At 48.2% G+C, this 115,630-nt stretch overlaps 1 protein-coding gene across 1 annotated transcript; it reads left to right on the forward strand.

Moving 5' to 3' along the window:
- Positions 1 to 576: 576 nt before the first annotated feature.
- Positions 577 to 89,170, forward strand: PDIA5 (protein disulfide isomerase family A member 5). Its single transcript, XM_028504516.1, has 17 exons — positions 577 to 750; positions 21,510 to 21,636; positions 24,570 to 24,657; positions 36,424 to 36,507; positions 36,762 to 36,807; positions 41,118 to 41,210; positions 44,460 to 44,520; positions 51,435 to 51,502; positions 57,613 to 57,704; positions 57,796 to 57,867; positions 64,089 to 64,225; positions 75,022 to 75,092; positions 75,641 to 75,801; positions 77,514 to 77,644; positions 81,636 to 81,706; positions 88,386 to 88,520; positions 88,929 to 89,170. The coding sequence occupies exons 1-17, from the start codon at positions 706 to 708 to the stop codon at positions 89,007 to 89,009; spliced, it is 1,563 nt and encodes a 520-aa protein (XP_028360317.1). The 5' UTR covers positions 577 to 705; the 3' UTR covers positions 89,010 to 89,170.
- The last annotated feature ends 26,460 nt before the right edge of the window (positions 89,171 to 115,630 follow it).

The following is a 115,630-nucleotide window of genomic DNA, read 5'->3' on the forward strand; positions in this document are numbered from 1 at the left end:
ATAGACTTACCATATTTTGGTTAGCCATTTATCCCTCAATGGATGGTTGTTTCCACCTCTTGACTATTGTGAATAATGTTGCTATGAACATTGATGTGCAAGTATTTTATGAATACCTGTTTTCAATTGATTTGCGTATATAAGCAGGAGGGAATTGCTGGGCCATTTGGTAATCTGTGTTTAACTTTGTGAGGAACTGCCAAGCTGTTTTCTAACATCTCAATAAACGTTTTTCCAAGTGCAAAAAAGGAAAAGTAGATGGCAGCCTGGGAGGCAGGGATGAGGCCTTTTCTTATCCTCCACAAGCCAAGTTCTCTGGGCTGACTCTCATTCTCAAAGTGGGGAAAATAAAACTCACCTCTGTGAGCTGAATAAGGTAACTTCTAAAATTCTAGGCACAAGTAATCCCTCAAATTAATTGCCTTCCCTTACCATTTTGTACTTCATTCACACCCCGCTTGGCCTTGGGGGCAAGTCCACGCCTGCGGGTCTTCCCGCCCAGCCTCGTTGAAAACTACAATTCCCAGCAAGCACTTCTTCCCAGCTGCCTCTCCCAGCCAGTGCGCACGCTTTGGCAGACGTGGCACCGGGAACTAGGAGGCGGGGAGCGGCTGGGAAGTGGCGGTGGCAGTTGGACCCGGCGGAGCTGCGGGCGCGGGAGCCTGACTGAGAGACCAGAGCCGGCCGTGGGCAGCGGCGGCGGGCATGGCGCGAGCTGGGCCGGCGTGGCTGCTGCTGCTGGCGATCTGGGTGAGGCTGTGGAGCGGGGTCCGGGCTGGGGCCGGCGGGACCACCGGCACGTGGCGCTCGAAGTGAGGGTCCACGCTCCCTACTGCCGGCCCATCCTGGACACGCGGGGAGGTGCCTTCTGCCACCAGAGTAGGGGCGTGCGTGCCAGGATGGCGGTGACTCCGCGGCTGCAGGGGAGGCAGCGGGCGGCCCCAGCGACCTCCTCCCGGAGCCTTCCGGGGCGTAGGGGCTGGAGGGAGCCCGGGGGCGCTGAGCGATACCTCGTGGGGTGCCTGCGCTGCGGGCATAACTTTGCGGGGGTGCAAGTCAGGAGGCGGCCACCAGCTTAGGCGAGACACCCGCGTGCTGGGGGCAGATGTGTCGCGCACCAGACACCGGGCCCTACACCTGTGTGAGTGCGGTGTGGGAAGGGGGTGCTTTCCATCCGCACTGTCGGAAACCTTATTTTAGGGCCACCTGGTTCTTGGTTTCCACCCTGGGCGGTTGGGAAACTGCCAGTCTACACCTGGGTCCCCCCCCGCGGGGAGTTCGCTCCTACACCCAGCTGAGATTGTCCCGAACATCGGCCACTTTCTGGCTGTGTGACGCGGCGTATCTTTTAAAGAATCTAATTCAGTGTCCTCATCCTTGAAATGGGGACGGTAAATATAACCCACCTCGCAAGGTTTTCCTGAGGGTCGATGAAAAATCTGAGGAGGAAGCTCAGTAAACTGCAAAATCGTATAAGAGTGGAGGAGGGGTGGGCTCTCCTAGAGGAGTTTGCTACGTGTGTGGGAGATGCCTCCAAGACATCCCTGGGAGAGGTCTGAATGGGTGTGTCCACACCGTCCAGGGCTGCCCTTGTTGTTGGCGTTGGTGTTCCGTGGGTGTGTGATGGGATAATGTGGCTTCTTTCCATATTTTTTCATAACTTCTGGTCTCCCTTATTTTAAGACCATCTTGACTTTCCTGAAGTTTCAAGGGAATTTCTGCCTCTGGCACCCTCACCAACCCAGATTTTTCAGATTTTTGGGGTGTGTGTGTGTGACAAGGATGCTGGGCAAACATGAGGAGAAAAAGTCAAGTGTGGATTAAATTGCTTTAAATAATTTCATCTCCCAATACCCTGCCATTTGGGGATCACAGTGAAGAGTCGCTCCTGTCTTCTGGCTGTCTGGAAGTCCATGGGGAAGGAAGCTCCCTGTCCCCTAAGTCTGACCATTCTCCGTCTGGGAGAGAACCAGGCTCGAGGGGGGCAGTGCCACTTAACCAGCGTCTAGGTGTGCTTGATGATCTGCCTGCATTCTGTTACCTGGAGCCAGTTGGCTTCGGCAGGCCCCTAAGCCAGGCAGAACTGCAGGAGTGTGCCAAGGGGGCCATTTCCAGTGAGATTTCCTATCAGGTCTTTGCACTTGGGCTGTTTTAGGAGGTCCTGTTTTCCTCTCTTCTTCCTTTTCCCCTCCCTCCTGTGAAAGTAAAAGAGGGCTTGGGAATTTGACTGGAAAGAAATTTCGTTCAGCAAATATTTATCAACCATACTGTCATGAGCTGGGTTAGATTTTGGGCGGAGAGCAAAACACACATGGTCCCTGCCATTCTGTGTTGCCCTGGGTTGGGAAGGGGAGTCAGTCCTGTGAGGGGAGAAAAAAAAAGACAGAACAGTGAATGCTAATAGCTGAAGGGCTGGGTGCTTCCACAGAACAGCAGCTGTACACTAATTCAGGGCAGGGTCAGCTGTGGCTTTCCTGAGGCAATAGGTTGAGCAGTTGGGAGGGAGTATGGGAGTCAGCAGTTGAGGTCTGCAGGCGCCTTCCATCATAGCTGACCCTCCCTCTGAATTAGTGTATGGCTCCCGTTCTGTGGTAGGTTTGCTGAGAGCACTAGAACCTGGAAACCCCTCAGCAAAGAATTGACGTTTTTCTCTTTTCCCCAAGCCCTCAGCTTAGCAGATGAGAGGCACAGGTGCACGGTCAGTGGTGAGTGGCTGGTGGACACTAGGGTGGACTTTGTAAATCTATACTCTATGTCCCTCTGATAAGGGCTTCCAAGTACTGGGAGTAGATTGAGTTTCTTTGTTCACTCAATATTTACTAAGGGCTAATATGTGCACAGCACCTGGCTGTGACCTGAGGGATACAAAGAACTGTAAAGAGAGTCTACAGAGTTTCTTGGGCAGGGATGTGTCTACCCACCACATGTTTTTAATGGCAAAATATGGAAGTGGCTTCAATACTCAATAGTAGTGGCATGGTTAAATGACTTTTGGCCCTTTCCCACCATGGGAAGTGATGTTTATGAAGAATATTTATATTTACTAGAATGCTGTTTATTATAAAAACATTTTATGATGCTAGTGAAGATTTGAGGACATGGAGAAGTTTTCTAGTGTAATAAGTAGGGGAAAAGCAGGATAAAAGCCACATCCCAGGAGGGCTGAAGGTGGCTTCCTAAGTGTTCGAGGGTTCAGAAGTGTATCAAGACATGAATAGTGGCTGGTCGGTAAGGTGGAGTTATGGGTGACTTATGCTTACTTCTTATGGTTCTCTGTGTTTTCCAAGTTTCCTCCATAAACATATATTAGTTTTTGATCAGGAAAGTTAATAAGGGAACATTTTTTAGAAGGTTCTTTTGGGGGCCTCAGCCTTCCAGAAGAATACTGGGGTGGAAAGAGTCAACACTTTGGGACAAGTTGGTCCCAGCCCTCTGCGGGTAGGTGGGTGCCCCTGCCCACAGGGTCTGTGGCCGAGGCAACTGAGCCGTTCTGTCCCGATTCCTGCACCTGTGGCTGGCTGCCCCTTCCTGCTGTCCAGCGCAGCAGCTCACTACAGCCGGCCGAGCTGTGGGGCTGGGCTGTGTTGAAGTTTTTACTGGTTTGCAGACAAGTTGGAAAAATAACAATGGTGAGTGTTTTCCTTTTTTTTTTCCTTCATGAATCCAAGTATTTTCAGTTTAAAAACTTATTCTTTTGATACGATGTCCATGTTTGCAGGTAGGGAGTGGTTTGCAGTGTCCTTCTGAAACATGAAAGTAGTGATGGTGTATTGTGATTTTTAAAAAAGTCTTTTGATAAAATTTATTTTTAAGTATATCTAACATATATTACACATATTTAAACATGTATATATACACATGTATACACACTTTAAAGTATGCCAAGCCGTGAGATTCAAAAGTCTGAGAACTGCCGCTCTGACTCAGCTCTCATTTTGTGAAAGAAAAGTGAGGCTCCAAGAGTGAGAGGACGCACTCAAGGCCACCCAGTTTCTGAAGGCAGAGCTGGGATTAGACTGAGGCTTATGAATTATAAACCAGGGTTCTTCCCACTCCATCTCTGTCATCCCAGCCCCCCACCCCATCTCCCACACGCTTCCCTCCTCCAAAGCCGCTGCTGGAGCCTCTGCCCGGATGGTGGCTCGCAGCTCAGAACCTGGAGGGTGGAGGTGCAGGAAGCAGGAGACATTTGCCCCTGGCCTCTCCTGCACAGCTTTTAATGCACACGTATTTAGATTCTACATTATATATTTAATAGGCTTCTGTGGGTTGGCCCGGGGACCTAATTGCCATTTATAATGCTGTTTGGAACCCGAGTGTACTTCTCCCACGGAAATAAACACATTACAGGGGAAATTTTAAAGCAGAACTTGAAGGCGTAAGTTGGAGGAATCGCTGAGTGCCGTATGAGTGGCAAACAGAGTGCTGTGGATCCGGGCAAAGTCCAGGCGGTGGGGTGCTGGGTGACCAGAGAAGGGCCCCAGCTCACTGCTCACAGAGGAGGGCAGACTCTGAGCTCTGTTGCCGTGGGGGTCCTCCCTGCCCTGGCGGTTGTATCCCCAGCACCTAGCCCAAGACCTGGCACACATCCCAGGCCATGTTCAGCTGAAGGATTCCTGTTGGCTTTTGAGAGAGAAAGGAAACCTTTCCAGACAGAAATGCGGGCAATGAGGAGTGATAGGCCAGGCTGGCTGGTAGGAAGGATTTGAGTCTGGGAGTTGGGGGAGTAAGACTGCAAGAGCGGATCGTAAAGAAGCTTAAAGGCTGACTTTTGGACTTGATTCTGTAGGTAATGGAGAGACATGATGAAAGTTGCCCTTTGAATAACAAGATCAGTCAGGCCACAGAGTAGGGTTCCGGTTGAAGTGAGAGAGACGGGATTAATTTTCTCAGAACAGCACTTTCTTCTTCTTCTCTGTTATCTACAAGATAAAGTCAAGTGCGATGTTGTGGAAAGAACACAGGCTTTTTGCCAGGTAGACACTCAGGAGCTGTGTGACCTTGGGCCCTGCCTCAGTTTTCCTCTTTGTGAATGGTGGTGAGAGTGCCCAGCAAGTGGGAGCCATAGCAGTGGTCTCAAGTTGCTGACGAAGAGGTGCTGGGGAAGCCAGTTAGGAGGAGGCAGTGGACTGTGAATGGCCAGAGTGTATGTGAGCAGAGCCTTCAAGACATGGATGGCGATGTTCTGTGCTGCTGTGATGTTCTCTGTCACAGTTCCTTGGAGCTGGGCTCTGGCCTCGATTCTTGCCCCTCCCCACTGAGCCCCTGCACTGCCTCTGGATTAGCGGATGGAGGGGGGCCTTGCAGAGGGGATAAGGATTTAAGTGCTCAACGATTCTCCCTGCTTTCTTCTGAAAGTGGGTCCTCTCTTGAGAATGGATATACCAACAACAGTGCCTCCCTGGAGGGTTCGCCCTGGCACTGTGGTTTCGTTCGGTGGGGCTCCTGTGCCCCACTTGGTCGATGTGGCAGGTTCTGGAGGCTGTCTAATAGATAGTGAGCCTGAGAGTGGTGCATGGGGTGTAAGGACAGCCAGAGTTCTCTTACATGACCCAGACTAAGATGGTTTATTTGCCCCTCACCCCACTTCCCTCCTGCCTCCTTCCGTTTGTTCACACCTGGCATCCTGGGTCCCAGTGGGAAAGGGGAGGCACACAGAGCTGGCCGTTGCCTGGCCCATCCTGCAGCACTGACTAGGGCTTCTGGCTGCCCACTTGACTTGTCAGTGAGAATTATGACATACCTGGTACATTTGAAGAGGGCTTTCAAGTTTAGTTTGCAAGGCATTTCCACGTATTTCATGCCTGTGTAGCCTGGAGCCCCATGTTAACTGGTGAGATAAGGTAATTAAATACTGTTTCCTGTAGAAAGGGTTGGGTGGGTGGACAGAGGTGGGAGGAGATGGACGTTAGACAAGAGTGTGGGCGCGGTCTGGAGGGTGGAAGGATAGATAGGTGGGTTGGGATTCAGTGATAGTTCTAGTGGCCTGCCTGACTGTTTAAGCAGCCAGGTTGGTGGGCGCTATTTGCTGAAATAGTAACATCAGCCATTTTCCTGGGTGTCTGCGAAACTTGCTCTCTAGCTCCCTGAGGGCCTGAGCAGGGGAGCAGGAGCAGCCAGCTGGACACTTGTCCATCCTTCTCATCTGTCTCCGTACCCCCTTCTTTGCGCTAGTGCGGTTCCCGCTGACCACCAGAGGTCCAGCAGGGCCTCTTCCCACAACCAGTTTACAACCGCTTCTAAATGATTAGCTTTGCAGTGGTGATGTGGGGGTTAAAAACGCACAGGGAGTGTGGAGTTGGAATAGCCCTTTCGTTCCCTGAGGCCAAAGTTAGAATAGCCTTCTCATTCCCTGAGGCCATACTGAGCCTGCATCTGCAGCACTCTGTTCCCAGGTGGCCTGATGGTGAGCCTGTGCCTGGCTTCAGAGAGTCCAGCTCATTATAGCTGGCAGGGTGGGGGGTGGAGTATCCGGCCCCCAAAAAGGGTCCCACCATGTCTTCAACCCCTGGCAAGAGCAGATGTCTTCAATTCATGAGCAGGTCCTTTCATCCTGGCCTTGGAAGGGGTTAGTGGAAATCCAGGTAGAGGGCCCTACGGTGGGGCTTGAACATACAGGTGGTTTAGTATTGGAGCCCAGACGGGGGCTTGGCTGGAAGCTGTGCTGCTGGGCCCAGGAGGCCAGGCTCCAGAGGAGCAGGCAGCTGTGTGCTGTTGTGAAGGGGCCTCACCTGGCTGGTCCTGGGCAGAGTGCTGTACCTGCCCCTCATTTCAAAGGAGTGTGTGCCACAATCTGCATGCTCCACGTGTCACAGGTGTTCATTCGTTCCACAGATTGATCAATCTTTTTTTTAGACAGATACTTCTTGGGTGTCTTTTGTGAGTCAGACACACCACGCTACAGCATTGAGGATGTCATGATAAATAAGATGGGCACCATCCCTTTGTCCCATTGCTCAGTGGGAGAGCCACAAGTATATTATCTGATTCAGGTAGAAAGTACTGGAAGGAGGAAGTATAAGGTGTAATAGAATGTGTAACAGGGGTCCCAGCCTAGTGCAGCGAGTCAGAAAAGCCTTCTCTGGGGACTTAAAGACCCTTTCTCAGAATAGTGTTCTTTAAAAAAAATTTTCTTTTTATCCTCACCTGGGGATGTATATATTTACTGATTTTAGAGAGAGAAGAAATGGGGAGGGAAGAGAAAGATAGAAGAGGAGAAACAGAAACATCGATGTGAGAGGGAAACATTGATCAGTTGCCTCCCAAATACACCCTGACTGGGGATCCAACGCACAGCCTAGGTTTGTGCCCTGACTGGGGATTGGTCCCGCAGCTTTTTGTTGTGTGGAACAGAGTTCCAACCAACTGAACCAGCGGCCAGGGCTAGAGTGATGCTTTAAATGTACAAAACAGAACACATGGGATTATAAAGGGAATCAGAGATACTGCAACACAGTTATCCAAATAGTATAACAAATATGTAATAAAATTATATTTACATATTTTATTACTATCATATAAGAAGGTCTAGTGTTAGGTTTGCTAATTTCTTTAATATTGAGTAGCATAAACAGTGTTTCACGATATTTACACCAATCGTAGTGTGATGGGAGATGTGATTTCTGTTGATGGTAAAGTCACAGGTACTGCCAGTGTTACTATTTGGTACCCACATCCTCGATAAAGGGAAGGCTAAATTTCAGTTAGAGATTTGTGGGGATGTGATGTTCCCCCATACAAATGCATAGATCCCACGGTAAAGAACAGTTTTCCAAGAACTTGGGAATGAAAGAGGATTTAGTAACATGTCATCCTGCAGCTTTGTCTAAGAAGCCAACCTAAGGGCCATCTAGTGCTCTGGAGAATGTAACTTTGCATATTATTCTTTAGGGCCCATCCTCTGTGAAGTGAGATATGATGTAAATAATGTCTATTTGGTGAAGAAGAGAGACATGAAGGTTATTGCCCTCTAGGACATTTACCAGTTCAGAATCAAATTTAGCAGTCTCATATCAGGATTCTTTTCTTTTATCAATCATACGTACATTACTGTCTTATAACTTCTTTTTGAAAAACTTTTTTTAATCTTTTTTCTTTTTAAAAAAAGATTTTATTTATTTTTAGAGAGAAGCAAAATGAGGGAAGAGAGGCAGAGAAACAGCAATGTGTGAGGGAAGTTTGCAACATCAATTGGTTGCCTCTCATGCTTCCCCAGACTAAACCTGGCTTGCAACCCAGGCATGTGCCCTGACCAGGAATCGAACCAGCGACCCAACCCACTGAGCCACACCCGTCAGGGCTAATCATTTTTCTTTTTTATAGCTTCTTGTAACTTGTCATTTTAGTGGGTCCCTTATTAAAGAGTTCAATAACACTTGAAAATATGCTCAATATCTGTTTTTATGAGTTAGGCTTTTAACATTTGAGAATTATACTTGACCCTGTTTTGAGAACTTCTGAGTGAGCAGGATGTGAGGGTGTGGTGGGAAGGGAGGTCTAGGCTGGAGATGTTAATTTAGGGCTGCTGCGTAGAAGGTGGGTAACACCCCCCCCCCCCCCCCCCCGCCCCGCACACTGGGGTTGGGGGTTGGCGAGAGGAAAGAGAAGGTGGACTGAGTGAATGCCAGGGAGCTTCAGCATTTAAAGGGTAGGGAGATGAGGGTTTACAGACCAGGGGGACTAGAGAGGTAGAAGGGAGACCAAGAGTGTCCGCCCGGGTTCGAGAGGGTGAGCAAACGGAGAAGTGGAGGTGCCTGTAGGGTTGTCCACATGGAAATTATTGTTGAACCCCCACAAGAGCCTTTTTGGTGGAGGTGGGACAGATCTGAGAGGGCGGAGGAGTGGACAGGAGAGAATCGGGGGTGGGAAAGTCTGGCTGTGAATCAGCAAGTGACATGGGGTCCAGAGGGTGGGCTTCGGAAAGGTGGGCCAGTGGCAGAGGTTTTCCAACTGGGCTGTGGATCCAAACCACCGTAAGGGGGAATGTGTAAAAATGGATTGACTTCAGGGATATGGCCCAGGAATTTGTACTTCTGAAAAGCTTGTTCTTGGAACTGTTGTGCAGCTACTGACCAGGCAAGCTTACAAGTTAACAACCTTAGTGTTACAGGGTGGGTAATACTTGGGTAGCCAAGGGTGCCTCTCTGGTCAGAGTGGTGTGGCACAAGTTCTGCCCGTGTCGTGAGCCACACGCACAGCTGGCACTGGAAGGCATCACTTGGCTGAGTGTGTGTGGTTTTTGCTTTTCTATGAAGGCACGTGGGGAATTGCAGGCTGGTGGGCAGCAGGGGGAAGATGATCAGGTTGTCAGTGCAGCTCTTTTTAGTTGGTCACATTCAGTAGCTAGATTAGAAGAGAAAGTGAGCTTTCTGGTCACTGGATCGTGTTCTGGGTGCAGCTGTAGGCCGTGAGAGGAAGCTCAAGGGACGTCAGTGCGAAGTGTATGCACATTGGTGGGCAAAGAGAAGAGCGTCAGATCTGTGCTCACACATCCAGTCTGAGTGCTGGTACTGCCACTTTAGGCTTCACCCAAGGCGAGTCCCTGAGCACCTTAGAGCCTCTGCGTTCGTATCTCTAAAGTGGGGAGAGTACTGCATCCCAGACAGATTGTTTATAGTTGTTTTCAAACATTTTTACTTTGACCCCTGCAAGGGTAATTATACATTTTTACATTATAACCAAGTATATATACACATATATAAAACATACATTTGTATGTTTGTTTCACTAAATATGTAGACGTGCTGCCTGTGGCACACACCCCAATGTTTTCCGTTTAATGTCATTACAAAGTGCAGGTGGTGACCCCCTGAATTGATTTTATGACTCAGCTCTTGGGTTGAGGCTCCAGGGATGGAATACACTGGTCGGGACTCTCAACTTCAGAGGCTGGACGAGATCATGTACAGTGCGCACATGGGTCACAAGCATGGAATTGTTATTTTCTTGTCAGTTACCAGAGCTTTGAGGCAAGGTTGGATTTCCAGAGTGGGGAGTCACCGGCTCTTCCTCCCTGCTGCCTAGTTCACTCTTTTCTCCCCACACCTCCTTGTTGGCCCAGGTCACGTGTGTACAGGCTGGCAGCCACCCAACGCCCTCTAGGCTCCTGAAGAGGTTTTCCAGAACGTTAGGGCTTCAGGATCTTAAGTCCCAGTTAAATGCACTGCAGTTGCAATTTCAGGATAAGAAAAGCTGTTCGTATGAGCTCTCGGATGAGTTGTCCTGCCCCTGCGCTGTCTCTTGTTGATAGCCACATCTGTGCTGTAGGGGGTATGGGGGGGCTGCAGTGTGTAGCCCACCTGTAAAATGGGGTTTTTAAAGGAAGCAGAATATGAGAAATACAGTTGGCTTTGTATTTGCAGGAGTGAGTGGTTAGTGTGCGTGGCTCCGGGAAGCTGCTGTCTCTTTGTTCCGTACGTCTGACTGGGCGCTGGAGTCTGTGAGACTTGGGTCTGGGTCACAGCTCTCATACTTACTTGCTGGGTGATGCTGAACAAGTTTTAGAACTCCTCTTAGCCTCAGTTTCCTTCTCTGTCAATAGGTATAATGAAAGTGCCGACTTCATTCACGTGCCAAGATAATTAAATTAGATAATCGCAAGACCTGCTTTGCTCACTCCTGCTCACACAGTGAGCACTCTGTACTTTCCGCTGTTACCCTTGTCATGGGCTCATCCCTAGGCCCTGAAGTCTGGAATTAAAGAATCTGCTCTTGGGTTCTGTTCTTTGCCAAATACTTTCCTATTTCTCTCATTCTTTCTTAAAAAATTTTACTTGTTTTTAGAGAGAGGGGAAGTGAGGGAGAAAGAGAGGAAGAGAAACACTGATGCAAGAGACACATCTATCTGTTGCGTCTTGCACACCCCCAGCCAGGGACTTGGCCCACAACCCAGGCATGTGCCCCATCAGGAACCGAACTGGTGACCTTTCGGTTTGCAGGACTTTGCTCAACCCACTGGCTCACACTACTCAGGGCTCTCATTCTTCATAAACACGTTAAGCTCCCTGAGCTGCAGCCAGTCGGGGTTCCACATCCCAGGGCCAATGTGGCTGTTTGTTCATGTGTCTGTCTGTCTGTCTCTCTCTCTCTCTCTCTCTCTCACACACACACATACACACACACACACACACACACACTCTTGCCACTGAGGGACTCATGGTGCTCATTTTTATTTTGAGGGCTGCTGAGTAGACACTGAACATTGGGGAGTATTGGTGGTGAAATCTCCAAACTTGGTTTGAGGTTAGGCCTCACTCCTTGTGAAGAATGGTGTTTAGCCATGGTGGTTGGTGACAGGTGCTTAAATTTTGCCCTTTGAAGGGGCATACATTACTCACATTTTAAAATTAATGTTCTTTTGTATATCTCTTGCTTGTCCGAGACATTCTAAGTGTGTGTTATATGCAAAATACTTTGCAGATACCATGTAATAGGTCTTATAAAAGAACTACGAAATGGTGGGTAAGCAGAGGAATGGCAGTCAGCTGGAAGTGAAGAATGGGCAGATAAGCACTTCTCTTTTTTTTTTCTTTTAAAGGAGGGTGGGGGTGACAGACAGACAGACAGACAGACACATTTGACGACTGGTTGACTCTCAAATGCACCCTGACCACGGATCAAACCCGCACCTTGTAGGTATGGGATGGGATGACGCTCACCCAGCTGAGCCACCAGGCCAGGGCGAGGGCAGATAGATACAGCTCTTTTGTGGGAAGTGCCTGTGGGCGCTTGCTGGAGGCAGAGGTTTATCAGAAGGACGGTGGAAGGCAGTATTTGGTGGTTTTGGGCATCTTTCGTATTTTCTTTTTAGATTTTTTTCTCTAACTCTAATCATTTCAGACTGATAGAATATTTTGCAAGAAGAATACAAGGGTTCCCATCTACCCTTTACACAGATTCAACAAACGCTAACTTTTTGTCACATTTGTTTTTATCATGCCCTTCCTCTACGTACGTAATGCTGAATTTTGGCTCAGGACTTAGTCCAGAATTGCACATTGAATCTCATTGCTTTGGCTCTTTAACCTCCTTCAGTCTGGACTGATTCATCAAGTCTTTGTCTTTTGTGACCATGACAGTTTTGAAGAATGTTGCTTAATTTGGTTTTTGATGATGTTTCTCTTCAGTGCTTTCTGTCAGGAGGCCTGTGATGTCCATGTGACCTGTTACTGGTGATGTCAGCGTGGGTCCCGTAGTCGGGGGAGTTTCAGCCCGGCTTCCTCATGTGCATTTCTGTTTTCTTCTGGGGAGGTGATATACTTCGAGATTGGTAATTATTTCCAAGATGGTGGCCAAATGGTGGTGATTTTTTCTTTAAATATTAAAATCAGACATGTCTATTACAGTGAGTTAGAAAAATAAAGAGGAGGAATAAACTCTCTCTGAGAACAAAGCTTACTTTGGTGCATTTTCTTCTTCTAGTCTCTTTCTGAGCATAATTTTGCATATAGTGGTATTCATCACATACCATGCACATTTTGAATTTTATCATATAAAGCTTAACATCAAAACAAGTATTTTTCCATTGCACCATCTTTGAAAACATTGTTTAAATGGCTATATTATTCTGTCAAGTGACTTTCTCTAAACAGCCATTCCCCCACTGTTGGATATTTAGGTTGTTTACAACCTTTGGCTCTTGTGAGTAAGACCATGTGAGTCATGTCTGTGTCAGAGTCTCCGCTAGCTTCCTCAGGACAGATTCCCAAAAGTGGAGTTGCACAGGCAGGGAGCATAAGTACTGCTAAGGTGCTTGATAAATTGTGCCAACTAGCTTTCCGAAAGAATCGTACTAGTTTAGGCTTTTGCCAGCACTGTGTGATGGATAGTTGGGCCCTGTATTTTAAGAAATTCACTAATGGTGATTCTCAACTTAAAACAAACAAACAAACAAACAAAACCCAAAATAAAACAAAAAAGCTTTGACCCTTCATTCAAGATTTGTGTTGAGATCTAATTTGAATAATTTTTTGTATTTTGAATTATGAAAGCACAGGTATTTGTTTCCTAAAATAAATAGAGTGTAATACGGCACATCACTCTTTTTGAGCACTGGCATGCCACCCCCAGCCCTGGGGCAGCCCTGAGACTCATGCACACGGCTGTGTCTAGGCAGGTCATTCCGGACAGTGCGGGCCCGAAGGCACAACTGAGGACTGCATGTGCTCACCTATGGAATCCTCACGGAGCCGTGTGTGCTCTCCTCAGAGTGTGGTAAGCTGACAGAATGACATGGGAAGTGAAGAAATTCGAACGTGCTGGTGACGGAAACTCTTCACGATGCAGTGGTGAGAGGAGGACAGGGATTTCTGTGGATTGACATCTTTAGTTCCCACAGCCTTCTGGGCCCCTCTAGGCTGAGCAGCCGCAGGAGGTTTTGAGTCCCGGGCTCTGGCGGTCTGCCTCGAGGCTAGAGATGGCATGTGGAGAATGTCGAGTGGGGTCCTGTATCAGGGAACCAACCAGCCCAGCTAAAGCTGCAGCTCATGTCCTGGCGTTTCAGTCTCCTGCAGTGGCCTCCCTTCTAGTAAAGGGCTGAGGCTGCAGGGAAATAGGAGTGTTACTAGCTAATTTTCCTTTTATTTGTGGGTAGCTGTTACCTCCAAATAGGTGACCAAGATACCTGACAAGAACAAGCACACTGAAACCTGAGTAATTAGCAAGAACATAGCAAATCAAACCTGATAGTCTGTCTCTTTCCTTATTACAGTTTATTTGAAGCATAATGCATGGTTTGACACCTTAGACACTTTGAAATATCCTAACTGGAGTAGATATTAATGTTTTTTTTCTAGTTAAAGCTTTTGTTCCAGTAGGTACTCAAGATCTATTTGTGTATGTGCCAGAAAACACAGTGATAGCACCTTTAAAAGATCATTTATTTCACTCCCGTAGAAGCCTGGAAAGGGTGTTCTCGGGCCAATATATCACTCTCAGTGTCAGAGACCCAGATACCTTCTCTCTTGTTACTCCACATACTTAGTCCTTTCTTCTCATTGGCTCAAGTTGGCTGCGTGAGTTCCAGTCATCTTTCCAGATTCCAGCTGGCAGGAAGGAGGAGAGGACTAAGAAGACTTATACCAGATGTTTGTTAGGGACAGTTCCTACAGGTTGCTACATGTCACTTCTGCTTCCATTCCAGGGGCTGAAATTCAGTCCTATGGCCACACTTGCCACCACGAGGCTGAGAGGTGGGGCTTTAACGTGCTGGCTCCGTGGCGGAGAAGCACAGCTGCGCAGGGTGTAGACGCCTCACAGCACTTCTCTGGTAGCGGCCGGGAGGGTGGATTTGCCCAACCCCGCAGCCAGAGAGGACTTTGGAAATCACTTAGAGCCGCTTCACTTACAGAGGCAGAAACCGAGACTTAGAGAAGAGAGAGGACCAAGAAGAGAGGACCTGTATCCAAGGTCATACAGCCAGTAAACATCAGGGCCAGCACAAAAGTTGGGTTTTGGGCTCCTTCCACCAAACTTCCAGCTCTAAATTCTCAACTGGCTCAAGTTTTCTGACCTTGTGTTTAGGTCATCTGTTTTTAACATTTTTCCTGGATCCCTTTACCACCAGCCTCTTAAGAATCTAGACTTTTGGATTCTGACATTTCAAAACTATTTTGAGCAAAATGTGAGTTACACTAAATTCTTCACAGCTTCTTCATAGCTTCCCAACATAAGAAGGATATCTTTTTTCAGGTGACAGCAAAAAAGGTCAAGTCCCACCTCCACCCTTTTCCTAAATGTTAAAACTTCTGTCCTTAAATCGCCCTCCTTTAGCAAGCTGCTTTTATGTAATTGAATACCTCTGGTGTCATGGTCTGCATTGAGTAATGAGTCTATAAGGGCAGACAGCCTCCCTGGCTCAAGTGGACATGAGGGTGCTGGCACACGCCCAGAGATCAGGAGATTTTTTAAAGCTGAGAGTGTAATGTGACAAGGACTGTTCTCTCTATTATTTTCCAGAATCGTATGACTCTTTAGCCTGGTGGCAGTGATGGGTGAGCTTAAGTGCAGAGGGAGGAGCTTGTGTGTGCTGTGTGCTAGAGGGGGAGAGTGGTGGGAAGGGGCACGGACTTCTGGACAGAACCTGACTGACAGCAGATGGGGGCTAATGACCCCAGGACCCTGAGAATCGGGGCAGACCACAGGTGTTCTGGGATTGTGGGAAGCAGAGGATTAGTGTAAATCTCAGCTGGAACCCTCCTTATTGCAGGATCTGGAAGAGGAGGGCTTTTCCTGGCTGTTTTGGCGGGGCCTGCCTGGGAAGGAGGTGTTCTTTTTAGCTTGGGTTGCCCCGAGTCCAGGAAGCTTAGTGGGGTGGAGAGAAGCAGACCATCACCTCTGGCCAGGAGCTGGGAGCCTAAGCCCAGGTCCTAGCTCTGCTGCTGACCTACTGTGTGGTCCTGATAAGTAATTTAGCCTCTCTGAGCCTCAGTTTCCTCTTCTGTGGGTTGAAAACAGTACCCGCTCATCGGGTTTTGTGAGGGGCAAGTGGGCACAAAACCTGGAAGGAGCATTTAACATGTGCTGCGTGGCCTCCCGTCTGGGTCGCTGTGCAGATGGGTGGTTATTCCAGGTTGCACGATGCTGAGTATGTGTACGTGCACACTCCTTCCTGCCTGGATGTGCTGGCTGTTTTGCCTGATTGCAGGCTGGGACCTGGAGAGGAAGAGGTGGTGCCCACGTTACTGTTGTCCTTGCTCTATGACCTTTCTCACTAATGCGACTACTAGAGATAATTACAGTTGCTATGTACTTCTGTATGCCAAGCATTATGTTAGATTCTCTGTGTACTGTCCCCTCCTCCCCTCTCGTTTAATCTTCGGCCAGCCCTGCAAGGCAGGTGTCAGCATTATTCCCTCCACTCTACAGGTGGAGAAATGACATTCTGAGTGGTGCAGTAACTTCGGAGATCACCATGCTATGAATGAGGGTGCCTGGTTTGGCCCCAGGTCTGTCTGACTGCAGAAGCAGTTCTTTGTGGTGTCTGAGGGGTGGGAAAACACAAAGGGAGCAGATGAGAGTGGGCTGTTAGGAGTGAGGGCCGTTTGTCTGGCAGGCCCAGTATGGGCAGACCCCCGTTAGGAGAGCACTATAGAGCGTCCGGAAGAGGAGGAGAGAATCCAGTTTCCTCACTCCCTTGTCTCCTGCAGTGGTGGGGGTGGGGAGAGGAGAGGATGTATATGCAGGGACCCTGGGTGCTGCTGGGCTCTGAAGAAGGCTGTGTACTCTATCGAGGGAAGGAGCTTAAGGGTAGAGGGGGCTGCTACACTGATGGAGGGTCCTAGTGTTCTGAGGGGGGTGCTGCACTATGACAGGGGTTGGGGGCTAGGAAGGCATTCTGGTGGGGGGCTCTCTGAGGCCAATGGGGCTTAACTTGGGGGCCTCTTTCCCAGCAGCTGCAAATGGCGGGCCATCCTTCCCCAGCTTTGTTTTGCTCTGCACTGGGGGGATGGTTTATGGGTCTCAGCCCAGCCCGTGAGGGCAGCTTGGCAGTGATACAAATCCTGTTGAAGCTGCTGGTGGGTGAGCAGAAAGGAAGCAGTTATTGGAGCTGATCAGGAGTTTGCATGGCGAACAGAGGGGTTTTTTCCCCCCCTCCTCTCTTCTACCTCTAAAGCGAAGGACTGAGAATGCAGAGAGCCTGCCAAGGCCAGCAGCAGTTCCGTGGCTGGCTTTAAAGGTTCCTGGCTTCCGAAGCACTTCACAAGCACTGCCCTCCCCTCCTGAGGGCTTGATAAAGTAGAGTTCGTGCATCATTAACACTGTTATTGTTGCCGTAGTTATTGTTGTTATCAAGGTTTGTGGGTCGTGACTTAAGAAATCTGCAGGAAGGCGCCGGGGGCGAGGCCAAACGGCTCACTGGAGCTGCATCTTAAGGGAAGGAGGGAGCGCGCACACTGTAAAGGTTAAAATAGACTGAAGTGGAGGAGAAAGGAGAATGTTAAGTGGCTGGAGGAGTATCCCCTTGGGTTTAGGGGAGGGAGGAAAAGGCCGCCCTTCTGCCTGTCCCTGTGTTTGCTTGCTAAGGTGAGGGTCTGTCTGAGGCCAGACATGGGCTTTTCATCCTCCCCCACTCTTGCTCGGTGATGCTAACCCCAGCATCTCAGCTCTTGGCAGGTCAAGTCCCCGGGTTCCCCCTGGGTCTGGCTGTCCTGCCTGTCTTCCCCTGTCACTCCCAAATCTCCAAACCCTGCCTCTCCTGTGCTCACAGATGGGCAGTGGAGACAGCTCATTCTTCTGACCCTGGTGGGTCACCTGTGCTCCTTCTGTTGTCACCCCAACTGCTGTGCTGGGTGTGCCGTCTTCTCAGCACAAGGCTGTTGACTCCCCTGCCCCCACGCCACTGAGATTCTCTCCTAATGTCTGGGCATGTCGTCATGGCCTTTGCTTATGGATCAATCACTGCTTTTCTGTGTCTCCTCCCTGCTCTGTGTTGACACAGCACTTCCCACCTTTTCCTTCTGTCTGTCCTCCTGTCCTTCCTCCTCCTCTCAAGTGAGGTGTTCCCTCCGTGGGCTTCTCCCTCTAAACCTCTGTCCTGAGACCTTGTAGGCTTTGAGGCTTCCTCTCCAGCGTGTATTAGGGTGTCTTACTGTCCACATGTCTGCATGCCTGAGATGATTACCACCTTCCTCAGCATGAGACAAAATCCTTTGCTGCTTCTCAAGTCTTTCATTTTTGGCTGTTGTTCAGCCCCTAGTCCAGAATCCTTGGGGTCATTTTAGTCTCTCTTCTCTTCTTTCCTTGCTTACATATGAATAGTCATTGAATTTTGTTATTTTTCCCTGAGGCTCTTGGATTGACCCATTTCTTTCCACTATGGCAGCCACCCAGTTGATCCCTCTACCTCCTGCACCTCCAGCCTCCTGGTAGCTGCCCAGTCTGAGGTCATGGCCAAATGAAGTTCTTGAGCCAGGCTTCAAGACCTCCAGCCTGGCCCCACCTGCCCTCTCCCACCACACCCCACCCAGACCCTCACCAACTGTGCTATGGTCTGTCTGGTGTGAGTGGTCCCTGCCACGTCTCCGGAGAGCTGCCATGCGCTCGCTGGGTGCCACACTCCTAGTGGGTGGTCTCAGCACAGGTCAGCAGTGTGGTAACCAGTGTGCCTCGTCGTGTTTGTTATGCTGGATGGACATTTCCTGCAGACCTTCAAGGTGCCAGGCACGGTTCTGGGCCCTGTCCTGCAGAGCCAGCTCCTGGCCTAGGGGACCGGGTACTGCCAGGGCCGGTGGGGAGCAGACAGACCCTCTGTGAAGAGCTGGCTGTGGGCAGTGCCCACTGCAGGCCCCACTGTCACGCCCGGTGATAGCGTTCAGGCAGAGACAGTGTGGTCAGTGTACCCCTGGTTGAGCTTAAGTTCTCTGCTGCATGAGGGTCAGCGCAGGGTCAGAAGTTTTGGTGGCTGGCTGGGGCGTGGTTTGTTAACTCTGAGGGTGGCCACTGATCAGATGGCCTGAGGGATTCACTGGGTTTCACAGGAAGGAAGCTGTGGGTATGCCATGAGACCTGACTCTTGCGGTTTCCTCTGTAGACACCGTGTCGTCGCTGTGGCCCAGCTGTGCACCACCAAGCTGCCTGGGCAGGTGGGCCCTGGGTTCACCCTCCCTCCGCTTTTCCTTCTCCCCAGTTTCAGAAGCACAGGTGCCTGCTAGTCTCAGGAGGGCTGGTCCACAGGTCAGAATACCAGGGCATTGGGCAAGGGCAGTTGTTTTTCTTAACTGCAGATTATTTGAGGATTAAAAACAGCAGAATCAATGTGTTTTTCCAACAGATTTTTTCCCCCTTTAACCATGTCCACTGAGCTGTGAACTTTTTAATCTGAAGCCCATTAGCTCTCTGGGAGCAGCAGAATGAATAACGTGTAATAATCAGGTGTAGTTAAGTGTTCGGTGCGCTCTCAAGGGGGGCTGCATTGGGGCAGTGGTCTTTAGGCATCGTCCGTGGCTCAGGCAGGGCAGAATGAGGGGGGAACAGTTCCTCAGCTCCTCCTCCTGAATGGTGTTCCCTGGGGAGAAGGAGCCTTGAAACCTAACGGCAAATTATTTTTAGAAACACCAGAATATGGCCACATTTCTGTGTTCTCTGCTGAGATGGGAATTTGTGTTATATATGATGGTAATGATGCTGTTGGAATGCTTTATAATTTACAAAGCATGTCTGGTGAGTTATCCCAGGTTGTCCTCACAGTGGTCCCATGAGAAAAGTTATCATCTCGTCGTCAGATGCCAGGCATGAAGCCTCCAGAAGGTTGCATGATGTTGCTTAGGCATCTTAGCTGTCGAGTGGTAGAGCTCAGACTCAAGACTTCTGGCTGCAAAGAGGTAGTGGACTGAGAGGGCATGGGGTCACTAGAGAGACTGGGGTTCAGGTCCTGGTCCTGCTTCTTGTTAGCGGTATAACTTTGGTCGGATAACCGACTGAAATGATGAAGCACGTCAGGTAATCGATGGTCGCCTCTTGCTGCTGACCACGTCCTTCCCCACCCCCCGTCCTTGCCCCTCTCTGGGTTGGTTGCTCTGCAGGCTATTGGACAGTTGCCCTGGCTTCCTCTTCACCACTGACATGGTAATCCTTCTTGCCTCTTTCCTCTGGGATCCTTTGTTCCCTAGATTCCGTGTCTTCATCAGTTTTAATTACATCTTGTTTTGGTAGAGCATGAGTTCCAGTAGCTTCCTGCGAAAGGGTGCATTGGTGGTAAGTTGTGCACATCTGAGACCTTAAGGCTGAGTAAACCTGTACTCCCTTTTGAAGTCTGGCTGGTTGTGGAATGCCAGCTGGCAGTCACAGCAGTTGACAATTACAAAGACAGGGCTTCGCTGTCGTCTGGTGTGCCCATGGCCCGTCTGAGGCCAGTTCTGACTCCTGATCTTTTTTCATTTTGTGAAACTCAGATCTACTCTTTTTTTCTCCTTGATGCTGGGCCCTCTCTGGTGAAAGCTCACATCCTTCAGTTCTGGGGTATTTTCTTCAATTGTTCTTTGACAATTTCTTTTCTTCTGTTTTCTTCTTTTTCTGGAGTTCCTTTAATTTGGCTCTTGCACTTAGTGGATTTAGCTTGTTATTTTTCTTATCCTTTGGTCCATTTTTTTAATTTCTCAATCTTTTTGTTTTATTTTCTAGGATGTTTTTCAATTCTACTTTCAACTGCATTGTGATTTTTTCATTTTTATGAGTTTTACTTTCTGAGAGTTTTTTTCCTGATTCTTTGTTCCTTTTTCGTAACATTCTGTTCTTGTTTTACGGACGCACTGTTTTATTTCTCTGAGAATAATCATTATAGTTTTGTTGTTTTATTCTGTTCTTTTCCCTTTTTAATCTAAATTTTATCTTTCCATAAATTTGTTTTGCCCTTGTTTTTCATGTTAAGGGCTCCCCTCAGCTGTCTGATGGACCTTGGTTGTCTGTAGGTATTGAAAAGCAAGGCCCTAGCACGTGATTAGACTGAGTGTGGGGGTGGGGGGACTGCGGGCACTTGTTTATTTAGTGAGAGGGCCTGGAGGTGGGGATTTGAGTGGGAACTCAGCTGGTTCATGGGAGAATCTCCAAGTCACTGTCTTTAGGTTTGTCTTGTGCTACCCAGTTGCCCCAGAGAAAAATTCTCCAATCTCCGGTCTGGGTAAATAAGACCAACAGCATGCGGGACATGGGGCTCAGGGGGATGGCTGATCTCAAGGTTCAGTGTGTAGACTTCCCTGAATCCCCTGTTGTCTCTCAGGGCCGCAGTCCACCGTCTGCCTGGTGTCTCCCAGCGGAGCTCTTCTGTTTACAGTCTCCGTCTAGTAAGCTCTGTGTTTGCTGCCAGCGAGGCAAGGGGCTTTGGCCACTGTGAGGGGGTCTGCTGTGTGATTGCTCCTTGTTCAGACTTTTAAAATACTCACTCAACTCACTCACTCACTCACACACACTCTCACTCATTCACACACTGCTTTCAGCTTACCCGTCATGCCTGCACAGGTGACTTGGTATCTCCGGTGTCCAAGGTTTTCAGGGTTCTTGGAGACAACTAGCCCATTTTTGTTGGCTGGTTTCCTGAGATAATTGGCTGAGTGGGAAAAGCAGGAAATGCCCCACCCATCCATTCTCACCCTAAACATCAGAGGTGATCTTAATTTCTGTGGATTTTGTGTTTTGGTGCTTCTAAGTGGGATGGAATTTTCACACCGCGCCAGTGTGTGGTACGGAATAGAATAGAGATGTCAGCCTCCCAGGGAGGCTTGATAAAGTGGGTGGCAAGTACGTCCAGGCAGCATGCTTTTGTCGTATGCAGTCTGCACAGCTTCATGCATGGAGAAGACAGTGACCTGGAGATGACAGGGAAGTGTCTGGGGTGTGGTGGCTTGGAGAGAGCATGGGGTTAAAAAGTCAGCTCTGGTCTTAGGAGAAGGGGCAGTGTACCCTGTTCCTCTGAAGTAAAATGTGCTATAGGCAGCACACCTTCAGGCACCCGTTCTGCCTTGGGCCAGGCCCGGAGCCTTTGTCGGGCTCACTCTCCCCGTCTCCTTGATTCCCAGGTGGTCCTGCCAGTGCGGCTCTCCTCCACAAAGGTCTCCTCGCTCATCGAGAGGATCTCTGACCCCAAGGACTTGAAAAAACTTCTCAGGACCCGGAATAATGTATTAGTGCTTTACTCCAAATCTGGTGAGTGCCTGGCCTGGCCTTGGGGACATCTGTCGGGGATAGGACGGGATAGGAAGGGAATGAGAGGGGGCAGAGGTGGGAGGCGAGACCGTAGGACCCCAAACCACTCAGAGAGGGTCTGAGGGCTGCCAGGTTTGTCAGAGTTCCTCGGCAGATGGGGCAGAGGCACAGAGGGGCCTTAGTCCTGCTGATTTGGGGTCTCAGGGAGGGCATGTCAGTTCTCTTTTGTAAGCATTTCTTAGAAAAAGCCTCATTACCTCAGAAGGGAGACGGCATGTACGTGAGGGAGGACAGAGGACACCAGGGATGGACACTCTGACTTCCTGGACAGGCATGCTTCTCTGGAGCTGATGATGAACAGGTCGGGCCGGCCTGTGGTCAGCTGCAGTGGTCCCTGGTTTGGGGGCACACACGCAGGCTGGCAGCCCTGACCCTGCCTGGCCTCCATCTGTCCCACTCTGGGTGTGGAACTCCAGACTGAGTTTGGACTGGGCTGCAGCCTCAGGACAGGGCAGCTCCAGTGGGGGGTGGGAGCAGCAGCTTGCCTCTTCTGATCGTGGGGCCCGCAAGGGCATAGTGGATGGAGAGAGGTTTGCTTGGCTCTTGGCCCTGACTTTGAACATCTGACTGTTGATATTGTTCCAGCAAGTTAAGTGTTTTTGCTGCTCCTGATGATGCCAAGTTTTCTATGTCCCAGAGAAGCAATGGCCCATGGCTTGGCGAGATCCAGGCACGGCTCTCCCTGCAGCTCATCCTTGACACTCATTGGCACTGAGGCTGATGGATATCCAGGGTGTATGTCGCTCCTGGAGCCTGCATCCTTCAAGCACCCTGGCACATGTTGCTCCTTGCCCTCCTGAGGGTCTAGAAAATGCTCTCTGAGGTTCTTGGAAGCCCAGCATGTACCTGCCATTTTTCTGCTGTCAGGAATAGGGGTAAACTGAGGCCAGGGAGAAGCAGAGTTGCCTCTGAGACCTGGGATGTAGGGCCCTGCATAAGTGTGGCCCCCCGGCCTGGGCACTCCTGGCACTGGTAGTTGTCGGCACAGGCAGGAGCACACTCAGTTCCTTCTCTGGTAGGTCCTGTCACGTAAGCGTATCATCTTATAGGGACTCTGCAAGGACCTTCCGCAGTACACTCTCGTTTGCTCTTCTGCCACGAGGGAGGCAGTGTAGGTTGTCAGATAACACCCAGGTTACAAGCAAGGAATCCAAAGCTGGGAGAGAATAGCTGACTTGCCTGAGGTCTCCCAGCTAGCAGATGGTAGAGCTGGTGCCCTACACCACCCTGCCTTGCTTCTGCTAGAAGGTGGAAAGAAGTGTTTTATTTCTGCAATGAAAGGAGGGCTCCGCCACCAGGAAATGATTATGGTAAGTTAGGGAGTGGCAGGCTGGGGGCTCCTGTTGGCTGCTTATGTGGCGAGAGGCGGGGCCTGGAGTGTCTTACTCTCTCTCCAGCCCCCACCCAGGTGTGGCCTTCCTGTGGCAGTGGAGTTCCCCCTGCTTCCCACGTGTCAGCTCCCCCCTGTGTCAGGAGTGGCCGTGGGTGATTGTTACACCTTTCTGCCTCCTGGCCCGGGCTGGGCACTGGACTTGAGACTGTGAGCGGGCTGTTAGAGCAGCACAGCGGTGGGGTTTTCTCCCTCCACTCCTTCCAAGCAGGGCTCCTGTTCTGCTGCTGAAAGGCAGGGTGAGGGGAGGGGTGCCTCATATCACTCTAGTTCAGTTTCCCACCCTGCTTCCCAGAGCCCACCTGTGTGGTGGAGCAATGGCCTTTCCCACCTCCTCTGTGCCCTCCTCCTGTTGCCCTGGTGGGGGTTCCTGGCACCATTCTAGAACGATGCTTTTTGTTCACTTCCATGAAAGGCTTTAGCACACTTTGTATTCATAAACAGCTACCATTATCCACATCAGAGAAGGAGATCTGCGGAGGCAAGTAGTTCAGACATCATTTCTGCCTGGCTTTGGAACACATCACGTGATTTTTGGCAGGGCGGGGAGGAAGGCAGCAGACTGCTCTTCCCACCAGTGTCTGCCTGGTGGGCCTTTCAAAGGAGCTCACAGGTATGACAGAGGAGGGTGACACACTGGCCACAGCCACTCTGCAGTGGGACGTTGCAGGTTGGCAGTGTTGAAACCCTGGCCATAGAGGCTCCACCCCCAAGAACCTGCCCTTCTACAGTAGTTTCCAGGTGCTTTGCCCAGACTGCAGGAATGGATACTGGACCAGCCAGACTCTCTTCCTTTCTCATGCTCCTGCCCCCCTGCCCCGAGGCATGGTTCATGGCCTGCAGCTGGCTGCCGAGGTGCTGCCAGGGCCCGTTTTCCCCTGTCACTTCGGGGAGGTGGGCTGTGAAATCTGTTTTGGGTACATTTGGCATCAGTCCATCGGAGACTGGTGTCATATGTAAACTTCATCTGATCACCAGGTTGTCCCGAGCCCCTAGGTGGGTGTGTGATGGACAAATGGAGGAAGGTCTGGTCCCTGCCCCTGTCGGCCCCCGGGTTGGGTGCCAGGACAGATGAGTATGGGATTGGCAACCTCACTTCCTACTTTCTTGATAGAATTATAATTATTTGGTTATAGAATTTTCAAAATTTGTCCCAGAAAGATAATAAGTCAGAGATTCTCCTGGGAGTTGACTCTGGCCCAGAGATTCTCGGAAGAGTGAGGCTGAGGTGTGGCTTCTGGGGCCGGTGGGTGTGGACTGGGGGTTCCATATCTGTGAGGAAGGGCCGGGCGCAGAGGTTTCTGAGAAGAGCTGGGCTGTCCTCACAGAACTGTTGGTCACAGGGACCACATTGTAACTGGCACTCAGGACCCCACTGCTCTGGGACTGATCTCCTTCCTTCCTGCCCCTGAGGGGAGATGGTAGGGGTGGCCCTGCTGTGGTTGGGCACAGGTGTTTATGTATTTACTTTTTTTCTTTACAGAGGCTGCAGCTGAAAGTCATCTCAGGTTATTGTCCACTGTGGCCCAGGCAGTGAAAGGACAAGGCACCATCTGCTGGGTAGACTGTGGGTATGTCCTGGGGACAGGGGGCATGGTGGCTGGAGGGCAGGGGACTTGGGGGCTTTGGCAGGCGGGGTAGGGAATTTCCCAGGTTCACAGTCTGCGAGGGAGGGGGTGAGGGAGAGGCGCTGTGGAAAGACGTCCGTCGGTAGCAATCCTGCCACGCCACCTCTGGTCTGGAGAGGGGCAGGTTCCAGTTCACCCACCTGTTCCTTCCAGCTCACCCCTCTTCTTTCCTTCTTCCACAGTGCTTTTACTTTTTACTTTGTCCTGGGTCACTCAATTTTGTTGGTGGCAGAGGGGTCACTTGTTTTATAGGTGGGGCCTTGATGACCAGAGAGGCAAGGTGATTTTCAGTGTGACCCAGTGAGGATGGGCGTGGGCAGCAAGAACCTAGGCTTCCCCCGGCTGAGGCCAGTAGCAGAGGTCTCCACCTGCTGCAGCCCAGAGGCGACGGGAACCGCTGGCGGGCCTGACTGTTGCTTTGGCTTCTGAGTGACTCCGTGGATATGTCCGTCCTGAACTGGTGGCTGAGTCCTCCAGTTCTCTCCACTGACTGTGTCCCTACCCCCACCTGCCCCAATGCCAGTGCCGTGAGCTCCTCTTCATCCTTTTCCTCCCTGACCTCCCTCCCCCCAGAGACTTTCTTGTCAGAATCAAGCGCCAGCCCACAGGAGGGAGGCCATAGGAAGGAGGGCTACTTAGTGTGGGGAAGGGGCCTCTTGATGGAATTCCTCTGAATTGAGTTTGGAAGCTGGAGTCCAGGGTCTGCTCCACTTTCCTTTCTCTTCAATCACTAAGAATAATTTCTACATCTCTCTGTATTCAATGCTTTGCTGCTAGGATTATATATACACATACCTCTTGCCATATCATTAGTTCCCAATTTGGCATAGGTTGGCAGAAACAGAAAAGACACACAGCTAGTGAATGTATGTAGGAAAAAAGACAGCTAAGACCAGGCTTGTCCTTTGCACATTTATTGAGCACCAGCTGTGTGCAAGGCACTGTGCTGTCCTGGGCAGATAACAGCACTTACACATCCTTCCGACCGAGGACAGGAAGTGTTTCCAGAGCCACTGTGTCCAGCCGCTTCTCGCCCGGAATTAGGCTATCAGGAGTGTGGTTTGGGGAAGGTGCAGGGGGCGGGGGGAGAACTGCCCCCGAGAGAACTGCACTCTGTGAGATGGGGAAGAGGAGGGCCTCTGCTGAGAGAAGCAGCAGTTCTTCTGGATGGCCCACAAAGGTCTTTTAAACCCTGCATGTGGCTGACCTTGCCTAAGTCACAAGCCTTGGTACTGCCCTGTGGGTTAAGTGAGCTGTAATGGGCTCCACTCCAGTGCAGTCTTCTTTCTCTACAATCTGAGTTCTAAACGGCTATTTTACAAATGAACTTGATGGCCTCAGGCTTGTCCTGCCCAGGGCTGGAGAGAATTGAAGGAGATTCTTGTTTCGACAAAGCTCTGAAGGAGACCAGGAGAGGAAGCATCTGCCCGGTGGTGTTTGCTGTACGTGTGTGTGCGCACGTGCATGCACATCTGGCCTCACACCTCCAGATTCATTTTAACACCAACTTAATGGAAGAAATTCCTCTCTAGGGTGCCCAGTCCCTGGGAAAGGGACCAGTACTGGTCAGTCGGGGCCTGTTAGGAACCAGGTCACACAGCAGGAGGTGAGCTTGAATGTAACACACTTGAATCATCCCCAAACCGTCCTTACCTCCCAGTTTGTGGAAAAATTGTCTTCCATGAAACCGGCAAAAAGGTGGTTGGGGACCGCTGCTCTAGACAGTTGGTGAGATGTAGCCATCAGTGGATTCCAGTTCATAGTTGGTTTGGAAGTGTTCTCGTCTCCCTGGCATGTCTCGGCCTCCAGCAGTTTGCCAGAAGTGCACTATGTGACTGGCACAGCGACAAAGCCTTTTAGAGAGGAGAGGGTGCTTTGGACTCTCCACAGCTGAGATGATTCCAGTTCTGCCTGATGGAGGCTTGTGAGTGGCAGAAGTGGGCATAAGAGCTTAGTTGTAGCTGCTCCATCCACCTGGGTCCACCCAACAAGCATTTCCAAGCACTTCCTGTGTGCCCTGAGGTGCACAGAGGGGTAAAGTGTCCTCAAGGGTAATGGTGTCCTCACTGTGCCAGGAGGAGGCAGACACCTAGTCCGGAGACTGCAGTCCAGGTGAAAAGTGCTATAAATGGAGGCTGTCTGTGTAGAGAGATTTCATTTGCCTGGAAAGGTTGAGAAAGCTTCACAAAGGAGGTAGAGTTCAAATCTCTTGAGGGACAAAGACCTCAGAGTACCAGGTCTTAGTGTGCCCTGGCCCCCGGTGGCTCCCTGCAGCGTGGGCCCTGAGCACTCCCTGCCTGGGGCCTGGCTGGTGGGTGTGGAGGCAGCAGTCCTGCTCTGTTCCCTGGAGCGTGTGAGGACAGACTAGGACGATTAGAATGCAGGACTCATCGGGAGGCAACGTAAAAGTGCCAATGCGAGAAATGATCCTGTGACTCTTGATATGCTTAGATGAAAACTGAGAGGGCACCTTAGACCTGAAAAGAGGTAACCTGAGGACAAAAGGATGGACTGTTCATGTAATTGCTGCTCTGTTTGTCCCTGTAAGAGGAAGTGTAAACTGAAATATTAAATCGCTTTTACAACGGTTTAGAGAAGTGCATGGATTGAGGAGCTGTAATGGGTTTGTTGGAAGCAGGAGTGTCTATGTTTAAAAGCAGAGGCAGCACAGGGGGCAGAACTCAGAGCTCTAGTCCATGCAGGCCACCCTGGGTGGCACTTCTCACAGACCAGTGTCGCGTGAGACCCCCAAGGGTGGGTTGTGGCTCTGCCCTCCCGCCCAGTCATCCTGCTCCTAGACTTCTGAACTTGCACCCTGTAAGTGGTTAGGGGACCCTGCCGACTTAACCTGGGGCCCTGTGATGACAGCTCTCGCTGTTGCCCTCAGTGCACTCAGCCTGTGTTTATGAGTCTGAACCAGACGCCCTGGGGACAGGCAGAAGCGCCCTCAGGACCGCTTGCTGTTGCTGTCTGCACTGGGGAAAGGAGGTGGGCCCGAGCCAGCATCTGCTCGCTTTTTATCTCAGCTGCTGTTAACTAGCAGGTGGGCAGCCAGACGCGCCTCCCCAGCTCCGCTCCTCTCCCCGCCCGGCCTCCTCCCCTGCCAGCGAACCTCCTCCCCTGCCAGCGAAGGGTCGGAGGCTGGAGCAGGGACGCCAGGACTTGGCGTGGGGTGCTGGAAAGGTCAGGAGTAAACAGCCCACTCTGCTTTTCCTCCTTAAAGGGCAGGTGAAGACAGCAGCGGTAGTCCAGGGTGGGAGACGGCAGCACTCCTGCGCGAGGTGTCTTCAGGCGTGGACGTGAGAGGCATAACGGTGGAGACCTGGGTTGAAGTGTCAGCTTTGCTACTTGCCAGCCCTCGGCTCTTAGATAGGACAGTTGCCCTGAATCCGTTTCCTCATCTCTACAGTGGACAATAATTCTCCCTCCCTAGCTCCATGATGAGGGTCAGGTAAACAAAAGTTCTTTCTAGAATAGAACTTAAATGTGAGATTCTATACCACCATTGTAATTTCTCATCTGGGCAAGATTGTTCTGGCATTTCGAGAAGCTGGGGAGGAGACACGGTGTTTGTTCCTCAGCAGCTTCTTCTTGGGCGAGGAGCCCTTGGCGGTTGTGAGGACGCCCCCGAAGAGTCTTGGGCAAGAGTCTCGGGCATGAGAGTCGGCCCGGCCCGCTCGTGGGTGTTCTGCCCTGACTCTGAAGCAGTCAGTGCAGGGCGCCGTGCGGTTTGTGGGACTGCCGGTCAGGAGGCCAGGCCCTGAGGCCAGCAGCTCTGGGACCTTTGGCTGGCAAGTTGCTGCCCCTCTCTGGGCTTCTCTTTAGTGTTCTGTGAAATGTGGAGTTAAACCTTCCAAATTTCACGCATCCCTAAATAGCCTAGTTCAGAAAATCCCAGAAGATGCCAGACTTGGTGTGCAGCATGTGTGTGTAAGTGTGTGGTAGGGGTGTGTCTTCCCGTCTTTGGGGGGCCTTTTTGTGTGTATCTCTCCCTGTTCTGGGTATTTGCTTTTGTATTTTCCCAGTCCTTCCCTCTGAGTGTCTCTCTTGTCCACCCCTTTGTTCCCCGTCCCTCACTGGTTCTTACTGTTTCTTCCCTTCTCTGGGCCCTGCTGCCCATTTTTGGCTCTTTTTCCTCTTCTCTGTGTGGATATTTTTTCTCTCTTTTTCTCACTTTTCTGGCTCTTTCCTCCCTACCCTTGAATACATGCTCGCAGGCACACGTACCTGTCTGTGTTGGTCTTCTCCCGGGTCCCAGTAACTTGTGGCTGTGATCTGTCTGTAGGGTGTCTGGCTTCTGTCCAAGGGTTTGTCAGCTCTCTCTGCCCCTCACGCCACCTCCTGGCCCAGACCGCAGCAGCCACACTCGGGTTGGCTGCTGGCAGTTGTCTGGCTGTTAAGTGGGTTGTGTGCATGGGAGTTGGTATTCCCCTCGTGCCCGGCGGCCTGGCTGGCACTGGAGCTCGGCCTGGCGTGGAATGCTGCTGTCTGGGCGAGCCAGCAGGTGGGAGCTGCGCCCGGTGTGCTTGTTCCTGGGGCTGATGCTCACGGTGGAGGCTGTCTGTACTCACCGCTTTCTTTTCCTGAGGGCTTAAGGTCCTTACCTAGCTGCACTTTCCATCTTTCCTGCTTTCTTTCTCCCATCTGCTTTATTTCCCCGGGAGCTGTGCTGCCCTCCCAGGTCCAAGATTTGGGGCCTGCTAGGGTAGGCATGACATATTTTGAAGTCCTATGTTTTCTTCTAAAGAATATTTGAAGTTAGCATTTGCTCCTTTACATGTAAGCCTGTTTGACATTACTACCATGGGATAAAGGAGACTCCCAGGAGGAGCGCTGTGTCCATGTGTCTTCTGGTCCTTCCTGGCATGCTGACATGCACTCACTGAGCAGCAGAGCCTTAAGGTTGCTGTGCTGGAGAGGCAGAGGGGAGGAGAAGGCACGCTTCTCTCCCTCTATTCCCGTCACATTTACTAACTGTGCTGTATAATTTATACTTCATTCTGTGCCTTCTTGAGGTAGGTGCCAGGGAGAAGAGCCAGGCCTCGGAGGATCCCTGCTGTACACAGCTAGTCCCTTCATCAGAGAGTGCTGCATGACCACCAAGGTCTGCCCAAGTGTAAGGCCCAGTTATTCCAGGGCTGTTCTCTGTCTCCTGCCTTGTATCCTCGAGCTACATTTGTTCACATTGTCCTTGGTATTTGGCACCTAGAAGTCATTCTGACAGTATTTCTTGCTCACTTGCTCCTTGTCTCCCATTTTCATGTCTCTGAGGTGAGGGCACTTTCTACCTTTCCTCTTCTACTCGGCCTCAGGGGTAACGGGTCCATCTACTCAGAATCCCTCTGTGTCAGACCTGGCAGATAGGAGAAAGAGATGTTCTCTTTCTTTGATGGGAAAACAGAAAGGAGGCTGCGTGAGCCCGGGGTACACAGTGGCCAGCACAGGCACGGGGCCTAGCCTCAGGTTCTTAGTGCAGGGTTCTCCCCCGCTGCAGGAGGCCACCATGGTTTGTGTGGACATAGAATACCGAGTGGCTGAGAGCATCTGGTCAGGGGGCTAGGAGAGAGGTGACGGAGGTTCAGATCTGTTTGAGTCTCCACTTTCTGACCTGGGTCTGGCTTCTGGTTTGCCCCTCAGGATGAAGGCAGCTTGCTTTGCTGCTTTAGTCATACTTGACCCTGCAGAGGAATCGAAAGCTCCATTCAGCTCACGTGGACAACTCCTACATTTTGCAGCTCGGGAATCCAGGGGCCCTGCTAGAGGTCACGGGCGGTTCATGGCAGAGCCAGATCTAGAGGCCATCAGTCACTCCCGCTGGTGGTTGGGCCTTTCTGTAGGAGGACCTGGTACCTAGGCTGTGACTTGGGACATCCACGTCCCTCCCTTCCCGAGCCTCCAGCACCTTGTTTTTTCCCTTTGTCCGCCTCCCCCACCCCTCCTTCTCCCTGGGTCTGACTCCCAGGAGCGGGAGGTGCCAGTCTCGTGGATGGTCAGCTCTGCCCCCGAAGATCTAGTAGACACAGCACCCACCACACACCTGCAGCAGCCACTCCGCACTTCTGGCCAGCAACTCCGCCACAAATTCAAGTGAGATGCCCGTGTGCATGTGCCTGTCTGGGCCTGGGCTGGGAAGGGAAGTGTATACAGGCCTCTGAAATCTTTTCATCCACATTTTCTGCAGGGGAGAGCCAAGGGAGGCGGGATGGGATAGGATGTGGCAGGTTGTAGGTGAGTAACCAGGCAGAGGGGAGGCTGGGCTCCAGCATCCTGCACAGACAGAGTGGCAGATGAGGCCCTTCGCACGGCCAGCTACTCCCTATGATCCATGGCAGTTTTCTGCCTTCCTCTCCATTCCAGCAAAGCATCTCATTTCCTTGCTTACTGCCTATGCTCTCTCCCCCCTAGAGCCTCAGTCACTGCCTAGGGAAGGGAAGGAAAGAAGGAGGGAGCCAATAGAACAATTGTGCTTAATCTCTCAACCCAGATCCTTTGAAGTCCCTCAGCTGAGGCAGTTTCTCCTTCTTGAACTCTTACGATTTTTATTGTCTGTACCATACAGTTAGTGTGCTGCTGCTCCCCCCCCCCCCCCCCCCCCCCCGCCCCGGGCACACACACATGCTGAGAGAATTGTCAGAGGGAGGGGAGCCGGTCTGAGCGAGCTCTGTCCAGAAGTGTCACCTGGTGGAATTGCTGGAGCTCAGTAGACAGATCCCAGGGCCCAGAAAGCCAGCAGTGCAGAGGCCTCTCCCCACAGTGACAAGACAGCTTCAGTCATTGACTCATTCACTCAGGTGAGTGAAGAGTGCCTGCTCAGTGCCAGCTGCTGTTGTGACCCTGCGGAAGCAGCTCTGAACAAAACAAAGCCCTCACCTTCACGGAGCAAACTTTTTGATGAGGGTGACAGTCAGTGGACACGCCAGCCAGATGTGGAGAGAGCCGGCAGGAAAGGGAGTGCTGGAGGTGGTAGCAGAGGTGCTCTGAGAACACAGGGAGCCATGTCCCCCCGCCCCTGAGGATGTATGCGTGTGCACCAGCGTGTGCATGTGTGGTTGTGTGTGGGGGTAGAGGAGAGTGCTCCGGGAGTGTCGTATAACCTAAGGGGGGAAGAAAGTTGTGTGGAGATCTGTGGCAGAGGCAGAGCTGTGATTGGCTTGTCTGGAGTGGGGGCCACAGGCTGCAGGTGAGGATCCACAATGAGAAGCAGGCCTCCCAGATCCACTCAGTCAAGTTGGCTGTTTTGGACCATCTCTCCTAAGCCTGGCCTGGGCTCACAGGGGGTCCAAGGCTGCAGCAGACTTTCCGAGGGAGTGGTTTCTGGCTGAGCAGGCAGGAATTGGGGCTGGAGTAACTCTGAACCCTGTCACTGCTCTCTCTGCTTTGTAGAAGTCCCTGCCAGCCAGGCTTGATGGAAGAGAGAGCCAGCATGAGGCAGCTCTTCTTCCTTCCAATGGGTGCCTCGCAGAGTCTGAGTGGCTACCACAGATGCAGCTCGATGCCAGGGTGGGGCAGAGGGAAGCTCGCAGTGGCTCAGTTCCTGTTCCAGGTGCTGTTGTTGCAGTTGAGTGGACGGAAGGTGGTCACGGAAACAGCTGAGCGCAGCAGAACAAAGCTGGCTTAGGGAAGTGCCAAGGGAACAGTTGTAAGCATCCTTAGCTGAGTCCTCTCTTCTGGGGAACTAACTCAGGCAGCGAAGGGGCGCCCCAGACACAGTTGTTCCCAGACAACCCACTGCTTGTCAGTGTGGCTTCACCACAGCCTGCGGGATGGGCAGACCCAGAGTCTCAGAGCCCCTGTCAGTGGAGCTTCCACCACAGGGCTCCAGGGGAAGAGTTTCCAGTGAGGATGCAGCAGGCTGGGATGCCTTTAAAGCAGTCTTCTTTTTTCTTTGTTTATGGTTTAATTTTTCATTGATGTGATTGACATATAACCTATGTTCCAGGTGTACAACACGATTCCATGTTTGTGTATGCTGTGGGATGATCACCACAATAAGTCTGGTTATCATCTATCACTATATAGTTACAGTTTTTTTCTTGTGATGGAGAACTTTTAAGATCTACTTTCTTAGCAACTTTCTTTAAAAAAATATTTTGTTGATTATGCTATTGCAATTGTCCCAATTTTCCACCCTTTACTCCTCTCCACCCGGTACCCCCATTCCCTTGGACAATCCTGGCACCCCTTAATTCTTTCCATGGGTCATGCATATAAGTTCTTTGGCTTCTCCATTTCCTATACTGTTCTTAACCTCCCCCTGTCTATTTTGTACCTACTATGTTACCAGTTATGCTTCTTATTCCCTGTACCTTTTCCCCCTTACCCCTCCTTCCCCCTCCCAGTTGATAACCTTCCAAATGATCTCCATATCCATGATTCTGTTCCTGTTCTAGTTGTTTGCTTAGTTCGATTTTTAGATTCAATTATTGATAGTTGTGAATTTATTACTATTTTATGTTCATAGTTTTGATCTTCTTGTTTTTCTTAAATAAGTACCTTTAACATTTCATATAGTAATGGCTTGGTGATGATGAACTCCTTTAACTTGACCTTATCTGGGAAGCACTTTATCTGCCCTTCCATTCTAAGTGAAAGCTTTGCTGAATAGAGGAATCTTGGATGTAGGTCCTTACCTTTCATGACTTGGAATACTTCTTTCCAGCCCCTTCTTGCCTGCAAAGTTTCTTTTGAGAAATCAGCTGACAGTGTGATGGGAACTCCTTTGTAGGTAACTCTTTCCTTTTCTCTTGCTGCTTTTAAGAGTCTCTCTGTATCTTTAATATTTGGCATTTTAATTACAATGTGTCTTGTGGTCACTCCATCTTGTTTGGGACTCTCTGCTTCCTGGACTTGTATGTCTAATCCTTCACCAAATTTGGGAAGTTTTCTTTCATTTTTTTTCAAATAAGTTTTCAATTTCTTACTCTTTCTCTTCTCTTTCTGTCACCCCTATGATTCAAATGTTGGTACATTTGAAGATGTCCCAGAGGCTTCTTAGCCCATCATTGTTTGTTTTTGGATTCTTTTTCCTTCTCGCTGTTCTAATGCAATGTTTTTTTCTTTCTTATGTTCCAGATCATTGATTTGAGTCTCAGCTTCATCCACTCTACTGTTAGTTCCCTATAATTTTTTCTTTATTTCATTTAGTGTAACTTTCATTTCTGCCTGAGTCTTTTTTATGCTGTCGAAGTACCCAGTGAGTTCCTTGAGCATCCTGATCACCAGTGTTTTGAACTCTGTATGTGATAGATTGCTTATCTTCATTTTGTTTAGTTCATTTTCTGGAGATTTGTTCTATTCTTTCATTTGGGCCATGTTTCTTTGTCACTTCATTTTGGCAGCCGTCCTGTGTTTGTTTCTGTGTATTAGGTAGAGCTGCTTTGTAGTAGTTTTAGTAGTGTGGCATATTGTAAAAACACACCAGTAAGTTGGATGGGGCAGAGCCTTAGGTAATCACCAGGGCGGGCAACCGGAGTCCCCACTCTGTGGCTTTGTGTGTGGTAGGGCTCAGAGAGGGGACAGTGCCACTGCAGAGTTTTATCTGGGAGGAAGTTGTCTCCTGGCACTTGTACAGTGCCAGGCACTTCAATTTTTCCCTATATGCCACTGGTTCCAGCTGTTGCCCTTGTGCTGAATCCCAGAGGGAGTGAGCCTACATAAGTCCTGAGACCTTTGGGGGCCCTTTAAGAGGAGATTCCTGAGAATCCTGCAGTTTCTTCCACCACCCCAATCCCCACTGTTTTTTACAGCCAGAAGTTATGGGGACTGATCTTCCTGGCTCTGGATCCCTGTGCTGTGTGGCCTGGTGTGAGACTGGGACCCCTCACTCCCACAGTAGCTCTCTTAGTTTTTATCGACCACATGTAGGTGTGGTTCTGCCCCTCCACGCATCTCCGCCCTGCCTACCCATCTGGATGAATGTGGCTTCTTTAATTCTTTGGTTGTTAGACTTCTATAAAGCTCTATTTCCTGATAATTCTGGGTGATACTTGTTTTGTAGTCTGATTGTAATTTCTGCTGTGGTTGTGCAAGGAGGCGAGCCGTGTTTACCTTTGCCTTCATCTTGGCTGGAACTGGCCTTCTAATGTATACTCTCGGCCTTCTGGGTCTCCTTCCCACCCCTAGCTTATCCCTTTTTTTCTGGACACCCTGTTTTAAAATGTCCTCACCACCTCGGTGGAGCAACCATTGCAATGTCACCAGCCTTCCCTTTTTGAATTTATCATGCATTTCCAGGTCCCCACTATTTGCCAGGCCTGAGGCTGGAGCTGCCGGTTTCAGAGGCACAGTGATGGTTGCCACAGGCAGGACTAAATAGGGAGGGAGAGTCCTGGGGTGGGGGCTGAGGGTGGCCCTGGGAGTGCCTGACACTCCCTCTGACCCACTCACACCTCTCCAGGAAGATGTGGTTCTTGAATTGCAGATTGTGTATTTACTCTTAAAATGAGGTTCCATAGTTTTGCCTGTGCATTGATGAGTGTTTCTTAGAATTGAGCTGAGTGGTTTAATTAATCCATCTGTTCTGGGGCTGGTGCACAGCTGTGTGAAGCTGATGGCTATAGAAGGTGGTGAGATATGTAAACAGGTGGGAGATGAAAGGACTTCCCTCAGATGGCTGTCATACCTGGCAAAACAGTGTCTCGTGTTTTGGCCTCGCATGGGTGGCGTGGTTGGCTGCCTTTGCTGGCTATTGGGCACACTTGGCCGAGTGTGGTGAGGTCGTGGGGAATGTGTGAGAGCAGGTAAGGTCTCTGAGGGGCTGGTGTACAGCACAGGGAAGCCAAGCCTCATGAAGATGGGGGAGCAGAGGAAGAGCCTGGGTGGTGGCACACATCAGATTACTTGGAAGTTTCCTTAGAACACAATTGCTCCAGTGTCCACGTAGTTCTGATTCGGTAGGTCTGGGGTGGGGCTGAGAGTGTGTATTTCTAATAGACTCTGGGGTGATGCTGAGGGTGCTGGTCCAGGGGCCACACTCTGAGGTCCACTGGCCCAACAGGAAGGTAACCACAACTCGCTGAGATCATGCCTGAGCACTTTGCAAACAGTGAGTGGCACCTGACAGACATTTTCTATTAGAAGAATTGTGAGAGGGTGATTATTACAGACTCCAGTGCTTCACTGAAGCTTTCCCCATTTTCCTTTTGGCTTTTGTCAGTACCTGGTCATATTTCATAATTCTTTCAATGTCGTAGAACTTTCCTCCTGTCCTGTTCAGATGGTCTATAGCAGGGGGCATGTGGTGCACATTAGAGCTTGAAAAACAAAAACTTGCGTGGGCCCCAGGCAGAGATGCTGAAGTAGTGATCCAGGGATGGCCAGGAGGTCAGTACTTTTTGAACTCCCCCAGGTGATTCTAATGAGCACCAGAGCTGGTAACCACTGATCTATGCTGAGCTTATTTTTTTTCTTAGAATGGGCTGTCCACCCCCTAAGCTCCTGGGGCACTTCCTTTGTCTGGATCTCTTTGTGTTGCCCCTGACATGTGGTGATACACCCTCCCCATGTGCTGGACCCTCTCTCTCGATCAGTCCATGTCCTGTTGGTTACTCTCCTTCCTCCAGTTCTCTGAGAACCCTCTGCAGTGAGGGCCTCACTTGCGCTGAGAATTCTAACGTGCCTGGCTTACCCAAGAACCAGCAGATTTCACTCTGTCAATATCTTTGTGAAAACCACAGGTAACAAATGGTTCTTGACATTTGTGTCTTTCAGTGACACAGAGAGTAGAAAATTGTGCAAGAAGATGAAAGTTGACCTGAGCCCCAAGGACAAAAAGGTCGAATTATTCCATTACCAGTAAGTACACGTGGTCATTTCCAATTTCCAAGTAAGCGTTGAAAGCTTATATTGGTATTCTCACTGAACAGCAATTTTTAGTTAGATCAATTTTATTTCTGAGTGATTTTTTTTCTGTGTTTGCAATGATTTCTTTTAAAAAGCGTCTTGACTATGTTCAATAGCTGAGTCTTATTAAGATGCTGCAGGAAACCAAAGGTATGTCTCTTCACAACCATTCCTCAAGTTAACAGCCTTTTCTCCTTGTTTGACAGGGACGGTGCATTTCATACTGAGTATAACCGAGCTGTGACATTTAAGGTAAATTTACCTCCCTCACTCTTGGCAGAGCAGGAGTCTGAATGGATGCCAGGAGTCTGGCAGCTTCTCTCCAAGAGAAGGAAGGGTGGAGTGCACAAATAGCTCTTCTGAAGGACCTGAGGGATTCTTATCTCTAGTGCACACGTCAGCAGAATATCTGGGAAAGTTTGTAACTGTTAACACAATAGGAATGACCAGACTCATAGTTTGTCTGTGACTCTGTTAGCAGTTAGCCATGTGACATCACAACTGTCCCTTCCAGAGGCCTGAGTCTGCCTTTGCTGTGGCTTCAAGCCCTCCCTCATCTCTGCTGCAGTGCGCACTGTGGCTGTCCACAGGCTGGAGGGGGCTTGCCGCGCCCAGGTTAGCACCCTATGTAGAACACCAGCCGGTTGGCACCTGCAGGCTAATGCAGCTTGTTCCAGATGAGATGCTGATGTCACCAAAATTTTCCCTGCTGCAAATCCAATTTAGAAGTCAATGGAAAAACATCAGTGAACATGAGTGTGGACATCCTGTGACCCACAAATGCTGTTGCATTATCACAAAGTCACTGTCCCACCCTGAGCCCTTCTCCTGCCCTTGGATTCTGCTCCTTCACATACGCATTTCCTCCCAACCAGCCTTTTTCTGCCTCTGGTCCAGGCAGCATTCCCTGCCCTGGCTGGCGCCATATATTTCTTCTGCTGATCTCACAAATCCACTGGTCTCACTCGTTCCGACTTTCCTGCTTCTCAGACTGGGTTCGACCCTGTACTCCTCTCTCTCTGTCTCTCCCATCTGGGTCTTCTTCCATTCCTTCTATCTGTCTGTCAGTTCCCGCCGTTGTCATTGCCCCTGTCCCCACCACCTCCCCCGGTCATCTCTCGTTTATCCTCTAACACTGCTTCGTATTTCAGTTGCTGCAGCTTCACCTGATAGAGACGCAGCCTGATCACACATCACCTTGACATCCACTTAGGCACTTAGAGGCAATTCTGTCAACTAAAGTTGCTTAACCCCTCTCATTCTGTGTTGAAATGTCAACTGAATAAGAGAACATGTGCTCCCCAGGAACAAGATTTAGCTGGGTGGGGTGGGCGAGGTGCCTCTGTAGTGACGGAAAGATGAGGGTTGTGGGGTGTGGCTTTTGTTTTATTTTTGGAAGTCGCATTCAGTGTATATTTAGCCAGCCCTCCAAGAGCCTGTCCTGTGATTTTGGACTGGGGGATAGTAGCGCTCAGAACCCTAGTTGCAGGAGAGGAGTGAGGAGACCTGGTGGTTGGAACTTGCCTGGGTGGGGTGACTGAGTCCTGGCCTTTGTCCACTTCCTTACAAAAACTAGGTGTGTACAGTTTCATTCTTCTGTGATTTTACATCAATAAGCTAGAGATGTGGGCTGAGTGTTATACCAGGGCAAAGTCTTCATGAAGAGAAGGCATCCTTATTCCCAGGGTCCCCAAAGCCTGTGGGACCATCAGGGATGGGGTAGAGTCCCCGAAGGTCTCCAGGGCAGGGGGAAGCGATGTCGTGTTCCCATGACTGCCTGACAGCTTCTGCTTTTCCACAGGAGCAGCCGACACTAAGATCCCCCTCGGTCATGGATTAGTTTTCCTTTCACGGTTTCTTCTGGGGCCTCTAGCTCCAGAGAGATGGAGGTGGGGCGCAGCCTCAGGCTCACGCTCTGGCTGTTGTTGCTGTCATCCTGTACAGTTCAGCAGGGGCCTGGTCGCAGGGAGTATGCTAAGGCCCTTAAAGAGGCCAGAGGCCAGATAAGTAAGGGTAAAGAGCCGGAAACTCAGAGGGAACACTTCTTGTGTAAGTGGCTTTCTGCTTGTCAGCAGTCTGTCCAGCAGAATCCTCTGTATAAGTGGTGAAAACCAAAGATACCTAGAAACCAAAGTCCAGGCGGCTCTCTCGTGACCTTCTCCCAGGCTGTTCAGCTGTAAGTGTGGTTTCCCAGCCATGAAGTCATCAGCAAGGTGCTGCTGTTGGGCCATTTCCCTGGGGTCAGAGCACCCAGAATAGGACGACCAAGGGTGGGCTTCCAGGTGCTGCTCCCTATAGACTTTCCTCCCAGGATCTTGTCAGTGAGAACTCTCTGGAGAGAACCTATGGGTGGGATTTTCCAACTTCAGTTCAGGAAGAATAGTATCTACCTGAAAAGCAAAATACAGCTGATATGAATGTTTCATTTGATATATTCAAAAAGGCTATTTCCTCCCTGGCCAGGTGGCTCAGTTGGTTGAAGTGTCATCCTGTACCAAAAGTTTGTAGGTTCATTGCCTGGTCCACGCGTGTCCAGAAAGCAACCCCTCTCTCCCCCTCTCTTCCCCCCTCTCTCCCCCCACCTCCCCCTCTCCCTCCTCCTCCTCCCTCCCTCCCTCCCCCTCTCTCTTGTTCTGTCTTTAAAAATCAATAAACATATCCTCAGGTGAGGATTAAAACTAGTAATAATAATAATTTAAGAAGAGGCTATTTCTTTCCTTTTTCCATCTACATCCATCTTTTCTCCTTGATGCTGGGGTGGGGGGTGTGGGGGGCTGCGCTAACCCTTTGACAAGCTCATGCTGATAAGAGACAGGAGCCCCCAGGCAGTAGTTCCTACCTAGTTTAGGTTTCTCATCCCACTGACAGTCACCCTAAAGCCACAGACCCTCTCCCTGGAAACAGTGCACATGTGTACATTGAAGTCAGTGTTTTCACGTGGGTCTGGGGTTTCACAGGCTCTTGAAGCCCACTGTGCACCCTCAACCTTGGTCGAGAGCCCCTGCACCAGGTTTTCTGTAACAGTGTGCAGACAGGCACCTATAAGCATGTTTCTCACGTGGTCTAAGGGCAGCTGCCCCTGCAGCTGTGGGTGAGTATGGGTCTTGGGAAGGCCCTGCCGGTTTTATTTTGACTTGTTCTATCGCAGTGAAGCATTGACAAGGGACTGAGAAAAGGCAGATCTGGCTTTGCCATGGTAGAAATGGCCCTTCTCTTGCCAGGAGGTGTTTCAGAGCCCCATTTGGATGGACAGAAAGCATTACCTGAATGAAATCCTGGGAAGTCTTGGCTGTTCCCCATTCTCACGTAACAGCTCTTTCCAAATAGCAGTTTCCAGAAATAATAAGCCTCACTGGTTCTCTGTGTGCAACAGAGGATGGGCTGAGGGCATAGCCTCACTAAGACGGTCTTCCCTTTTCTCACCCCAGACCTCCGTCCCTCCCCCAACGTACTGATGGACACACCCAATTCATCATGTACTCTTTGGCGCTTGATCCAAGTGGACAGAAATAACAGAATCTTGCCTCAAATTGGGGGATACTGAGGGTTCCATCTGTTGGCATAAAGGCCAGCGACTCCCCCCCAGGGTGGAGGAGGAGGCTTGGCTAGTCTCTGGTACCCATGCCTGCTTCTCACAGACTTTGAGCACCTTTTCCCAGAGTGGCCGAGAGGGAACAGGGTGCTGTGTCTGTCTGGTCCATTGAAGTGTGGCAGGAGGAGAGGGGAGTGGAGGGACATGCCCCGTTCTCTGCCCTGTGTGTGACTTGACTTTCCCAAGGGGAGCAGAGATTTGAGTCCATTGTCCACAAGACACAGGCTCGGCTCTGTCTCCCCTCCTCCTACTCACTCCCTCCCTCCCCCCTCCCTCTGTCTCTAACATCAATAAATGTATCCTTAACTAGCATTAAGCTCTTTATCTTGAAGCTCTTTGTCCTGTGTTCATCCTGGATCATCTAGAAAGGGGTTCGAGGAGAGAGTGCAGCAACCAGGTGGCCGGAGATGAGCTCCCTGCCCTGGGGCTTCCCATTCGAGCTCCACAGAGGATGGTCAGGATTAACGTGCTGTCAAACCAGTTTAGATCACGAAGTACTAAGCAGGCTACCAGTAGGTGTGATTACCTGCCTATGTGGCTGACGGTTTTTGTGACTGCTTGAGAGCCCCTACTTTGGACAGAGCTGGAATTGATCAAAGAGACTTCCTGGAGGAGATGAGATTTAGCAGAAGCACAAGGACGTCTCTGGTTTGAATAAGCCAACTAATTGTCTCAAAGTTCCTTTTTTGGTCCACAAAGAAGCATAGTAGGTGTGGATCAGCTGATCAGAGTGAGGTATTATGTGGCTGAAAAATCCTGGTGGGGCCGGGGGGCTGGGGTATAGTTTTGGGGCCGAAAGCAGTGATGTCAGTGAGCGATGGAGAGACACACTCCCAGGCATTTGCCCGTGCGCCACATGCAGCTCCATTCCAGGCCCTTGGGTCTCCAGGCAGGGAAACAGGCTGGTTCCCGATTCCCCCACCTCCTGCTTTTTCTGACTAAATTGAGCTTTACCTTCTCTGTTCTTCAGTCCATAGTGGCCTTTCTGAAGGATCCCAAAGGGCCCCCGCTGTGGGAGGAAGATCCTGGAGCCAAAGATGTTGTCCACATTGACAGTGAAAAGGTAATGTACTTCCCATCAATTCTAATGGATGCTGGAACTTCCCCTGAACCAGTTTCCCAAGGACAGGTGCCCAAGGAACTGAGAAGCGGGAGTATCCCCTGGCCAGCTGTGCTGTCCTCCGAGGGAGCTGGGCCAGGGCCCTTGCATCTTGTCTGATGCTCCTTGCTGGCCTCATGACAGAACCGACAGATCACAGACTGGCTGCCTGTGAGCTTCCTCCATTCTTTACTCTTATTTAATGTATTTTAACATTTTTAGCATTTCCTTATAGAAATATCTATTTAAATGTCCTCTCCTTATTATGTAATCTGGTTGTTGCTGGATTTGGCCTTGTGTTTTTTTTTGTTTTTTTTTTTTAAAGAACAATCTGTGAGGTTTGGGTTCCATTTCCCAGAGGCTTGGGATTGGCTGGGATGGGAGGCTTGAGGGGTAGAAGGGTGCTTCTGATTTGTTATCTCCATACGGTCGTGAGCCTCCTCTGGAAGCCTGCCCCTCTGACCTTAATGTGCATATGCCCCCCTGCGCGCCTGCATGTGCATCATATGCTCTTGTCTGCTTGGCTGCATCTGCACGTAGGGATGGCAGGAACTTGTGATGTTTCAAAGGGTCTGTGGGTCAAGAAGTGCTTTTTTTGTAGATGGAAGGAGAATGTTCTTTCTTACATTGGTAACATAAGATGCGCTTTTTATCTTCCTCTGCCTCTCCTCCTCTTTCATTTAAAAGTATTGACTCTTAATGCTTACTACCCCAAAGAAAGTAATGCCACTTGTACTTTGTGGAGGACAGGTCATGTGTAATCATCGTGGGCTAACCAGGTGGGTCTGGTGATGGTGTGAGGGGCTGGACATCAGTGCTTCTCTGGGGGAGAAAGTCCCAGTATCAGCAGCTAGCTGGTAAAGCTTTTTTTTTTTTTAAATTATTTTTTAATTTAAGTATAGTTGGTATACAATCACATGTTGGTTATGTTAGTTTCAGGTTACTATATAATGTTCAGCATTTTTATACCATGTGATCACCCCACTAAAACCTTTATAAAAGGCATGTTGGGGTCAAGGAAAGAGGGTCAGGTGCCAGGAGGTGGTGGCACTGGTGCCTGCAGTTGTGATAAAATATGCAGCTTAAAAGGACTGTTGCTCTGGGTAGGTGTTGTGTTAACATGTGGTTTTAGCCCCGCTCGGTGATAGCCCGGTGCCTCCTTCCCCCAAGATGGGCATGTCCTCAGCTCCTGAGCTGGCTCCTCTGTGACTGGAAACACACACGCGCGCACACAGTGGAATACTGCTCAACCACGAGACAAGGCGAAATACTGCCGCTTCGGACAACATGCGTGGGTGGGTCGTGAGAATACCGTGCTAAGCAAAATAAGTCAGATGGGAAAACAACTACATGATTTCACTCATGTGCTGTATAAAACAGAAAACAGCAAACAAACAAGTGAAGGAAAAACCTCACAGGCACAGACAGTAGCATGGTGGTTACCAGAGGGAAAGGGGAGTTGGGGGATGTGAAGAGGAAAGGGGCAAACACGTGGTGACAGAAGGAGACTGGACCTGGGGTGGTGAACACGCAGTGCACTAGACAGATTATGTAGCACAGAATCATGCCCCTGAAACTTACATGATCTTACTAACCAATGTCATCCCAATACATTTAATAAAATTTTTAAAAATGAGTGCCTTTACCCTCTAGTTATGTAAACATTTTCAGAATTTATTATAAAATATTTTGAATTTCCATAAAATCACGCTGGCTGGTGTGTCTCAGTGGATTGAGTGCCAGCCTGTGAACCAAAGGGTCACTGATTTGATTCCCAGTCAGAGCACGTGCCTGGGTTGCAGGCCAGGTTCCCCAGTGCAGGGCGCATGAGAGGCAACCACACATTGATGTTTCAATGTGTGTCTAAAAATACACATTGTCTAAAAAATTCCCCGCTGTCTAAAAATAAACAAATAGCATCTTTTAAAAAATAAAATAAATTCCTATAAAATATTTGTAATTTTCATATAGCTGGAAAATTGTAATACATATTTGTTATTGAAAATTTAGAAAATACAGCTTTAATGTAAAAGAAAGAAAAAATCACCCCATCCTTCCCTTTGAGAAGTGCCACCACTGCTATTTTCTGTAGCTTTTTGGGCTTTCAACATAATGCAGTACATAAATATTAACAAAACTGTCATTAGATGTTATATGTTGTTTTGCCCCCCCCTTAATATAATGCGCACATCTTATTGTGACATTAAATATTCCTCGTCGTGGTTTATAACGATGCTGAAAACATTCCACTGTGCAGAATGTACTGTCATCTGTTTACCTAATGTCTTGTTGCTGCCACAAAGCTGCATTTTGAAATTTCCTCTTATTTTCCTTATTATTCAGAAGAGAAACACTTTAATTTTCTTCTGTGGAAACTGGTTAGAGGAGCTTATTTTAATCGAAATATGCTGTCATGGTGCTTCTTTGCGGTCCTTAACAGATTTGCTTTTTCCCCAAACATCATCAGCTCTTTTTAGAAGAATGGTCTCCCACTCTGCTTTACACAGAAGTCTCTCCATTAGCACTGTTATGATCTTTGTCTTTTTACATTTATTGTATTTATTTAATCAATAATCATATATTGCCTAAGAACGTGCCAGGCACTGTTCTAAAGGTTTTACAAATAAATGATTGGTTTAGCTTGGAACATCCTGGGGGTAAGGGGGGACATATCTCATCCTGTGCCCTCAGTGGGCTCTGGGGGACATGGATGGTGGCGGCAGGGCCTCGGGAAGAGATTAGCAGGCGTGGGCCAACCCCGTGTTCCAGATCCCCATCTGCCGAAGCCAGGCCCACATGAAGACAGCTGCCCACCACCACACCACTGCACCGTAGAGCACACGAAGGGGGCAGCCTGGTGGCAGCCTCGTGCAGCATAAAATGCTCTCTGCAGACTTTTAATTGTTCAGGTGGTGCTGAAAGTAAAGCTGGTAGCTGGTCCTGATTCCATCATCCCCACAGGTGGCCTTGGGAAAGCCATTTGTCTGCTCAGGGCCTCAGCTTCTTCATCTGTAGTTTGTAAGATGGTCTAGGATAGATCGTCCCTGGGGCTCTTTCAGCCTCCCGATGCACATGACTGTGCTGCAGCCCACAGACCTGCGCCAGACTGGGATTTCCGAATGCTCGCCTGCTTCCCCACACTGTGAGCCGGGGGGATGGGGCCTCTGTTACTGTGTTGTGTGTGACCTGTGGTGTTCTCTGTTTGTGCCTCAGGAATTCAGACGGCTCCTGAAGAAGGGAGAGAAACCGGTCCTGATGATGTTTTATGCCCCCTGTGAGTGACCTTTCTCCTTTGGGCCAGAGTTAGCTGTTCATATTCTTGGCGGGGCAGCTGGGGATTTTGGGGGGAAACTGGGAACAGCCCCCAGTTCACACACTTAGAGCGCCTAATCACGCTGCTCACCCCATCATAACATCTGCGCCTCTTTTCCTTCATCCTGGCCTTTCATCTGGCTTTCCTCCCTTCCTGCTTCCACATCAGTTTTTCTCTCACTATAAGTGGCATCCTTCTGCCCTCTTTACCTCCAGGTCTACCCAGCATCAACACAGGTCTACATTCAGGTACCCCGCCTTCCCTTACCCCTCTGCTTCCTGGGGCTTGAATCCCCTTTCCTGCCTGCTCTGTGCTTGGTGGATCCACCTGAGTCTTGGTGCGCTCTCCAGGGTGCTGCTGCTGCTGCTCATCACCCAGAGCCTGGCTGGCCTTGGGGCAGCTGCTCCTCCAGCCCTGTCTCCTGTACACCTCTGCGGTGCCACCTGGGAGGGGAGTGGGGATCAGGACCAGGAAGAAAGTGGCTCAGTATTTATGTTCAGTTTCTTATGAGACCAGAGGCTATGGGAATAACAAAGGATCACTGACATGACAACCAGAAGACCTGGGTTCTCATTCCAGGTATGCCACCAGTGAGCTGGGTGACCTTGGTCAAGTCCTTCACCTCTCTGTTATTTAGTTTCTGTTTATGTAAGAAAAAGGATTAGATCAGAGCAGTGGACTTCAAACTTTTTGACTGCATTTCACACATTAAAATTTTTTCATTGTAATCCAGTGCTGTAAGTACACATAAATTAAACAAGTTGAAACAAAAATTTTCACAAAACCATACTAACTACTCTACCAGATATAGTGCACACTGATATTTTTTTTTATTCTGTTTTATTTAAAAGAAGTCAGTGGTTTTTCCTACTACCTCATAACCCTCTAACAAAGGGTCAACAAACTCTGGGCTGGCTGCCTTTTTTTGTGAATTATTTTTTGTTGGAACACAGCCATGTCCATTCATTTACATGTTGTCTATGGCTGCTTTCAAGCTACAACAGCAGAGTTGGGTAGTTGACTGTAAGTCTTGCACAGCCTCAGATATCTCCTGTCTGGGCCACCCCTGTAGTCTAGTGGGTCCTGACCTGCAGATAAAAAACCCTGGGTCAGAGCCTGTGTGAGGTCCTTAGCTAGACCTGTGACTCTGTGAACTGCACATGCCCTTCAGGAGGCCAAAGGCCTGAGGGCTGGAGAAAGAGGGGCTGTGGGTGGTGGGAGGTGGGTGTGTCTAGGTGCATTTGTGGCTCTGATGGGTATCCTGAACTGTGGCACTGGAGTTCTTTTTACTCTTAAAAGCCTTCCTCTAGTCTCCTCTCCTGAGAAGTTCTTTGAACAAAGGCCCCTCCCATTCTCTCCCCTGGGATCATGACTTGCCGTCCGATGCCCTTCTATGGGGTCCTGGTGGTTGTGCCTGACGGGGGCCTGTGGCTTGTTCATCATGACAACAGCCTCTCTCAGTTCATGTTGACTGCTGCATGGCCCCCGCCTGACCTCCCTCCAGATACTTGCCTGTGGAAGGAGGCCCCAGTGTCCCACCTCCTGTGAGATCTGGCTCTGCCTGGAGTGGTCTGTACTTTAACCCTGGGTTGTTTTCTTTGTTAATGTTCACAAATGAAGGCTCTCACCACCTTTGGGTTCCTTCACCCCGAACATGATCAGAGGATCAGAGCACTAACAGATATCCCAGTTAGAGAATTGCTGTGTGTCCCAGAGCTAAGCTGAATTTTGAGGCCATGAAGGCTTGAGTGCATGGGTGTAATAAAAGTACAGCTTTGTTTCATTAAAAACAACTTGGACCTCTGTCCAAGATGGAGGCATAGATAGGTGTTTTGCTTTCTTGCACAACCAAAAGAAGAACAACAACCAATTTAAAAATAAAAAACAACCCAAATTGCTAGAAAATGGAACTATATGTAAGTACAACAAACAAAGAGTTAAAGAAGGAACATTCATCTAGACTGGTACGAGGGGTGGGGACAGGCAGCTGGAGCAGAGAGGACGTGCGAAAAGGCAGTGGCTGGCAGACTGGGTGGTCCCACATTCACATGCAGATAAACCAGGAAGAACAACTGGGGAGCAGGACACACCACACAACCCAGAATTCCAGCGTGGGGAAATAAAGCCTCCTAACCTCTGGCTATAAAAACCTGTGGGGATTGAGGCGGTGGGAGAAACTGCCAGTCTCACAGGACAGTCCACTGGAGGGAACAGTGGGGTCCTAGAACATACACACACCCACCAGAAGAGCCCAATTCGCTTGTGGGTAGCAGGGTAAGTGACTGAAAACTGGCTGAGAGAGAAGCAAGCAGCATTGTTCCCTCTCTGACCCCTCCCCCACATATAGCACCACAACACAGCAAAGCAGGTTGCCCTGCCCTAGTAAATAACTAAGGCTCCGCCCCACACAGCATAACAGGTCCGCCGAAACAAAGAAATATGGCCCAAATGAAAGAACAGATCAAAACTTCAGAAAAAGAGCTAAGCAACAAGGAGAGAGATAACGTCAGATGCAGAGTTCAAAGCACTGGTAATCAGGATGCTCACAGACATGATTGAGTATGGATGCAAAATAAAGGAAGAAGTGAAGGCTACATGAAGTGAAATAAAGGAAAATATATGGGGAACCAACAGTGAATGGAAAGAAACTAGGACTCAAAGATTTGGAACAGAAGAAAGAAATATACATTCAGCCAGAATAGAATGAAGAAACAGGAATTCAAAAAAGTGAGGTGAGGCTGAGGAATCTCTGGGACAACTTTAAATGTTCCAAAATCTGAATCATAGGGGTGCTGGAAGAAGAGGAAGAGCAAGAACTTTAAAACTTATTTGAAAACATAATGAAGGAGAGCTGCCCCAATCTGGTAAAGGAAATAGACATGCAAGTCCAGGAAGCTCAGGGAGTGCCAATAAATTGGGTGCCAAGGAGGAACACACCAAGGCACATCATAATTAAAATTACCCAAGATTAAGGATAAGGAGAGAATCTTAAAAGCAGCAGGAGACAAGAATAGTTATCTACCAATGAATTCCCATAAGACTGTCAGCTGATTTCTGAAAAGAAATCTTGCAGGCAAGAAGGGGCTGGAAAGAAGTATTCCAAGTCATGAAAGGCAAGGACCTACATCCAAGATTCCTCTATCCAGCAAAGGTTTCATTTAGAATGGAAGGGCAAATGAAGTGCTTCCCAGATAAGGTCAAGTTAATGCAGTTCATCATCACCAAGCCCTTATTATATGAAATAATAAAGGGACTTATCTAGAAGAAAGAAGATCAAAACTGAACAGTAAAATGACAACAAACTGACAGCTATCAACAACTGAACCTAAAAACAAAAACAAACTAAGCAAACAACTAGAACAGGAACAGAATCCCAGAACTGGAGATCACATGGAGTGTTATCAGTGGGGGCGGGGGAGAAAGGGGGAAAAGGTACAGGGAATAAGAAGCATAATTGGTAGGTACAAAACAGACAGGGGGAGATTAAGAATAGTGTAGGAAATGGAGAAGCCAGAGAACTTATATGTATGCCCCATGGACATGAACTAAGGTGGGAGATGTTGCTCTCGGGGGAGAGTGCTGGGTGGAGAGAGATAAAGGGGAGGAAAAAAATGGGACAACTGTAATAGCATAATCAATAAAATAGACTTAAATTAAATTAAAGGGGAAAAACTTTTAACAAAACAACAGCAACAAAAGAATCGTGAGTTCATTGTTTGGTTTCACCCCATTTTGTTTCTCCTTGAGGAAACTTCTTGAGGAATTGACCTGCCTACATAGCCTTTGAGGGTGGGCCTCCTTTGCTTTATGTCAGAATCCTCAGGACTCAGCGAGTTGGTTAAGTGAGGCTCAGCGAGTTGAGACAGTGTATGTTGGTACACAATACATGTCACAAGGCAGAATCCTGGTATAACCATGCGGGTTTCATGTGATGGCACCAGGTAATCACTTACAATGAGTGGTTTACGTACAGTCTGCACCCGAATGTGAGTCGTCTCCTACACCCACTCCCAGGCTGTTTGGCGGCGATCCTGTCCTACTCATCCCCATGGGCAGAGACGGCAGAATGGTGGTTGTCTTCGCAAAACAGAAAGCTGGGTAGAAGTTAGGTTCCTTGCAGGTGTCACAGAGCAACTGTGAAGTTCAAATCGGGTGGAGAGGTTGGATTAGATGGCCTCCTGGGTGCCAAGTAAGTGACCCCAGGATTCTTTTGTTGTTGTTTTTAATGGAACAAGTCGTGCTTTTATTACACCCATGCACTCAAGCCTTCATGACCTCATGATTCAGCTTAGTTCAGGGACACACAGCACTTTAACTGGGAGGCCCTTGGACTGTGTTTGGCGTGAAGGAACCCAAAGGCGGTGAGAGTCTTTGGTTGTGACAAGGAATCTGGGTCCCCATGTCCTACTGTTTATTCAGTAAATGTTCATTGAATTAATGAGAAAATAATGGGCTGACTGCTCTAACCTTTGGGTGTGAGAGGGCTAATTAGTCTTATCTCTTCCACTGCCTCCCAATTGAAGCAATTGAAAAATAAACTCAGACAGGGATCTCAGCACCACCCCTGTTTTTGGTCAAGTTTGACTGGAAACTGGCCTGGTCTTTAGCTTCCTGTTACTCTTCTGTTACCACTTCCCCCAGTACCTTCCCCCAGTGCTGCTGGCCTCCACCCAGTGCTGCTGGCCTCCACCCACAAGAAGTAGGGAGCTGACCAACTCCCTACTTCTTTAGGGGGCTTGGGGGATAATGTTGCTGCAGGCTGCAGACAGGTAGAGCTGGAAGAGATGGGCCACACCTGTGGGGACAAGTAATAAATTAGGCTCCTGACTGACGAATGTAGCGGAGTGGATGTCAGACTCCCCCATCTCACAAGTCACTGAGTAAGAGTGGGTGAAGGGCTGCAAGCGTGTCCCTCACTCCCCCTCCTGGGGAGTGGAGTGACTTCCTCTGTTCCCTGTGGGAATGTTTTTTCAGGCCTTGTGTTGGCTGAGCCTCCCCTGCTGGATGCCTGGCTCTGGTCACCCTCCCAGGTGTTGGCTCCGTCTCTCAGCCTGCAGGGCAGGCACTGTTTCTGCTTCACAGGTGGGGAAGCCGAGGTTCACACCGCTTGTGTCACTAACCCAGGGTCATGTAGGCAGCAAATCGTCAAGGGGAGATGCTGACCTGGGTCTCCCTGCTAGGGCAGAGCGCCGTCCTCTGCTGTGTGGCCTCCCATCATCCCTTCTGTGTGGTGTCCACCTGTTGGAGCACAGGTGTCCAGTGAAGTTGGCATTGTTGCTCCTGTTTCCATTCTCTCCTCTGAGTTCCCACAGTGGGGGCTAAGTCCCACGACAAGTGTCATATTCCTTCCATCACGTTTGTGGGGATCACACTGTGGGGGCAGCTACTGGGGAGAGCACATCTCATCTTCTGAGAGCAAATGCCTGGGCTCCACCCTGTGGACTGACCTCGAGAGAGCTCCTGTTCTCTGGAGTCTCCCTGAGTCTGAGCCTGGACTCATGGCATGAACTGAAAGCCCAGGCTTCATATGCTGGTGTGTTTGTGGCCATCTGTCTGCCAGGCAGGAATGCCAAGGAGGGAGCCATGGGCAATTTGAGAGTCTTGTGTCAAAATGTCCTGCATCACATCTTCTCCAGTAAACTGGGTACTGGGAGGTGCAGGTGGTCCTGGAGGAGTTGGACCTGCTCACAGTTCCCCAGGGTCTTCGTCCGCTCATGGGTGTGAGCATCTCTCTGATCTCTGTTACCCTGCCCACGGCCTGCCAAGGCGTTAGCTAAGCACAGATTAGAATTTGTTAGCCTGCTGCCACGTGGCCCTGTCTGTGCTGTTCTGTGTCGAGAAAAGAACCAGCCCAATGTGGGGTTCTAGGCAGCTTTGCTGTCTGCAGCCTTCAGGTGCCTCAAAGCCAGTGTTGCAGCAGAGTGGCTGTCAGATGAAGAGAAACAGCCCTGTGTGCCAGAATCCCTCACCTCTGAGGAAATGGTGCTCGTGTGCTGCAGGGTCTGTGCTGATACGTGGCTGCCTCTGCTTGCAGGGAGGAAAGGGGTTTAAATCAAGGCCATGCTACAGTAGCAGTGGATGTTTGGGGTCTGGCTGTCTTGGCCATGAGCTCCACAAGCCTTGGGGGCTTCAGCACCCCAGGAGAGGAGTATGACTATGGTGGTCCACAGAACCCCAGAGAGGGTTGAGCCAAGGATGTCACAGAATCTTCTGACGTCAGAACTGTCTGATCTAACCCTGCTCATCTGCCAGAAGGAGCAGCAGCCCAGAGAAAGGAAGTGACCTGTCCAGGGCCATTGAGCAAGTGGAGGGAAGATGAGAACTCGGCGTGTGATCCTGGCCTGCCGCTCTTCCCATGGGGCCAAGAGCCAGCATTTGCATCTCAGGCCTACCTCCAGTCATTGCATAATTATCCTTGTTAATGAAGGAAAAGAGGCAGGAAAATCCCAAGAGTCACTGTATTTGTGGCTGCATATTTTTTTCCTAATGGTACTTGAATCAGGTTCATTTGCAGCCCCTGGCTGACAGTGAGGAGAGGCTTTTAGCTGCATGAAGCGGTGCTCTGGCAGTGATTCTGGTTCCCTGAATTCCTCTTGAGCTCACTGTCATCTCCAGATCATTCATTGCTTTGCCCTTCCCCAGCTGTGTCATATTTGTTTAGTTGGTCCCACATGTATTAAGTCACTGTTGGGCTGTGTCCTGTTTCATGAATGTAAGCTGTTTGGGGGCCAGGGCCTCTGCCTCCAGTTCCTTATGTGTTCCTGGAGGCTGGGTAAATATTTGTGGATAGAGGTCACCCTGACGGGAGGGAGTGGGGAGCGCAGGGCCCAGCACCCACTGTAACCAAGTTTGGTTTTTCTCCTTCCCGTGACCAGGGTGCAGCATGTGCAAGAGGATAATGCCGCATTTCCAGAAGGCTGCCACCCAGCTGCGAGGCCACGTTGTAAGTGAGGCCCCACGGGCCAGCAGGACTGGCTGCTCCTCAGACTTCTCAGATGGCCGAGGAGCCAGGGTGGGGGGTGGGCCAATTTTAAAATCGTGGTGGGGACTTGTCCTCCTGCTGCTGACCATGCTGCCCTGGTATATGGTTCAGAGACCTGCCTTAAGGGAATGTTGAGGTCTCTGCAGAGTTGCTGGAACCAGGAGAGTTTAGCTCCTGTCAAAGGCTGGTAATGAAATAGCCAAGAAAACAGCAAGAAGCACAAGAGGTGTTTCCAAGGAGGCCAGTGGCCAACAGCAGACCATCAGGGTCCAGGATTATTGGCCCTGGGCTCCATAGTGGGCCAAGGCACCTGATGATGGGGAATCCACTGGCAAAGAACAGGGCACAGTGACACCAGTGGTGGCTGGAAACACGAGCAGGTCCCTGAGGCAGTCTCCTGCCTAGGTTTGCCGGAGCTCCTCAGTTCCTGTGAGGCAAGAAGGATGGCGGGAAGCAGACAGTGCAGGTGGGGAGTGGAGCCCCAAGTGAGCAGGCAGTCTCTGAAGGAAAGAGCGCAGGCTGTGCGAGGCAGAGCACACAAGACACGGGGCTGTCTCAGGGATGACCCCTTTAGGGCACATGAGGGGAAGAGGAGCCCCCGAGGAAACTGGCCTACAGAGCAGTAGGAACCACCAGGGATGGTCGCTGAGGGGGGAGGGGCGGCTGGGTGGTCAGGCCTCCCCCGGGGCTGGGGGTCAGTCAGTGACAGTCCCACTACCCTGCTGGGCTTGTCCCTTCTGTGCTGTATGGCTGTCTGTTTTTGCATTTGCCCTGAGCCACAGAGGTTTTGGAGGTTTTGTTGGTTAGGTTTTGTTTTTTGGGGGGGTGGGGCATGGTTCTTGGTAGCAACAGAAAAGCAACAGCTAGCTTCTCCAGGGAGCATGGAAAAATCCACACGCCTTTGATGAAAGGTCATCGGGAAGGGCCGGCCAAAGTCCCATTCTCAGTCTTAAAACCTCATCATGATCTTTATGGATCAAATTAAGTTGGTGATTAGTTCAGAGTCAATTTGAAAAGTTTCAGTGGTAGCACCTGGGCACAGCGACAGCTCTGCTAGGCAGCTATAAGATTGGGTTGCAAAGAACCGGTGCTTTCTCTTTGACCTCATTCTGGGGGTACCCAGGTCCTGCTTATTTCTTACTAAATGAATTTTTAGCAACTTGCCTGCAGACGTTTGGCTGTGGGGCACACATACATCACTCTGGGGACCTTTCACTTCACATTTGGGAGCCTCAGTAGATACCATATTTTAAGATTATTTCGCCTGGAGAAAAGACTTAATTATCCACAGTGTTCTCCTACCTGCGCCCACTTACACTTTCAGAAAGCTGCTCTGCTCAACTCCCACACCCCGGTGCGGTAGGAGGTGAGCAGCTCCAGCCACAGTCAGATCGCAGATTGCCTGGCCAGCCCCTCCAAAGCCGGCAAGGTCTTGGTACCAGGCTCATGCACTTTCTGGAAGATTCTCAGCCATTTCCGCATCTACCTGCTAAACTCAGTGTTCCTCCATGCCCCTCCCACACTCCTGCCGAGTATGTCTCCGCACTCACGGCCAGGTCTGCCCATCTTTGCTTTTGTTCTAAATCACTTTGTTTACCACTTGATACTTAGGATTTTCTCACTGAAATGTGAGCTTCTTGAACACAGGGGCTCTGTTTGATTCAGCGGAGAGCACAGGCGTCCCCCCTTGGCTCTTGGTTCACACGAGGCTCCTTGCAGAAGTAGCCCTGAAGATTACTCGTGTTAGAGTACCCAGGTCCAGAAGCTGAAAGTGTGGCCCTTCCAATCCCCCAGTCAACGTTACAGAAAAGTCAGTGGGATGGTCCAGACACCTGGGGAGCCAGGTGTTAGTTTCCTTAGCTGGAGGCTCCTGTGTGGTGTGAACTCATCCTTTTCCATGCTTCCATATTTTCTTGATTGTGGTTTATTTTGTTTTGTTTTCCCATTAGTTCTTAGGAAAGCACCTTTGCTTTCTTTGGACAAGTTCTCATCTTTTCCCAGCTCCATAAAGCGGAAGGGTCCTGGCCACCGTGGACACCTGCTGTAGGTGGCATCTGGAGGCCTGGGCACATGGCGCAGCCACAGCTCCCCAGAAGCAGCGTGACCAGAAGTGTTCCTTTGTGTCCTCACACACAGGGCAGCGGTGGGCCGAGAGTCCCCTGAAATCAAAAGCCGTTCCCTCTCCCCACTGCTAAATCCATCCGGTTCAGTACCTCCTGTCTCCTCTTCATCTTTGTCACCTTTGAGCCCTTTCTGGCTGGCCATGGCCATGGCAGGGGCCATAAATCTGCCTCTTCTGCAGATATCCTGGGAGGTATCCAATCTGAAGATGTCATTAAGACAGAAGCCAGGCCAGGTCAGGGATGCGCAGCCTTTGCCATTTTCCAGACTCAGATCTGCCGCCTTTTTGCTGTCACTGGTGTGTGGTGATTCATCCCTGTCTGTTCCATCTACTGCTGATGGACGTCCTCGTCAGCAGCCATCGCTGCTCCCTGGTCAGAGCAGCCGTCAGAATGTCCCCGTCCGTCTTCTCTTCCCATTCGCCAGATCGATGTCCACACTGAGTCTACTATTAACTGTGGCCACAGGGGACCCTCCGGGTATCAACACCATGAAGTGGGTCAGTCGTGGTGACAGATTTCTGCAAATCAGACTGGTGCTGGCTCTCAGCAAGCGGTCAGGAGATCTTAGGCAAAGAGCTTTGGCTCCTGCATTTTCCCATCTGTAAACGATGATGGTGCCCCTCACCAGGGTGCTGTGGAGAGCAAGTGGGCTGGAGTGTAGAGATGGCACTGTAACCCCCAGACACTTAACAGATACAGATGATTGACACCCCAGCGCTCTGTACTTACTGCTCCTCTCACTCATTGGATGGGGGTGCTCCCCAGGTGCTGCTTTCCACCCTCTTTTCTTCTTATTATTGCATTCTAGCAAGGGCCCAGTGCTGAGCTTTTCGTGTCTCGTCATGGCCTGTTTGCCCCTCAGTGATTTTTATCTGCTCCACAGCTTCACCACACTGTAGCCCCACCACCACGTATCAGGCTGCTTGACACCTCGGTCTGGGTTTTTCTCCCTGTGTCCCCAAAGCAGGCTGTCTAAAGCAAAACTCAGTGTCTTTCCATCTGGCATACACCCAGCTTTTTCTTCGCAACTCTCCTGAGTACCCCAGGTTCTTCTGCCAGCGTGCTGGGGCGTCATCCTGTCACTCTACCCTCACAGCCTTTGTCCTCTTCCTGCCCGCTGTCCTGGCTCAGGCCCTGGTTAGCTCACACGAGGTGGTTGCCAGATGACCTTCTCCTGCAGCCCAACCTCTGTACGTAAACATATGTGGCTGGAAATCCTCTATAGCTCTCTTGCAACTCCCAAATGAAGTTTTGTTTTCTCAGGCATGAGAGCCTTCCAAAGTAACCTCAGTGAAGCCATCCCGCCTTCTCTTAGATCCCGCCCTGCGTCCTGCAGTCATTACACTGACACGCCCCTTTTCTCAGCAGGGTCTTGTTTCATCTTGCCTCCTTTTTCCTGGAACGTCTGTGGAAATCGCACCCTCCTTTGGGCATAAATTCGCATGTCCCTGGCCTTGTGGAGCGTCCGTGGTCAGTCCTGTCACCACACGGCTGCGCAGGAGAAAGAGCGTGTCATGCCAACAGATTGGCCCCAGGCACAGCTGGCTCAGTGGCAGGCGCCGTGGCCTTAGCTTTCCTTAGACTGAGACCAGTTTTGCCTCATTCACCTTCATAAACTCCAAAGGCATTTGTATGTGGTTGTTCAAAAAATATTTATCCTGTTACCTAATAAGTGTCCCCCAAGTAGTACAGAAGTGCTATGGAAACTCAGAGAATTGAGTTCGTTATAAGCAAAGGTGATTTGGAAAGGCTGCCAGGTAAGGTGGGATTTGATTTGCCTTAAGGATGAATGAGTCTCTGGTGGGAGCCGAGAGGCGGAACGTGGGTATCTCAAGCCAGGGGACAGGGAGACACCATCAGGGCACAGCCTATGCTCTGGAAATGAGAGTTGCAGAGCCTCTTAGCAGTGGTAAGGAAGACAGGTAGCATATGTTGAGTTTTGTGGATACTTGCACTATTTCATTTAATCTTCACAGCAACCACAGGGGGTGACTGCAGACGAGGAAACTAAGGCATAGTTAGCTATGACTTGTTCGAGGGAATGTATCTATCTGCTAGGTGGGGGGCTAGCATGCACACCCCGCATCCTGACCCTGCACCCACCTCCTGGCCGCTGCGGTCACTGCTTGTCTGCAAGGTGCCTCAGGCAGCACTCAGCACTCGGCCCACCTCCCTCCCTGAGCAGAGATTTCAAACTGTCTCATCTGGGGGAGTGAAGAAAGTCTAGACCCTAGCAGGTGTTCAGTTAGGTTTTATAAGAAAGGGGAATTAAGAAATGAGGTAGAGACTGTATGGCCTTCGAGTGTAAAGTTCGACTTCAGCGTGTATTCAATGGACTTGAAAGGTTTTATGCAGGGAAGTGATGTAATGAAAGAGGAGGATGAGGAAGATTAATCTTGTGAATGTGCACTGACAGTAGAGAGATCAATTGGACATAAAAAAAGAACTTTAAAGTAGATCATTTTTACTGGAAAAGGCTGCTGAATCAGTCTGGCAAAATGAACAGGATGGCTTTTAGAAGGTTCCAGCACTTCGAGTAAGTTCTATTTCAGGCTTATTTTTCCTATATTCCTTGCAGCATCTCAAAATGGGCTAGGGAAGAACCACAGTGATTCAGCACGCATTCACTGTGCACCAGGCGTCGTGCTAGGGACTTAAAGCAGTTGAAGAGACACGTTTGGATGCCTCTGGGTGGAGCGGTCAGAGGCGCAGGTGGCCACATGCTGGGAGGGTCTGGCAGGAAATGAAGAACTTGACTATTGAGCACATACATGTTCTGTGCTGAACTCTCTGACGTGGATCATCTCATCCAGTTCTCTTAGGAGCCCTGTGGTGATGGTTTTATCACCCACATCTTCCAAACAAGGAACCTCACTCAGGGAGGGTGAGCAACTTGCCCAAAGTCACATGACTCCCATGTGGAAGCAGTCTTCTGAATCAAGTTCATTGTCTGACGAAAATGCTGTTTTCCTTTTTCCCCTCCTATGCTTCCTTATGTATTTATTGCTCAGCAAAATTCAGCTTCCTGGGTTGCTCTTTCTATCTTCCTTTCCCCTGTCCTCTCTGCCACCTGCTTTTGTGGAACAGCCTTCCTGGACCTGGCTGCTCTGTCTACATTCTCTGTGGGAACGGATTCAAAGTCCTTTTTCTGGGCGCCTGATCCCCCTCCAGAGGGGAAGGTTTCTGCTTCAGGAAGGGAGTTTTAGGTTGTTCTTAGAACAGCCCTGTCATCAGGAATAGAGCTACTAAAACCCCCCTTCCCCATTCAGGGCAGTTGGATGCGGGGACCTCTGTAGCTGGAGTGTGTTCCGACTGCGGAGTGTGGTCACAGACGGCCTGGGGAGGCCCAGCAAAGCCTGGAGGGAGGAGAGCTAGGCAGGCGGATCGGCATGAGCACCACACGCTCTCCTTGAACACACAGAGCTGTAGGTCTGATAACATTGCACGTAAAGCCTAAGCAGACAGACGGAGGACAGGCCATGAGGCGTCCAGGAAAGTGTCTGAGGACATTGTGGAGTGGCTGAATGGAGATTCTGTAATTAGGGAGTAGAGTACAACCTTAGTTGACATGGGCAAAGAAAAAGCATAAGGTACAAAGGTGAGAGTGGCCCACTCTAGGGTCTGTTTGAATTTGGTAGCAAGGCCAGGTATCTTCCGCAAACCTCAGAGCTCTGTGTTTGGTCTGGGATGGTCTTTCTACAGGGCAGGTGAAAGAGAACACCTGTGTAGAGGCACCTGGGCTCAGGCGCCTCTCCTAGAGCTCCCGGCCTTCATTCCCAGCTGGCTTAGCTCACCTTGCTCCCTGCTGCCCTGAGCTGCGCATCCGTGTGTGGGACTTTCTGTTATGTCACCATCATTTTGATGGGGCAGCTCCATAGGAGGCACGTGGACAAGGTGAGGTGTCCGCCAGGCAGAGGGTGGACAGGTCTGTTCTCACTTTGCTCTTAGGTGCTGGCTGGGATGAACATCTACCCTTCGGAATTTGACAACATCAAGGAGGAGTACAGCGTTCGGGGCTACCCCACCATCTGCTACTTCGAGTAAGTCACCAGCCTCCCTGCGACGCCTGCCGCCTCCGCCATGGCGTTTGCATCCCCAGCTGAGCCCACGTTGTCTCTGCACGTTTTACAGGAAGGGACGGTTTCTGTTCCAGTATGACAACTATGGGTCCACCTCCGAGGACATTGTGGAGTGGCTGAAGAAGTAAGTGGGGCAGTCACCTGTGGACAGGGGGCTGGAGGCTGGTGCCCAGAGGGAGGGGCATCCGCCAGGCCCCAGGGTGGGCTCTCGCCCCGGGGCTCTGGCTACAGTTTGGGGAAGAGGATGAGGAGGGAAAGGACCTGTTGTTGCGCTGCCCACACAGCTATTTTTGGTTGCATCTACGTGAGAGTGGGGGATCTCTGAGTTTGGGATGCAGGTGTTGGGAGGATTTGTTGTCACTTTAGCTGTGATGACCGAATTTCAAATAGTGTTTTTCCTTATACTATCTGTCTTGTGGATAGATGAGTTTCTCACCCAGGATGTCAGGTTTGAGACCTGTCACTGTAGGTCTGTCTGAAAATAGAATTGTCAATGGAGTGCTTATTTCAAACATAACATGGCCTTAGGTGCTGTGCAGCTTCTAAGAAAGGTTCTAATGACAGGTGTGCAGAGTGCTTTGCCGTCCACCCTGCACTTCCCACAGCCTTGTGATCCCTGTTTTAATGGGATTAGATTCTTACAACCTAAACCATCCCCTTACCCGGAGCTCCCTGCATGCTTAGCATGTGACTTTGACATGATGGTTGGATGGACCCTGATTGGTGTTGGATGGGGGGTCTGGGGGCCCACTTCTCCTGGAACGCTCCCTGGCCAGCCAGGTGAGCTCTCCTCCTGCTTGTTTTGTGCTTGGCCTGGCATCAGTTTGGCACTTACCATTCACTGCTGATACGTGGTTACTTGTGCATAATACCAGCTAACATTTGGAGGGCTCCACTTTGTGGCCGGCACTGTTCTAAGCACTTTATGTGGATTCTCATACAATCCTCAGAACATCCCTGTGAAGAAAGTAGTATCATTGCCCTCACTTGATGAAGGACGTAACTGAGCACAGTGACGAGGTTGCTTGTAGTTTGCCCAAGCTCCTGCAGCTGACAAGCAGCAGGGCAGGGCCCGCCCCTGTGGCAGCCCCCCCATCCAGACCCACTCCCCTGAATTTTGGTCAGAACCCTTCCCTTAGTGGCTGGTGGATATTTATTTTGAAAAATTTTTAACTTTTTTTTAAGGTTTTATTTATTTATTTTTAGAGGGAGGGGGAGGAACAGGATTGGAGGGAGAAAGAGAGGAAGAGAAACATCGGTGTGTAGTTGCCTCTCACATGGCCCTCACTGGGGACCTGGCCCACAACCCAGGCATGTGCTCTGACTGGGAATTGAACCGGCGACCCTTTGGTTCTCAGTTCATGTTCAATCCACTGAGCTACACCAGCCAGGGCCATTTATTAACATCATTACCTGAGGGGCTCAGGCTTAAACAATTAGTTATCCAAAAATATGAAAGTTGAAAAATGTGTATTTTTATAATGGGAAGAGAAGATGGATTTTGAACCCACCCCCTGCTAAAAAACCCCTACAAGAAACCAGCTGTTAGATTCTGGAAGTTGAAACTGTCTTCTGTCGGTTCCCAGGAGCCTAGGGGATAAAACACCACGACAACACCATGCTTGCATAGCATCCTTTATTTCTTGGGAGCATTTCAAATCGCTTTCCCCATCTATGACCTCATTTTCAGCCCCTGCCCAGGGAGGCAGCTGCCCGTTATCACAGACTCATTGCCCTAACCTGGGCCTTTGCTGCCTCCACCTTCCTTTCTCACTGGGCAGTAAGCATGTCCTCTCCTGCAGCCAGGCGCATCTTGCTCTGCTTTGGGAGAAGGTTTCAACAAATAGCAATCTCATTTGTCACCAGAGCATAAAAATCTGTCTGCTTCCCTCCCCTTCTCTAACCTTTCTGATTTCAAAATAGACTCATATCTTTTTGGAAGGATAGGTTTGGATTTTTAAAAAAGTGTTGAGAGAATTGCTTGCTAACTGTAGACAAGGGGACATGCCAGTGGGGGTTCTGAGACGGATTGTTGTCTCCTCTATGGCCCGCTACTCTGTCCCCCATGCTGCTGTCTGCACGCTGCCACCCCAGCTCCTCACCCAACTGTCTCTGGCCTGTACCCCAGGGCTGTCTCCTGATCTGTGCCCTGGGTTGGTGCCTCCCTACTTCCTGCCTCTCCTCCCTCTCCTCGTTCACCTTGTTAGCAGGTTCCAGTTCACTCTGGGGCTCCAGGTTGAAACAGCTGGCAGGGTAGCTCCAGGGAAGAGAAGACAGCATCTGGGTCTCCCTGGCAGCCCCTCCAGAGCTGCCCAGCCCCTGATCACAGTGTTGGGGATGCACACGAGGGCAGCTCCTCCCAGAACAGGGCGCAGCGTGCTCCCCCAGCACAGTGGGGCACGGAGATGGCTTCCTGAAGGGCCCCAGGGAGCTGCTTCATCTCTCATTCCAGGAAGAGCAATGACACTGTGCCACCAACTGGCTTAATTTTTTAAAAATCTTTTAAAATCAGATTTTAAGGTTATTCAGGTGATACATGTTATTATAGAAAATCTTAAAAATATAGTTAAACAAAAGGAAAGCTCGAACTCACTGCCCCCTCCCCCCCCCCCCCACATATATACCAACCTCTGGGTGCCAGTGTTTTAAGTTCTTACCAGATTTCCCCCAAATCCCGGAGGGTAGCAGTGACCCACCTTCCCTTCTTCCCTGCCCTTCCTGCCTGGGCTTCTCCATTGCTCACAGCTGTGGCAGCCCAGCGTGGACAGGGTGAGGGGGGATCAAGCCTCACTGACTCTGAATGGCTTTCAGAAGCTCAGGAGAGAAGAGCCCAGATCCTGCCCTCTGACGAGTGGCACTGGTGGGGGGGCCGGGCAGGAAGTCCCTGGTGTGCAGTTTCCCAGGGCCATGGGGCGGATTCACTGACCACAGGAGCAGTGCCCTCTGTGCTTCCGACAGCTGTTTCCCAGGCCCCTCTGCAGACTGCATGCTCTGTGTTGAGTTTAGCAGGTGGAGTATGCAGAAGTGGTGATCCATTTTCACCCAGCTGACTATTTCTGCCTGTGTGTTTTTATACTGACCCGAAGCAAGCTGAAAACAAACTCAAAGCTTTCTTGTAAGGCCTAGAGTTGCATCTTCTCATCCACGGCACAGGCACCTACCTCAGACAAGGATGTGCTTTGAGCGAACCAGGGAACTCCGAGTCTCAGGGCTGGGAGGGGATGCCAGCGTCAGTGAGTCTGCCCCCAGCGGTCCCCTTCAGCATCTGCACCACCTCTAGGGTAGATGTAGGTGCCTCAGCCCCACAGACACCTGAGAACAGGGCTGTGGTGCATTGTAGGCTGTCCATTCACGTTTGAGTGATTGTTATGATTTAGGTTATGAAAATCGAGGAACATTTGGGTAGTACTTTATAAGTACTGTCTCACATCCATTGTCTGTCTAGTCGTGCCTGAGGAGTAGATAAAGAAAGGCCCACATCAGTACTGGTTTGTAGATGTTTTGGGTCAAGTTAGTTGCCTGAGCCCCTAGAGCTGGTAAGTGGAGGAAATAGGACTTAATCCCAGGTCTTCTGACTCCCCGATCAGCTCTCTTTCCTGCGTAGCCCATTGTAGATGGAAGGCTTCTACTTCTGTTAAGCTGAAATTCTTTCTCTGGAGCTTCCCTTTGTTGGTGTTGGTTCTGTTTTGGGGGGCCATAGAAAATAAATCTTAATTTCTGATGCAGCCTGAAGTATTCAAAGCTAGTTACTGTGCTCCCTGGGTCTTTTCTAGGTCAAACATCTCCAGTTCCTTTCACTATCCATCTCTCACTCCGTCATTTATTCAGAACGCGTTTATTGGGTGTCTGCTGTATGTTTGGTGCAGGAGGCACAGAGATAAGAGGGAGACAGATGGTAGAAAGCATACTCCAGTAACAGTGTGCAGCTTAGCCTGCAACTCAATCCCTGTCTTTCCAAAGTCCTGCCACTGAGCCCAGCCCCACAGTCCTCTCCAGAAAGTAAATTTCCTGCTGTCTCTTGTGTGTGTTTGGGGTGGGGGGGGGGAGTGTTCGCCTGGTTGCTACAGTGAGGGGCAGGATCTGAGCGCCTGGCTGCTCTGGCTTTTCAACTGTGCCCCTATTTCAGGCCCAGGCCACGGCCTCGCTGCTAAGGGGTGGCCTCTGGGCCCGAGGGAGCCCCTGCTGTGCCCATCGGGGCCCGAGGGAGCCCCTGCTGTGCCCATCGGTGCGCTTCTCGGGCCCTGTGCCCTCTGCACCCAGTACCTCAACATTCTGCCCTCTGTTTGGCCAAGTCATTTTCCTCACTTCAAAAATTGCACTGATCTTTTTTTTCTCTATTCATGGTTGTCTTTTTGCTCTTGTGCATTCATATTTAAAAAGAGAAAAAAGGAAAAAACACCTGTACTGTTTGTTATTCAGAGGTCTTGGAGTGTGTTCTCCGCCGTGTCCACCTAGAAGTTTCCCAGGTGCTGTCATATGCTCGCACTTCACTGAGCCACGGCTCCTGCATGCAGTGTGTGCGCGCCCGCTGGATTTTAGAAGTTATTTTAATATTTGAATACATTCCATCCATGTAATTAAAGTAATTTTTAAATGATACTTAAGAATTATACATTGAAAAGTCCTGCTTCTACTTGTCTCCTCCATCCTGCTCTCCCTCCGACCCCCTGGAGGTAACAACTGATTAGTTTCTCTATGCAGACACAAGCCAACTATGAATGAGTGTTTTCAAACTCTCCCAGATTTGTTAGCACGGTGTGGCCCGTTCTGTGTGTCCCAGCAGTCCGCCTGCCTCAGTGTGTGGAGCTCCGTTGCTCTCTGTGTGCGGACGGTTGGACGGACGGAGAGCAGTGGGCCTGACCATCTCCCACCAATGAACTCTGGGTTATCCTCAGCTTTTGCTATGACAAATCATCTACAATGAATACCTTTTAATATACCTAATGTTGATGTGTGCAGGCGTATTGTAAAGATTCCCTGAAGTAGAATTGGTGGTGTTTTGAGGGGGTGGTGTTCTGAGCCCAAGTATAAGAACCTAGGTTTCCTTGTGTTGGTCGGAGACCATTGTCTGGCTGATGACTCATCCTGAGGTCCCATTTGTCACTGGGTGTGCAGGGTCTCAGAACAGTTTACCATCTCCCCGCCACTTCCCGTGATGCGGGACAGGGTGACCGAAGCTGCCAGTGGGGCCTAGTTCGAAGCCCAGAGGGCCCCTGAGGGTGAGGGTGGTGTCACAGCCAGGCCCTGCTGTGGGGTGGGGGTCCCATTTCCGCTGTGTTGACCACATTGGTCTCATAAATTCTCAGCCCTGGCTGCTGGAACTTCATACTTTTCTACTTTAGACTCTCAGAGGCAGGGACAGTGGTTGTCTTTTCACATTTGTCATCTTAAAGGGTTTTTTCAAAGCAAGAGTTGAGGTGCTTGTGGCAGTGAAGCATCAGAGAATTTGTGTCAGCAGCAGTCTTGTCCTCAACTTTGGAGCCATAGAGGGCCCCCAAGAGCCTCCGAGCTCAGCCCGCTGCTGTTGCAACCAGCACTCGGCTCTCCCGGGCCAAGCCGGGCTCCAGGAAGGCTGGGCAGCTTCCGAGGTTTTGCAGCCAGCAATGGTGGAGATGGGGTCTGGACTGACCCCAAGCAGCTCTTTCTGCTTGCACACTCTGCCTCGAGCAGAACTAGATAACCTCATTCCTGTTCTCTAGGAAGCAGTCGTGATGTAATGGAAACACAGTCGTACTTAGGGTACCCCCAGCCTTGTTCCCTTGGCCTCACGCTTCCGTATCATAACTTCCTCCCAAGCCGGTCACCCTGTGGCAGCCTCCCTTTCCCTTCCTGGCCCAGATTTGGTCTTTCTGAGATGCCTGGCCTCTCTCTTTCCTTCTCAGCCCTATGTTTACACCCTCTCCCCTGCAGGGTTCCCTCCCCCCCTGCCCCGCCCTGCCTGTGGGGCACTACTAAACACAACAGTGAGCTTCCAAAGGCCATGCTCTTTGCTGTTCTGTTTATTCTCACCAGTTTGCTGAAAGTTTGAAAGAGCTTGAGAAATTTACAGACCTCCAGATTCCTGCGACCTGCGAGATTTCCTGAGCTGCCTAGAAAGCTTTGGTTAAATGCTTCTGTTTGTGATGGGATATCAGCTAAGCACTTCTGTGAGGCTTTGAGGGGACAGTGGAGGTTGGGCAGGGCCAGACCACTTACCCTTTCACCCCTTCACCAGGGGGATATCTAATGAGCCCCTGCAGCCAGCCATGCTGAGGTAGTAGGGGCTTTGTGCTGGGGGCTGGATTTTGTAAGGGCTGCTTAGGCCCCAGGGCTTGCTCTGAGCTCTGCCTGTTTTTGGTCTTCCAGTCCACAGCCGCCACAGCCCCAGGTCCCCGAGACACCCTGGGCAGATGAGGGCGGCTCCGTTTATCACCTGACCGATGAAGACTTTGACCAGTTTGTGAAGGAGCACTCCTCTGTCCTCGTCATGTTCCACGCCCCATGTGAGTGGAGCCTTGCTCCTCCCCACCATGTCCTTCCCTACCTCAGTGTAGGAGGGCACTGCTCTGGGACGCGAGTCCAGCGGGTGCCTCCTCGGTGCCAGGGATGCTCTGGTGCTCGGTGAGGGCCCTGCCTTCACGGTGCACACAGCCCACCCTGCTTCACCGTTGGAAGAGCACACAGTCCCAGCCAGGCTGCATGTTCCCTCAGCTCAACCCACCAGGCCTGATGCTTCTCTGAGTCAGTGTGAATTAGGAAATGCGTGTAGATTTCCCAGAACTGGAGGAATTAGGACTGGAAGGACCCTTGGATGATACTGCCTGGTACAGTAGTCACCCTTCACCTTACAGGTGGGAAAACTGAAGCCCCGAGAGGGCCTGTGTGTTGCCCAGCAGCTAGGAGGGCACAGGGAGCCCAGGGCCGGAGCTTAGATCCCCCAGCACCCGGAATGCCGGCCTTCTGCCTCACTGGGCCGGTCACTGCCTGCAGCGGCCACAGTGGATCAAAGGAGGAAAGTGGGTGAAGCTGTACAGTGTGTTTGCAATATGGCTGGGAGGCCTGTAGCTCAGGACTTTTTCTAGGCCAGTGTCCTTCCCATTCCCATGCAGAATGGAAATTGATTGTAATTCATTTCCAAGAGAGAACGCTGCTCTTGTAAGGTGAGCAAGGGTGGTGTGAGAGAGCAAGGGGATGCCAGCCTGGGGCTCAGAGCTCCTGGGAGAGGGTGGGCCCATCCCGGTGGGTGAAGAAGGCTGGTCCTCGGCACCCTGGGACAGGGTGTGTGTGTGGAGGGGTGCTCTTCTTATATAGCTTCTCCCCAGCCCTTTGGCCCAGTGATGGTGGGTAAGAGATTGTGGAGGAGGAAAAAAGCAAAAAATAACTGCAGATCAGGGTCACAACCATCCAGTCCATAGTGGCATATATGCTGACAGTGTTACAGAGTTCACCAAACTGTAAGTGGGCAGACAGGGGCCTGTCCACGTGGCACCTTGGAGAATGAGTCAATAATTAATGCTGGAAGGAGCAGGTCTTTATTTACTACATTACAACATTCCAGCCCTGGTGGGGCTCATTCCAGCCTTGGTGGGGCCCAGAGCACCTCAGCTCAGAGCCCTCCTTTCCCATGAGACCCAGCACTTCCCATGCTCCCCTCCAGGATACTGGCCAAAAGCACCCCCAAAAGTTTCCCATGCCCTTATCTGTGTGGGATCTGGAATACATTGCTGTTGGCCTTGATATAATATTCCAGAAAGGGATGTGCTGTCTTACTCTGGATCATGGTGAAACTCAGGAAAGGCACAGGTCTTAATAATCCAGGTAGAATCCAGGTGCAGCAGGACAAGATCTTGCAAGGAAGTCCTCTGCAGCTCGGAGGCAGCCAGAGCTTTACTTCTCTCTCTCACCACTCCCTTCAAACCTCATGGCAGAAGTCCCTTGCCACAGACAGCATGTCTCTTTTCTCACCACTGCTCCCCGCACCGAGAGCACTTCTCCTTCCCAGACCGCAAGGTCAAGAGTGCCCTGCATGGCTGCTGCATCCTGCTTTCTTCTCCTTTCTAAGCCGAGTGTCACAGAGAGAGAAAATGGCTCCCTGGCCTAGTTAAATCCCGGCACCTCCTTCATAACCATGTGTCTGACCTCTCCCACAGCTGACTCTGGCTGCCCCCAGGAGTCGGGCAGAGGTGTGAAGCAGAGGAACCCCTGTGCAGCAAGCCCCTCTGGACAGCTACTTAACACAATTATGCAGCTAGCCAAGTTGCCATAGTTATGCAAAGTAACTCTCAGTGGCTGTTGGAAGCTTCTCCCTCCCCCAAGCCAGGTTTCTGCTGTTCCCTGTTACAACTGATGCATTATTATCACTTTAGTTGTAGGGATCCTTGTGGTATCAGTTGTGCACCACCCCAGAGTGAGACAGTGGCTTCTCGCAGGGTCGTGTCCCTTTATCGTACCCACAGTGCCACAGAGCAGATATGGTGAACTCCATGTCACAGATAGGGAGACTGGCGCACAGAGAAGTGGCCACACTGTCCCCTGCTGCGTGAGTCCTGTGACTGACCTCTGGTCTGCCCGCCTTTCCTCCCCTGCAGCATCAGCATCGCCTGGGGGTGGGTGAGTGGGAATTGTTCGTAAACAAGGTTACTACTGGGGATTTGTCCAATGCCTTTTTTCTTACAGGTGCCAAATTCTTAATAGAATCCAAAAGAAAAGTATTCCCTTTGGCCTTTTTCCTTCTGGATTTCTAGAAAATTGACCAAACAAAAACCAAATTTCAAAAAGCCTCCTGATTAAGGACAATGGCAGAGCCTTAGGAGCAGGTCACCCCTGCCCTGCTACAGCCGCAGTGAGGGCGCCCCTGAGGCCGGAGGTGCCTGGAGTGCAGCCCACCGGGCGCCACTGCAGCCCTCTCACTAGCCGGGCTGTTCCCTCCCGGCCGGTCTCCGAGTTGCTGACGGAAGCAAGTCTTGCAGGAAGTGATACTGAATCAGGAGCTGAAACCACCCTGCCTGCATCCTTACCCCTTCAGTGAAGGCAGATGCAGGCTGGTTGTTTTTAGATCTTCCCTGGGAACTTCACCCCTGTGTGTCCGTCCTTCCGGTGTGTGTGAGGAAAGCCCACCTGACTCCGGTAAGAGTGCAGAGTGGTGTAAGCAGTGCTTTGTGGTTTAGGCATCACAGTGTGAAGAGTAGATGTCCCTTTGATGAATCCTGTAAATCAGGGTGCCCCAACCCCCAGGCCAGGGGCTGGTACCGGCAAGTGGCCTATTAGGAACCCGGCTGCACAGCAGGAGGTGAGCAGCAGGCTAACCAGCGAGAGCACAGCTTCATCTGTATTTACAGCCGCTCCCCATCACTCGCATTACTGCCTGAGCTCCGCCTCCTGTCAGATCAGAGCAGCATTAGATTCTCATAGGACCAACCCTACTGTGAACCGTGCACTCCGGGGAGCTAGGCTGTGCGCTCCTTATGAGAATCTAATGCCTGATATCTCAGGTGGAGCTGAGGCGGTGATGCTAGTGCGGGGGAGTGCCTGCAATTACAGGTTATCATTAGCAGGAGGTTCGACTGCACAGAGACCGTAACAAATCAGTTGCTTGCAGACTTGTATCAAAATCCCATCAGGGAGTGGCCAGTGACAATTAACCTGCATCTGGTGGGAGGCTATAAAGTCATCCCCTCTCCGCCCCCACATCCCTGGTCTGTGGAATAATTGTCTTCTATGAAATCAGCCCCCAGTGCCAAAAAGGTTGGAGACCACTGCTGTAAATCCAAAAATGTGCACCAGATAGATTGGAATCGTTTATTAAGCACTTTCCTTTTAACAGCCCTGGTTACAAACTAGACATGTTTTGTGTGTTCTCTTTTGTAGTCTCAGTTTGTGAGCAATCCATTGTAGTAGCTGATGCTTGTAGGGTGTTGGGGCCAGGATCCTGACTTTAGGGTCCCTCCTTTCCCCTCCTCCTCATAATGCATTCTGTTCCCTTGGACCAACAGGAGATCACTCATTACCCCTGCCCCCAACCCAGCTCACCCATGGGCATAGAATAGAGTAAGGGCTTAGAGAATGGGAAAATGAACAAATGAAGTTGTTCTAGAACTAAATTAGAAATCAGAGAATGAGAACGGGAAACCAGATGGCAGCTTTTATTTTCCCCATTAGTCATTATTAATAGATACTATGAATAATACACTGGTCTTGTAGGGCTCTGCTGAGGGGCTCTGAATTCCAGCCTAGCAAATGGAGCTGTCAGAGGCTCATCTCGGTGGGCGTCTGCCAGGCAGGGACCCTGCCTTCTTCAATGAGGAGTCTGCCAGGCCCTAGCTCTTCAAGGGTGTGCGTTGTGGGACCGGCACAGTGAGAAGGCTGGGGCAAAGCGAGCCTTGAAGCTTCCTGATGAACGGCCTGTCAGAGTGGGAGTGGCTCTGCATCCACTAATCCCTCTGCACGTCCTTCTTCCTTGTCTAGGAGTGCAGTCTGCCACTTGGAAAGGGATGAGTGCACCTGGTTTAGAGAGAATCCAGAGACCAGGAGGGTGAACTGAAAGCAGAGATCTCCTGGCTGCCTGGCTGTGTATCCTGCCAGCTGCTCTAGAGAACCCACAGTGATCAGGAAACCACTTCTGGGGTGTCTGAGGGACCCAGAATAAAGGACAAATGTCAGGAGGCTAGAGACTGGCAGTGCTGTGCAGGTTTGCCAAGTGTAGCAGAGGAGAAGCCTGGAAATCACAATATTACAGGGGTCAGGCCCAGACCCAATAGGGCGTGGTTTAGAAACAGGCAATTTGGAGACTTGGGAAGACAGGTTGGGTCTGTCAGCGCAGAAGGCCATAGATTCTACTACGGATTGCTAAAGCCCTTGGTGTGGTTTTTTTAAATATTATTTATTTATTTATTTATTAGAGAGAGGTGAAGGGAGGGAGAAAGAGAGAAGAACATCAGTCGACGCCTCTTGCACGCACCCTGACTGAGGGTGGTCCTCAACCAAGCCCTCAACCCAGGCATGTGCCCTGGCTGGGAACCAAACTGAGCCACTCTGGTCAGGGCCTTGGTTTGTTTCCTGGGGCAGGGCTACGAGGGTGATGAATTGGAATGTCTTTCTTTGATCAAAAGTGTGCTGCGGTTTTCTGGGATGGGGAGAACGTGGCAGCATGGGCCACCAGGAAGGGGGACAACCCCTTGGTGCTCTCACCATGAGTCTGGGCTGGTTCTGTCTAGAGGGCGCTACTTTTTTTTAATCAGCAGTTTTGTTATAACTATAAAAAGCAAGGTATACTTTCAAATCTGGGAGGGTTAGAGTTGGAAAAGGATAGCTAGAGGGAACACTGACCAGTTGCACCAACATTTGAAAGGATTCCAATGGACTAAAAGAGTGGGGCTGAAACCAAAAGGCTATTCATTTTTATGGTGTATTAATTTTTGCTACTTAAAAGGGAACGCATGTATGTTTTATCAAGGGTTAATATAGGAAAGTATAGAGAAGAAGATTAATGTGGTTCCTGACACTGGCTCCCAGAAGAGCTGTGGTCTGTCTCTGCAGGGTTATTTCTGTGCACAGAGCAAGTGCTTCATGTTTGTTTCTTTCCTACGTGGGCTCTGAAAGGCCGGAACAGTTGGAGCCTTCAGCCTGCCTCCTGTCCTGTGCTGTGCCCTGTGGTGCTCCCTGGCACCTGCAGGTTCCAGGGCGAGTTGCTGGGTCCTCTGCCTGGACCTTTGTGGATGCCTGCGGAGCCACACTCCTAGGTTTTTGGCAGGAAAGGCCACAGGCCCTGGCTTTTATAATTATCAAACACCGCACTGGCTTCCTTCTTCTTTATTCTCTTTCCCAGGTTTCCTGCCACTCACTTCCACCCTCAGCCTCTCCCTGCACCTCCTCACTTGCTTTCTTTCCTCTCCCAGCTGGAGTTTCTTCAGCAGCCTCTACATCTGACATCTGAGTTGGCACTGAGCAAATAAGCATAGGCTCAGCCCCAGTGCTGGGGCCCTGCACATAGGTTGGCTCCAGTCCTGCCCCAGGTCACACTGGGGAGCAGGAGGACCTGAGATTTAAAGCAGGTTTCCCCCGCGGGCCCCATCCTCGTGGGAGGACAGTCCAAACTTGGCAGTGGTCGCAGAGAGGGGCATGGGCCTGAACCTGGACTCCAGCTTTGGCAGCAGCGTCTCCGTTGCTCAGCACTTTCTCCTTTTCCATCCATCTCCAGGGGGTGCCTGGGTGGATGTGGGAGGCTGCAGCCCCAGGCCCAGCTCTCCCGTCCCACAGAGGACAAAGATGGGGCTGGAAAGGGCGTGGCAGCAAGACATTTTCTGTCCCTCCGTGGTACCTTTCACTCCTTTTAGCAGCCTTCTGAATGAGAGATCAGATTATTTTTGTCACTCATCTCCTGTCCTCATCTATTCTGCTGCAGTAGCATCCAGCTGCTCCTCCCGGTCCGTGTGACTCCAGCCCTGAGTCAGGCCAGGGAAGGACCCAATGCCATAACACTGATACCGGAGTGAGCGTCCCAGTGAGGGGCTGGTAAAAGGAGCAAAGTGAGAGTTCCCAGGAAGGGTGTCACTGAGGAGCAGGCAGGGAATCCAAGAAACTCTGGAGAACCAGAGCCCCACTTGCCGCCCCCTCCCCAGAGCCCTGCCCTTGTCCTCCCCCTTGGAAACAGGCCCCAGGAGATGCTCTCTCTGCCACAGCCGACCACCAGCAGTCTGTGCTGTGCTGGGGGCTGCCGTGCCCAGCCCGTGCTCCAGAAGCTGGGCTGGCCATGGGGTGACAGGTCCCTGCCTGAGTCCAGACTTTCTCTTTCTGTATTTCAGTCTTATTCTCAAAGGTATATGTGATCTTTGTAGAAAATCTGGAAGGTACAGAGAAAATAAATGGTGAAGGAGAAAACAACCTGTAATCCCATGATGCAGAGGGAACCACTTTTCACTTTTTAGCATCATCCTTACTAGTTTCTTTTTATTTCTCCCCTGTTTTTAACTTTTATTTGTTACAATAGCATCCAGTTCAACTGACTTTTCCTGACACGTATACAGATTTGTATAGCTTTCATGCCATAGAACTCCATGCAATTACTTTTATTTTTCAATCACACACATAATGTAAGAACAATCTGAACAATACCCGTGTTGTTGGCAGTGCAAGGTTCAAGGAGCCCAGAGAAGCACAGTGTCCCCCAGCCATGCTCCCCCCAGGGGCGACCGCTGTCGAGTTGGTACGCCCTTCCCCTGTGCCTCCACCTGCATGACAGGGGCGTCATTTTTCATGTAAACACAATCACTGCCTGTCCATTTTTCTGTGATATGCTTTTGTTCACTTACCAGTAGGTTTCAAAGATGTTTTCATGTAAATGTCGGTGTTGGCATATAAATCTCCCTCAATCTTTTCAAATACTGAATAGTGTTTTATAATTTAGAGATGCCATAAACTGTACAATAAATCATTCCCCTGATGATGGACATTGGTCTCCAGTCTTTCGCTGTTCAAACATTGCAACGAGAGTGTAAATCTACATATTTGGGACCATGTCTGAATATTTACAGCTGATTTCTGAAAGTGCAGTTGCAGGGCCATGGGGTAAATGTGCTTGAGCTTCAGCAGATCTGCCACCTTGCCCTCCAGAAAGGTGGCACCACACCTGGCCGTGTGTGGCAGGGCCGGCCTCAATGGCAGCCCTGGATGCTGTCAGCCTTTCCTGTCCCTGCCCTGGGCAGAAGGGCCATTGTCTGCAGCTCTCTGGCCTCCAGGGAAGTTGGGAATCTTTTCTTGTGATAATCAGCTTTCCTCATTTCTTCTGTGAACTACCTGTTCATACTCTTTGCCCATTTTTCTACTGGGTAGTTTGGATTTTTTCCTTCTTGACCTAGAACTCTGTAGTTACAGATATTTATCTTTATCTGTTAGCCTTGTTCCAGGTGTTCTCTGTTAATCTGTCGCTTTAACTTCCTTTTTGGTGCCTTTCATTGTATAAACAATTTACATTTTTAGTAGGTATGTAAGAGCTAAAATATTTTTTGAGTACTCTGGATCAGGCATTGTTCTAAGCACTTTCCATGTATTAACTCATTTAATATGCAGAACAAAACCCGTGAGGCATATATCAAGGTTATTTCCATTTTACAGTTTAGGAAGGGGCGGCATGAAGAGGTCGAGAAACCAGCCAAAGACCGCATAGCCTGGAAAGGGAGCCAGGATTAAAATCCAGGTAGTTCTAGAGGCCACAGCCTCACCACCAAGCCTTCTGCAAGCCTGCCTCTTCCCATCCTGACCACTGGGATTCGCGGATTATTTGGGACATCTACCCCTAAGATATAAAAATAGTGCACTATATTTTGTTATGATATTTTTGGTTTTATATTTCATTCTTTAATTCATCTGGATTTTTCATTTGCTTATTGGACCAAGTGGAAGGAAGAGATTTAATTTTACTTCTTTAAGTCCCTTTTTCTGTGAATCTTTTTCTTTTTTCATTTTTTAAAAACTTATGCATATTTTCTTAATGTTATTAAAAGTGCTTTTTAGTACGTGCTCTTCGAGGTCACACAATACCCCATTGTGTGACGGCACCATGAATTCCGGCATCGCAGTGTGCAGATTGGAGTTGTTCGCTCTACTTCCCCATTGCAAATATGCTGCATGGCACATTTTCATACACGGATATTTGTCTGCATGTCAGACTATTTCCTCAAGATAGAAGCCTGGAAGAAAAATTTGTAAAGCTTGTTATTCACATTTTACACTAACATAAAGGAAGAAAAAAACCTGAATCTTTCTTTGCACAAGAAGAGGGCTGTGTGACGGATGGAAGCATCCATCAGTATGTGAGCTTCTACAAGTCAGCCTTGGTGTGTATGTGAGGGGAGACCCCAAAACCCCAGAATTTATTTATAAAAAATTGTGTATTTATTCTTACCTGTTTAAACTCCAGTCACCTTCAAAGTACTCTCCATTTGATGTAATACACCTATTGAGACATTTTTTCCACTGCTCAAAACAGTTTTGAACTCATTGATTTTGATGCCTTTTAGTGTTTTTGCATTTTTTTGTTTCACGTCTTCCACATCTGCAAAAACATTTCCCTTTGAGGACTTTTTTTCATCTGGGGAAACAAAAGTCACTCAGGGCAAGATCAGGTGAATAGGGAGGGTGTGCCGTTTTAGGAACACCCCGTGTGGTGTGGGCAGGTGCACTTGTAAGTCACCCATCATGAAATGGGCAGATACACTTAAAGAATCTTCAAAAAATATTCACTGAATCCAAACGCAGTCTCTCACAAAAATGCCAGCTAGTACCATGATACAGATGGGCTCCTAGAACACTCACCTAGTGGGGAAGCCTGTACTACAAGGGGCTCGTGCTCCAGAAGATAATTCTGTTTTTTTGAGGTCCCCAAAAGCTTCAGAAAAGCTCTGAGGTGTCTGTGGAGGGGCAGTCTGGTGTTAAGACAGCGGCGTTTCTGCTAGCATCTGCGGGAGCCCCACCTCCTTGCCATGCCCCAAGCCAAGGTCCAGGCAAGGCAGCAGGAATGTGGATGGGAAAACCCAGGCTCCTCTAAAGTCCCAGGTACCAGGGAGCTTTCCAAATTAATCTGGTCCTCTGGAAAATTCTGGCTCCAGGATCCAGGAAAGTCTCCATGGCTGGTTTGTAATAAAATTATAAGTGTAATTGAAGATAACAGAGTCCAGGGGAATCTGAAGGCTTGGGGTTGATGGGAGGCCAACATTCCTACAGCCAGAAAAGAGTGTGATTGAGAAATTGATGCGTAGCCTCTGTGCCGGATCATGAAAACCAGCGTAAGCACACTTACACAGATGATAAAAACCCAACAAGGAAGTTTGGCAGTAAAACTTAATGGCCTGTCAAATCACAATCAGGGCACTAAAACGCAGTGGGCTAGAGTCCTGCTCCCAAGTATAGCCCTCCTCCCCTGGCTGTCCCGCAGCCAGAATATCCTGAGGGCCAGGCCCAGGAAGTGGGAGCTGGGGTCAAGGTCCACACTGACCAGGACCCATGGCTCCCAGAACAGGTGGACACCAGTGAAGGAGATATTTGCTTGGCCAGATCTTTTTCCTCCCCAGGGCCTGGCCAGTCTCCTCATCATAAACTCTGTTTACAGAAATTTGTTGCTTGGCCTTAGTATCTCGTTCAGGGGGCAGAGGGAATTGATGCTAGAAGTGAAAACCGTAGCAGTTTCAAGAGAACCCTAGGGTATGTGTGGGAAAGTTTAGACCAACATCCATGGGTGCTGGAGATTTCTAGAGGCTTTTTAGACCTAGTAAGTTGCAGGGGAGTGTATGCATGGTGATGGGAGAAGTGCGTGCACAGAAACTGCCTTGGCTGCCAGTTACATTAAATAGAGGTGTTCAGTCAAACGAACAGCTGTTTTGGTGCAAGGCACAACTTGCTCCAAAAGAATTTAGTCCAGTTACATCTTGTGATCACAGGTGTAAACCTAAACAATATAACCATGTGGTTTATTCATTCAGTGTGTGGAACACCACACTCAACACCAGGGGTGTGGTGGTGAGCTAGACAGACAGCTAAGCCTGTCCAGAGCTCACGGTTCAGTTGTGGGGATGGACAGAGAACAAGCAAGGTATCCCAGCTCTTTTGAGTTCGCTTGAGAAAGTAAATAGGATATTGGAAGAGATCATGATGGAGTGAGGCTCTTTTGGATTCTGTGGCCAGGGAATTTCTCTGTAGAGGTGAAATTTGTAGTGAAGTGTGACTGAAATAAGGGGGTGAGCTGTGTTGAGGCCTGGGGGAGACCGTGTTCCAGGCAACTGTTAAGACCCTGAGGTGGAAATGAGCTGGGTGTGACTGGAGAACCGGAAGAGGGCTGGGGCTGCAGAGCAGGGAACAGGAGGGGGTCAGGCTGGGGGTCAGAGCAGGCTGGAGGGGCCAGATGGTGTGGGGCTTGCAGCTGGGGCAAGGGGTTTGGATTTTGATGTACCTGCCATAGGGAAGATTTAACTGGGAATTTTTATCTGATTTATGTTTTAAAAAGATGCCCTGGCTGCTCCTATATCAGAAGACAGCTATATGACAGTCTCAAGGCAGTGCAGAATTAAATGCCATAGGGATAGAAGAACAAGAAGTATTTTATGAGTAGAAGAGATATAGGTGGTTCAGTGTGGCTGGACCTTCCCCAGTGGATTAAGCCAAAGATTTCTCTGTCTGAGCTGGTGCTCGTTCCTCTTTTTCCTGGGTACCCGCCCACCTTGGGATAGGGCCCAGCTGCCTTGTAGAAGCAGCGGCAGGAGACAGGAGCCTCCACCCCATGGTAATGGTTTCTCTCGATTTTTTCCCTCAGGGTGTGGGCACTGTAAGAAAATGAAGCCAGAGTTTGAGAGCGCCGCGGAAGTCCTCCACGGAGAAGCAGACGTAAGCATCGCACCTTGCTCTCCCCCCACCGTTCTTGTCTAAAGAGTCAGTGACGTAAATCAATACAGTGACTTCCTGCAGCTCCGCAGCAGCTCTCCCGCCCCTGGAGGTCTATAGGACCTCGGTGTCCCGAGCAGACATGTCTTTGTCTGAGTCAGACGGGTGGGGCCCCTACCAGGGATGGAGGGGTGCAGAGAGATAGTGGGGTCACATTCCCATTCCCGTCCATGTAACCTCTGTCAGACATGGCTCTGAGTATGAAGCCCCGAGATTCTCCCTCTTTTCTCTGGGACCCAACTCTTGGGCACAGCCACAGTCCACCCAGCCTGGTTGGTGGGGCAGATTGAAAAGCCTCATCTTTGCCCCTAAATGAGAAATGGGGGCTGTGCCAGTGTGCCATCATTCCCTGGGGTTTGTGAGCCCAGGGGCCAGCCACCCCCCAGAGAAGTTGTAGCAGGTCCAGGATGGGGCGGGGGGGTGGCTGTCGTCTGTTCTGCCAGCACCGTGTCTGAGGCTGTCGTGCATGGTTGGCCTCCCCCCCATCCCAGAGCTCTGGTGTCCTTGCAGCTGTCGATGCCACTGTCAACAAGGCCCTGGCAGAAAGATTCCACATCTCCGAGTTCCCTACATTGAAGTACTTTAAGAACGGAGAGAAATATGCAGTGCCTGTGCTCAGAACGAAGAAGAACTTTATTGAGTGGATGCAAAAGTAAGTCTTGACAGTCTTGACAGTGCCCTTGACTCCTGGCTGCTGGCTACCAGAGGCAGCCTAGAGGAGGAGAATTAAACCCTAGGCACTGCTGTCCTCGGCTTGGGGCCACGGGAGCCAAGACAGATTGACTTCTCCAATCCTAAAACTGCCCCGGGGGCGCTCACCACGTGCCCCCCTGCAGCAGGCAACCTGTCTGGATGCAACTTCATCAGCTCCTAGGCCTTGTGTTTCTTTTTTTAGAGGACCCCTCCCCCTTCCCGGTGTCTTAGCTCCAGGTTTCCTCAGGTGCACTCTGTTCCATCCCCTTTGGATGCATGGCTGAGTGTTTGGGAACACTCGGCTCTTCACATTTGGACCCCGGCTGGCTGGCGGTTCACTGGGCCTCCAGTGGTGCCCTCAGTGCAGCCTGTGGGGTTCTGGGGTGGAATAAAGAATTCAAAGAGCTCCCGCAGCCTCCTTACTAGTCTGCTGGGGCTGCCACAGCAAGTGACACAGACCCAGATGGCTTAACAGCAGAAGTTTATTTTCTCACAATTCTGGAGACCAGAAGTTCAAGTCCCAGTGTCTCCAGGGTTAGTTTCTTCTGAGACCTCACTCCTTGGCCGTCTTCTTCCTGTGTCTTCCTTCTGTGTCTGTGTTTTCCTCTCCTTTCTTTACACCAGTAAGGTTGGGTTAGGGCCCACCAGTGACCTCACTCTAACTTGATTACCTCTCTACAGACCTTGTCTCCAAATACAGTCAGTCCTGAGGTCCTGGGGGGTTAGGACTTCAACATGTGAATCTGGGGGGGTGGCCACTGTCCATCCCCTGGCAGCCTACAAGCCCAGAGAACCTCAGTCCCCTTGGAGTTACTGGCCCAAGGAGCCTCCGGCTCACCCAGGGACTGAGGGAATGTGCGGCTCTCAGCATCCCCCTCCTGGGAGGGGGCTGAGTGAGCTCTCTGTCAGCAAATGGGAGAGAGAAGTGTGGTTGTGGAGAAGGGGCAAGGGCAACATAGGCGCTTGAAAGACCCTGGAAAGACACAGAAAGACTGCTGTGAGGCCGAGTGGAGGGAACCAGTGCACAGAAAGAGAATAAACATTTATAGACACTTATTGAACGCCATCATTTATTGCAGCATATAGGCTCTCGGCAACTATTAGTTGCTTGGCTGACTAGGTGCTTTATATACACTCTTGGCTCCTTATAAAGACCCCAGAAAGTCAGTGGTGTTGTGCCCATTTAACAGCAACAACAAAAATGGAGCTCAGAGTTTAGTAACTTACCTAAGGTCAAACAGTTGGTAAGTAATCTGGATTCGAACCCAGAACTCCCTACACTCCTTGGCCCATGCTCTCTCCACCAGAACAAAGGCTCGGGACCAGAAGATAGTGAGGGCCCTTCAGGGTCTCAGCAGAAACAAGGGGGGCAGGGAGAGGAACCCTGCAGAGGAGCTTCTGTGCCCGCAGCAAGGAGATGACAGCCCACACCTGGAGAGTCTGCCCTGCCCTCACACGGCCTCTTGTGAGGCTCTTCAGAGGGAGTCAGATATCTTGCTGATGGTACAGACTTTTGTAGTGTTTAAACTGAGGTTTTAAATTAAATTTCAGAAAGGGTGCAAAGTGGTTTTTCTTTCTTGCTCCCCGCATGGTGGTGATGGAGGTGGGCGTGGGAGCACTTGTCTGTACACGAGCCTTTTCTTATGATTGTGTCCACTGCACCCCCGGCAGTCCCGAGGCCCCGCCGCCGCCAGAGCCCACGTGGGAAGAGCAGCAAACCAGCGTGTTGCACCTGACAGGGGACAACTTCCGGGAGACCCTGAAGAAGAAGAAACACACTTTGGTCATGTTCTATGCCCCGTGTAAGTGGCTGGGGTGCTCACAGAGGGGTGAGGTAGAGGGGTGGGCCGGACCAAACCGAGATCCGCCTGGGACCAGGGCATCTACAGGTGGCCTTCAGCTCATCTCGGCTGTAAGCAAGACTCCAGTTTCATTCCCGGCTGAGGTCCTTCCAAATCCAGAGCCTGCTTCTGTCAGTCGGCTCTGCCGGGTCCTCGCCCTCCTCCTGGGAAGCCTGCCTCAAGTCAGCCCTGCAGCCCTCTGCTTCTGGTCGTGCAGGGACCTGCTGTGGAATTACTCAGTCTCCGCATGTTCCTGGAATCTTCCAGGATATCTGCCTCCCACCTGGCCACTTCCTTCCACCTCTTGGCTCCCTCCATCCTGGCTTCACCTGTGAACCTTAGAACTTAGCAACTTGGAATTAGCCTTCCCATGTGGCTTTGAAGGCACTGGGCTTGAAACCGCAGTAAAGCAGTCACATTCCTTATTGTCAAAGCTTGAGATGAGGAAGTAGCATGCCTGCTCACACTGTGTTTGTGACCTCAGGTTTTGTGTATGCCCATTTTGAAGTTAATTGATACCTAAAGGGAAAGGCTCTTGAACTTCCCACTCTTCTTTGGTTGCCCTTCTCTCTCTCCCCCAGGTTACAGCTCAGGTTAATGGAGTGGGGATAATAAAGCTGTGCTCTTCAGAGAGGCAGCTCAAGCCCCTCATAAGCCTGCTGGGTTGTAGCCAGCCCTCCTGTTTGCTCTCCTCCTGCCCCCACTTTTCCAGTGTCAGTGACCCATAGTGTCTCCCAGCGCTCGCCACCTGGAAGGGATGGCCTCCTGGCCTTGCCATCCCCCAGCCTCAGACACTGCCCTCAGGAGGCCAGCGCATCCCTCTGAGTGGGACTTTTGCTTTCTCAGTCCCTTACAGAGCTTCTCACTGTCCTTGTCTGTCCTCAGAGTTTGCTTGAAAGATGAGATTTTAAGAGATGAACAGCGTCCTTCTGGGCAAAGTGGTGGGGGGCGTGCAGGACTGAGACCGAGGAGATTCTCCTCAAAGCAAGTTAGTGACAGAGCTGTTCCTGCAGCCTGGTGCTCCTTTTCTTGGTCACAGATTCAGTTCAGAGGTTCAGGGCTTTCTCAGCAGAAGTGACAACCTGGCTGTAGAAGTAGGAGCACTTGACCAGCTGCTGGGTGGACTTTAGAAAGCCCGACTGAATACTTACCCCTCAAAGTGTCCTGCTTTCCCCCTGGCCCTGGGCTGAGGACTCCTACCCTGCTGGGGTGCTAAGGGCCCCCCTCAAATACCAGCTGTGTGCAGGGTGGTGTCCTGGACTCAGGACACAGGAAGGAGGTGTGGTGGAGGTGGTCCCTGCCAGGCCTCAGGGCCTCACAGTTGGCCCTGGCAAGTGATAACTTTAAGTCACTGAGTGACTCAACTTCTGGCAAAGGGCTTGGTGGCCCAGGACCTCCCATCTCCCTGCCGCCCTTTCCTGCCTCTGAACCGTGCTGCTGACTCTGAAGACAGGCCAATCAGTGAGTTGAAGGTATTGCTTGGCGGGTGGCAGGAACTATCCAAAGAAACAAATGTTCAAAGTTTTATTAACAATAGAAATAATACATACTTATTTATGTACAAAGACTCTAAATACTACAAAAAGGTCAAATACCTGATAAGTTAGATATCAGGTAAAAAGCAAAAACTGACCTCCTTATTCTGCCCCCGCCCCCCCCGCCCCCACTCCCACCTCCCCAGTCCCCACACAGTTCTCCCTCTTACTGTCTTGTAGTTCTCCCCAGCTCTAAGCCCCACCTACCGCTGAGCGGTCTGGCTGCTGGGCGGTGTGGCCATGGCGGCTGCCCTTTGTTAGGCCAGTGTGGCTGTCTCTAAAACTGGACCTTCTGTCCTGTCCACAGTCTTTGTTTCTGCCTCCCCACTTCGGGGAGCTCCTTCGGTTTCCTGCTCCGAGGAGGTGGTGCCTTTTCTTAAAGAGTCCAAATTTAAAAAATCATGCCTCTCTGGCCCACCTGACACCTCTTGGCAACTTGTTTACGCCCCTTTTTTGCACAGCTTCCCTTCCAGTTAGTCTTTCGCTGTGCTTTTTCTTTCGGATAATCAGAAAATTGATGCAACAGGAGGCCATTAGTCTGAGACGTAACACTTTAAATTGATGCTAACAGGAGTTTGCACTAGGCTGACAGTTACTCTTATACTTTCAGAAGCAAAGGAGTTAGAAAGGAAAAGTCAGCGATGCCAGCTCTAGGGGAAGAGGGCAGCGTATTTCTGGCAGCCTGATGCTATCAGTGGGCATCCGTGCCACTCATGGGGGGCCTGTCGGCAACCTAGGGCAGGCCCTGGCAAGCCTTGTCAGCCAGCATGCATATCCCACTCTTCCTAGTGTGAAATTTTCTTGAATTTGAGCTCTTCTTCCTTCTGTGAGGACATTAGTGAAGTGTTCTTGTAATTGCCACTGAGGCGATTAAAAAACGCCTGTTAGTATCTGCTGTGAGTTAGGGTGTGCTAGGTGCACTTAGTTCTGATATAGCCCACAGCCAGCCTATCTTTCTTCTCTACCCCTAACTTAGACGATGGAAATCCCTTCAGGCCCCCTCCCCACAACGGTCCACACCGTGCTGGGGCCCGCCAGCCGGTCTGCCGGCCAGGCCAGATGGGTGGTCCTGCCCGTCTCAGGAGCCTGTTCAACTGCCGACTTCAGATTAAAGTCGTAGCTTAGTCTTAATTCGGTTTCACAAAACGCTTTGAAATGCCAATCATTATTATCTTACTTTTAAAAGAGAGAAAGCAGATGAGCAAAGCCATTCTGTCACCACCTTGGCTTCCCCAGGCCAAGGGGGACTGGAGGGCTGGCCTGGCCGTTTGTCAGGCAGCTGGCTGGAGCCAGGCCTCCCCACAGGGCATCTGGCCTCCTAAACCGGTGTTTTGATGAGAATTAATTACCACAGTGAGGGGACTCTTCCCCTGAAAGCAGTTCTGTTCTCTTGGCAGTTGTGTTCAGTGTCTGGGGAACGATTGAGAGGGAGGGTGGGCTTGGGTTTTGATCTGCCGATGCTGAGGGAAGGGCTGAGAAAGCAGATCTGGACCACAGCAGCCTGCAGCTTCCCAGGCTCTGTCCTCAGTGGATGCTGCCCTGGGTTCGCTGGGACAGGAGGAAAAGGTGGCCCCACACAAGTGCCAGCCTGTGCCTGAGATGCTGCCCTCCGGCTCTGAGGGCACAGGATAGCACAGAGAACAAGAGAGATAGGGTGGCATGCATACCACAGTCCCCTCCAGGGCCTCTGGAGCCACAGGTCCTTGTCTGCTCTGAAGGGCTTCTTCCTGGGTCTGGAACCTAGGCCCTGAGAAGCCTGTCCTCCTCTCAGCCTGACCTTGGCTTTCCCGTGTCTGGATCCAAGGTTCAGGTTGATTGTAGAGCGAAGGGTCGAAGGACAGCATGAAGACGGGGCCTGGTTTGGCTGCTTGGTCTGGGATGAGGGTAACGGTTGCTGAGAATGTGGAAGTTGGCCCCGGAGCATGAGTGGCAGTGGCTCAAGCAGTGTGGTTGCTCCTGTGCCCCCTCACCCTGCCTCTCCCAGTCCTACTTTCTCAGTTGTGAAATGGAGAGGTTTGCCATTGTCACTGGGGCAAGAGAACAGGGCCTTGTCACAGGCTCAGAGAACCCTCAGTGCACATCCACCTCTTCTGAGCCCAAAGCTCCCTCTGTACTGGGCTCTTCGAGCCAGAGGGCAGCCCTCTGTGGGAGGTAACTGTCGACCTTAATCTGCGAGTAGGGTGGGAGGTGCCGGGCCGCAGGCGGCCTGCCGCTTGCACAGGGACACCTACACAGCCCTCACGCCAACAGCAGATACGCGGGACGGTGGTTTGAGGGGCAGAGTTGATGCATGGACTCTGACTTGGGGGTGTGCGTGTGGTGGGAGTCAGATGAACCTTCACAGTCTGTTGGGTGGAGAGGGGCTCCCGGCTCTGCAGCCTCCCCCTCATGTGCAGCCTTCTCTCCCTCTCTTGCAGGGTGCCCGCACTGTAAGAAGGTCATTCCATACTTCACTGCCACTGCTGACGTCTTCAAAGATGACCGAAAGGTAAGGATACGCCTCTTTATTGCTTGTTCTCTCTCCAGCTCTGCCCTGCCACTGATTCCCACACCTTCCTCCTTTCCATTCAGTCCCTTCCCAAACAGGATCTGCCGAGATCAGGGGATTCCTGGGAACCAGGACTTTCTTTTTTCATTAGGCAGGGTAGAGCAGGCTGGGTTTATGCTGCAAAACCAACCAAAGGGGAGACACTGAGCCGTAGCAGCCCTTCCTTGGAGGAGGGGGGTGGTAGAGAGGTCATCTGTTTATTTTGTTTAGAGCTTAAACCTTTTTAGAGTAGGATTTGTAGTCATGCATTACTTACATAATCAAAAATACAAATTAAAAAAATCCAACACAAGTCGACTATAAGCAGCCAAGGTGGCAGAGAGCAGGCTATGTGTATGGAGCTCTGTAAGTGGAAGGCTCCTGGAGCAGCCGACTGATGAAGCATAAAATTAACAAGGTAGGCCTGCAGACTGGGTTAGAGTGCGTGGAGTGGGGGCCCCCAGGCACATCCCCTAGGCAGCTCCAGCAGCCAGGGCAGTGCAAGCTGCTGCCTGGGAGGGCTTGTGGGGCCAGAAGAAGAACACAGGACTCAGGCTGGTGTGGCTTCACTGCTGCTAACCTGTGTAACCTGGAGGAAGTCACATCAAGTCTCCAGGCCATGCGTTCCCTTCTCTGTAAAGTTGGAGGCTGGTCTAAAAGAACACAAAGGCCATTCCCAGCTTGGGGCAATGTCATAGGAACCTGTGCCCTGACAGGCCCCAGAAACACACCCACACACACCAAGCCCAAAGTCATCTGCATCTCTGCTGTGGTGCCTTATTTTCCTGGGTGGAGTCCTCAGGCAGTGCAGGAGCTGGCTGGACACAGGCAATAGGATCACCGTGAGTCGGCCGGGCAGGAGTGGCAGTAATGGGACAGAGAGTGCTTACTGGGATAGCAGGCAAGAGGGAGCCAGGCTGGGGCACAGGCTCATGGGTGGAGAGTGGGGACACACGGGGGACTCAGACCCCAGGACCCTGCCCTAGACTAGGATGGTCCCGTCGTCACCCACAAATCTTGGCTGTGCTTTTGAAGGAACCCCTCACTCCTGCAGGAGGGGGTTGAAGGACCAGAACCGTATTTTTCCTCCTCTTGCTACTTGGCCCGTGTTGAGAGGGACGTGGCCAGAAGGGGCTTCCCATCTTTACTCTCTCCCACCACCTGCCCCACTCCTGCCGCCAGGGCCTGTGCATCTGCCAGGCTGGCTGCGCCTACTCTGGGCGCTCCAGGGCTGTCCAGTGTAGCCCGGCTGTCCATCCCTGCAGAGTCCCTCACACTGGGCGCTGGGTGGCATGGGGAGGCCTTTACTCCCCAGAGAACACTCTGTGCTCTGGACAAGACAGGACTGTGACGGAGGTGTAGGGTCTCCCTGTCCCTGGCCTGCTTAGGTCTCCGTGGCTCTGGGGTCTGTGGAGGCATCACCTCAGTCCCAGCAAGGCCAGGCCAGCTGTGCCCACAGCAGGCAGCCGAGGGTCCACCCTCCTCCTGGATGTGCAGTGAGACGAGCCCCCTCCCCCCACCTGCTGCCCAGTGGTCCCCTGACCCCTGCCTGCGTCTATCAACCTCCCACCTGGGTTCCTTGTCCTCCACGGCCCCTTCCCTGACACCACTCATTCCAACACTAACAGTGTGCCAGCCTTCCTCCACTTGGCGTGTCAGCTGCTGAGAGGGAGCGGAGGTTCTACTTCTACACAGAGGCCCCATTTTCACGGTGACCGCCTCCTTCTCTGAGACATTGCTGTATCTTGGCTTAATTGTCTTAACTTGGACCAGTAATGTTGCTGGCCATTTCCTAGGGTCATTCCCTCTGTTTCTCCTTCCACCTTCCTTTGTTCCAAGCCAGGGATAACCCTCGTTTTCAGAAGCACACTTAACCTTTCTGTCCCAGGCAGCTGGCAGGCCTGGCTCCCGGAGGTGGCTGTCGGTGACCTCAGGGCAGCATTCTGTGTCTGGCCTGGGGGACTAACATTACTGGTGCCACATTGCTGGGTGCCATTCTAGGCTATCAAATCAGACTCTCTCTGGCATGGTTCCCAGGAGCTGTTATTTGTGAGAGCTGGCTCTCGTGCCGGCCACAGGCTGGTGTTTGGCAACCTCTGGCCCGTCCAGCTCTCTCCTTCCACTCATGACTCCAGAGAGGAGCTGTGGAATGCCCAGTGGGTTATTGCAGCCAGAACTGGATCTCCTGACATCCCACCTCTTAGCTGGAATTGCGTTGTTTTCCATCCAGAAGCCAGTCCCAGTTCCTTCCCCGATCAATATGCAATTGGTTGCTCAGTTCGTTTTCATAGCCAAAGTCAATATTAGCTCCTGCAGAGATTTATTTTACTGAATCAATAAAGCCACATGAGGCAGTTCACATTTTAGCTAGGGAGCCTCCGCTCCCCCCCAGCAGCTTACTGGGGGACTTCAGCAGCTGACATGCCAAGTGGAGAGAGGCTGGCACACTGTTACTGTTGGAGTGAGTGGCATTAGGGAAGGGGCTGTGGAGGACAAGGATCCCAGGTGGGAGGTTGACGGACCCCAGGCAGGGGTCAGGGGACCACTGGGCAGCAAGGGCAGGTGGCTCATCACGCTGCACATCCAGGTGTGCCCAGCCTGGTGGTGAGCACGGCCTGCGGTGCAGCTCTTGGCCAGGTGCGAAGGTCATCCCGTCAGAGCCCCTGGGGCGGCCGGAGCCCTTCCTCTGTGATTAGAGGCCGCTATAACTGGGGCCACATCGTGTATAGTCCCTAGCATGTTTACACAGCTATCTGCCCCTCAGGAGGGCAAGCTCCCTAAGGACAGGGACCTCTTTTGTCCTTGAATTCCCTGCAGTCTTTACTCCTGAGACCTCTGTAAATGTTGGTTGAATGGAAGAACAATAACATATTTAATATTTCTTGAGAGTCTTTCTCCCATCAATACTTTAAAGCATTATGTCATGTTATTCTCACAATCTCTTATTCAACTAGGTATTACTGCTTTCCCAATCAAAGACCGACTCTCAGAGAGGTCGGAAGAGTAGCCCAGAGTCACCCAGCTGGGAAGGGGCAGCATTAGGATGGAATCAACAGGTATTGTCAGAGTTCTCCCAGAAGCCAGTGGGGCTGGGACTTGGCCACACGGGGTCTATCTGAGAGGGGATAGAGGAGGAGGGAGCAGACAGGAGGGGAGCCAGAGCAGGGGCATTAATGAGCAGATTATTCACTGGCCTTGCTTCTGGCTCTCCACAGCCTGGAGGTGCAGGTGCTGGTGGCAAGTGCTGGGCCAAGGGAACACGGCAGGGCCCTGACAGCAGGCACCAAGGATCTAGGAGTTAGGGGTGTGCATGTGGTGCTGCTGGTGAGTTCAGTACAAATCTTCAGTGGGCATGAGGGGGGAAGGCATTTACATGGCAAAACTGGGAGAGGTGAGAAATTGGGAGATCCTCTGCCTTCCTTCCAAAGAGTCCACGCCTCTTCCTTGAGAGAGGGTCTGCACTTGTCTCTTCTCGTATGGAAACTGCGCATGGAGGAGTCTTTGCAGCTAGAGGTAGCCCTCTTTGTGTGTGGCTGGCAGCTAGTTTAGGTGATTCAGAATAAATACACATTTTTAATTTAGTAGATTTATAAAATCATACACTACATTTCCCACAGCTCCAGGGCATGTATTCAAATTAAATTTATAATTTAAAGTGGATGCAGGGAGAACAGGGGCCTGGAGCAACACTCATCAAACACTTTCAGAGCTTAGCAGGGGAGCATTGGATCCAGGGCCTGGGTCTCCAGGACGACTGCCCTGCCCACTGCAGGAGGTCTCCCCTGGGCTGGGCCCCTCCCTGCCTGCCCTGAGAAACAGCCCAGAGGACAGCCAGAGGAGCGTCTGCCTCAGGTTTCTAAGTAATTGTCAAGGCGCTCTAGAGGGTGAGCTGGGGTTCTCAGAGTGCACAGGGGCCGGCCTGCAGGTCGGGGCGGGGGTGGTCACGCTTCATGTGGACGCCTGGAAACACACAACATTTGAACCTGCTCAGAGGAGACAGCCACCCTGCTGGCCCTGCCAGGTGTTGCCTGTGGGAACGAAGGGCGAGTGCCAGCAAACCTGGCTTTTGAAGAGAAGCTGTCAAGTCAGACTTTTATATGAAAATCTTGTGGCTCTTTCTCTAGGTTGGTAGCTAATTCAGATTTTTAAAAAATAATTCTGTGTGGACCAAATAGAACAGCACTGAGAGCCAGGTACAGATTGTGTGCAGTGAGTGCGCAAACTCTGCTCTGTAAAGCAGTGCTATGGAGGGGCCGGCCGCAGGTCCTGCTGGTCTGCGGCCTGTTAGGAACTGGGCTGCACAGCAGGAGGTGAGCGGCGGCCAGTGAAGGAAGCTTTGCTACACCACTGCCTGAGCTCTGCCTCCTGTCTCCGCCCAAGCCAGAAAGGCTGGGGACCGCAGCCATAGAGAACGTTGCAACTGGAGAAGAGGTGGAAGGAAGGCAGGAGGCCAGGCGAGGCACGCTGGTGCCCGGGGTGCAGGCTGTACCTCACTCTTCACTCTGACCGTCAGTTCTGCTGGTCACGGAGTAGCAGCCCTGTGCACCTGCACACACAGTGAGTGACCAGAGTGACTGCTGGTGGCCCTCGGGGCCTCTCCTACCTGGTAAGGGAGCCTTTGTTCAAATGTAAATAACCAGCAGCCAAAGAACTCATGAATCATGGCTCTTCAACAGTTCAAGCTGTGGGAATAGTTCCGTCTCACTTCCTTAATGTGCTCTGCTCTCAGAGACCCCATGGTCATTCCTCTCTCAGGCATGGGCTGGTCTTCTTGGGTGCTCACCATGCAGCTGGTTGCGCTCGGCACTCAGGGTTCACATCAGATGTTACCTCCTCGGAAAGGCCTCCTTGGCCATCCTGGAGAAGGCAGCCCTTCTAGCTATTGCCTTATCAAATCACCCTCTTAATTCTTCGGAGCAGTCACTGGGCTCTAAAATTATCTCACTTATTATGTGTCTTTCAGCAGTAAGAATGGCAGTCACTCCACAACTGAGCTGTACCAAAGTCACCTTGTATCCTTAGCATTTAGAACATATGACAGGACTTGGGTAAATGCTGGCCTCTGGTCAGAACCGGTCCTCTCCTCTCCTGTGATGCTTTCATATTATGTGTTGCCATTACTAGACCCTCTCCCCTCCTTCCCGGCTTTGTGACCCTGAACAGGGAAAAAGTTCTGTGTGCCTGCTTTATACCATCTTGTTTTGAAAGAACACTAAATAATAAGAAAACACCACCCAGCATGTAGAATTTGTAATATGGGCAAGAAGAGGCCTACGGCCATTTTGGGAACCTCTTTCTGACCAAACACTCTGCTTTGGTCATGCCGAACTCTTCTCGTTTCTGGAAAGTGTCCCCTGGCTGGAACGTTCTTTGCTCCTGTTTCAGTCTCGGCTCAGCCGGCAAACTGTGCAGTGTCTTAGTTCCACTCCCCTAGGCTCTCTTGGCACCCAGGACTATCTCCATCATACCTCCTACCACGCTTTCAGATTGTCTCTGTCTGCCGTCCTTTACCTGAACAGACACCGAGCACCTACTGGGGACAGAGCTTGTGTGTGGTTCCGGTAGGAATGACTGAGACAACAGTTGGGGCCTGACCTGGCAGCTCAGTTGGTGAGAGAGTTATTCCAATACACCAAGGTTGCAGGTTCAATCCCCGGTCGGGGCACATACAAGAATCAACCAATGAGTGCATCAGTAAGTGGAACAACAAATTGATGTTTCATGCACTCTGTCTCTTCCTTCGTCTCTCTAAAGGTCAGTAAGTTTACCAAAAAAAACAGCTGACATTTACTAACCGCTCACCATGTGTCAGGGCCCAGTGCCTCTGGGAACTGAGGCACCAGCCGCATAGGTAATTTTTCTTAGATCTTAGTATGCAACCAAGCCAACATTCGCACTTGGAAAACTTGACTTCAAAGCTTTTGCTCTTAACCTTGGAACTAGACTGCCTCCCAAGCAATTGTTCAGGAAATATGAACTGGTTAATGAATGGATCTCACAGTGCCTTGCAGAAAGTATCACAAAATGTGCTGTTTACAACTGCTTTCAAGTTATAATTTCCGTTACGGTCACGATAGTCATCCCTTGGTATCCTTGGGGTATTGGTTCTAGGACTGCCCACAGACACCAAAATCTGAGGATGCCCAAGCCCCTTATATAAAAGGTCTCCTGTTTGTATATGACCTACTCTGGTATGTAGGCAATAGCAGCTTGTGCCTGTACATCACTTCATTCCACTGGATTCAGCATCGTGCTTGGCACGTGGCAAGATCAAATTTTGCTTTTTGGAACTTATTAGGACTTTCCATTTTTCAAAATTTTTTGAGTTGCTGTTGGTTGACTCCATAGATGGGAAACCTGCAGATACAGATGGGCTGCTGTACTCTCGATTTTAAACGGTAGTCTCAGGGCACGCCAAGCCGAGTGCTCAAATCTTATCCATCTGCCTTGGAAATAGAAAACAGGCACCGCCGGTCTCCAAGGAGTTCCAGGCAGGGGATGCGTCGGTCAGCTCCTCCCCGCTGTTGGGGAAAGACCTCAGAAAGCACCTGGCGCAGGCTGGGCACAGCCCTCGTGCGGCGTACAGGCCTCAGCTCTCAGCTGGAGGCCCCAGTGCTGACCCTTCTCCCATCCCCGCTAGATCTCCTGCGCTGCTGTTGACTGCGTCAGAGATACGAACCAGGACCTGTGTCAGCAGGAAGGCATCAAGGGCTACCCCACTTTCCACTACTACCACTACGGGAAGTTTGTAGAAAAATACGACAGTGATCGGACGGTGAGTTGGGAAGAGGAATCTGCCCTGAGCTCTTTCTGCTGATGGCAGGGAAACCGCCCCTGCAGAGCAGTAAAGGGGGCCTCCAGAGGGCCCGTCGGGGCTGAGAAGGCAAGGGCCTGGGCCAGGCCGGAAGAGGGTCTCAAGAGGTCGTCACAGAAGTCCTGCCCCAGAGCCAGGGTGGCTTCTGGGCTGTGGGAGTTTCTTTGCCCGCTTCTCAGGGCTTCTCTGGAGCAGCCGCTTCCCCCCCACACACACACCCCGGGCCCTCCCAGCGTCACCAGCTGCCCACGCTGGTTCAGCCGTTTCTGTACGTGGAGCGTCAGGGAAGGGGAGTGAGGGAGAGCACACACAACTGTATCAGGGGTTAAAATTCCTCTCCTCTCTCTCTTTCTCTCCCCTTCCCTACAGGAATTGGGATTTACCAATTTTATTCGAACCCTCCGAGAGGGAGACCACGAGAGACTAGGGAAGAAGAAAGAAGAGTTGTAACGTCTGCCTCAGAGAAAGCTTTTCCACTACACTGTGAATGATACCCTGTTTTATTGTTCTTTCTGAATTTCCACATGTCTGAAGACAGTTTTTTAGAGGCGTTTATGGCCATTTTGTACAATTTTGAAATAAAATTAAGCCAATTGTTTGGTGGTGTGGGTTATTTCTGCAGAGCCGGTGCTGACAAAGGATGGGCGCTCGTGTTCTCCCTCCTCCCACCTCGTGTTCTGGGAGGCCCCGCAGCCCAGGGTCGTCCACACCGAAGACACTCCCGAGGGCGAGGGCGGCATGGGCGCCGGCCCCTATCAATCACTGAAGAGCAGAACAAGGAAACTGGACCTCAGAATATCCTGTCGGAAGACAACTAGTGTTGCGAGGAAATACATCCAGGTGATCGGGAAAATGAGATGCTGAGGCCAACAGTAATCAAGCAATTAGCTTTTGCTGGGTCACTGTGGTTGTTTTCCTGGAACTCATTTACATATTTTTCTTTCTCCCGTAATTTCCATCTTCTCCTCCTCCTTCCAGTCCCTTCATGCTCTCCCTTTGAATAGAAGTCTCCATGTCAGGGATGAGTGCAGGGGTCAAGCCCAGGCTCCAAGGGGCATCGGAGGGGAGTGGAGGAGGGGCTTCGAGGCTGCTTGCCCTGCACACGGGCTGGAAGGGGTGGTGTGGGGAACGTGGTGGTGTATTCTCAGTGTGCAGATGTCGAGTCTGTTAACCAGCCTGCCCCCGGCCACAGTAACTTCCCAGCCTTCACACCACCTTCTCCAAGGACAGTGCCGCCCTGGTTCTCTGCTCTGATGCCTCCCTCTGCCTCCTGCCTGTGTTCCATCCTCCCAACCATTTTTCCCACTAGCCCTGCTTTCGGCACCCCTGTATGACTAACACCCTGCCCTGTGCCCACCGGTGCCGCAGAGCCAGAGCACCCCATGCTGCATCCACTCAGTATTTTTCCACAGGCGAAGAACTGCCTCGCACTGGCTGCCTTGGCTTCTGTTGTAATTGGTGGTCCTGGTACTTGGCAGCACAGTTGGGTGGCTTTGCTGGGGAGTGGCCGTGTGGGAATGTTCAGCCCTGTTTCCTGGTCTGGCCCCCTCCCTCACAGCCTCCATTCTTCTTGCTGATAGGTCGGTGGGGAGGGGGATCAGAGCCCCAGAGTTCTTCGTGCTGTGTTGACGAGGTGCCATTCCCAGAGCTCTTAAGTGAAATCGAAAGTTCTGAGAGCTCTTGTTGTGGGCAATGTCCCAACTTCCCAATATCCCTGCCTACTCCCGCATATTCCGTTCAGTCTTTCATTCCCTCTACTTCCTTAGCAGTGCCCCCTCCAAAAAAACCACACATGTAAAAAAAGAGCATGCCCTAAATAAATAGTTTAGTGACCCAGTTCAGTAGGGAGGGCCTGAGTTTAACTCCAGGCAGTGCTGCTTCCTGTGTGGCCAGGACTCCGAGTTTCCCTGGGTCCCCACAGAGCGGTGTGAAAGCTGGCTGAGTCTGGCCGATTAGCTTCCTGCAGAGTCATCTCAGTGAGGTCAGCTGGCCTCAGCAGTCCAGAGCAGAAGCAGGGATGAGGTGGTGGCCAACCAGGGCTAGAGAAGGGGGAAAAGTGGCCAAGCCCCAGCCTTCGGTAGCAGGCAGTGACAGAATGCCCCTCAGCGACCACCACGTCAGGTGTGGCATTGACCAGCACAGGGAGCAAGGATCTGTAAGAGCTGGCGTGGTTCTAGGTCCCCCTCACTGTCACTGGGACAGAGTGAGCCTTTGTCCACATCTCGTGTGGAAGGGAGGACGGGAGCTCTGGAAGATGACATTTACCTGGGGACTCATCCAAGAATTGCCTAAAGGTAACCTTCAGCTTACTGGATCAGACTGCGATCACCACTTGTACTGCACAAGTGGGCACTGTGTAAACACAGAGCTCCTACATGCCTGAGGAAATGTGGCGCCCCGTCCTGAACGCAAGAGTGCAGGTGAGGCCCGGCCAGTGCGGGCCAGAGAGGACCATGGGTCCCTCGTTCCAGATCTTATGAGATAGATCTCGGTTAATCAAGCCCAAGATTGCAGGTTCATTGTCAACAAAAACCATCAGAACTTTTTCACCAGTGTTCAAGGTAATTTATGTGATATAAGACTTTGAAAAACGTAGAAGAAAACTTACATCACTCAAAACCCTGCTATCACCAAGTACTGTTGAATGCAGTCCATTTTTCATCACAAATGAAATTGCTCAGTGTTTTATAACTTTAAAAAATTCTATAAAATACTTTAGTGTTTTCCTATATCATTAGCTATTCTGCCTCAACATAATTTTTAAAGACTATACAGCAAAGTTTCTCAACACTGTTTCTTGGCACTATTGACACTTTTGGGACAGGTAATTCTTTGTGGTGGGGGTGCTTTCCTATACATTGTATGATTTTTAGTGGTATCTCTGGCCTCTACCCACTAAAATGCCAGTAGCACCTCCTCCCCCCAAGTTATAACAAGCAAAAGTGTCTCCAGACTTTGCCAAATGTTTCCCAGGAGGAGGCAAAATCTCCCCCAGCTGAGAACTATTGCTGTATAGTACTTCATGGCATGTAAGTATAATTGTTTACTTACAAATCTATTATTAGATGTATATGTTATTAGCAGTTATTCCTAACCATGAATAATACTTGAATGAACATCTTTGGTTGGGTGATTTTATACAATTTATATGTTTTCAGAAGTGGCTTTCTGGGTCAAAGAATATGCTTATCTTTAAGGCCTGTGATATGTATTGTCTATTTTCCTTCAGTGGTGTACTTATTTATACTCTTACCAAGACTATATGAAATTATCTGGTTTTCTAAACTGCTAGCTCTTGGAATTTTTGAAGATATTTGCAAAGTTTTTATATAACTTTTAAGACTATTTTTCTAGTTACATTTTATCTTGAAAATTCAGCTTTGTTTTAGCCTGCCAGGATACTTTAGAATCTATTTCTGTCTCTTTCTGTCTTTAACTTTATGTCACTTGCAAATTTGATGAGAATTAAAATGTTGTTAAAGAATGTAGCCTAGAATCCTGCACAGCCCTTTACCGTTTGGACGCATTTTTAGCCACATTCCATGTGATGCTCCCATAATCCCATGGTGTTGTATACGAGGAGGCTGAGGCTCTGTGAGATTAGGTCGTTTGTCCAAGGTCACAGAGGTGGTTAAGTGTCAGAACTCAGAGGCCACACAGGGCTTCCTCTCTCCCATGACCAACAAGACTTAGTTGGAGATTCTTCCTTCTAGTGATTGTTGCTTCCTTTTCAAGCCCCCACTAATCATTATTGTACTAAACAGCATAATGCCCACTTAATACGTCTTCCCACTTCTGGTCAAGATGGAGGTGTATGTAAACATGGCTCACCTTCTTGCAAAACCACATAAAAATTACAACTAAACTACAGAACAACCATCACTAAATCATCAGAAGTCGAGGTGAATGGAAGTCTGACAACTACAAAACTAAAGAAACGAAATCCATCCAGACCGGTAGGAGATGCAGACACACAGAACAGGCTGGTCCCACAGCCCATGTGTGGTGGATACAAATTGGGGAAGAATACCTCAGGAACAAGGGACTCCAGCCCCACACCAGGCCTCCCAGCCCAGGGTTCCAGTTCCAGGAAGATAAGACCCCATAATTCCTGGCTGCAAAAACCAGCGGGGTTTGAGTTGGTGAAAGGAACTACTTGATTCCCAAGCAATTCCTCTTAAAAGGCCTGCACACAGAATTACTCAAATTCACTCTCTCTGAGTTCCAGCATGGGGGTAGCAGCTTGAAAGGCACCAGTGGCATAGAGGGAGGTACTGAAGTGTCTGGCATCAGGGTGAAAACTGGGGGGTAGTTTTCTTCCAGACAGAATGGTGGGCAGAGGTCATTGTTCCTCTTCTGAACCTTCCCCCCACAGAGCCACAGAGCCAGCAGGTGGATACCATATCTGAGGCTCCATCAACCTGGCTCATACTGTTTGCCCCACCCTGGGGATTCCCTGACACTCTGCCCCACCCAACTTAGGGCCCACCAAAGCTGTAATTGTAGCTTTACTGTATGAATGGCTTATCTTGGCTAATGCTTCACACCTTTCCAAATCCTCCCAAACAAGCAACAGCTGGCCTCAGTGAGCCCCACCCTCTCATACCAGTTGCTAATTGGCCCCAGGCCAAGAAGTAGCAGCAGCCAGCCTTGCGTTACAGCTTGGATTCACCTGGGAGCCTCCAAGACCAATACAAGTAGCAGCCATCTGAAATTGCTTTGTACCTAATGCTGGGTGCCCCCACGCAGAACACAGGTGGTGGCTGACCCTGGCCTGCAATACCGAGAAACCCCAGAGCTTGTGTAACCAATAGACAGCTACAGACTATGTCAGGGCACCACCTCCCTGCCCCTTCACAGCTTATCCTCCACAGAGGGTAGAGGTTGGTCATCAGTGGTCATAGCCAGTCATTGCAGCTGTCTCACTGGCCTGAATAAATGCCTCCCATGACCTGCCAACAGCAACCAAGGCTCAACTACAAGAGGAGGGTGTACTCAGCTCACACAAAGAGCACACCTCGAGTACCCAGCTTGGGTGATACAAGGGGCTGTGCCACTGGAACCTTTAGGACACCTACATTAGGCCACACTATCAAGACAGGGAGTCATAGCAGCTCTACCTAATAGATAGAAACAAACACAGGGAGGCTGCCAAAATGGGGAGGCAAACATGGCCCAAATGAAATAACAGATCAAAACTCCAGAGAAAGTACTAAACAAAATGGAGATAAATAATCCATCAAATGCAGAGTTCAAAACACTGGTTATAAGGATGCTCAAGGAACTTAGTGAGGACCTCAACAGCATAAAAAAGATCCAGACAGAAATGTAAGATACACTAAGAGAAATGAACAATTTACTGGGAAACAACAGTAGAGTGGATGAAACAAAGAATCAGATAAGTGATTTGGAACATAAAGTAGCAAAAAACAAACAGAACAACAAGAAGCAAAAAGAAGCCCCCCCAACAAGGATGGTGTAAGGAGCCTTTGCGACAACTTCAAGTATTCCAACATTCTCATCATAGAAGTGCCAGAAGGAGAAAAGGAAGGACAGGAAAATTGGAAGTCTAATCAAAACAGTAATAAAAGAGCCCTGGCTGGCGTAGCTCAGTGGATTGAGCGCGGGCTAGGAACCAAAGTGTCCCAGGTTCGATTCCCAGCCAGGGTACATTCCTGGGTTGCAGGCCATAACCCCCAGCAACTGCACATTGATGTTTCTCTCTCTCTTTCTCTATCTCCCTCCCTTCCCTCTCTAAATAAATAAATAAATAAATAAATAAAATGGCTTTCAGCTGTAGAAGTCAAATTATAAAAAAAAAAAAAAGTAATAAAAGAGAACTTCCCTAATTTGGTGAAGGAAATAGACATGCAAGTCCAGGAAGCACAGCGAGTCCCAAACAACATGGATGCAAAGAAGCCCACACCAAGACACATCATAATTTAAATGCCCACAGGAACAAGTATAAAGGACACATGAACAAAAACTGGGGGGGGGGGGGGGGTGGAAATGGGAGGGAGATGGGGAGGACTGGAATGGGAGTAAAAGAAAATTGTACTTGAATGACAATTAAAATAAAATTTAAAAAAAAAGAAAAAAAATAATTTAAATGCCCAAGGATAAAGATAAAGAAAGAATCTTAAAAGCAGCAACAGAAAAACTGTTAATTACCCACAGGGGTGTTCCCATAAAACTGTCAGCTGATTTCTCAAAAGAAACTTTGCAGGCTAGAAGGGATTGTCAAGAAATATACAAAGGCATGAAAAGACTTCGGGGAACTACATCCCCTCAGGGAACTACATCTAAGATTGCTCTACCCAGCAAAGCTACCATTTATAATCAAAGGGCAGATAAAGAGCTTCCCAGACAAGAAAAAAACTGAACGAGTTTATCATCCCCGTACCATCCTTACATGAAATGTTAGAGGGGCGTCTTTAAGAAAAAGAAGATCAAAACTATAAACAATGAAATGGCAATTAACACATAGCTATCAACAATTGAATCTAAAAATCAAATTAAGCAAACAAGAACAGACAAAATCATGGAAACAGAGAGTGTTTTCATGGTTGCCAGATGGGAGGAGGTTCGGGCGAATGGGTGAAGAGGTGAGGAGATTAAGAAGTACAGGTTGGTAGTCACAGGATAGCCATGGAGATGTACAGCATAGGAAATAGAGCAGCCAAAGAACTTATACCCAGGACCCATAGACATGAACAAAGGGGTGGGGATTGCCTGAGGAAGTGGGGGATTCTGGGTGGGGTGGAGTGAAGGGGGAGTAATTGGGACAACTATAACAGCATTATCAATAAAGTACAATAAAAAATAAGTCTTCCCTTTCCTAGACTATGACTTAGGCAGTTCTCACATAATTTTGGACTCTGGGGAAAGATTTGTCTGGGCCAAAAAAAAAAAAAGAAAAAACAACCTGCAATTATTTTAAACAAGTTTGTCCTTCAGACTCTTACCCAATATTGGTATTTAAAATTTATTTTTATTATATGTACCTTCTCTGTAAAAAATCAAATACCTAACTCATATCTACATATATAAAAATATATATATAATGTATGCTTAGTTATTAATTTAGTGTTAGTGTGCATATGTGTGTGCATTTACACACATATATGGAGATAGAGAAACTCAATTTTTGCCCTCCAATATCACATCCCACAAATAACTACTGTCAAGTTTGCTGCATATCCTCCCCAGCATTTTGGTTTTTGTTGTTCATAAACAAATATGTAGTATGCTTTTTATGTGTGTGTATGTATGTGTATACATGTATGTATGTGTATATATTTTTTTTATTCAGAAAACTCTTTTCCACTACAAGATCATGTATAAATTTATTCCTGGCATTTTAAAATGCATCTCAAATTTATTTTGATTTAAGGAATGACAAAGACATCCAGCTTTTTGTCTTTCAAAATGGTTAGTCACTTGTCCCAATACTAATTTTCTTTCCTCACTGAATATCACTTTTACCGTATAGTGAATTTCAAAATTTGGATGTCATGCTTTCTTCCCTGTTCCACTAATCTATGTATTCTCATTTTATTTTATTTTCTTATTCTGATTTAATTAATGTTTTAATTTGTAGAATTTTCCTAGCTTTTTGCAATTTTTTTTTCATTTAAACTTTTTGTCTTAGCTTTCAGGTCCTTCCAAACAAAGACCACCCTGTTTCAGTGCAATGCTCATTCTCTTGGATAGACTAAACAAACAAAAGTGGTGGGGTTGTCGCTTTCTTTTCTTATCCACCAACATTATGTTGTTGGCCCCGAGCAGTGAGCCCAAATCTCCTTCCTTGAACCCATTCTTCTGGACTTAAGTAGCTTTTATTTTGTTGTCGGTAGCTGTTGTGTTGCAAGGCTCAGTGAGCTGGGCTTTCCTGGTGCTCTCCTATAAGGTCTTTCATATGCACCCTCCTTGCTCCTGTGCTTTGTGATCTGAGCTCCCCTCCCAGTGCAACCCCCACTAGATTCTTTTATGTGTATCCTCCTTTTCTCTTCACTGAGGTCATTTCCAATTGTAAAGTCAAAAAACATTCTCAAGAACTTCCTTGTCCTCTTAAGCCACATCTCCTACTCTGAGTATTTTAATTTAGAGGGAAGGCATTCTTTCTAGAACAGCCGCCTTCCCAGCCTGACCTGAGAGTTGAGCCCCACAGATCCCAGCTTCCCTCCTGTCCCAAGCTCTAAGTCCCTCGGGATGAGGGAAAGTCAGGAAGCCTGCCATCAGCCTCTTGTCATTGGAAACTCCAGGGGCTGAATTCCCTACAACCACCAGGATTTTCTACTACTTCACTCTCTGGAAAAAGGATAGATCAACATCCTTGCCCCTATATCCCCTGGTGCTATTGTCCTCAGTTCTGACTGCATGGCTAATCACCTGAGGAGCTTTAAAAACTACCAAGGCCAGTGCCCCATCCCCAAATAGCTGAACCAGAATCTCTAGAAATGGGGCCCTGGTACCCACATGTTTCAAGAGATCTCCAGGTTGTTCTAACGTGCAGCTGGAGTCAGAACCAGCAGGTTCACTGGTGTGCAATGCTGAGCTTATACAGTATATATGGAAGCAAGGCTAGAAAAAACTTGGAAAAATCAAGGGAAAGAAGTTTTCCAACAAAAGTATTCTTCGAAACCTTGGAAATTTTTTGATAGGATTAAGTAATTAAGTTGCATGTGATCTCTTGCTACCTTTAACTCCCCTGAAATTTTTTTCTAAAGAAACATTCAGTAGGAAGCTGTATGTGTAAATCTGCCCACATTATCACTGCAATCAGCACAGGGTCTGTGCAGTAAAAATACCTTGGCTTTAAGTCTCAAAGGCAGCAAAGTAAGTCACAGTAACAAACCTCTATATTTGTCCAGACCATCGAGCGAGCCACACACGCAGAACATGACGCTTCAAATGCTGCCACATCACCGGGTGTTCAGCCTGGCATCTAGGCTGGGAGTCTGCCAAGAAAATGTCTCCTCTAGCAGGATGTTAAAGCCTCAGCAGGCACAGACATTCATTCCCGTCATCACCTGACTGCTTTCACTCCTTCTGCTTTCTGCGGCATCGAAAAAATTGGTCTGGGTTTCAAAATTATTCTATCATGAAATAAACTAACATGCAAAAGCACAGCGGGGCCATTCTGAATGCACGCAGACACTGGGTTTTCAGAAGTGGAAGACATTGAAAAATAAAAGAGGTGTCTGAAGAAGGTAAATTGCCGACAATAGTAGCTCAGAGAACATATTAAAGTGACTCAAGCGTCATTGTCAGGATGAGGGGGAAAGGTTCTTCAGCTGTGTGACATGGCTGGCAGTGGAATCTGGGGATATAACTTTTTTTCATACATGCATTCAATCCATCCTCTTATTTTCAGCCTCATTCAGATGGACTTAAGGCCTCCAAACCCTCACCTACCCAGAGTCCTATGATATGAATCTGTTTCTGGGATTTTCCACAGCCAGGTGGGACTTGTGATGTGCTGAGCCACTGACCACCCACCAGCATGACAAAGTCTAGGGACTGCCTCCCAACACTGTTCTTCCCTTAAGAATTACAGCTCCCAGCCTCCCTTGCAGAGATCCGCCAGCCACAGATCCCTGATTTGTGAGGACTGAAGCTCATGCAGTTTAAGGCCCCTCATAATGCAGCCCTTCCAAACCAAGGAGCTGCTCTTCTGTTACGATATTCCGAAAAACCACCTGGAGGACCAGCCTATGTGGACATGCCGTGGACATGCCGTTTACTACTCACATTTCAGGGAAGTGCACTGATGGCGGGGGATCGGTGCACGAGCTACTGCGCCTCGCCTCCAGCCTTGGTGCTACTTACAGTGTTAGAGAAAGTAGCCTGTGAACGCTCTACACTTCTGTGATGAACACAGGAGCATTGGGAGAGCTGGGGCAACCAGACACAGACTGTTTTCCTCATTCCTTGTGACTGCCATCTGCTGTCTGAGGTCATGGTGGGGTCATGTCCTGACTTCCCCCATCACCCCTTTAAGAACAATAATACAAAAATAGGGACAAAGGCAAATATTTATTTACAATGAAGAGGAGAAATCACAAGTAAACACTTAAAAGGCTGACACTACCAGAAAAGCAATACTGTATTTGTGGGTGGTGGTGTTTATTTTTCTTCAGGAGTCTGTTCAAATGTCATCTCCACAGGGGGATGAGCCCCCTGCACAATGAAGTCAGTGCCCTTTTTTCAGTCTTCATTCCCTTGCTCTGCTTTCTTTTATTTCATAGCACTTATATGTCCTGTGTTCAGATGTTATGTGTTCAGATGTCCTGTGTTATTACTTGTTTATTGTATTTTCTGCTCAGTGGAATGTAAGCTTTATGAAGGCAAAGACATTTTCTGTCTACTTCTCCATGTTGCCCCAATGCTGCAGTTATGGTAAGTGCTCAGTGAATGTTTGTTGTATAAATGTTGAATATTTTCACACAGGGTTCAATATTTTACAGTTTTTATAGATTATCATCCAGTTTTTATAATAATATGCATTGGTATATGCATAGGGAAAAAGACCAGAAGTACATAGGTCAAAATATTAAAATTGATTATATCTGATGATGACATTTTTCTTCATCCTGCTTTTCAAGATACTCTGATTTCTTTTCAATGATGTATTTAAAGTTTTACGTAAGTTAGAAACATTTCACTTCTAACTTATGTAAAGAAGGGCTAGATATAAAATGTACCTAATAAGATCCTGGTTAGTTTTAGTTTAGTTTTGTTTTTTAATTAAAAAAGACTTGAGCCCTGGCTGGCATAGTTCAGTGGATTGAGCACGGGCTGGGAACCAAAGTGTCCCAGGTTCGATTCCCAGCCAGGGTACATTCCTGGGTTGCAGGCCTGAACCTCCAGCAACCGCACATTGATGTTTCTCTCTCTCTCTCTCTCTCTCTCCCCCACCTTCCCTCTGTAAAAATAAATAAATAAAATCTTAAAAAAAAAAAAAAAAGACTTGAGCTCTCGCTGTTGTAGCTCAGTGAATTGAGCATGGGCTTGGGAACCAAAGAGTTGCCAGTATGATCCCAGTCAGGGCATATGCCTGGGTTGTGGGCCAGGTCTCCAGTAGGAGGCACGCCAGAGGCTACCACACATTGATGTTTCTCTCCCTCTTTCCTTCCCTTCCCCTCTCTCTAAAAATAAATAAATAAAATCTTAAAAAAAAAGACTTGAAGTAAATTCAGCATAAATTAATAGTGGTTACTTCTGGAAATTAGAATAACAGGTGGTTTTTATTTCTTCATATTTCATTGTATTCTTACAGTTTTAAATGGGTGTGACTTGCTTTCATAATGCATGAAAATCAATACACTAATGTAAAGATAAAAAAGAACAGTAGTTTTAAAAAGTGAGATCTCCATAACTAGAGATGTGTAGGTATTTGGTGGTATTCAAAAGAAGGTCATGGGAAGACAAAAAATAGGGCATCTAGAAGGAGGGAATATGGCAGGAATTGGGACATTCATGAGATTAAGATAAAATTGTTAATAGCATAAGAAAGAATAAACCAGCCCCACGGAGGGATGAATATAGTAATGGAAAAATGGAAAAGAGAAAGGCCCACAAAGTCAGTAAGTTGACTTTCCCTCATTTTGATTCAAATAAGAGTCCACCTTCAGAGCTTCCTAAACAGTCCTATAATAATACATTAACAATCGTATGAATTTTGGTCAAGATGGAGGTGTAGGTAGACATGCTTCGACTCCTTACACAACCATAGAAAGAATTACAACCAGATCTCAAAACAAATAACACCCAGAACCACCAGAAAATCAAGCTGTATGTAAGTCCAACAACCAAAGATTTAAAGAAGCTGCATTCATCCAGATAAATAGGAGGGGCAGAGTTTCAGAGACAGGCAGAGAAGCGGTCTGGCACAGAAGAGGTGGCAGTGGCAGTGGAAGTGGAATAGATGGTCCCACATTCATGCATGGTGGGTAAAAATCAGGAGGGAGCCCTGGTTGGTATGGCTCAGTAGATTGAGCAGTGGCTGGCAAACCAAAGTTTCTCCAATCGATTTCCCGTCAGAGTACATGCCTAGGTTGCAAGCCAGGTCCCCAGTAGGGGGTGCATGAGAGACAACCACCCATTTATGTTTCTCTTTCTCCCTCCCCTTCCCCCTGTCTAAAATTAAATAAATAAAATATTTTTTTTAAATGAAGAAGGGACTTCTGACCTATGCAGGCATAGGTAGACACATTGTGCCTCCTCACACAACCAAAAGAAGAAGAACAACAAATTTAAAACCAAAAAACAACCAGAACTGACAGAAAATTGAACTGTATGGAAGTCCAACAACCAAGGAGTTAAAGAAGAAACATTCATCCAGGCCGGTAGGAGGGGCAGAGTTGGGCAGCCAGAGTGGAGAGGACTGGAAGGTGGTGGCTGAAGGACCCGGCGAGGCAGCGGCTGGTGAACTGGGCAGTCCCACATTTATATACAGATAAACAGGGAGGAACAACTAGGGATCAAGACAGACAGTGCCACCCAGGGTCCCAGTGTGGGAAAATAAAGCCTCAAAACCTCTAACTGAAAAAACCTGTGGGGGTTGTGGCATCAGGAGAAACTCCCAGTCTCACAGGAGAGTTTGTTGGAGAGACCCACAGGGTCCTAGAATATACCCAAACCCATCTACCTGGGAATCAGTACCAGAAGGGCCCAATTTGTTTGCGGGTAGCCCTGGAAGTGACTGAAAGCCAGCAGAGAGCAGAGCAAGCAGCACTGTTCCCTCTCAGACCTCTCCCCCATGTATAGCATCACTACACAGCAACTTGGGTTTCCCCACCCTGGTGAACACCTAAGTCTCTGCCCCTAACTACATAAAAGGTACACTGAGACAAAATAATAATAATAATAATGATGATGATGATGATGATGATGATGATGATGGCCCAAATGAAAATACAGATCAAAGCACCAGAAAAAATCCAACTAAGCGACTAAGAGATAGCCAACCTCTCAGATGGACAGTTCAAAACACTGGTAATCAGGAAGCTCACAGAATTGGTTGAATTTGGTGGCAAATTAGATGAAAAAATGAAGGCTATGAAAAGTGAAATAAAGAAAAATGTACAGGAAACCAACAGTGACAGAAAGGAAACTGGGATTCGAATCAGTGGTTTGGAGCAGAAGGAGGAAAGAAATATTCAACCAGAACCAAATGAAGAAACAAGAATTCAATGCAATGAGGAGAGGCTGAGGAACCTCCAGGATAACTTTAAACATTCCAACATCCGAATCAGGGGTGCCAGAAGGAGAAGAGGAAGAGCAAGAATTGAACACCTATTTGAAACAATGAAGGAGAACTTCCCCAATCTGGCAAAGGAAATAGACTTCAGGAAGTCCAGGAAGCTCAGAGAGTCCCAAAGAAGTTGGAACCAAGGAAGCACACATCAAGGCATATCATAATTACATCAGCCAAGATTAAAGATAAGGAGAGAATCTTAAAAACGGTAAGAGAAAAGGAGACAGTTACCTACAAAGGAGTGCCCACTAGGCTATCAGCTGATTTCTCAAAAGAAACCTTACAGGCAAGAAGGGGCTGGAAAGAAGTATTTGAAGTCATGAAAGGCAAGGACCTACATCCAAGATTACTCTATTCAGCAAAGCTATCATTTAGAATGGAAGGGCAGATAAAGTGCTTCCCAGATAAGGTCAAGTTAAAGGAGTTCATCATCACCAAGCCCTTATTATATGAAATGTTAAAGGGACTTTTCTAAGAAATAGAAAAAGATAAAAAAATATGAACAGTAAAATGACAACAAACTCACAATTATTAATAACCAAACCTAAAAAAAACAAAAATGAACTAAGCAAATAACTAGAAGAGGAACAGAATCACAGAAATGAAGATCACATGGAGGGTTATCAGCAGGGGAGTGGGAGAGGAACAGAGGGGGGAAGGTACAGGGAATAAGTAGCATAAATGGTAGGTAGAAAATAGACAGGGGGAGAATAGTGTTGGAAATACAGAAGCCAAGGAATGTATATGTATGACCCATGGACATGAACTAAAGGGGGGAAGGGGAATGCAGGTGGGAGGAGGTATGCAGGGCAGAGGGGAATGAGGGGGGGGAATGGGACAACTGTAATAGCATAATCAATAAAACATATTTTTAAGAAATCAGGAGGAATATCTTGGGAGTGAGCAATCCCAGACCTCACTGCCTAGAGTTAGAGCACCATGAAGATAAATCCCCATTACCTGTGCAAGCAAAAACCAGTGGGGGTTGGGGCAGCAGAAAAAACTACCAGATTTTTGCTGCTTAGAGGTCCCATACTAACTTAGAATGTATGCAAACCCACCCACTCTGGATTTCATCATCAGGGCAGCAGCTAGAAGGGCATCAGTTGCACACAGGAAATGGGTGAAGTGACTGGAAATGGGGCAAATGCCAGGCAAACCCCCAGAAGCCAGACAGCTGCACTGTCCCCTCTCTGAGCCCTCTACCAACCCAGAGTCACACCAGTGAAGCAGGCTTCCTTGCCTTGGCATTTGCATAAGTCTCCACCCCACACAATTTATAGGTGTCTTTTCTACAATGGATCATGCTACTAAGACAGGGAGTCAAAGCAACTCTACCTAATACACAGAAACAAATACAAAGAGGCTACCAAACTAAGGAGATGAACAAATATGGCCTAAATGAAAGAACAAAACAAAACCCCAGGAAAAGAATGAAATGAAACAGAGATAGCCAATCTGTAAGATGCAGAGTCTAAATCACTGGTGATTAGGATGCTCTGAGATCTCCTTGAGTATGGCAACAACACAAAGGAAGAAATGAAGGCTACACTAAGTGAAATATAAGAAAAACCCACAGGGAAACAACAGTAAAAGAAAGGAAGCCAACATTTAACAAGCACAGAAAGAAGAAACAAGAATTCAAAAAAACGAGGAAATTATAAGGAACCTCTGGGACATGCCAACATCCGAATCATAGGGATGCCAGAAGGAGAAGAGGAAGAGCAAGTAATTGAAGATTTATTTGAAAAAATAATGAAAGAAAAATTCCCTAATTCGGTGAAGGGAATAGACATATAAGTCCAGGAAACACAGCGAGTCCCAAGCAAGTTGGACCCAAAGAGAACCACACCAAGACACATCATTATTAAAATGCCAAAGCTTAAATATAAAGAGAGGATCTTAAAAGCAGCAAGAGAAAAGCAGAGAGTTACCTACAAAGGACTTTCCATAAGACTATCAGCTGATTTCACAAAGGAAACTTTGCAGGAAAGAAGAGACTAGCAAGAAGTAGTCAAAGGGATGAAAAGCAAAGTCCTACCACCTAGATTACTTCATCCAGCAAGCTATTATTTAGAATTGAAGGGCAGGTAAAGTGTTTCCCAGACAAGGTAAATCTAAAGGAGTTTATCATTACCAAGCCACTATTATATGAAATATTAAAGGGATTTACGTAAGAAAAACAAGAATATCAAAACTATGAACATTAAAAAGGCAAGTAATTCACAACTATCAACAACTGAATCTAAAAAAACAAACCAAGCAAACAACCAGAACAGAAACAGAATGGTGGATATGGAGATCATTTGGAGGGTTATCAGTTTGAGGGAATGAAGGGGAAGAATGGGGGGAAATGTGCAGGGATTAAGAAGCTTAAATTAGTAGGTAAAAAATAGGGTGATATTGAGAATAGTAAAGGAGGTGTGAAGCCAAATTATTTATATGCATGAGCCACACACATGAACTAAGGGGTGATATTGCTGGAGAGAATGGGGACCAGATGGAGGGGGGAATAGGGGAAATCAGAACAACTGTAATAGCATAATCAATAACATATTTTAAAAAAGAAAAAGACAATAATGGGAATGGGTGTATGATGTAAGATGGTTGTCTAGTTTAATTTTTTTTTGCATATACCAGTCCAGTTCTCACAACATTATTTATTGATAAGACTGTCTTTACTCCATTGTATGCTCTTGCCTCCTTTGTAAAATATTAATTAACCATAAAGACATGGGTTTATTTCTGGACTCTCTATCTGTTCTGTTGACCTATATCTGTTCTTATGTGACTGTTTTGATTGCAGTGGCCTTGTAGTATACTTTGATATCAGGTATTGTGACCCCTCTAACTTTGTTCTTCTTTCTCAAGATTGCTGAAGCTATTCAAAATCCTTTTTTTGGGTTCCACATAAATTTTTGGAATATTTGTCCTAGTTCTGTGAAATATGCTATTGGTATTTTAACAGGAATTGCATTGAATCTGTAGATTACTTTGGGCAGTATGGACATTTTAATTATGTTAATTCTTCTGATTCATGAACATAGTATATGCTTCCACTTATTCATATCTTCCTCAATTTCTTCAGTGTCTCATAGTTTTCTGAGTACAGGTCTTTTACATCTTTGGTTAAATTTATTCCTAGATACTTTATTTTTATTTTTGGTGTAAATGGGATTGTTTTCTTAGTTCCAAAATAAACTCAAAGTGGATAAAATACTTAACCATAAGTATTTATTTTTAATATAAGTCATGATACCATAAAAATCCTAGATGAAAACATAGGCAGGAAATTTTCAGATATCTCTCATAGCAATATTTTTACTGATATATCTCTTAGGACAAAGCAAATAAAGGAAAAATATACAATGGGACTACATCAAATCAAAAAGATTCTGCACAGCTAAAAAATCCATCATCAACATGAAAAGGGAGCCAACTGTATGGGAGAACAATTTGCCAAAGATACATTGAACAAGGGATAATCTCCAAAATACATAAAAAATTCACACAACTCAACACCAGGAAGACAAACAACCCAAATAAAAAATGGGCAAAGGACCTGAATAGACACTTCTCCAAGGAGGACATACTGATGGCCCTTAGACACATGAACACATACTTAACATCACTAGAGATGCAAATCAGAGAGATGCAAATGAAAACCACAATGAGACATCACCTCACACTTGCCAAAATGGCTATCAGCAGTGAATCAACAAATAACAGGTTCTGGCCAGGATGTGGAGAAAGGGGAACCCTTTTGCACTGTTGATGGGGATGCAGATTGGTGCAGCCATGTGGACAGCAGTATGGAGTTACCTCAAAAAATTTAGAATGTAACTGCTTTTTGACCCAGCCATTCCACTTCTGGAAATTTATCCGAAGAAAACCGAAATACTAATTCAAAAGAATATAAGTACCCTTATGTTCACTGCATAATTTTTTACAATAGCCACTAGATGAGTGGATAAAATACTATGGTACATTTACACAATTGAATACTACTGGACTGTAAAAAAAGTAGAAAATTTTACCCTTTGTGGCTGAATGGATGGACCTGGAGAACATTACACTAAGTGAAATAAGCCAGTCAGAGAAAGACAAATGCCATATGATTTCACTCATATGTGAAATCTAATGAACAAACTGAACTAGCAAGCAAAATAGAGTCAGACTCATAGAGAGGAGGCTGAAAGCTCTGGCAGGGGTGGTTACAGGCTGTTGGGCCAGCAAAAAGAAAAAGGGCTCATGAACATGGACAACAGTGTGGTGATTGTGGGGAGAGGATGGTGTAAGGAAGTGGAAGAGGGCATAAGGGGGAGAAATGGTAATGGGAAAATACAATAAAAATAAGTTTACAAAGTAAAGTTATAATTTCTGTGTGCCTCTCAGTAATAAATTATCAGATTACTTTCCAGAACATTTGAATATTACTTCAAATTAATTAAAACTCCACTTTAAAATGCTATGGATGATGATTATAATGATGCTTTGGGTACTATCACTTAAAAAGTACTTTGCTAATTTAAGTGGAATTTAAAGGCTTCTTGTTTTAGTTTGCATTTTTTTAAGAGAGAGAGAGAGAGACATCAATTTGTTGTTCCACTTATTTATGCATGTATAGGTTGATTCTTGTATGTGCCCTGACCAGGGATCAAACCCATACCTTCGACATATTGGGACGATGCTCTAACCAGCTGAACTACCTGGCCAGGCCAGTTTGCATTTCATGTTATTATTAACTTAAACATTTCTTCATAGGTGGAACTTTCCAGTTTTATTTCCTCTTAAATTAATTATTAATGTGAAAAACACAGTAAGGCTTGTCATATATCAAGTATGTAGCTATCTCTATTTATAGATACATGAGTATAAATTTGTATTTTAGGGATTGAGGAAATTCAAATTTTATTTTAATGATAATTTATATTTATAAATTTGTCATAGAGGAACAATTGCAGTAAATTTCTTCTGTACCTGCTGAATCAGGGTCTGTATATTCATGAGATTTTTCCCCACTAGGCATAAGGGCAAGTAGGATGAAAAAATGGTTTTAAAAAATTCATTTAGATAAAGTATTACTATGTCTTAATATAGCTCATGTTATGATTTTATTGCTAAGTTCCCTTCATTTTGTAGACATCTGTTAGTATGGAGTTATTTTAAATGTAGTAGCCTATTATTTTAATTGTCTCTAATTAAAGCATTTTCACATATTGATGTGTATTCTAGCATAAAGGAACTTTGAAAACTTTCCATTTTATAATGCAATCTTCATTTTTGTCTTTAAAGTAATTTTATATGTAGGTAGTAAGTCCCAGAGAGCTCCTTTAGCTAAGCTATGAATTTTAAAACTAATCCACATTTTTATTTAATTGTGCTACAAAAATAAATGTTAAAGGACCTTTCACTGTTTTTGTGCTTTCATTAAGTACTTTTGATTTACCTGATTTTTCACATGCTGCTCTCAATGAATACTAACTACTTCTATTTGGCATTCTGTTTCACAGTGAAAAGGTAGGTTCACATGTAATAATTGTCATTATTATTTCATTACCCAGGTAGTCCTCAGCGACCAGAAGAATATGTCCTGTCATTTGCAGTTATGGTCAATCATCACCAACTGGAATTAATGCACAATTGAGTCAAGTCATGAATATCCCAATTCAGATACCTCTCTTTAAAAGCTGGAGATATAAAGAATTCAGGGCATTATGGAATGCATGTTTTCTTCATTGATTTTTAAAAGAGCCCACCAGAAGTTTACAAAATGATATTCATTTACTTACCACACAACTTTGGATTTTTCTTTTACACATTAATATTATTGTTTTTAAAAAATATTTTATTGTTTTAGTATTACGGTTGTCCCAAATTTGCCCCTTTGCCCCCCTCCATCCAGCCTGCCACCCGCTCCCACGAACCATCCCCACAATGTGTCCATGTCCATGGGTCATTCATATATTTTCTTTGACTAAACCTTTCACCTTCTTTCAGTCTGTCCTCACCTCCCACTTCCCCTCTTACAGCTGTCAGTCTGTTCTATGATTCAATGTCTCTGGTTCTATTTTTTTATTACATTCCTTTATACGTGAGATCATATGGTATTTGTCTTTCACCAACTGGCTTGTTCCACTTAGCACAATGTGTCCAGTTCCATCCATGCTGTCCCAAAAGGTAATAATTCCTGCTGTGTAGTATTCCATTGTGTAAATGTACCACCGGTTTTTAATCCACTCATCTACCGATGGGCACTTAGGCTGCTTCCAAATCTTGGCTATTATAAATAGAGCAGCTATGAACATGGGGTGCATATATTCTTTTGAATTGGTACTTCCAGATTCTTAGAGTGTATTCCCAGAAGTGGAATGGCTGGGTCAAAAAGCAGTTACATTCTAAATTTTTTGAGGTAACTCCATACTGCTGTCCACATGGCTGCACCAATCTGCATCCCCATCAACAGTGCAAAAGGGTTCCCCTTTCTCCACATCCTGGCCAGAACTTGTTATTTGTTGATTTATTGCTGATAGCCATTTTGGCAAGTGTGAGGTGATGTCTCATTGTGGTTTTCATTTGCATCTCTCTGATTTGCATCTCTAGTGATGTTGAGTATGTGTTCATATGTCTATGGGCCATCAGTATGTCCTCCTTGGAGAAGTGTCTATTCAGGTCCTTTGCCCATTTTTTATTTGGGTTGTTTGTCTTCCTGGTGTTGAGTTGTGTGAATTTTTTATGTATTTTGGAGATTATCCCTTGTTCAATGTATCTTTGGCAAATTGTTCTCCCATACAGTTGGCTCTCTTTTCATGTTGATGATGGATTTTTTAGCTGTGCAGAATCTTTTTGATTTAATATAGTCCCATTTGTTTGTTTTTTCCTTGCCCTACGAGATATATTCACATAAATATTGCTTTGAGCAATGTCTGAGGTTTTCCTGCCTATGTTTTCCTGTAGGATTTTTCTGGTTTCAGGTCTGATATTTAAGTTTTTAATCCATTTTCAATTTATTCTTGTGTGTGGTGTAAGAAAGTGGTCTGGTTTCATTTTTCTGCATATATCTGTTCAATTTTCCCAATACCATTTATTGAACAGACTATCTTTAGTTCATCTTATGTGTTTGTTTCCTCTGTCATATTCAATATTAATTATGAAGGCATGGGTTTATTGCTCAGGTCTTTATTCTGTTCCATTGATCTATGTGTCTGTTTTATGCCAGTAATATGCTGTTTTGATTACTATGACCTTACAGTATAATTGATATTAGGTAGCATGACTTCTCTAACTTTGCTCTTATTTATCAAGATAGTTGTTGCTATTCAGGGCCTTTAGTGGTTCCATATGAATTTTTGAAATAATTTGTTTTAGTTCTGTGAAATACATCATTGATATCTTGATAGGAATTGTGTTGAATCTATAGATTGCTTTGGGTAGTATGGACTTTAATGATATTAATATTTCCTATCCACGAACATGGTATGTACTTCCACTTATTTGTATCTTCTTCAATTTCTTTCTTCAGTGTCTTATAATTTTCCAAGGACAGATCTTTTACATCCTTAGTGAGATTTATTCCTAGATATTTTATTCTTTTTGAAGGAATTGTGAATGGGATGGTATTCTTACTTTCCCTTTCTGATAATTCATTATTAGCATAAGAATGCAACTGAGTTCTGTGTATTAATTTTATACCCTGCTGCTCTACTGAATTCATGTATCAGCTCTAGTAGTGTATTGGTAGAATCTTTAGGGTTCTTTATGTACAGTATCATGTCATCTGCAAATAATGAAAGTTTTACTTCTTTCTTTCCAATTTGGATGTTTTTTATTTCTTCTTCTTGTCTAATTGCTGTGGCTAGGACTACCAGTACAGTGTTGAATAAGAGTGGTGAAAATGTACATCCCTGTTTTGTTCCTGGCTTTAAGGGGAATGCTTGTAGTTTTTGCCCATTGAGTATGATGGCAGTGGATTTATCATATATGCCCTTTATTATGCTTAGACATGTTCCCTTTATTACCACTTTGCTGAGAGTTTTTATCATAAATGAGTGCTGGATTTTATCAAATGCCTTTTCTGCATCTATTGATAAGGTCATGTGGTTTTACCCTTCATTTTGTTTATGTGATGTATCACATTTATTGATTTGTGAATGTTGTACAAACTTTGCATCCCTAGAGTAAATCTCACTTGATCATGGTGTATGATGTTTTTGATGCATTGCAGTATTTGGTTTGCTGATATTCTGTTGAGGATTTTAGCATCTTTGTTTTTCAGAGATACTGGTCTGTAATTTTCTTTTGTCTGATTTTGCAAGTAAGATAATGCTGGCCATGTAAAATGAGTTTTGGAGTCTTCCCTCCTCCTGATTTTTTTTTTTTGGAATAGTTTCAGAAGGAGAGGTGTTAGTTCTTCTCAGAATGTTTGGTAAAATTCACCTGTGAAGCCATGAGGTCCAGGGCTCTTGTTTGTTGGGATATTTTTTTATTACTGCTTCAACTTCCTAGGTGTAGCCTGTCTATTCAGATGCTCTGATTCTTCCTGATTTAGAATTAGTTTGAAAAATTGTATGTTTCTAGGACTTAATCCATTTTGTCCACATTGTCCAATATGTTGGAATATAGTTATTCATATTTTCTTATAATCCTTTGTATTTCTTTGGTGTCAATTGTTATTTCCCCTTTTATTTCTTATTTAATTTATTTGGGTCCTCTCCCTTTTTTTCTTGATGAGTTTGGTTAAAGGTTTATCACACTTGTTTATCTTTTCAAATAACCAGTTCTTGGATTCATTGAACATGTGTATTATTTTTTTAGACTCTATTTCATTTATTTCTGCTCTGATCTTTATTATTTCCTTACTTCTCACTTTGGGCTTTATTTGTTCTTTTTCAAGTTCCTTTAAGTGTAAAGTTTGATTGTTTATTTGATCTTTTTCTTGTTTCTTGAGATAGGCCTGTAATGCTATGAATTCTCCTCTCAGGATAGCTTTCCCTGTGTCCCACAGACTTTTGGTTGTTGTGTTCTCATTTTTCATTTGTTTCAAGTTGTTTTTTTGATTTATTCCTTGATCTCATTGTTGACCCATTCATTGTTTAATAACATGTTATGTAGCTTCATTGTCTTTGTGTATTTTTCCATTTTTTCTTGTGATTGATTTCTAGTTTCATAACATCATGATCAGAGAAGATGCTTGATATGATTTCAATGTTCCTAAATGTATTAAGACTTGTTTTGTGTCCTAACATGTGGTTTGTCCTGGAAAAATTTCTATGTGCACTTGAAAAGAATGTATTTTCTGCACTTTGGGGTGAAATGCTCTGACGATATTAGTTAAATCTATTTGATCTACTATGTCATTTAAAGCCACTGTCTCCTTGTCAATTTTCTGTCTGGAAGATCTATCCATTGAAGTCAATTTGGCGTTAAAATCCCCAGTCAATCTCTCCCATTTTGTCCATCAAAGTTTGCTTTACATATTTAGATGCTCCTATGTTGGGTACATAAATGTTTACTAGGTTTTTATCCTCTCGTTGGATTGTACCCTTTATCATTATGTAGGGTCCTTCTTTCCCTCTTATATAGTCTTGGTTTTAAAGTCTCTTTTGTCAGATATAACTATTGTTATCCCAGCTTTTTTTCTTTCCATTGTCATGAAATATCTTTTTCCATCCCTTTACTTTTACTCTGTATGTCTTTCATTTTGAAGTGAATCTCATGGAGACAGCAAATACATGGGTCTTGTTTTCTTACCCATTCAGCTGCCCTGTGTCTTTTGACTGGAGCATTTGAACCATTTACATTTAAGGTGATTACTGATCGATACTTATTTATTCCTATTTTATTTTTTTAACTATTTTCTCTGTTTCTTTCCTTTTCTTTTTCTTCTTTTTAAGGCAAATACTTTAACATTTGTTGCAATACTGGTTTGATGTTAACAAACTCCTTTAGCTTTTCCTTGTCTAGGGAGCTTTTTATTTCATATCCTTCCATTTTAAATGATAGCTTTGCTGGATAAAGTAGCCTTGGTTGTAGGTCCTTGCTATTCATCACCTTGAATATTTCATGCCAATCCCATTTGGACTTAAATATTTCTGTTGAGAAATCAGATGATATTCTAATGGGGGCTCCCTTGTAGTTAATTAACTGCTTTTCTCTTGTGGTTTTTAAGATTCTCTCCTTGTCTTTAAGCTTTGTTATTTTAAGTATGATGTGTCTTGATGTTGGCTTCTTTGGATCCATCATATTTGGAATTCTCTGTGCTTCCTGGACTTGTGTGTCTTTTTCCTTCACCAGGTTAGGTAAGCTTGTGGTTATTATTTCTCCAAATAGGTTCTCGACCCTTTGCTCACTCTCTTCTCCTTAGTATCCCCATGATGTGGATGTTGTTACATTTCATATTTCACCAAGGTTTTTTAAAACTTTCCTCATTTTTTAAATTATTTTTTCTTTTTGCTGCTTTGCTTGGATGTTTTTTCTCCTCTTGTCTTCCAAATCCGTGATTCAATACTCTGCTTCTATAACCTATTGTTTATTCTTTCCATTGTGTTATTTATTTCAGATATTACATTCTTTATTTATGACTGGTCCTTTTTTATGGTTTCTATATTTTTTTCATGCTGCTGGGAATCCTTATAATCATTGCCCTAACTTAATATCAGATAAATTGCTTGCCTCCATTTCACTTAGTTCTTCTCCTGAGGAATTCTCTTGTTCTTTCATTTGGGGCCTGTTTCTCTGTCTTCCCATTTTGGCTGCTGCTTTGTGTTTGTTTCTCTGTATTGGGTAGACCTGCAAGACTCTGGGGCAGCCCTGTGTCAGTCACTGCCTGCGACTGGCCCTGTAGAACCCATTTGCAGCTACCAGTGATCAGGGAGCCTCTTGTGGCTCCCTCTGCTGGACCTGGGTGTGTGCAGAAAGAACCAGGCTGTGTGCCAGGGCTGGCTTTTACCAGCACCAGCCCTGGGCAGGGTCAGCTAAAGTCTCAAAGTTCCCAGAAATCTGCCCTCATCTAAAGGCTTTCTGTTAGGCTTCATCAGTGAAAGTGCCTCCAGCTGTACTCCTCAGCAGCCATCTTAAGCTTCATAGGGTAGGACAAGAAAGATTCCTGCTGGTGAAGCTATTGCTTCCCCGCAGGCTGATGTTACGTGGAGGGGAATGCTGTGCCTGAAAAAGGTGTCTTCTGCAGAGGTGGTATGACTCAGCATGGGGATCCTTGTGGCTGGCTCTTCAGCTCTCTCCATAGAGCCACCAACTCCAGATTCTCCTCATGTGGCTTTAGTCCACTCTGCCCTCCTTCTGCTGGAATCCAGGGCCATTGGCTGCAAACAAAATTCTGTGTTTGGGCCTTTAAGAGGTTCTCTGCTTCTCTGACTTACTCTAACTATCTCTACCCGGCAGACAGAAACCCTGCTGCTTTACACAGCCATGTTATTTGGATTTCTTTCCCAGTTCTGGTGCCCTAGGCTGTGGAGCTCAGCTTGTGGTTTAGACTCTATACTTCTCAGGGGGAATTCCCAGCCACTGAAATATCCCTCTGGTACCTCAGCTATTGCTTGTTGGAGCACAGCCAGCCATCTTGTGCTTCCACATTTCCTGCCAGTCTTGATGTGGTGACGTGGTTTCTTCCGTAAGTCCTTGGTTATAAGACTTCTCTCCAGGTAGTGTTCAGTTGGTTATTCAATATGATTTTTCTATAATTTAGTTGTAATTCTAGTTTGGACCTGGGAGGAGGTTAGTGTAGCTTCCATGTATTCTGTCACCATCTTGGATCAATTTATCAAAAAATTATAACTTTAAATTTAGCAATGCCAATTCTAGGAATGTATCTGAAGGATATAACCCCAGGCATGGAAACAGCTCTAGGCAAGAAAATATTTATCTATGTATTATTCATAACAGGAAAAAATTTAAAAAGAAGGCAAGTGAGTTCCCTGAAAAATGCCAAATATCTAATAAAAATAGTTTTGTAAGTCATAGTACATTTACCTGATATATTCTAAAGCTGGTAAAAATAATAGGTATGGAAACTAGGGAGAAATATGGAAGAAATCTTATGGTATGTTAAATTTTAACAGTGGAATGCAAATTTTGTACACTGTATGATTGTAATTCTTCAAAAACATGCTAAAAAGAGTACCAGTAGAAAATACATTAGAATAATAATGATGGGGCTGTCAGAGTGATGAGAGTATGGGTACTTTTGTTTCTCTTCTCTACCTTCTATTTTTTTGTAATGTGATTATATATCTTTAAAAAGAACATGTATTAAATTTTTGAATAGGAATTTTGCAAGTTGGGGATTTTTTTTTCAATATTTTTCCAGCATCTTCTCCAATCCCCCTATATAACTGAAGGCTAGATATCTAGACAGCACAAAACAAAGTAAAATTTTGGGAAAGTTTTTAAGTACATTATAGATGAAAATGCTTGTGATGAAATATGATGTAAAATAATCTGGATACAAAATGTTTTATCTGTTATAATTCTGTTAAAATATCTTTATTAAAAATAAGGCTTGAGTTTTATACATGTGACACCAAAAGCACAAGTAACAAAAACAGATAAGTTGGACTTCATCAAAATGAAAAACTTTTGTTCTCTGAAGGACACCATCAAGAAAGTGAAATAACCCACATGATGAGGGACAATATTTGCAAGTCAGATATCTGATAAGTGACTTGTTTCCACAATATATATGGAACTCATATGTCAATAGTAAAAAGACAACCCAATTTTTAAAATGGACACAGGAGTTAAATAGATTTTTCTACAAACAACAAAAAAAGACATGTACATGGCCAACAAACACAATAAAAGATGCTCAACATCATTAGTCATTAGGGAAATGCAAATAAAAACCATAGTGAGATATACCTCAGACCCAGGTTGGCTATAATCAAAGACAGACAACAACTAGTGTTGGTGAGGATGCGGAGCATTCTGAACCCTCATTCATTGTGGTGCAAGTGTTAAATGATGAACCTGCTTTGGAAAAACAGCTCAGAAGTACCTCAAAAAGTTAAACATAGAGTTTCCACATGAGTTAATGATTCCATTCCTAGGATAAATGAAAACATAAAAAACACATGAATGAATTTCCAGCCAAGATGGAGGCATAGGTAGACACACTGTGCCTCCTTGCACAACCAAAAGAAGGACAACAACAATTTAAAAACAAAAACAACCAGTACCAACAGAAAATTGAACTGTATGGAAGTTCGACAACCAAGGAGTTAAAGAAGAAACATTCATCCAGGCCAGTAGGCGGGGCAGAGTTGGGCAGCCAGGCAGAAAGGGGTCGTGGCAAAGTGGTGGCTGGCAGACCCTGGGTGCCTTAGCAAGGCGGTGGACTATGGAGGCATGCAGTGCACAAGGCTGCTGGTGGACCAGGTAGACCCACATTTGCATGCAGATAAACCAGGCGAAACTGGGGAGCAAGACAGACCACGCAACCCAGGATCCCAGTGCAGGGAAATAAAGCCTCAAAACATTAATTGAAAACAGCTGTGGGCATCGAGGTAATGAGAAACTCTAAGCCTCACAGGAGAGTTTGTTAGAGAGACACATATGGGAATCAGAACCAGAAGGGCCCAATTTGCTTGTGGGTAGCCCCAGAAGTGACTGAAATCTGGCAGATTGGAGCAAGCGCCATTGTTCCTTCTCAGACACCTCCCCCACATACAGCATCACAACACAGCGATGTGGGTTGCCTCACCCTGGTGAACACCTAAGGCTCCACCCCTCACTACGTAACAGGTGTGCTAAGACAAAAAAAAAAAATGGCCCAAATGAAAAAACAGATCAAAGCCCC

The sequence above is a fragment of the Phyllostomus discolor genome, chromosome 2 (genome assembly GCF_004126475.2).
Source record: "Phyllostomus discolor isolate MPI-MPIP mPhyDis1 chromosome 2, mPhyDis1.pri.v3, whole genome shotgun sequence".
In the NCBI taxonomy this organism is placed as follows: Eukaryota; Metazoa; Chordata; class Mammalia; order Chiroptera; family Phyllostomidae; genus Phyllostomus; species Phyllostomus discolor.

Excerpts from the sequence above, each read along its gene's own strand:
- PDIA5 (XM_028504516.1), top strand. The coding sequence starts at position 706 with ATGGCGCGAGCTGGGCCGGCGTGGCTGCTGCTGCTGGCGATCTGG. Across the intron at positions 51,503-57,612 it reads CCCAGCTGCGAGGCCACGTT|GTGCTGGCTGGGATGAACAT; the intron begins GTAAGTGAGGCC and ends CTTTGCTCTTAG. Across the intron at positions 57,705-57,795 it reads CCCACCATCTGCTACTTCGA|GAAGGGACGGTTTCTGTTCC; the intron begins GTAAGTCACCAG and ends CACGTTTTACAG.